The sequence below is a fragment of the Syngnathus leptorhynchus genome, chromosome 1, assembly GCF_054491065.1.
Source record: "Syngnathus leptorhynchus isolate UIUO chromosome 1, UIUO_Slep, whole genome shotgun sequence".
Lineage (NCBI taxonomy): Eukaryota > Metazoa > Chordata > Actinopteri > Syngnathiformes > Syngnathidae > Syngnathus > Syngnathus leptorhynchus.
In genome coordinates this window covers 18,656,727-18,779,917 of record NC_141195.1, presented here as the reverse complement: position 1 = coordinate 18,779,917, position 123,191 = coordinate 18,656,727, and the positions used below count along the sequence as shown (strand labels likewise).

Genomic DNA, 123,191 nt, shown 5'->3' with positions numbered 1-123,191 from the left:
CTATTAAATATTGTGTTTGTGAACAGAGTTAAAAATAATTAGTCGTCAACATAATTCCAGTGTCTCGCTGAGTGTGGTCATTTTCAGACGTAGGCCGGAGAAGACGTTTAAGCGCAAGTAGCGCCTTGCCTGCGACTATACAACGCTGTTGCAAAGTGTTGGCTGACAGATTGGAGTGAACGATGGATTAAATAATTCCATCCTGTGTACACTATGGCTGTCAGAAGAAGTGTAGTGCAAATTAAAAGGGTTGTACATCAACTTCTTGATTGCAAAAAGAATTTCAGATGAGTAAATACATGTTGATGATCATGTTTTTTTATCCAAGTAGAGCAAGTAGATGTAATGTTTTGAATAGAAACCATTTTTTATTTTTTGAAAATGCTTTGTAGATTTAATTTTGCAGCAGCTGATGAAGAAAACGATGTGCGTATTTAAAATATAACAAAGTTAGAACGAAGAACTTTAAGTTTGATATTTTGGGTTTTGTTTTCTTTGATGACATGAGACACGTCACTTTGTCAAATCACACTCCATCCTTCCGCCACCACTGCATCATCAAGTCGTGTTTTTCCTATGGTTACCACCAGAGAGAAAGGCTTTCCCTGAGCCCCCGATCAGTCCCATGGCAACCGATACCACTCGTACCACCTGTGAGTACGTCACAACAGAATCACTCATATCTATTGTTATTGTTCTTCTTCTTATTACTGTTGTTGTGATGATGATTATTGTTATTCTGATTATAATATCATCATCAGTACTTATAGTAGTAGTAGTACAATACAAGACAGCAGCTGTAACAAAGATAAAGCAACTCGCATATAGCAATGGGACAACCACAAATGTAATGTCACCAAGCAATTTCAGTCAAAAAAACGTCCCTTTTTTTTTCACCCATGTTATTATGTTAAGCTTTTTTCTTGAAATATGTTGTTATGTTACCATGAAAAAAAAAAAACACCTCACTGCAAACCTCATATTAAAAAATGAAACATGAATTGATTTGAAATGGCCTCTGAAGGAATGATGATGACAAAATCCATCCATCCATTTTAGTGTCCACTTTTTCAGTGTCCAAAATCATCCTCACTTTTCAGGAGACCCCAATAATGACAGATTTTTTCAATCATTACCATTGTATTGTGAAAAAGAGAAAGCCATTTTTAAAACTTTGGATTGGTTCATAATTTGTAAAAGTACTTATAAGGTTTTTGGCCGACGCCAGCGATTCATTTTAATTTTGAAATGGTATTAGTTATCCCCCCAAATTATGTTTTTCATATTTTTTATATTCATCTATTTATTCCTCAAAATAATCTATTTTCCATCCTTTGTTATAGAACACACATTCTATGACCTTTTTATTTATTTGGTTTGTAAAATTGATCCCCTGGCCCAATCAAGCTCGGTTTTATATATATATATATATAAATATATATATTTTATATATAAAACATATATAAAAACATATATATATATATATATATGATAGTGATAAAGAAGACGTGCGGGGGAGAGCGAGAAAGAGAGAGAGAGGGAGAGAGGTGAGGGGGAGGAAGAGTATAATGGGGGGAGGGAGGGGGCGGCTCATGATTGCAAGACACGGAAGAGCAGTGGAGAGAGAAGCTGGGAGAGCAAGAGAAAGCGGGGCTGTGGAGTGGGAGAAAACACGGGGAATTACACTTGGCAGAAAAGACACGCATAGGAGAAGACAGAGCTTTCCGAGTGGACATCCCTCCCCTCCCGCCCCACTGCACTCATCCTCCCTCCTTTACCGTGTTGTTTCTCGGGGCTGTCACACCACATTGGACTCGGAGAGAAGCGACACCGATCGCCGTGCAGCCCGGAGCCCATTCAGAGCCCATGGGGTAACAGGTATGTCTCACTTGCTTCAAGTAAGAAGCTTTTCCTTTTTTTTCCCCCTTTTTTTTTTTTTTTTTTAATCGGCTTTCGAAGACTAAGCCACGCTGCATGTCTGTTCCTATTTCATTGATATATTTGTACTAGTTCCCCTGGCGTATCCAGCAACTCAGACACTACATCTATTATCACGTGTATGGATACCTGGCCGTGTGTTTATTTTCAGTTTCACAGAAATAAGAATGAATATTACGGTGGATCGCTGTGACAGGCTCCCCCAGAGTGAGCAGTGTGAAAGTACCTGTTCGGCTGTCTTGCCGCTTTGTGCAAACTGTCACTCATTGACACGCGTAGCGTATCACACACAATTGAACACGGCACGCACTTGTTTGGCTTTTGTTTGTGATGACACGCTACTCTCCGAGTTGACTTTTTTAAAATGAAACTTTCATTTTGGTTGCAAACTCGTTGATGTGATCATGGCAACAGGCGAGCGGTTACGGCTGAGGAGCGCTTTCTCGCAGGGGGCTGGCTGCAATGACTTGTTCGGCTGCCTGGAGGGCGGAAGACTGGACATGAACCCTCCTCCGTCTGGCCTCAGTTAACCTCCAAAGAGGGCTTCTTTGTCCAGCTGAAATTTCTCCTGCTTCAAACTTAACAAGGAAATACATGATCTCTTTTGCCAATGCAAATATGTTTTCATTGGAAAAATGGCACACTACTATACCACCAAACACAAATGTCATAAAAACGTATATGATCATCTCGTCTCGCAAACAAATTTGATGGAAAATATGGGCATGTTAAACTACAAAGCAGTTATTCTGTAGTGTGAATGGCAACAGGTGGACACAGGTTGGTTGTACCTTCTGCCATCTAGTGGAAATGCATTTGGTTTCTTTTGCCTATCACTATAGCTATAAAGCTAGCATAGTTGAGAGGAACAAAGATAGTTTATTTCAAACAAATAAATCAACCAACCAAGCAGGGTAGCTTGTTTCTGTTTTTTTTGGCGTGGGGGTATTTGAAAAGTGATTGTTTTGGAGGATGGGATGGGTGGGTTCCAGTGATATGCACCTGTGGATGAAAAAGCGAAGTGTGGAGAGTCTCTGTCACTGACAAGCACGATTGCCGTCAATTCATAGTGTGAATAGTCACAGCCTCTGAAATAATCTTATTTCTTGTCATTTCCTGGCCATGGCAAGCCACTTCTTAGCTTCCTCAGTAAAAATAAATAAATAAATATAGAATACAGTGTAAGTAGCACCTCTAAGAGTTGTTTCCTGACAAGAACACCAGGGGTCGCAATTTTCCTTTACAGTGTTATAGTGTTCGTTATATATGCGCAGGTCATTCGACGAGTGCGGGACAGTCGTCAACTGTAAAAAAAAAAGTTCATCATTGCCCAGTTTAGTCATTTTTGCCCACATCGCTTCGTGTGCGGTGTAATTTACAGTGGATACTATTATTGACATCGTGGCTCGCTGATGTTCTGGGTTCGAATCTCAGCTATGTAGTATGCGTCCGTGCTGGAGTTTGTCAGTTGTTGCTCATATTTGTCTTCTTTCTTTATTGAGCTATTGACCCACATGATTGTGTTCAATGAATTTATAACAAAGCCACGGAAAAAGTCTTTGCGTCAAGTGCCCCACACGGCACAGTTTGACAGCAACTAACAGGATTTTGAGATTAAAAGACTGTCTGCTGATTTCCCAAATTGTCTTAAGGCCCGATCGGATTTGTGCAGTTGTTTTTTCCTCCGTCATTCCAGGTTAAGAAGTCCAGCTTGATATGGTAAGCCCTCCAAATTCCTTTATTCAGTTATTCAATTATTGTAGGATTACATATTCTATTATATGTGTCTGTGTATGTATGTTTCCGTCAGTTTTGTTTGGCTCCAAAGTTCTTGCTGCATCTCTTCTTGACACCACCTGGTCTGCTCTAGGAGCCTTGTGCTTCCCTGAGGTGATGTTTTGTGTTACCCTAACAAGAGCATCACCGCACGTGTGTGTGTGTTGTGTGTCAGTGTGTGTGTGTGTTTGTGTACACAGCAATGCTCTAACCACTGACCAAGACGCCAGCGAGAAGGTGAGTGGAGGAGGCATGCGGGGGTGAAATCCACTGTAAGATGGAAAAAATATTAGCTGCACGTTGCCTGTGAGATTATAAACGACTTTCCACTCGGCTTTGATCTCATGTCTGAAACTTTATAAAGATGATGACCTGAGGTGAGATGTACACATCTTCTGCTCAGTTTTGGTGCTCCACATGCTAGTTGGAGTGTGGATGGGAGTAAGCAAGCGCTGGTGGGTCAACCCGACATTTGACCGGTGAGCTTTTTGTGCAGATTGGGTTGAAGATTGGATTTGGGTTGGCTAAATTGAAGATGGTTGCAGTTTTTTGTTTAGTGCCTGAAGCAGTGAGCGGCGTGCCCGTGTGCCGTTTACGAAGGGGGCGGGGCTTTCAGTCACGTGCTGCTGCAATGCCCGCAATAAGTGGGGGAGGCACGGCTTGGCACGGCATGATTCGGGTTTGGAGGCTCGTGACGCTGCCCCCTCTCTCTTTTTGTATGTGCGAGCCTGCTGGTGAGTAGGAGGTGCTCGGTGCCCCCGTGTAGGTTGTAGGCTGACGTGTGCTAGTTCCTTAGTGGGTTTCTATCCCCAGGGACGCAGTGTACTCCCCCCCCCCCCCCCCCCCCCCCCCCCAGTGTGTGTGTGTGTTTTATGTAGATGGTAACCATACACCTCTTAATGACCGTAGAGAAATGCGGAAAAGAGGTCAAACGGTCCATAAAGGGATCCACGCTTCATGCATTGTTTTATCGCTGCCACTTTCCTCGTAGTGATAACTTGTTAATGTGTACACCTGGCTAGCAGGCCACTGAATTAACAGTTTGCTCTCATTTTAAAAGAGATCCCCCCCCAAAGTTGACTCTTGTATGCATCCCATCTTGAATGTTATCTCTCTCACTACTTGATTCACGGCTTTGGCTCACAGTGAGCTAGAACCAATTGTGGGCAGCTGCCCCCCCACCTCGGACAACTCCTAAAGCTTTTTAGATTAACTGCCTTCCGTAGCACATTGTGAATACAGGTGCTCCTAATCCTAGTGGGGAGCCAGTGGGGGATGTGTGTGTGTGTGTGTGCGTGTGTTTGTGGTGGGGGTTGTTCATGTTGAGGGTCCGTCAAACTCACCTGTTCCTAATTGGGGGGCGGGGAGATGAGCATGTTAGATAGGTGGACAAAAATGACAGATGCTACACACGCATAGGCGAGTCTCCATGGATGTGATGGTGCTTGTATTTCACATGCATGCACCTGCATGTCCATTGGAGCTGTTTTTGTCTCTATTCTTGGTCATTGAGTTTTCAATTAGAAAATCAATTTGAACTAAAGACGCATTCATTTCTTGTGTATTACCTATCATCCATCCATCCATCCATCCATCCATCCATCCATCCATCCATCCATCCATCCATCCATCCATCCATCCATCCATCCATCCATCCATCCATCCATCCATCCATCCATCCATCCATCCATTCATTCATTCATTCATTCATTCATTCATTCATTCAAGACAGCAGATTATTTTGGTCAGCATCAATTCAAATGTATTATGATTTATTTATTCAACTTCTTTCCGTATGCTGCGCCGGTTGTCCTTGAATGACTCGGAATGTTGGACGTGCAGAATGGACGTCTTCAATATAATTACCTGGCAGGCATGCCAGCGGGCACACACATACACACGCGCGGACTCTCTTAGTTGTTCATTTATAAGTGACTTAGAGTCTTAAACTCTGTGCAAAAAGAGGATCAGCCCGACTTCTACTGAAGGTGTAAGTTTAAGTGTGGACGATGCTGAAAGCTTCCCCCCCCCCCCAAAAAAGTACACACTTGTTCGTTGATATTTTTCAAGTGAATGAATTTATCTTTTATACATATAGCGTGAGCAATTGATGAGAAATTGAGTGGCTTGGAGCAAATATATCTTCAGAAATGGTCCGCTCGCCTCGGGCTCTGCCTGGTGCCCGATTTCCATATCAAAGCTCAGGTAAGAGAGAGAGCGAGATAGATGTGCTGAATGTGGGAGAGAAAAACCAGAAAGGGGTTGATGAAACCAAAAGTAAGCTATGTTGTTGTTTTTAATATGCGTCTTATCGTTTATTCTGTGTCCGTACAGCCTATCCAAATCCAAAATCATCAGTTTAGAAACAGAATCCACACATTTTGTCTGCTCACTTCTATACGAGAATCATCATGTGACACGAGCAGAAACATGGTGGAAAAACAGATTTCTGCTTCTACAACACATCTGACCCGGAGCACTTGATGATCAACTGTACATTTTTGGTGGAAGACTGGAGTGATTTAACCCATTACGGTCTAAAGCACCTGGCAACCTCTAAAACCTAAGGGCAACTTTAGAAGCACACCCAAAATCAAAAAAAATATATTACTGGAAATTCAACTATATGGGTTAATGGCGTTTTAATTCTTTTCAATGGGCCAAGATGAATTTAAATTCAAGTATTTTGTCAAGAAACAAATTCAGTTTGTATCTCTAGGATTGATTATTCCTGCCACTTGGAGTGTCATCCCGGACCTTGTGGACTTGATGGTGACACTAACAAATGGATGGGCTCTTTTGTTTGCCGCTGTTGAACATTATCCGGCTTTGCGGACTTTAGTAATCCAGTTGTGAACTGGAGTGCTAAAGTGCCGCTAACAAGACCTGTTTAACATTCACTCCTCTGCTCAACATACAATTATTCCACTTGGCTGCCATTAACATGTACAGTAGGACTTGGCTTTTAATTGGCCTGATATGACTAATGCCAGATCAACTCGGATTTGCTAATTAGTTTTTGCTTTAAAAGTGCCATCAGGACATGAAATATTCATTGATGTGAGGTAGAGCGAGGACTGTGGGTGGAATTATGGGATATTAGTGCTATAGGCAGGCTGCTCCAGTGCGCCGGGAGAAGAGATTGAACCTTCGTCGGCTTGTTGTGGTCGCTTATTCATACTTTGGGTGAGGTGTTAGTATTTCGTCACACGCCCACGTACCACCTCCATTCAAAGCATCACAAGGCCACTTTTTCTCCACCAGTCCCCTCCTACGTCCTCTCCATCGCACCTGTTTCCCCCCCACCCCCATATTTTTGAAACTACATCTGCACTATGTCTCTAGTGTGGCATGAGATTTTGGCCATCTTTTTCTAAGTTTTCCCTCTCTCTCTCTTTCGCTTTCTCTCTCTCTTTCTCTGTCTCTCTCTCTTTCTCTCTCTTTCTCTCTCGTTCTCTCGCGCTCTCTCTCTTTCCCTCTCTCTCTCTTTCTCTCTCTTTCTCTTTCCCTCTCTCTTTCTCTTTCTCTTTCCTTCTCTCTCTCTCTCTCTCTCTCTCTCTCTCTCTCTCTCTCTCTCTCTCTCAACATCAAGTATTATAAACTGGAACGGTACAGTTGGTAAAGTCGGTAAACAAAAAAACAGAGTTGTAGGTGGCGAGTGGGAGATGGCGGGGTATACAATCGTTCTCGTCTCACTATGCACGGGACGGCCTCCAAGTTACTGTCAGATATATTAGTTGTGTGCACCTGGTATTAAAAATGCCAACAAGGTATCTCATTCGTACCCCGACACTCATGGTAGACGAATCAAATATAATTCTATCTAGATTCTAAATTCATAATTCACCATCTCATAATAGTCAGTATTAGGTCCCAAGCTATTGATGCATTATTTAAATTATTTTTTGACAGTATGAAATATTTTGATAGAAATAAGATGAATGAACACCAAAACTAGATTTATGGTGTTTGATGGTAGAACAAGTAATATTTAATTCAAATGGCTCTAAACTCAAATGAGTATGTGAAACAAAATTCTGGAGTGACATTATAAACATCATTGTAAAATGTAGTCAAACGTAACTTGGAATAAAGAGCTTTCTTCTTTGCTCACCTTTTGGTTGCTTCACCTCACACGTGCCCCCGTCCTCTCCGTGCCCTCTACTCCATCCATCCCACTCATCCTGCTTCAATACTCCTCCCACTCCTTCATCCCCCGCCTCTCCTCCTCCTCTAGCCACCCTACAGTAAGTGGGCCAGGTGCCTCCTGTGGCCTCCCCTACTCTATTTCTCATTTTTACCCTTGCTCTCCTCCCTCTCACATTTTCACCCTCTCCCTGTTCCCTTTCTCGTTTGTATCCCTCCTGCTCATATTTATATATCCTGTTCGTGCAACAGTTACTAAGAGGTTTCTGCCTTTGACCCAATGGGGCAAATGAAATCTAAAAGGTCAAGAGAGCTCTGCAACATTTAAAACAAATAGTGATACAAAAACATATATACAAAATAGTATACATTATAAGACAGAGAAGGTGTCTTGAGAATTAATACATTACTACTTTGCTATTATTCCTGAAGATGATTGCAAAATCACAAAGACGATTTGCAGGTTTTGTTCCTGATGTAATACTTTCCTGGAAAGAGCCACATTCAATTGAAGTCTTCTAACCTTCAGCACAATATTGTGTCATGTTTTTTTATTTTTTATTTTAAAACAATTGCCTCAGCTTCATTGAAATAGACTTTTAGTAGCTAACAAAGAGAAGAGCCTCATTTTCATTGCCATGGCAATTCTGTACATTTTTTTTTTTTTGTCGTCGCACTCTCAATGGACCAACAATCCCGCTCTTGTTGTCTAGCGCCAGTGTCAATGCCAAAATGATCACACATGATATTTTATTGCTTTCACATTTTGACTTCATTTAGCCTTGACAGTTTTTATTGTCTCTCTGTGGAGTTTTCATGTTTTCTCTGTACTTGCGTGGGTTTTCCCCTCACTCCTCTCTCCTTCCACGTTCCGAAAACATGTGGTCTAAATCGTACATCCATTTGAACGTGAGTGTCCCGATGGCGACCACTCCAGGGTGTACCCCTCCTCTCACCCAAGTCACCCCTAACGAGAGGTATAGAAAACAAGTGGATTCCCTAGTTCGGCTTTAATAACTGTTGACTACAAAACTGTCTGAATTGTCATTGAGGCATCCGAGTGATGTATTACTGTGCTTCTTTTAAAAATGTTTGGTGCTTGACATTTTGAGTTTCTTGAAACAAATCATTTGCGTGTGTGCAATGAGTGTGTAGTCTCATCTGTCGATGGCTATTCTTGAAAATCGAGATCAGTCATTGTTGCTGGAAGTCTTTTGTTGAGTTCAGTTCCTGTTTTTAACCAGGAGTGATCAAGCCAGACCTGAACAGAAGTGAAAAAGTCCACATCCCGTTTTAAGCGGTGAGGGGCGAATACCCCCCCACACACCACCACCACACGGAGTTTTACTTTGACTGTATGTGAACACAAAATGAAATGTCAACTCATTGCGGCTGCCTCATTGTCTGCGGCTCTGTTAATTCTCACGGTGAACTTTCAACATCCCTTGTCATTTCATTTCATCTTGTCCCAACTCATACCTTTCACTCATTGTCATTCCTCATCCCTTCATCAAGTCTCTCTTCCTTGCCCTCTTCTTTTTTAATCGCTTTCTCACCTCTGTACACCTCCTTGTGCTGTCTCAAACTCGATTATTATTATTTTTTTTCCCGGGGCATTTCCACAAACACCTAATACCGTCCCTACCTCACAAAAGAGGGAAATCTGTGTGACTTCTTCAAATGAAGTTTCCAAGGTGGGCGTCGTCCTTGACTATTGATGGCGTATATCGTGCCAGTTGCACAAATTAATTCGCTTTTTGTGGCTGGAGGGGCCGCAGGAGTTTAACATCAGCGCCATAAGCCTGCGAGCCGCGGCCGTCCTTCGCGTTAGTCAAAAGGTGTCAGTCTACGTAATGTCAATGCCCACTTTAGACGAGCAGACAGACAGATAGATAAACAGACAGAAAAGGAGACGTGTGGAAAGAGGAGCAGACAAATGTGAGACTTGGAGATTCATCACAGTGGAGTTTGTAGCCTTGAGGCACAACAAAGCAAACTTTACATTGCTTTTTCTTTTTACCTCCCCAAAAACAACCTTTGGCTATCGGTGGGGTAAAAAAAAAAAAAACAACTGATACACAACTGACGCGACTCACAGTGGATTGTTTTTTTTTTTTTTGCGCTTAATAAAAAATACTTTGTGTCTGCGGGCTGCCAGGAACTTATCTGACAATATTACATAGATTATCTCATATTTCTTCTTTCATAGCAACAGTTTAAGTAGTATGATAACACATATTGAACTGTTGATTGATGAACATTTGTAGTGGAATCGTGCTACATTGAGTCTTGCGCTCAAGTGTCCCCGACGCCCAGTTCTCCATTAGTCCACTGAACATCGATCTCAAGCTACTTTTCTTCTTTTTCCGCCACAACACTGCTTTTGTTCTCCATCGCTCTTCCTTCTCCTTTTTTTCTCTCGCACCCCCATCTCCTCCTGTCCTTCTTCTCCTTCACCGTCTTTTCTCCAACTCCAAAAATGTGAGTCCTTCTATATTTAGATGCCCCTCTCCTCTCTGCTTGATTCTTCTCCCTTTATCTCACCTCGTTTTTTTTACATTTTATTTCTGCTGTTGAAGGACAGATTTGCCAAAGAGCTCCAAGATTTCTTTGTGTTTGACAGTGGCGGCGTTTTGATCAGGTTGATGAGTGACACGGTAGCCTCAGGCCATTCTATACAAGTGTGCTTTTATAAACACGTCTTTGTATGTAAATCACTTGTATAATACACTCAGGAAGCCATTGAATGTTGTATATTGATGGCTACGCTAATATGGTAAAATAACGTGGTTTTTTTTCTTCCTGCTTTTCGTGCACTCTGCAGTGTTTGAAACTTTGATTTGCTGCATTTGCCCATGATTGTATGGGGGGGTGGTGACATCACACTTTTTTCCCCCCTTTTCTTAGCTGAACTTATTGTGAGCCAAAGTTAATTTGAGAAGAATTTCGAATTTAAGAAGGATGCCTGTTTGCTTTTTTTATTAAGCGACTTTACCACCAGGTTACCCCAACGCAAACGGAAGCACGCACGCACGCACGCACGCACGCACGCACGCACGCACGCACGCACGCACGCACACACACACACACACACACACACTTTCTCTCTCACTTTCTCTCTCACTTTCTCTCTTTCTCTCTTTCTCTCTTTCTTTCTCTCTTTCTCTCTCTTTCTTTCTTTCTTTCTCTCTCTCTCTCTCTCTCTCTCTCTCTCTCTCTCTCTCTCTCTCTCTCTCTCTCTCTCTCTCTCTCTCTCTCTCTCTCTCTCTCTCTCTCTCTCTCTCTCTCTCTCTCTCTCTCTCTCTCTCTCTCTCTCTCTCTCTCTCTCTATCGGACACCCGCCTCGGCACCAGATAGCTCGCCACCAGTGAGTCATTCTCATCCAGTCATTCAAAAAGCACTCATCTTAACAAACAACAATGAGCTCACATGGTGTTATGATGCACTGTCACTTTGACATGTATCAGTTTGTAAAGCCTTTGATTAATTTGACCTCTTACTCATACTGAGAATTGTTTGGGATATTGACATGATTCACAATTCCTTTTGACTTTCAGCATTCAATTTAAGGCTAATTATATCTTAAATCAACTGAACAATGCAAGAATTACAACCGTTTGTTGTATATATGTATCCCCACCATTGAAGGGACAAATGTAATGGGACAGTTGACTGCTCATCTCTCTTGTAATTGTAATTGCATTTGGGAAAAAGGGAAAACGTGAAAGTTTGATTCATGATCACTCCTATTTTTGTCCTATTATTTTCCTCCCTTGCTTAGTGGGAGCCATAAACAAACTGCTCCAAATTAAATGTGAAAGTCTGCATTTAACACACATCTTGTTGATTTCATTTTACAGCCAAAATAATGACAATTGTGTCCATGTCCCAATCTCCATGGACATTACTGTATGCTGTCATGTCAAATGATGACTTTGTTAGGAACCAGATGGTTGTAAGAATCATTTTTCATTTTTTTTTTCCCCCCCCACGTCTGTTTACAGAGCAGTTGAAGTCTGGCCTACTGGCTAAGCTAATGGTAGCGATTCTAAAACAAAGACTCACTGTCTTGTTATCTGTTTGTGTCTTCTTCAACTCTTCTCTCCTCCCTCCTTTCGCCTTGACATCCTCTGCTCCCACTCACACGCCCCATCCTGTCCTTCGCCTTCCTTTATAACCCCTCTTTTGTCCTAGGGCTCCAATCATCCACACCTCCTCCCACACCTTTTCATTTGACTTCTCTAACTACAGTAATGAGATGTTTTATTATTTGCATTTCACAGCTTTTAATAGAGAGAATATTTAGGCTAAGCCCCAGGTCGTCCGTCATGTTGTTACCATGGGAGGCCGAGCGGGCTTAGAGAGGAACGTAGCCCAGAAACGACGCATACACGTTGAGAAGGAAATGACAAGGGTGCACCATCTTTGTGGAATAAAAAAAAAAAATCACGGAATGAAGCTTCAAAGACCTCTAAAATCCTCCGTAAGAAATTATCAATAAAAAATATTTGCTCAAAATGTATCGTATTGCATTTGCAATTAGTAGGCTGCAACTAATGTTTATTTCAATCATCAAATAATTTCTTGATGACATAATTTTCCCCACATTTTGTCTATAAATGTTTCACAAATGTAAATGTTTGATGCTGCCTGAAACAACACGGTCATTTTGATGCGTTGCCTTGGACAACCCCTCGAAATTTCGACCTGTACAAGCTTATTTGGTGGATATTTTGAACTGCAATTTGACAGCCAATTGGAGAAGGGCTTCCCCGAGTGGCAGATTAACTAAAATGGTAGAGTAAACAATTACGTTCTACTGCTTCACTCTAGTTTGAAGCCATTTGCTTTTTAAATCAAATTTCTCCCAAAACCCATAATCTGATTCTCAAAAATGTTTGTTGAAGTGACCGGACTCTGCTTTTCGGCACAGTGTCATTTTTGGTGAATCTTGTCACAACGCTAACTAGAATACATCCTCAATAGTCGCATGCATGCAATCAGTATCACTGAGAGGTGTCGTGGGATAGCCCGAGGGTTTGAGGAGCCAAACAAACCGTCACTTTGGGATGATCCTAGTCTGTCATTAGTGTGACTGGATTTCAAGACTATCCCCCCGGGCTTAACGCCTCGTGAAGCCGGAGGTGAGAAAATGAGATGGTGCCCAGTATAGTAATGTCTTAAGACAGGCTCAAAACTAGAGGCTAAGTCCCTCACAGAAATTGAATCTCCAGAGCTTGATGGGTGACCGAGGCTGACTTGAAGGATGTTGACCTGAGTTTTCAGGTGCTGGTTGAGATGGAAGGGAATGAAGGTGGATGAAGGAAGTAGCATTAAGTCCAACTAAGCCTCCTGGATCTTCTTTGGTGCCTCTCCACATGACGTGACTATCCTTTTCCCCTCCACCCTGGCTTCCTGGAAAACGGCCAGCTAGACGGCCGGAGGGAAAGAGAGGTGGAGGTGGCAAATACAGCATGCTCAAAGCTGATGGGGACAGGTAGGTGCATAGATGGAAGGGTGTATATGTGTCAAAAGAAGCGCAAGGACTTGATATTAAGAATATGTGAAATAGGAGATGTAAAGAACCGCTGCAAAGATGAGAACGGAGGAGATAAAAGAGTGCAGGATGAAAAGAAGAAAATGAAGGAGCTAAGAATAATAATTCCTAATATATATATTTTTTTAATGTAGCTGATATACCTGTCTCTCGCTGGCATTGTGTGTGTGCGTGTTATTTTCATTACCAGCCTTGTTGATGGGTGAACACGCTGGCTTGTCCCGAAAGGCTGCCAGCTCTGTCGGATTGGGGATTAACCCCGGGATAATGGCCTTGATGCCCAGTTGAGTGGAAGCAAAGCTGTTTGAAAATATTGGCTGCCTGACTCATTTTCCTCTTCCTTCATGCCTTTCACTCGTTGTCTATCGTTCATATCTCTTCACCTCATCTAGTCTTGCTTTCTTTTTCTTTTTCTTTTTTTGGGATTCCTCATGTCCCGCTCTGCTTCTGCGCTTGCGTTTCACAGTGACCTTTGACTACCCTCATGTTGTGAAGGGAAAGTGAGCGTAGAATCGCTGTTGCTCATCCAATTGCAAAATGAGTGATGAAATAACTCATCCATCCATCCATTTTCTGTCCCGCTTTGTCCCCACGGGGGTTGCGGGCGTGCTGGAGCCTATCCCAGCCGTCATAGGGCAGTAGGTGGGGAACTCCCTGAACCGGTTGCCAGCCGATCGCAGGGCACACAGAGACGAACAACCATCCGCACTCGCACTCACACCTAAGGGCAATTTGGAGTGGCCAACCGGCCTACCAAGCATGTTTTTTGGGATGTGGGAGGAAACCGGAGCGCCCGGAGAAAATTCACGCGGACACGGGGCGAACAGGCAAACTCCACACAGGGAGGGTCGGAGTTGAAATCGAACCCGCACCCTCCTAACTGTGAGGCGGACGTGCTACCGAGCCACCCCTGATAAAATAACCAATCATTGTAAATGAGCATTCAATTAAATACTTCCTGCCCATGCACCTCAGATGTGTGGCAGTCAAAACACAGTCTGACTCCAACCTGTCTGAAGAGCTGCGACTCTGTTGTTCGTCCCTCTGAAACCCTTTTATCAAGTAACTGTGACATTTTCTGAGCAGACTAGTGCAATTTGTATGCACCGTGGTTAGATGGGGGTGGCAATTTTCTGAGCAGCCTACCGGCCACTAAAGGATAATATGTCCTCACTTTCTGAAAAAATACAACATATTGTAAATCATTTTTTGGGGTCAACTTCCCCCTTAGAGAGGAACCCATCCAAGGGAAAGCTCATGTAAACAAAGTTTGCCTCCGTCTTTGGTCCACAAGGTCGTTTGTATTGGTCTCGGGTCAAGGAAGCAGAGGACAGGCTTGGAGCGACAAATTGAATAGAAAGACACACACAAGGAGGAAGAAGCCCCGTCCTCTCACTCCATCACGTCTCATTACTTTAGTTGTCTGGCCAGGGCCTCAAGTGACTTTGGTATGATGTGACCGCCACAAAGCAGCCGCAACACCACGAAGGCTCTGCTAAGCGTGTGTGTTTTAGCACTTATATGCGTTTGTGTGTTTGAGGACAGTAGCAATGTGTATGTGTGATTTTAGTGCAAGGGGGCCCTTGATTTTTTTTTCTGTGTGTGTGTGTGTTTGTGTGCGTGTTGTTCAGCCAGGGCTGAGCGACGACAGTCACTTCTGATTTGGAGTCAGAAGGATGACAGAGTCTTAGAGCTTTGGTGGCACCTTCACTGAAACAAAACCAAAAGTCAGCCATCTTGTGTCTTCTGAAGAAAATTCATGGAAGGAAGGATGAAGATATTTTTATATGTCAAGTAAATCTCTAAGAAAAAAAATGAGGCACAACAGTGGAGAGATTTGGGATTGGTTGTTCTGGAAGGAATTGAACATGCTGAAAAAAACAAGCCAATTAGGCGTGCGGACCGTTTAGAGGTCAAAATGCACTCTTTAAAATAAGTCCCTCCTCTCTGATTAACTACATACTCATAGTCTATGTGTGAGACTATATGTGATGAAGCATTTCCTCCCTCATGTTTTCATTTCTTTCTCCTTAATGGTTATTTTTGAGGTGTTTGTTTTAGTCATGATGTTTCTAGTAGTGGTGGGGGGGCTGTTCACAAAATTTCGTATTTAGTTTGGATTCCTGGATTACGATTCATGCTCAAAAGTGAAAAAAAAAAAAAACCCTTAGAGATTAGATCAGCCCCATTAGCTCCACTATACGGAACGTTTGTATGATACACAAGTGAGGACAGGTTGATGTTATCACCGCCTTGCTTGACAATCAGTCCGAACATCATCATCTCTTCCTCCTCAATTCATGTAAAATGTCACGCTCCGATAGGTAGCATAGTTTTTGCAGCGAGTGTTAAAAGTTGATCGCAACTGTAAACAAAGGAGTTGTATTTCCATGTTTGTGAAAGAAATGAAAGTCTCTCACATTTTTACAATTGAAAGACATAAAATGTTCTAAGATTATGCTTGAAATTTCTGATCAGCTGAGAGACAGAAGTAAGAAGAGCTTAAAGTGTCATGTCATTTTTCAAGCAATGAGTTTTGTCTAAGTTTCCCCGTGCTGTAGTGTCAACATGTTACTTGTCAGTGTGACAGTGTGAATTTAGTATCCGGATTACTCTTGACTTTTTGAAATGAAAGGATGATGGCTGGTAAGATTGACTGGTCACTTCGTATTGTGATATTTCAGTTTCCTCTAAGAAATTTGTTGAAGATTGACCTTGTATTTCTCGAGCGATCGGGGAAAAAAAAAAAATTAGCAGGGTGCTTTCACGATTGAAGGCTTTTCTGAACTTGTGTGCGCCAATAATGTTTTTACCTTATAGAAATGGGCTGTCTTTACAACATTGAATGCAAGTGGCCCTGAGAAGCAAGAGAAAGCATCCTTTAAATCTGTCTTTAAAAGTTTGTCTGCAAAGGTGATTGGAGAAGACTCTTGATATTTCTATCATACCAACGCAGAAAGGAAAAAAAAAAATATCTCAAGGTTAGAACAGTAATAGATTTCTTTCAGCAATGTGACAGCCAGAGAGAAAACACACTACACACTGAAAAAAACACATCTTGTTGCCTTATGAAACACGTATCCACGCATTTCTCAATCTTTGCTGGTTAAATAAACGCTAATCTCAATAAAAGGTTATGAATGAGCAAAAATTGATCCGAGCCTTTTTCCTCACAGTGGTTCAGTTCTGCTCATAGTAGACATGTCCGAGCGGACGTGGGAGACATTGAGGATTTATGTGATCCTACAAGCCATCAGGTTGAGCAGAGCTTTGCTAAACGTGACCTGAAGTGTGCCGGCCCCGCAGCAAACGTTGCTGTCACCTTGGCCCAGGCAAGCTGTCATCTCTCCGAGAGGCCCACCAGACCTGACAGCTGTGGCGTTCCCAAAACAAATCACCGCTGCGTTTGGTAACGCTCGGCATCCCCGCGATTTAGTCCTCGTCCAGACGAGAGCAGGGAAGGCAGCTGTTAATGCACTGCCTAAATGTTCCGTGTTCATGTTTTAGGCTCGCTCGGCTTTGTTTTCCGCCATCTCCTTGAATGTTTCGATAGTGCTTCGGCGACGTGCGCATCTCCCTTTGTCACTTTCCTCGCCCCCCCTAGCTTTTATTATCACCTGCATCTCTTTGTGTTGAAATGTGAAATGCCTTTTGTGAACAGAAAAAAAAGGGGATAACAATTGGGTTTGCAATCCCAAAATTCAAATCGGAATGTTTATTTTTGCATGCACGTCGCTCTTCAAATTGTCATAAATGGGCTATTCTTTGAAGCCGAGGAAATGCATGCCCATCATTTCGATTTTGCAAGACCAGAAGCTCCGAGGTGAAAGTTCAAGAGAGTTTTGTCTTGTGGTGAAAGCAAGTCCTTGTTTATTGATTTAATGTTACATTTCACGCTCGTGGTGAGCCTTGGTGGTCTGCCCTAAATGTGTTGGGGTTTTTTTCCCCCCCCCCCCTCCTCCCTCTCAACTTTTTAGTGAACATGTTGTAATGTGGCTGTCACATCTAATAACACCGCACACACACACACACACCTTTTCTCTCTCCAACACACTTTCGAATCAACCTGTCAGACAGTGTTTAAAAAGAGATTTCTGTGTATTTATTGCTGGGCTGTTTTTAGACATCAAACTACAGCGGTTGGGATGTGGCATCTATTGATGTCATTGTCTTTATGTCACATTCATTATTGAGAGATCCTTAGCCTGGCGTGTCTTTCTTTTTGCTAAATATACTTTGTTCTTCTTCTTGGAGTAGAATCGAAACAATGTCCAGTTTATTTATTTCAAAGTCGTTGTGTCTCTTGGTCTGATTTTTTGGGCACCGTGTGCCGAAGCATTTTGTGACACAAGTACTTGCCTTTTTTTTAATTTTTATTTTATTTGGGTTTAAGACTGCTATTGGGACCACTAACTGAGAATCACACACCAAGACTTTTAATTCCAGAGTAAAGCAGCCAAATGACATCTATTGCATATAATGTAAAGAAAACTAATGTTTTCATTGCTAATTGACTTAATGTTAACCCTAGCTTTTCGAACTTGGCAAATCATACAACGCGCTTTAATGAAGGCTGCAAAAATTGAGCTAAGCAAATTTTAATCATGATCACGATAACTGTCACGGATACAGTATTTGCATGTAAAATGCGAGCTCTGCTGTATATCTAAAAGGCACTTTGGCAGCCAACTACCAGGGTAGAGCATTGCAAGTGTCACACCAATCAAAAATACCATGTCGTAGCTCATGGTTTTTTCAAACAAAACTTAACGTTTCTTGGTATGAAGTGTCATCCAGACAGCCGCCGCTAAGCAATACAGCATATTGGAAATGGGTGTTTTGCAATAATACCAGACTTTAGTCATACTATACTTTTGTACATGTGCCTGAGGCTGAAAAAGCCAAGTGTAAAGAGTCTCTGTTAACGTAAAGCGCGAGTGCAGTCAACGAATGGAGCCAAAAGTCTGTCAAATATTCACCCTTTCTCCTCTTTTCCCCTCATATCTTTTCTTTATGGTATAATATACCTACAGTGGCCAAGGCAATCCGCTTCTTCCTTGACAATAATAATGGCAACCACACTGTTGGTGGTGAAATCAAAAAAGAAACCGAACCTCCAAAAAATTGTTACACAATAAGAACACCAAGTGTTGCAGTGCTTCTGTTGGGAAAAGGTCAATTGCTTATTAGGGGTGTATGATTTGGAGATTGTTTTTTCACGATTGTACATTTCAGTCACGTGTCCTCAATGAATCACCTTCTCAACACTTTTGGAAATTTATAATGTGATTTCTTGGCAGTTGTGTCCTTTTGAAATTTTTTGCGATAATGTTTTTTTTTTCTTCACAATCTAGCACAGAGAAAAGTATGATTCATTACACAATTAACACCAAATTCTGTAATGTTTTTAAATATCCCTATTATGAGTTGGAAAATTACAATAAGAGGAAAAATTTGATTTCATGGTCTTTCTTTTGTCTTCTCAGAATTGTGGAAGAGAGGCTTTTGTTTAGATACCCAGATGAACAATAGGAAGGAGGACATGGAGATCTCCTCTCACTACCGTCAGCTCCTTCGAGAGCTCAACGAGCAGCGGCAGCACGGCATCCTGTGTGACGCCTGTGTCATCGTGGATGGAAAGATCTTCAAGGCCCACAAGAACGTCCTCCTGGGCTCCTCACGCTACTTCAAGACTCTTTACTGCCAGGTGGGGTTCCAAACTCTGGCTGAAATCATGACAAGGGAGCGACTTTTATGTTGCTCCTTGGCGTCTCGACTAGACAAATAAATGCAGCTTTACTTTATGTCCCAGGTTAAAAAAGGTTCAGAGCCTCACCATCAGACTACAGTCACTCATCTGGATATTGTGACGGCGACAGGCTTCAAAGCCATCCTCGACTTCATGTACTCTGCTCACCTCGCCCTCACAAGTAAGAACGTCATTGAGGTCATGTCGGCGGCCAGCTACCTGCAGATGACAGACATCGTCCAAGCGTGCCACCGCTTCATCAAGGCCGCCCTCGACATCAGCATCCGCTCCGAGATGGCTGACGAACTGGCCGAATTTGAAATGGGAGCCGTCGTCACGGCTGGCATTGGAGGTGGCGGGGGAGGCGGCGGAGGTGGAGTTAGCATAACTGGAGCAGGGGGAGTACCCGGAGTGGGCTTGGGAGGCGGTGGGATAGTCGGAATGGCTTCCGAAGCCCTCGCCTCCATCATGTCTGGTCGCAGCACTTCTCCCTGGCTGGCACGTCGCACAAGCCCCGCCAACTCCTCCGGAGACTCTGCCATCGCCAGCTGTCACGAGGGAGGCAGCACGTATGGCAAGGAGGACCAAGAACCCCCCAAAAGCCACGAGAGCCAGGAGGAAGCCTGTCACGACTCTCAGCCTGCTTGGCCGCATGACTACAGACCTGTTAGCGTCAAAGAGGAGCAGGTGTCCCCTGCCTCTTCCTCACACCCCCGGGACAACCCCAGGGGTGCAGCCCAGAGCCAACGGGATCCGGTGATAGGGGGCCCAAATGCAGGTGGGGATGGATCCTGGCAGCCCTTATCAGGCTCGGGACGGAGGAAGAACAGGAAGAACAAGGACACAGTCAGACATATAACCCAGCAGGCGGAGAGGAACTGGGAAGGAGAGCGGCAAAGGGAGAGAGACAGGGACAGTAGGCCTGGATCTCCGCTTCCATCCATGCTAGCTGTGGGCGGCTGGAACTACAATGGACAGGATATCCCAGGTATGACTTGAAATGCTATACTTGTACACAACTACTTGAAATGTTGTTGCTGCATGTACACAGTGTGTGTTCAAGTGACAAATCACACTATCAAAAGCCCCTTGGTGGGAGGTGAGTTGAATGAGTGGACACAAGGCAATTCCTTGATCTTGAGAATTGTAGCGTGACAAGAAATGAATGAATGTCTATCAAAATGCAAAGTCGGCTTGGAATAGTGCTTTCAACTGTAGTACAACACACCAGGACAAAAATGAGCGAAAAACATCCCCAATAACCAGATGTTCAGATGTTTATGATTCGAAAAGTGTTATGGACAGTCGACTAGACTTCACATGTTTTTCCAAGAATATTTTCGTTATGGAAGATTTTAGGGGCATTTGAAGTGCTTATTTGTGTTTTTTACAAAACTACAAAGACAGCGATTGTCCTGTTACTACAGTGAAATACTGGTTTCATCACATACTTGATATTATTTACTGGTTTCAAAGGGATAGCAGTTAGAAGTTGTTGTAATCTGAAGAAGACATGTCATTGGAGTTACATTCTTGTTTTGCATGTTGGCAGAAAATCGATGTGCCCAATTTTGTCTTAACATTTGAATTTTGAAATTTATTGAATTTCTCTTAAAATTCCACTCACAGTTCAGTTTCAGAGGCAACATTCAGTCACTTTATGCGTAGCATGTGAAAGTATGTATGTGCTGCGTACTGGAGGTTTACTCGTCGAGTATGACCTCTTTTCTTCCGGCGGGGTTGAGATTAGCTTGCTTCCACATTAACGTGTTAGGACTAAGATGATTATCTCAAATCTTGGAGGTGTGAGGTGGAACGGGGTTAAATGCAGATAGATGATACAATCCTATTCCTGTTCATGTTTCTGTAACACAAACACACTCAAGTCACCCACCTTAAGAAGCAAACCCAAACTAACATTCAAATTCACGTTTTCATTTGAGGAAGCCTATCTCAGTTCACAATAGTTAATTAATTTTCTTTGCACAAAAACTAATTCATCAAAAACACCTGGCTGTGTGTTGTTTTGTGTGTGTCTATTGGTGGGGGTTTAAGTGCGCTGTGGGCCCAAGGCGTCGATAGTTAGATCATTAAAAGTAAGAGAAGCTAATCCTGGGCGCATTAAGGGAGTTGGCTGTGAAATGGGCACACACGTCGCACCGCTAAAGAAAACAGGATAATTGAATTGACCTGGGTCACTGCACGGATTACCATGGCGTCCTCACTATCCTAAGCTCCACCCCCTCTCTGCGGGATTTAGGGAAGGACCTCTGGAAAGGGCGAGCAGATGGAAAAAGGTAGACATGTTGAGGAGAGTGCTACATGTGTGGGGTAAAGAAAGAATCAGAACAGAGGACAGAAAATTGTTCGATTAGAACTCAGTGTCCAAAAAAAGGTCTGCCTTCATCTTCCATCTCATCTTGAGATACACATTATCAACTGTCAATCAATTAATTTTGAGGGTGGTGATTTTTTTTTTTTTATGCTTCCACTTTTGCACGAACACAATGGTGTTGGTGTTTAGCATGACTGTGAGCTTGTGAATTTTGGAATAGTCCTGGTCTACATTCAAACCCAGGTTTTGGTTGGAGGGTTAAACAATCCTCAGTCTATTCAATATTTTGAGTTGTACGCACTATAACCAATCAATCATGGTTGATCATTTTACCGTGCTGCACTCATTGTTCTGCGCTTCCGATAAAGTCCTTCTATAAGAAGTGGCTTTATTAAATTTATACTGCAAAACAAATAACAACAGAGAGGTAACAGTTTCTTAAATACTCAAATAAGACACGTAAGTATAAAGACACTAAGTATGAAATAATCATTGGAACCTGACATCAAATATCATGAATATATGGGGCCACTGCCTTGTTTTTGCAGGACCACCACAACAGGCTACCACCTAAAAGACATTGTGTCGGAAACTGGACAGTTGGGATATGATTACCATATTGTGTTTAGTAAGACTCCAGGAAGGTGGTTTCTTTGTATTTAGGGAGAGGGTTGAGATGGAGTTCTTTCCTGAACAGGTTTTGTGAGGCCATTATTGACTGAGGAGCACGTAGAAGACCTCTCACTGGGGGTGGTGTGATTTGGCTGTCAAAACATTCTTCTCTAATGTGAAGCCAGTAAATTCTGACAGAAACAAATCTTTACTAGAACAAAAGTAGTGTCAGTTGATCCTGAGTGGCAGTCATAAACACGGAAGATCTGTTTAGGCTTATGTCTTCTTAAGTTTTAAGTCTCTGTAAGTAAAGGATTTTGTCACCTGTAGTTGGAGATTTGAATCAGATGTAAAGGGCATATGGCCATCCGGGGAATTAGAAAGTTGTGTGCAACTCTATTTAAAGCTACTACGCTCGTCATGGACTTGCAAAGGAAGTAGAGTGGAGCCTTGCAATACAATCCGTTCAAGACTTACAGTAAATGCTGTTTGATGTGTTACGTTGATTTTATTGCCATATACTGTCGCTACATGTAAAAAGGAAATTCTTTGGGTCACTACAAGCACAACTTAACAAAAAATTGGATCAAGTCTTACTTTGGATTACTTTTATTTACTTGGACAGGTGGATTCATCCACATTAAGAGGCGACGTTTTTCTTTATCTTCAGCTGCTCCCTGCACCTTTTGAATTTGCACAACCTTTACTTCAGCAAAGAACTGAGAATATGCTATGGTTGACTCGCTGCTTTTATTCCACATTTTGGATTGGTGAAACTGTCAAGTGGCACAAGTCTCTCTGATGAACCAAAATAGCTAGCACAAACAATAATAAAAGTAAGGATTTTATTGTCGCCCATTTTAATATTTGAAAATCTGATTTGGCAGCAAATTTATTTACTAAGCATATCATGAATAAAATTACAATTTTATTTGAAAGTTATGAATGGAACACAGGCAGGACATGTTTTAGAATATCCTGTGCTTTGTTTGTTTTTTTAACGACAACAAAGATGCATTTTCAATTACTAAAATGCGCCCAAAAAACATCCGACATTATCTTGAGATTCTTAATTCATTCAATCTATGCAGTATGCAGCAAATATGCAACATGAGTAATGTTACAAGCAAAGCATCATTTATCCTGAATGCACTATGTGTCACGATTCTTTTACATATTATTTTCTATGCTGTGAAGCGATGACTTTGAAATAAAAAACATGGGATGCAATACGTGTCTTCTTTGACAATTGCATTTTAAATTCATATGGTGAGAGAATTCCACTGAATTTCTGAGAGCTGATCTTTTCTTATTCGTTTCCCTGAAACTAAATTTCTGATTAAAATGCCTGGCAAATCTACATCCGATTATGATTATTTTGAATAAAATCAACTGGCTGATCGAGCCCTACTAAAACTACTTGTAGCTAAAATTGTGGTTTCTTAACAAAAAGGCTTAAGTAAAAGGAAAAAAGTATCTTTTAAAACCATTCTGACAAAATGATTATTTGAGTAATTGTAACTCGAATTATTATGGCCTCATCTCAAGTACGGCCATATCTGCTGTATCTATCGTGATCACTCTTGATGTTTTACATCAGTTTTACAACGATTGCCTGACTAAGGATTTGAATGGATTATTTTCCTCACATACGGATGATGTATGGTCGTGTTTAAACTGTGTCATTCGTTGTGGCGTGTCCATGTTAACATAAACGGTTGCACGAATGAGGATTTGGTTTCTTCAGATCCTCTTCCCTTGCACACATCTGCTGTATTCAACTTGCCGCTATTATTTGGGCCACCATGCGCTCAACTTCCTGTCTGTGACACGTGATCTACGCTTGTCTGATGCTCACCTTGTGTGCTGACACAAATATTTAAACTGCTCACATGTGAGAAAGGGCAAGAAGTCAGAACTGTTTTTAGATGGGCTTCACTAATCTGGTTATCTGTGATAATTTTGTTTCTGCCCACTGTTTTATGAGAGCTGGCAATTTCAAAAAAGATGTTTTAAATAACCTCCAGCTCTGCCAACTGATGCGTAAACCTTTAAATACTTACTACCTGAAACTATTTTTAGTTTGTTATCCGCTGTTTCTACCTGACCTGGGATAAAAAGCATCCACTGATCAAAAACGTGTGTGTGTGTGTGTGTGTGTGTGTGTGTGTGTGTGTGTGTGTGTGTGTGTGTGTGTGTGTGTGTGTGTGTGTGTGTGTGTGTGTGTGTGTGTGTGTGTGTGTGTGTGTGTGTGTGTGTGTGTGTGTGTGTGTGTGTGTGTGTGTGTGTGTGTGTATATATATATTGTTTACATCCATCCGTCATCCATCCATCCATTTTTATCAACGCTTGTTCTATTCAGAGTCACGAGTGGTGCTCGAGCCTGTCTCATGATTTTCAAAAAATGGATGGAAATGTAAACATGTTTTTTTCCATCCAATTCACTGATTAATCGCCAGATTAATCGATGATTAAAATAATCGTAGGTAGCATTACTTTATTAAAATATCCAAAACACTGGCATTTGCGGGCGTGGCTGGAACTGATTAATGGCATTTTCATTCTTTTTAGCCGGGACAGATGATTTGAGATACTGAAGTGGTTTTTTGAATATCACTGTAATTCAACTTCTTCTTCATCACCTTCTATTTGAAGCTACATTATTTTTTCAAGTCCCTGCTCATTATTTAGCTTGTGGATTTTTTTTGAGATTCTTCAAGTCATTTTTCAACAACCCTCTGCATAGTTTGCTGTATGCTTGCTTTGAATTCAGCCCCAAGGACACACCCACTCAATCTGTTGTCCATAGTCTACATGGTAATTATTTTATGTATTTATTATTTATATTGAAATAATTTCGTGACCTTTCAGGGGTGCTTAAGGGGATTTTGGCAACTTGGTAGAAGGCCAGATTGAGATGCTCACACATGTAGAGTTCAGACACGTGGGTTGGTTTTGTTCTGTTCTGTTTTTCCCTCGAGCTGATGCACACGGATTCCATCTCAAATTCTTTTTATTTTATTTTTTTTGTCCAACATCTTTATGTGACTTTCTCCTCAACAAAACACTCATTCATTCTCTCACACCTGCCCACAGAGACACACAAAAAAATGTTTTAGCGTCAACTCTATTCAGGTGCTGCTTGGTTTGGCTTGTTGGTGCTCAGACCTTCACCCTGAACTCACCCGGGGCCTGCAGACTGGCGTCGCCCCGCCGCTCACCTCATGTTTGAACTTCCACATCAACTTTTGCTCTTTCTCGCTCTTTGTCGCCTTGCGTCCCGTCTCCCCAAGCCTCGGCAGACGAAAGGTGAACACTTAAAATAATGAATCAGATCCCCCTTTCACCCCCTTCTTCTCTGTATTCCAGTTAAGTCTCTCCCAATAGTATTTGCACTTCATTAATCTTGAAATAGGTTTAATATTTAAAACACCATGAACAGCTTTCAACAGCTCCTCATCCCCCTCCACTTTTTCACTCCCTTCACTTTTTGGTTTAATAATCCACTTCTATATTTCCTCCCTAATTCACTCCTCCTTCATTAAAAACCAAAATAGATTTAATATTTCAGATTGTGTGGACTTAATTTGCACTCTTTTCTTCATACGCATGCGGTGGATGAGTACTTCATCACAATGAAGGCTGTCCTCCCTCGCCCCCACACTATTCTCTTCTGTGTGTCTTCTTTTTTCTGGCCCCTGGTTGGGCTTTCTCACTTTTTCCACAGTGGCTCCTTTATCTGTTGTCTCGCATTGTGTTCCACACCTCACCGTTTCCCCCCTCCATCCAGTTGCTCTTTGTCCCCAGACTACACGCATGATCATTTCAGCCCTTTCCTCCCATCCTATTGACTCCTGTGGCCTGCCTGCCCCACCTCCCGTGCATCAGGCTGTTCTTCCCCCACTATTCTTTTTATTGAGAGCCTCATTTCAGCTTTAAGTACAAAAAAAATATAATATTGCCGTGGCAACCAGTTTTTTTCTCACCGCCCACCAGCCATCCTTGTTGTATGACCTCACATCCTGCCGGACATTATGGGCAGTCCACCAGCTAAAAGCCCCTTCTCCTACCCGCACACATTCACACCATTTTTCACACTCTTGCTGTCTGTCTTGTTCTCTTGCAGTTCTATCTTCTCTAAATGTGCTCTATTTTTAATTCTATGGCTTAAAACCAGCCACATTAGGCAGGGGAAAAAAAAAACCCTTCTTGATGGTCCTTTTTATCCCTATAGAATTTTTGGACAGCATCCCCACCACCACCCCCGCCTCCCTTCACTCCCCACCTTCTGCCCCTTGAGCATGCCAGAGAATGTTGGTGCGGGGGTGTTAAAGATTAGATATACCACCCTGCGTGCACTTGGGATGGGCACGTGTGTGCTGGAGTGAGCCGTGGCCCCCCCACACACACACACTGTATGCGCTCACCCGCGAGAAACTGCATGCAGTATATGCACTACAGCCCCCACAACTCTCGGCATCTGTCAGTCAAGTCGAAGAATTAAACGAGCCTCTGCGCATCACGGCAGGATGTCCTGTTGGCACAGCATGGAGGTTGGGTGGGTCAGAAGGTTTCTGTGGTTACACAATTCACGGCAGAACACCCCCCCCCCCCCACCACCGCCCACCACCAAGCCCCAGTGGTGAAACTCCACCCTAAATAACCACCACCATAAATTGCCAGTTTTAAAATATGATTTTCAGTTTGATGGGACAAACTGATGACTGCAAGTGTTTTAAATGCTATTAGATAGGTAGAGATGGTCGAGTAATGATACAAGGTATCGTCAGGTCTTATTTCAAGGTATCGGTAAATTGTGCCAGCGGCCAATTGTGACTGTTTTACCATCAGAAATGACTCAAAATTGGAAGAATAGAAAAATGCCATTAATTTCATCTGTCATTGTTTTTGGTGGGAAATTTCAGGTATCAAAGTATTCGTGGTATCGGTGCTTTGTGTCGGTGACTACTCAAGAATTGATACTCATACCAATATCGAAGATCCCTACTAAAAATGTGTTTTATTGTTTGTGGTAAATTTATGGATCCCACTATTAATATAGGCAATTATAAGCACTTTTAGGGGCGCGTCAGTTAATATAAATTTGCCGTTTGCTCGGTGCTCATTCCGTTTGTGGTTTTCTCACGGAGAGCTACGTATAGGTAAAAAGCGACATGTTTAAGATGTTTAATTAGTGATGTTGCTATGTGACATTTTCAAATAGCTATTAGAGAATAATAGACTAATATCTACACAAGCCCCTTTAAAGTCAATGTGAGGCCCATGTCGCAGCTTCTCTTTGGTGATGTGAGCCAAGTAACATGCTTCCCTCCCACTGATCTGATAGCCATTAATGGACCCTGCAGCTATGAGCCTGGCACCACCGCTGGGCTATAGCGTGTCTCACTGTACCTGACATTCGCTAAGAGCCATTTGAGCACAAGCTGCAAACGTCAGCATGACAACAAGAAGCTGAAAGTGTGTGAAGAAACATTCCTGTTAACTGATGTCTGAATCTTTGCACTCTGTCATTTTCAGCTAACCTGGAGTTCCTCTCCCACTGCTCTGTTTATTTGAGCAAGGTAGCTTTGTTCTCTTCACTGTGCTTGCTCCCTCTGTGGCCTCCACCCCCGCCACACCAGTTAGAAAAGAGAGCCATGTGATGAGGGGGAGGCGGGGGGGGATGTTTGGACAAAACGGACAACCTGCACAGGATGTCGAGGTTTACAGCCAGTGGGTGTGTCTTTTTCATTGAAGCATTGAGCTCATATACTATACACACACATGGACGCGCACGCACGCACACACACTCATACACACACACACACACACACACACACACACACACACACACACACACACACACACACACACACACACACACACACATACACACACACACAATACCGCAATGAAAGTTATATATGGTAAATTTAAATATACATGTATTAAATGTATGTTTGCATCTACATACTGTACATGAACGCATGCACACACAAAAACTGTGGGTATGTTCCACTGGAAGTCTCCTTCCTCTCTGCAGTAATTTTGTTCTTCCCTCCTTTGCCATCGTCTCCCCTTCCACACCTCCTTCTCCTTCATCCCTCATTTCATCTCTTGTGACGACGCCCCCTCCTCCCATGCTGCACCCCCCCCCCCCTTTTTAACGAAGAATGTGTTAATCATACATCGGAGTTGGCCAACAGCAAGGAGACACTACGAGTGAAAGCCTGGAATAACAACAAGGGACAAAATTATCTTTTAGGCTGTGTGTTTGTTTAGTTTGGATAGACTTTGTCAATTTGGACGGTCGCATCGCCATGCCATTTTGTACACTGTACAAAAGTTTCTGTACCGCTGCCATATTTATTGTGATGCTTCTTGAAATGGCTAAACTTGAAGATTGAGTCACACTATCACAAACACACGTGCACACTGTTGATCGGAATGTATGAACAAACTAGTATACACTTATCGGTGGTTCAACGCTATTGGATTTTTTTTTTATCTTACTAAGAAATAACAAAAGAATATTCAGTCTCAACTTTATCAGTAGACAGAAAATGTAACGAGCATTGAAGTGTGAGCTTGCACTTTCATTTTGATAACAACTGATGATGAAGCTGGAGTTTGATTTATTAAAGGTTTGCATGTGCTGATCTACTAAGTAGACACAACCAGGATTGTGTCTGCCAAATACGCTAAATTTCTAAGCAGTTAATTTAGTGCATTATGGGAGCAGTTTATGTCTATTAATTAATTAACATGTTCAATACACTTTATCAAAATTCAAATGAATGATGTAAGTTGACTTTTAGTGCATCTGAAAGGCAGATACAAACTAAACACCTGCAATAGGAGAAGAATAAACAGACATTTATGAAAGGTGAACAAAAATGATCGCAATACATGTCGATTCAGCAAAGCATGGAGTCATTCCATTTCAACAATGACAAAAGTCAACTTTCACATCTCGACTGTCATCTCTTCTGTTTTTTGGGAGTTGGCTGTGCCAAGTCTTTTATACACAGAATGGACTTATACCTGTACATCCAATTGCCACATAAATGGCGAGAGTTAAATCAAACAAAGCATGGCTTTAATCATGAGGCTGCTAGCTTCTGCAAAATTAGGAGAGTGATCAATACAAATTTTTGTTAGCCTCTTCTTCTAACACTTCCAATTCCATCACTTCAAACCTCATTTAGCGCACACAGCATATTCCTGACTATTCCATAATGACCGGAAAACTCTTAAATTTAAAGATGTATTGTTCTATTTTGATTGTTCCACAATTAAATTTAGTTAAATATGATTATATGTTGCCTTTGTTTTATCCAATATAACCATTTGAGACACCAACTGTAAAATTACCATATTGTTAAGAGTGAGTGGAGAGAAAAAAAAAAAAAAAAGACTCGTGGAGACATTTTAGATTTTCGGAATGGGAATCGCGTGGTCGGAGGAGGTGGTCATAGTTTGATGTTTTTTTTCTTTTTGCTGTGAGACTGTTTGGCCTTCCCATGGTTCCTCTGGTGCATCAGATGTTCGGCTTCAAGGTTCTGTTTGTGTGTGTGTGTGTGTGTGTGTGTGTGTGTGTGTGTGTGTGTGTGTGTGTGTGTGTGTGTGTGTGTGTGTGTATGCGCGTGTGTGTAGATGTGTCAAGGAGAAAGGGTGTAAAGGCAGCTTTAAAGGTGGATTTGATAGCGTTACACACCCGGACCCTTCTCCTCCTGCATACCCCTCTGTTTAGACCTTGATAAGTGGAGCCGGAGTCTGTGGGGGTTCGGGATTCCTGTCTGGCACAAACACGCATGTACAGACTGCTAACAACACACACACACACACACACACTGGGATACGCCCGCTCTACATTCCAGTGTCCGACTAAGGAAGCTGCCGAGCCGTCTTCCCCTCCACTCCCAAATTATCCCCTTGTCCTAAAGTCACATTGAACTTGTGCTTTCTTATCCTTTCTGACTCATTCATACTGCCTGTGTCTGTAATGCTTTTATCCTCCACTCATCTCCATCATGGTGAGTGCAAGCTCATGTGAGAGTCAGACTCAGATCATTCATGGCATATTTTTGGAGTTTCAAACCACTTTGGTAACAACAAATCTACTTGGTACAAGGGGAGATGTGTACAATTTATATTGACAAAAGTAGCTTGCTTGATAGTTTGTGTCTTAAAGTAGATAGATAATAGATAGATGGATAGATGAGAAGGTGGGTAGATAGAAGGATGGGTAGAATTTAAATTGCCGCAGCAGTTCACAATTACCCCAATAAAAGAGCAATCATCTGACAGAAGAATTAAAAAACAAATAGAAAAGCAGCGGTTAACGAGCCCTAGGGAAAACTTCCCCTCAATGGCCCTCACTTATGCGCAAAACGTGTACTATGATTCACGTTTGATGCATAAATGTGTGATTCATCAATATCTTCATCCTTAATTTTGTAAAAATAAAAAATAAAAAAAATTGAACTGCCTGAGACCATATGTATGCACAAAGAATGAATGATCAGCTTCTGGGAAAACATTTTACCCCAGATGCATGACATATTGCTATTGTAGTCCATAAACATGAATTTTACCAATAATAACAGAAATGGAGAATTTGCTAATGAGTGTTAAATACTCATTTGAGCCGCTGTATTGTATCCACAGTCACACAATACACTCCACAGCATGAACCCAACATTTCCAAGTTGAATAACTGACATTTTCATTTGTTTTTCTATGCCTTCCTCCCAGTGTTTTTATTACACTGTGGCTCTCTTTCCATTTTATTTTGCACATCCCATATGACTGTGTATATTTCTAAGCCCTCCCAGGGGTGTGTTACTGGGGTGAGGAAGGGGTCATGTGGTCTCACGCTGACCTTCTCTTTAATGGCTTCTTAATGAGAGCGTCCGAGAAGCCGAGAGAGGAGCAGTTTTGAGAGGCAGGGCAAGATAGCGCTCGTTCTCCTTAGGGCGCTGACTCTGGGCGTGTGTATCTGTGTGTGTATGTGTTGGTGCACGCACTAACCCCTTGTTCCATTTCGAGCCCTCTCTGAGCACTATGTTCCTCTCTGGCGAAAGAGGAAATAACACGTTAGTAGCCTTGAATAAGCTCTAGGGTGAACCCTTCATATTCACCAGGCTCCGCCGTGAATGGTAAAACTCAGTGATGAAATGCCGCCTCCTCAAAAAGGGTTTCTCGTTGGTATAGATGCGACAAGATGGACGGCAAATCACTTAGCAGTAGTATCGTAAAGCATCAATGCCGTGCTTGTGTCATGTACTCAAGTTCTCATGTTCACACCATAAACAACTACAATTAGTACTTCTATTATTCAAAACAGCCACCTTCGCATTAAGCTCATAAGTCGCATTAATTTGCATGCAAGCCTGAATAACCTGACCCGCCCAAAAATGCACACTAGTCCTTAATTCAAATAATATGAAGTCATTCAACTCAAGATAATTACGATGTAACAAAATAATACTCATTGGGATGTATTCTTTATCCTCTACAAAAAACGAAACACTGCCATAGTGAGAAGCTGAGCGAGGAGCTGAGCCTCTCGTACAATCCTAGCTATATGTCTGTCTTATACTGTTCCCTGGTGGCCAAGACGGGAACACCAGAAGGAGCAACACAATAGTGAGACTTAACGAAGCAATTCTTTAATTTTATTCTCGAAACATGATTTCAAATGGGAGCGTTTTGAGTTACAAGCATTGTCAACAAAGGAAATAAAAAAACTATTTGCAAATGCAGGCAAAGTGTAACAGTGTTTTTGCTGTGCAAAAAATACAATACAATTATGGGCGGAAATGTGTCTAACCAGAAACTGAATTTCAAACATTTAGGCACACGTGGATGCATGTGCATTCGCCAACAAAAAAATACACCCCAAACACAGACGTAAAAACATCGTGAATTAAACCTAACAAAAGGGATTCCACAAGGAGGAGCCAAATAAAACTTTTAATTGCTTTGATCTAAGCACGAGACGGCAAATAACCAATATTTTCAGTGAGTAACCGAGCATATGTAAAAATAATAATGATAATAATAATAATAATAATAATAATAAATCCGTGCATGACAAAATATGCTTTGCACTGTCCACTTGGTCTGTCATAGGTGGGCGGGTGGGGCGCTGAAGTGGAGCCGTGAGGGTTGGAGAAGAGGGTGGGCTGCTCTTTAATTTGCACATCTTATGCTGATTTGATCATAAGCAATTAATCTCGGTGGCTCAGCTCGGTAGCAAAGGGGGAAGGGGAGATGAACACACTTTCCCCACCATACTTGTACTATTACTGATTCGTTAAATGAATGGGGAGGCATACATGGATAAACATTCAAACTTCCTCCCATAAGAAAAAAAAAAAAAAAAAATATATATATATATATATATATATATATATATATATATAAAAATATATATTAAAAAAAAAAAAATATATATATATATATAAAAATACACACACACTGTTCTGCACACTGATTGTTTTTTTTATTTGAATATTTTTATGATAGTGAGTAGGCAAAAAATTGAATTCATCAACCAGCTCTTGTACACCCCATATTAGCTCATGAGTGATAGAGGTCCACAAATGCTAAAGCTGCAGCTTGCGCAGGTCTGCCCACGCTGCTGTCCCCCCCCCCTTTCCTTCATCTTAGTTTATCTCACTTCCTTCCTGTTTCACCCTCAGCTCTCCTCGCTCATTTTGATCTACACAAGAGTGCACGGTAAACACTGCGACTTGCTCCATCACTCTCCCTCGCTGCCCAGACTGTCTGCCAGTTTTCCATCTCCCTCTATCTCGCTTGGCCTTGCTTTTCCTCTCTATGGCACCATACTCCTCCCATGCTGAGGCCAGAGCTCTCTCCTTTGTTGGAGGCAGGTTGCCAAGGATACGAGGACAGAGAAGCACAGTCTTAATGTTACGAGATGGGAGAGATGTACGATTGCTTCCCCCATCAGCGTCCGCTCCTTGGAACGCACACTGACTGACATGGGCAGTTTGTCAAGTAACCTCTTGAGCTGGTCATCTGCTCTCTGTTTCTGTTTGTTTAGGATTGCACTTGTCTTATGGTTGTCTTGGTTAGCCAAGCTTAAAAAAGTCAAAATGACAATGTGGAGAAAATTAGTGCAATGATTGTCATTGCACAACAAAAAAGTCAAACAAAACGTATCAACTCATACCATACTTTGGTACGCACAAAATTGCAGATATCCGGCACATTTTTTTTTTTGCAATATTCAATACAGTTGTATAGCATTATTGTACCGAAAATATGTACATTTTTATGATTTAACATTTTTTTCATCTCACATTTTATCTTGCATGTCCTTCATGCGGAAAGATAAGCAATTATACTGTATCAGTAGCTAATTAATTTGAATTACCTTAGATAATGTTCAACTATTGGTTTCCCGTGCACATTTGCACATAGTGATCAATTTCAGATGAACGCAAATAATTCCATGGTCTTTGCGATATCCATATTGCATGGGCCGATATCGCAATATCGATACTTACTTGATATATTTTGCAGCCCTACCACCAAGAATCATTGTGAGCGGTTTGGCTGTGTGCGGAATCCCCACCCCGACTGGAGTGTTGTTTGCCCCTCCATTTTCCATTACCACTCAAGAGCTGATTCTGCTGCCTCACGCGGCTAATTTGACCCCTGGACTGTCTGGCTGGGACTTTTGAGCCCATGCCTGTCGGTGACTTCCTCCCATGCTGGAGCCACAATATGCAAGCTCTCTGTCTCTCTCTCTGCTTTTTGCACAAAGCCCCGCGTGTGTGCGCCTTCCTTCCCCACCCAGCATTCTTTCCCCATGCACACCTCTCCCCCGCACTCCGGCCAAGCGGCCACTTTGCCTCTTTCCGCCAACTCCCTCTGCTTCACCCCACCTTTCAGGAGCAAACTCTTTATCGCACATGCTCACTTGATTTGTTCTCTCCACTCCCTGCTTCTATCGCTATGGCTTTTACTTTGACCCTCCTTACCCTCACCTCCCCCGCGTCCTTGGTTGCTGATACATCTTCATTTATTTCTTCCTCTCCCTGCTGCTTATAATTATCTCCGCCGGGGAGCCTGTTTTCATTGCAAGGGCTTTATTTGCTTGTTGGGGTAAACTTTTTGCTGTGTTTTTTTTTTTTCAATCTAATTCAACCACAATTTTCGATGTATATCGCTTATGTGACGCTCTAATGTACAAAATATTTTTGATCCAGATTTGATGCCAATTGTTTATTATATATAGTCCTAAATTGCCATTTTAGTTTTCTGTGTTTATGTGGAACCTTTCCCCAACGGAATTCTTGATCGAGATGAAACTTCCCAGATGTTGGTTCTTTTTGCAAATGTTCAAGCCTTGGCGGAGGTCTGCGCTCTCTCTGTGCTCTTGTTTTCTCTCTCTGGACTCACGCCTCCCCTCTCTCCCGCTTTACCTCCCTCCCTCGCATTCCCTCTAAGCTGCATTAACTCTCGAGATTACCTCAAACCCTGCAATCCTCCACCCCCTTGTGCACTCTCCCCCAGCACAGAGTCCTCCCCGTAATCATTGTCTCACCTATAGACTACCCACTGGCATTCAGTGCAGCAGCAAATTAACACATATAGTTTGCATTTCTCTCGAGATCTATTGTCATGCTGTTCATTAACATCTCTCGTAACTGATATGACATCAAGACAGACAAATAACGACCGTGATGCTTTGGACTCGATTAGAATGTAATGTATTTCTTTTACTAAAAATACACTTGCTGCATGTCTCGCAAGCAATTGAATATTAACTCAATCAATCAGAGAAATAGCTTTCCCTAGTACGGAACTCTGTCAAGGCTTTAGCAGTTGTCACCCGTGAAAGTCCTGTAACGAGTATAAGATTGCAACACGTGCAGGTAATCAAGTGTTCTCTGGAATTTTCTCATGATCCAGAACAAGATGTCAGAAACCTATTAAATCAATGAGCACAAGTGTAAATTACAGCCTGATGTCATGACATTTCACCAAAATAGATGAGTAAGTCACCACACGCCATATATGGGAAACTGAGCCAATCATTCTGGTTTTGTATATCGAAAATTACACTCGCTTGTTTGTTTGCTTTTAAACTTAAATGTTCCGTCGGCCCGCTGTGATCGTGACATCTGTGATCTGTCATCCATTTGCAGCTTCAAACAACAACAAGAGGGAACGGAATTGTTTCTGTTATTTGGTTGTTATTTGTTAACTGAGGCGGGGGGGCTAATGTTACCGTTGCCTGATGGGAGCTCAGCATCAGCTGTAATGCGATGTTTGGATGCTTTTTCCCTAATGAAGTGGCCTGTTATTAGAAAAACCTGAAAATGGCGGCGTATTTAATGACGTGTCCGAGTGACGTCACAGATCAAACAGCCAATCAGAAAGTGGGGGTGAGGGCGGGTGTGGCACTTTTTACTTTCATTTAAGCTTTGATCATGATTTTTGATAATTTGTTGATAAAATTATGTCCCCCGCCTGGTGCCCGATGATGGCTGGGATAGGCTCCATTAAAAAAAAAAAAAAAGATCAGTGTGTGTGTGTGTGTGGGGGGGGGGATTTGTTGAACGATTCGTTTGAACGAATCTTTTGAGTGCACTGATTCTAAAGACTCTTCACTTAAAAAAAATGGAATGCACATCACTATCATGCGATGTTTAGATGCTTTAAGGTAAGCAAGTTCTAAAAAATATTTGATCGTGGAGAAATTTGCAACACAACCCCTCTAATCCTAGCCCTAACCCAAACCCTAACTTCAACCCTAACCCATAACCCTTACCTTAACTCCGGCCCTAACCCTAGCCCTAAGCCTAACCAACCCTAACCCTAGCTCTAACCCCTAAACCTAACCCCTAAACCTAGCCCTAACCCTAGCTCTAACCCTAGCCCTAACCTTAGCCCTAACCCCAACCCTAACCCCAACCTTAACCCCTAACCACAACCTTAACCCCTAACCCTAGACCCTAGCTCTAACCCTAGCCCAAACCCTAACCCCAGCCCAAACCCTAACCCTAGCCCTAACTCCAACCTTAACCCCTAACCCTAACCCCAGCCCAAACCCTTGCCCTAACCCTAAACCTAGCTCTAACCCCAAGCCTAGCTCAAACCCTAACCCCAGCCCAAACCCTAACCCTAGTCTAACCATAACCCTAACTCCAACCCTAACCCTGTGTTGCCAATTTTTCCATGATAAAACTTTTTTTTGGTCGCACCGTGATTCGAACTCGAGTCGCTGGGGTGAAAGTCCAGAGCGCTAACCACTATACTATGGGACCATCACTTGTATATCATGGAAGGAACGTACACTATATGGACTTAATGGAGCAGCTCAACCAAATCCAGAGACTTGTTGATCGCAAAGTCATCAGCATTAACTCTGCTACACTCGTGACATGGTTTTTCATTTTGGATGCATTTGCAGTTCAATTCTTCACCATACTGATGGGATAAAATTGAGAGGTTATTTGAATTCTACGCTCCTCACGTCTGCATGTGCGCTATAGTATGGTCGTCGTTATGTTTCATTATAATTTTTAATGTCTGCAGGCGCAAAGCATTAAATGTCGGAAATGTCGCTGTAGGGCGATGTTGTAAATTCATATGTTTTATGGAGTTTTTACCTTATTGTTAACATGCACATTACATTTGAGGTCATCATTTATTCCTATCGATATCGATCGTCAACAATGCCGGGTGCGGGCCGCTGATGGCAGTTGCACTTCAAAATATTCCACAGGCCCATAAAATTATAAACAACAATTTTATCAAACAATTTCAGTCCAAGGCATTAAATCCCGTGATCGAATCCTTTGTCCTTTATGTAAAACACCGCTGCGTATGCGCCGCAGTTCAGATTCCAGTAATCCCTTGCTACATCACGGTTCGTTTGTCACGGTTTCACTGCATCTCGGATTTTTAAATTTTGAAAATTTGTGAAAAATTTCACATATAAGTCGCGCCTGAGTATAAGTCGCCCACTCCACCCAAACTATGAAAAAAAACACGACTTATAGTCCCAAAAATACGGTACTTGTTCCCGGTAAGTGATAACCAGAGTTGGGACAGAAGAGGGCGGTTCTGTCCTTTGTCCCCGAACTGGGCATCCTTTCGTCCTTACCTCTCTGTCCTTATTTGTAATATAGTCGACCCCATCCTCGCTTTGACGAAAAAGTGCTGTTCTTTTTTACGCTTGAACCAAAGTGAAGTCAATGCCTGACACATATACAAACACCCTGAACACGCTCGAGACAAGTAATGCATATTCGTTCTGTATTGGTGGATTACACACACACACAAGACAAGTTGGGTGTGTTTCTGTCAGTCGGTACTTGACCAGATTGGAGACGATTTAGAGAGACAGAAGAAACCCCACTTCCGTCCTTGCTCAGTCAGTTTTCTCAAAACAGGTGTCTGTCCAGGACCTGGGACCCAATGCCTTTCAGTGGTAATAAGTGGCATAAATAGTGGTAGCTAGCAGCTACAAGCACAGCCCTAGTGTGGCACGTGAGTGCCAAATATTCCCCCAACAGCAGCTCTGAGGTGATTTCTGTGCAGGACAAGTCGGAATTCCACTTCTGATTGGTGAGCTTGGCGGGAGAGGAGGGAGCCGCCGCTTATGTGTGAGATTATAGATGAGACAACAGATTCTGGGTCAGTTAGAAGCACTGTAAAAAGCCAAAGCTCTGGCAATCGCGTGCTCACGTAGTCTGGAATCGCACTTCCGACCCTGCACGGGCACAGGAGGTTTTTTCTAATTCTAATGACATTAGAATTGCTTGGTTGATCATTCTAAAGATGGTCTCTTTTGTATGGATTGTCACCAAAATGCAATGAGTACATTTTCAAATTCATTTAATATAATCCACACAAAAATAAAGTGGATACAGTATGTACTGTACATACAAAAAAATAACAATGGTACCTTGAGATGAAACTTTGATTAGTCCCGTCACCATGCTTGTTACTTAAATTATATTTCCCCATTGAAATGATTTAGTCTGACATCTCAGATCCTCACAATATATGCCTGCGATTACTGTTATATTGAATGTCTAAATGTATAGTTGCACCTTTTGTGTTCAAATATCTGTTGAGTATGTTTTTCCCATCAAGTTAGCAAACTAAAGGCTATGTATGTGTTTGTTTATAAATACACACTGTGTAATTCTCCAAGTTTTATGTTTAGTTGGACAGTAAACTTCAGCTGAGCGTGAAATTAAACAGCTTTGCTCAAGAATTGTTCACTAAGTGCATCTTATATGATGTGAGTTAAGTTGAGTTCATTACCATCATACAGTGCTCAAATTTCAAGTTTGTGCTCGAATTCAAAGCAAATAAAAATGGCTGAATAACAGCACATATATGCTCGTATATCAAGGCACTGCTGCCAACATAAACATATTAACACACACACACACCACTCCGAATATGCTTTGCTCTTCATTGAATTAAAATGCATGCAATCTTAACACAAAAAGCCAGCAGGCTACTAAACCAACTCGGGATCATTTCACTATGACCCCTGATACATATTGCCCCTGCAACTCATTTGTATAACTGCTGTACACCAAAGCACATTTCAAATTTGGCAGCCTGTATTTTAAACATGAAAACATGTTTATGCAGCGCTCAGAGATCCTCATTCAAAACTTTTCTTCAGGGGTGTCAAAAGCTCCGGATGAAGGCGAATAACTCCACTCAAATGATTTACTTTATAAATACATCTTGCCCCTGCAAAGCCTCCCACCTACGGCACCCCCCTCCCACCCCCTCCCCCCCAGCCATCCTGGCTCCCCTGCACTCACCCACCCACCCACACTTCATCACCTCGCTGTCCACCTCTCACCCCTCTACTCGTGCAGTCGCTGGTTCTCCTCTTCTCATCCCCTCCACCCACACTACCCCGCCACCCACTCACCCCCTTCCAACCTCCCCCAACAGTACCACAGACTCCACTTGTACCATCTCTCGCTCTCTTTCACTCTTTCTCTCTTTCTCTCTTTCGCTTTCTCCTGTCCTCCACCGCTCTCACCCCTCCGTCCCTCCCTACTCTAAAGCCTTCAGGCTCTGCTTGATTTATGCCTGCCCTCCCCACACACATACACACACACACACACACACACACATACACACACACATGCATGCACTACCACCACCAGCCTTCCCTATCTCTTGTGGAGGTTGTGGCCCAGCTAGTCCCTAAAAACAACAGAGGGAGAGCAAACCAGAGAGGAGGACTGGAAGCAAAAGAGAATAACAGCTTCTTTTGCTTTCCATCTGCCCTCCATTTTTAACCCAACATTTTTTTCATTCCCCTCTCCCACACCGCCTTTTAAATTGCCTCCGAATTCTTGAGCTGTTTTAGTGCCTCACTCCCTCTTCTCTCATCTGAAATTACTTTTTTAACCTCTCAAACATCAGCATGCCGAGGAAGTGCCCTCCAGCTCCCCCCCCCTTTGTCCACTCGAGGCCAAACACACTAATCATGCGTGCAGGGCATGGGAACAGTTTGGGCTACGAGAAGATGGATGCAGATGTTGCAATTGAAGCATAGATCATGTGATGACATCATAGTACCTATACAGGATGTCCCAAAAGTTTCAGGTGTCATTCAGATGGACTCAAGGTCATCAACATTCAACTTCTCAGACTTTGTCATTTTGAAAGCGTGTCATTCCCTTGCCAATTGACATTGGAGCAGTAGTGCAAAATTGCCACTTGGAGAGAAGTTTTTTTTCTGCTCCAAACTGCACTTGTGCTTTTAAACGCAGTAAATGCTGGTGGCCTCATGTCTGTCCAAATCTTTGGGACACAAGAAGCACATGAGAAGACGATGATATAGATGGTACATAATACTTTCATTCATCTCCAAAATTGGGGGCTAATTCAATTCCAACAAACAAAAGTTGTTTTTATTAGGTTTTATCCTGTCAAAATGTCCTCTCAAGGCCTCTTACTTTCATGCCCACGCACAAATTCAGAAAAGTAAAAAGATTTATTTATCGTCTCTTGTTTGCAGTTCAGAACATGCAGACAAGGCCCAATTTTTTCTCTTAATGCCCTCTTTTAATTCAACACTGCTCCTTAACCTTCCTGGATATGCTCTGCTTTGTGTTTGGTCATTTTCGTGCGAGTGTCGCCATGCGTGACCTCAGGTTTCAAAGTTGGTCTTCAAAATGGGTTGAGGGTTGAAGTTGTGTGAGAGCTTGTGTGTTTGTGTGCGTGCACAATCGGAACATGAGGACATAGGAGCGGGGTTCAAACTGTCCGATGACCTTTACCTCCCTTTTCAGGCCTTCATTTTTCTCCTTTTTCATTTCTCGCATTTTAGCTCTCACTGCGACAACACAACTCCCAACTTCCAATATACACCACCCAGGCGTTGGCACACACACTCAGGTGTATCACACTGACTGCAGCCACACAATCAAACTATCCCCTATTCATTAAGTGAAAGTCTTGCAATAGTTGTAGAATGCTATGTCCTTCACCGTATGTTTGAAGATTTTGTTTGACTCTAGGGTGATTTTGTTACAGGGTTGTTTCAAAACTCACCAAGGCGCTCATAAATATTTTCCGGATTTCCGCTCACTCACACCCATGGACCAAGTAAAGCACACGTTTGCTCATCTTTTGTATTAAAACTGGGGTTTTATTTCGCAAATGATGTGCAAACCAAGCGAGGTTGGCTACCATGGCAACCAAATTAAACGGAAGATCTCTTCAGAAAGCAGAAATCTAAATTATTCTGACTTCTTTATCAGAGGGAAAATGAAATTCCCCTCTCTATAAAGAGACCACTGTGGAGGCCAAAATAAATGAGGTAAAGATGAGGAAAATGCTTTTGTCCGTGTCTAACCGTTGCTATTGGGAGGTGATTAACAATTGGCATGTGTGCATAAAGGGATGATGTAACTGCTGCGTCTTTAAAAACTCCAGATAAACCTCTTGCCTCCAAAAGACACCGCAACATATGTGTGTACAAATCCTGAGCGAGCCCGTCGCCCCTCTTACGAAATCCATAAACTGTGTGGCCAGGATTAGGTGTGGACTGTTCCTACTGCGGTAAATGATTTTATCTGTCGGAACAGAATGAGATTTAAGAAACACACAATCCACGCCGACCCGCTTACGCTTACATAAGTGAAGGAGGATTATGTGGCGTATTGCCATTATTTTGTGCGGGAGCCTGTTTGTGGTCAGCTGAATAGTAATTTCCAATATCTGCCGCTCAGTCGCAGTAACGTGGGTAACTCCTCTAAAAGCAGGTTAGCGGAAGAGCCCCTGGCGCCCAACGCAGAGAGCCATCTCGCAGATTTGGGAAAGGGATGTAATAGCGCCTGGAGTGTGTGCCGCTTGTAATCGGTGCATCGTGTGAACAAAGTATTGTCACTGTTTGCCGATGAGGAGGACACTCATGTACCTCCTGTAGACGCACATGACCAAGCGGCGCTGGGAAAAGTGGCCAAGGGTCACACACTCATCCCCTGAAAAAAATGAGTAGAGCAAGGTGAGGGTCAGAGGTCACACTCCTTTTTCTCGCTCTCTCATTTGTATCATCGCCTTCTATTACTTTGCCTTTCCGTGTGTGTGTGTGTGTGTGTGTGTGTGTGTGTGTGTGTGTGTGTGTGTGTGTGTATTGTTGTTGGTCAACAGGAGATCTATGTTATTGATTGACTCCTGTGGCTGCAGGGCTGGCCACTGAAGAAGGAGGGGGCAGAGCTCTAATGAATTCCTGCACCTCATGCCCCGTGCGCCAACCCCTACACCTTCTTCTTAATTAACTTTGTGTGTGTGCGTGTTTGTGTGTATGTGTGAGTGCATGCATGCATTTTTATATGTATCTTGTCTCCTTCCTCCACAAATCAACACCCCTCTCTTTTGTAAGTTCCCTTGCCATTTTTTTTCCCTCAACCTCACTCCCACTACTCAAAGCTCCTCTCAAGCATCATCTGTGTGACTAGCTCCTTTCTATCGTCACTGTTTACAAGGACCACAGACAGACAGACAGATTTAACAAACCAGTCGTGCCTTAACATGATGTGAGTTTTTGAGATGATTTATTTCTTTTAAATGGACTCATCACCAAAAGATTAGGTACGAACACTGTATGGTGGCAGTGATGTTGGTTCATCTCACTCACTCACTCACTCACTCACTCACTCACTCACTCACTCACTCACTCACTCACTCACTCACTCACTCACTCACTCACTCACTCACTCACTCACTCACTCACTCACTCACTCACTAACAGATTGCTTAAAGATGACATGAGGTACATTTTCTTTTATCATAGTCACAAAAACAAATCAAGCTTTCATCTCGAGGCACCACCGTGTGTTTATTGAACTGTGGCGTATCATCCTCAGAGCGGTTTCTAGTATTTTGGGGACTTCTATTAGACAAGACACGTGAACCCTCACAAAGTATGATACATGCAACTACGCAAGTGTGAACTGCATATTCCATTGCCTGATTTGTAATGCTGGTGGTCACAAACATTTCAACATCCCCCATTGCGCGATGGTCATTCATCTATATGGGTGATGAAAATGACAAGTGCGTCTGAGAGTGTGGTCAACACTGACCTAGTACGGCGTGTGAAGAGGCTGTGGAGCCATCAGTATTCCAGACATAGAGGCAAACTCCCATCACTGTCACCTTGACTTCCTCTGCACAAGACAAGGCTGCACAGCAAACGTACATTATAGTTCACAATTGTCATTCGAGGGGACTAAAACCTTGATTTGTTCCCACATTTTTTTCCTTTCCTTTCATCACATCTGTGTTTGTGGCACTGCGCATATTAAAGGTGACTTCAGCTACTCTGTTTAGCCTAACATCAAAAAGGTACAGTAAGATACGGGTTTAATTTGTTCTGTTCTTCCTCCACATTCACATAATTATTATTAATAATAGCATTACTAAAGGTGATTTGAGCAAATTTGTTTTTTGGTGTCACGCAAAATGATTCCAGTTCCCAGTGTTGTAGTTGTTGTAGGCATGTCAGCCCTTTAAGAAAAAAAATCAAAAGCCAGATAACGAGTTGTCAACAGTTAACAAAAGCTTGTGTGCGTGTTGCCGTGTGCGTGCACAAATGTCGATGTGGAAATGTTGCAGCGCTCCTGTGGAACCTCCGACATTGCATCGGCTGCTGACAGCTTCTCCACACACAGACACTGTTTGAGCTTTTCTAACTTTCTAACCTTAGCGGACAGACTGCTGCTGATTAGACACAAGAGTTGAATGAAATGTTATAGTCGTCTGCTGAGAGATTTCAAAGAATTGCTTTAATACGCCCTTTCTAGTGTTCTCTCCCGAGATGATATCGCTGTCAGGTGGAGCTCTTAAATCGTGACAGCTTTTTCAAATACAGTGTTTTTGTACAAGCGCCATTCTTTTTATCCACTCAACAAGCGAGTCACAAATCCAGAGCGGTGGAGTCTCCAGCCCACACGGAGGCTTGTAATCCCTGGAATAAAGTTGAGTCAACACTGTGTGAGGCACTGCCCATTGCCGCTCACTTGCGCTGTGCCGGGCAGACATTTTAGTTAGAGATGAGCAATTAAGCATCATTTTCTGTTTTTGTTTTTTTTTATTTTATTTTTTATGCATCATATTTTTTGCTCAAGAGTATAAGTCGCACCAATCAAATATTTGCAAGAAAAATAAATATATAGAAAAGAAAAACATTATATAAGTCGTACTGAACTGCAAATTGCATTTTTGAGGGAAATTAATTCCAGAATAGCAGAGCTCAGACTCGCACCTGAGTTCCATATATTGAGGGTAAAAAGTGGTAAATTGATTATTTTTTAAGCTGGTTCAACCCTACTTTTAGCAATGGCAGTAAAATGACATCTATCGTTTCCTGTCTTTATCGACGCAGACGCAGACATGGCCGAGCCCAACAGCTCCGACAGCCGCGGCGAACGCCTCGACTTCTTTCTCAAACAGGAAGAGGCTCTCGCAGCGGAGCCGGGTTTCCTGGGTCCCAACGAATCAGAGGAGGCGGGAGGCGGCGGAGGCAGAGGCGGCGGTGGGATGCTCTCGTCGGTAGCTAACCTGAAGGCGGCGCTGATGAGTAAGAACAGCTTGCTGTCACTGCGGGCTGAGATGATAGGAGATGATAACCCCTTGCTCTATGAGTACCTTCCCAAAGGAGGACATTCGTTGACATGTAAGTCTGTATTCACACACACGCACACGCACACGCGCCCGAGACTGGGGGTCGGTCACTAACATAAATAGCCTGCATGCCTGTTCTAAGATTAGCTCAACAGTGCTGCATTGTGATTTCCTAGGAATGTTGCTAAATAGATGGATTTATAGAAATCGTATTGTAGATTGAGTCATATGTTTTCTATCCTATCCTATCCTATCATTGTTGATACTAACACTGGACAACAGCAAATCTGAATCAGAGATGGGTTTTATGAGTTCCAAAATGTATTTTGGAGTCTGATTTAAAAAAAAAAAACATTTTTTTTATAGCACGTCAGGTTTATTGAGATATTTTTAATTTTTGTTTTTGAGTTTGACCTATAAAAGCTTGCACAAAATAGAACTGACATTTCAGAAAGAAATTCCACCTGTTGCTCAATTGCTGAACCTAACCTTATTCTTATATATGTATTACATTATTATATTTTTTATAATATCCTATGATAAATGGTGCTGAATATATTACTATATTTATTTTTATAGTGAACCATATTTTATTCTCATCATTATTATCTCAACTCAACCTTATTTACAAAGCACTTTCAGACCAATAGCAGCGAGACACAAAGTGCTATACACAAAACCATGAGACATAGAAAAAAAAAAAGCGAGAACAATAAAACTAGATTAAACTGTAAACAGGCACTAAAACTAGAGTGGGGTCTCATGCGGAATTGAAAGCCATGGAATAAAAATGTGTCTTAAGACGAATTTTCAAAGTGTACAGTGAGGGGGCTTGTCTGATGGCTAATTCCGTTCGGATCTTGATACCTGTTTTCATTATTTTGTACATTGACAAAATTGAATTGTGAATTTACACATACAGTATGTACTCTCCGTAACCCAGGTGACTGTAAATATCATCCTCCACTATTTTCCTGTATCTGGATGCTTCACCAGGTGTGAGCCTATTATATGTATGAGTGTGCATGTGTGCAGAGCCACTCGACCACATGTGGCTGTCAAACCATGACTCGTCAGCGGTGACTCAGCGTCAGAACATTTTGTTGGGATGGTTTGGCTGTCATAGGAAGATTTGTTTGGTTATTTGTGAAAGTCCCTTTGAGCGCATCACTGCGGCTCTTTTTCCACTTTTATCACTCAATTTCACTGCATGTTAAATGTCTCAAAATGATCATGTTCAAGCAAAAATATTGATTTATTTCTTGTTTTGGGCATTTATGATTTCTTCACAATACATTTACTGACACTTAATGCTCTGCTAAGTGATTCAGCGTATTAGTAGAACCCAGAAGCTCATCAATAATTATTTCAATCAAACATCCTCATCAAGAACATTAGCATTTTTTCTCTGACTTTCGATTATGTTTGAGGGTTTGCATTTGTGGACGCTTTGTGTGTGTGTCGTGTGTGTGTGTGGTGGTGGGGGGGGGGATACAAGTCGTTTGTTTTTGTTTCTTTGCTTATACTGGCTAGTAATTGGATCTTTTGTCCTGGGCTGTGCCTACCTTTGAGCACGGCTGAGAAGCAAAGGAAAAAGAGAAGCAATTCTTGCCCCCCCTCACTTATAAAATGAAAGCCGGCGACTGAATAGATGAAAACGCATGCGCACGCACGCACGCATAGGCCTGCTTGTGTACGTCACCCATGCAAGTGCAAAGTATATGAGATTGAGATGTTTTGGTTGGCTTCCGAAGGTCTCGGAATGCTGTCAGGTTCATGGGCTCAACAGAATATAAGAGGCTCGCTCTCATACGTATACTCAGCCTTGGCTGTATATGAATAGGAGATTTGGAGAATTCAGAGCATGTTAAAGATTTGTTTTGTGCATAAAAGAAAGCATACTGTAGGAAGTTACTTTCAAAGCGATTTCAAAGCAGCTGTGCAGAATTTCTTCCTTGTAAAGCAACCCTAAAAAGCCTCCTTTCAACATTTGCGGATTTCTAAAGAGGCCTTGGGGAAGGTGTTGCTTGGTTATTCTGGAATAAGCTGCCACAATAGGGGTCAGGGAAATTGTCAACAGGCTCCCTTCCCAGTAGCGTTTTTATGGCCACATAAAAAAAACTGCACCTTCGATTACTGGCTGGAGAAGTCATCCCACTTTGAGTCGTTGCTACGTGCTTCCCCCGTCATCTTGTTTCCACACATCGTGCTTCTCCTTCACCCCCACATCCTGTCACCTTCCCTTCCATCCCTCCTCCATCCCTCCATCCATCCATCCATCCATCCATCCATCCAACCATCCATCCATCCATCCATCCATCCATCCATCCATCCATCCATCCATCCATCCATCCATCCATCCATCCATCCATCCACTTCTCCTTCACCCCTCCTTAACACTCATCCCTCACACTCGCCTGTGTTCCCTCCCCGTATCCTTCGCTTCCTCCTTATTTGGCTCACCCTTGTCTATTTCCCCCCTTTATGCTTTCGAGCATCAAAGAGGGTCTGTTTAAGATCCTGGGAAAGTATTGATCACGGGCAGGAAGGAGGGAAAGAAAGGTGACCCGGTCCAATCCAACGGAGACCTCCGAACATTTGCAGAAGGTCTCGACTATCTCATTAGTGTATGTGATCCTTCATACACTCACCGTTTACTCAACTGTGGAAAGGAAAGCGTTCCATTTGTTATTTAATGGTACAAAGTTGGCTCTCTGCAGCATAAAAATGGAATGCAGAGCGACCGTTTACTATTGAGCTGACTCTCTCCTTGTTGCCTTTCAAATGCATCAATTTACTGTCTCACGGAGATGCAACATGCCTAACATCAAAACTACAAGGCGTATGTTGCGGCTCCGAGTCACGAATCACAACGAGGGACAGGTTTTGGCTTTTAATGGTGTTTTTATTCTTCATCAACTTCTCTCACCTACAGAGCCGTCTCCTCTACATTCACGTTCTTCTTTTCCTCTTTCCGAACCCAATACTCATCGCTGTGGTGCCTTTAAGGGCAGTAGGAGAAATCAACGCAAACAAAAAATACATCCAACCTAGAAATGACCAGAAAAATAACCATGACAACGATTGTGAACACACAGAAAGATAATAAATAAATGGAACATCACTGAAACATCTGTGAGCCCGTTGAGACTCTCACACATATGTCAGTCAGCCTTTTGATGATCAATGATGATCAATGGGATTTGACCCCATTGCCCCTTTTTGTGTCAGGCAGTCGATGGCAGACGGGGGATTTCGCCCAACTGTCCACGTTGCCGCCGTATACAGTGTGTGCAGAACATCCAATTAACTACGGGATCATACTGATATTAGCGACTTGCTCTCAGTGCAGTGTGTTTCAATTAGAAAAAAAAAACCAATCATATTGCCAATAAATGGGACTATTTTGTCCATTATTTAATCCAGATTTCACGCATATGCCATTATTTGTTGAGTAGGTAAACGGTGAGAGGAAACAGTAGAAACATTTGGAAAGCTTACGCCAATCGGAACATTTTATATTCAACAAAAAACTATCAAATCGTCACTATCGTTACTATCAAAATGTCTTTACAATGATGATATTGATTCATTTTGAAAATATTTTAAAGTGCCTTTGTAAAGGCAGACTCTTTAGTACAGCTCTTGGATTTGGCTGTATTGTGCACATGCATCTACGGCTGTGACCTCTTCCCTCTCTATTTGGCGCCTCCTGATGTCGCCAGAGGTGGCAAAGAGGAATGGGAGTTGAGCATTGCTGTGTGTTCTCAGTAAGTGGGAGTGTCGGGTGCGGGAGTTCAACATTCCAGGAATCCATCCACGGTCAAGCCTCAGTGTTGCTAGATTGTGTCCATTGTGTTGAGGAGGGCGATGAGAAATGCTTCACCCACAATTTAGTTGGCCACACTGGCACCTACACTCTGACGACACGGTACCTGCAATGCGTTAATTCATGCACATAAAATAGCAACGTGGCAATAGTTAGTGGGAGGCCTGTAAGATTCTTATTTTTTCCTCGTGTCTGAACTTGTTGCTGGTAAACATCCTCCCTGGTCAATGTCCTTTCGCCCTGCGCGTACAGAAAGTCTTCAATTGAGCTGCAAGATGGCAGCCCTCCAACACAATCTCCCTCCACGCTACAGAGGATCCTCAAGCCCTCTCCTCATATGCATTTTACTCACTCACAAAAGCACCAACACGCACACATTCGCAGCATCCTGTGTGTATGCATGTGGGTGGAAGGAGAAGGAGAGCAAAGGAGCAAATGGAAAAGAGTGAGAAGAGAAGCCCTAACCCTTTCCCCTCGGCTGGTGGAAAGTGAAACTTCAGAGTTTTTCTTCCTCCCCCTCTCCATGATGTTTGATAGTGCAGCACTGGCAGCCACTGTGTGCCCCCCCCCCCCCACCACCACCGCCACGCACCCCTCCTGCCCACTCTCTCCTGTTCTGTTCTGGTGGCCAGCTGCTAGCAGAGTGTGCAGTTGTACGTGAGTGGGTGGGTGAGACTCGTTTCCTGTGCTCCTCAGGGCTCCGCTCCAACAACTACTGCAGCGCACTCCGTCCAGGGGCCACAGGGGCCACAATTCATAACAAACAGGGGGCTGGCAACTCTCCTCCTCCTCCTCCTCCTCCTCCCCCTCCTACTCTTCTTCCTCCTCATCTTCGACCAACACCGTTACTGCCATCATCATCAACATCATCATCATACCGCCCCGCCACTCCGCCTACTTCCCCGCTGCCCGCTGAGCCTCGGTCCCTGGAGGCCCCCGGTTTGCGGGCAGGGGCACCCCTGCTAGACTCAGACAACTTGGACATGGAAGTAGAAGAGGCCCCCGAGGGCCTGGAGTCCTCCACCCTGCCTGAGGTAAGCACAAAGATCCTGGCTCAACTCCAGAGGTGAAGGCTGCTCTCCGGGTTTCGCTCCACCTCTCGGATCCAGTTTTGATCCGAGCGAATGGATGGGAGCGTCTCGGAGGCTGCCTCAACCTGTCTTACTAACTCCCCCGAGGAGGCTGAGTGGTTTTGGGGGGGGTATGAAGTGACCAGCAATATGATGGAGGGTGGGCACCAAGTTAAGTTATGGAGGTCACATCAGTCATCACTCAGGCTCCTCCCAGTGTTTCACTATGTGTGGAATCCGGCATATTTCCTGCTTGCTTTGTCTTACACTTCAAATGTTCTATTTTCTACTCACATCTCTTTTCTTCCACATTTCTTTTTCATATAGACAGAGCCAAAGCATAGCTACTCAGCACTAGTGCTAACATAGCTTTTAGTTGTTACTTTAGAAATGACAGCCAGCGTGTTGTAGGGTGGCAGATAGCGGCCAGGGTGGAATCGATACTAAAAGACAATGAGAGGTTTGCTCTTGCGGCGCAGGAAATTGCTTGTTCTTTTCAATGTGTGTCCGCGTGGGAGTGAGCGCACGTCTGTGTGACCAAGTTTTTTTTTTTGTGCCAGTCTGTGCGTGTGGCTAAGTAAGCCTTCATGAGGAACATTTGATTTCAAAAGGACTTGCCTCTCAATCAGTGTCCCCATCTCTGCAGACAAGCCATCTGTGGAACCAAGTGCATGCTATTCTCTTCATGTGGCTCTTTTCTCAGGACAGAGCGATGAGTGTAGGGGGCCAAGGTAAAAGCTGTGGGTGAAAGATTGGACTAAGGGATTCAGTCAAGAGAGAGTATGTCAGATAAGCTGGTCACCCTTTGCATTGTATTGATTCTCACAAAGCCCCCTTGTAGCATTCATATCTTGTGTTGTGGCTGGATCAGACTACAAGATTTTAGCTTCATTATTGTCCCAGAGACCATCGCAAATGATTTTCCAGAGGAGGCCAACATATTTTGTCAGGAACAACCACGATGCACAATCAACCATTCGGCCCTACAATTCCAAAATGAAAAGTCTTTTAAAAGTTTGACATATCTCACACGAATGCACATTGACATCAACCAATCGGGCAACGGCGGCTCGCCTCGTCTCCCTTGATTGTCGTGAGCGCTATGGTAACCGTTACGCTTTCCGGTGCTGTTTTCTACAACAACTTGATTTGATTAACTCGATGATTGAACAAGACAGGATATAGTGACATTGCAATATTTGCCTTGTGGAGTGATGCCAGACTGAGGCACCATGTGAGAGAGCAAATTTGTCTAGTAGTCTGATCCAGGCCTTATTTTCACAGCTTGTCTCACCTGCCTGCCTGCCTGTTATGTGCACAACCTGTCATACACACTCTTCACATTTGTGTGGAATAACGTGACTTTCTGTGCTTCCAGGATTGTGAAAAAAATAAAGACGAGCTGAAGGAATATAATGCAGGTAATGCGCAAACCTTGTCTAGTTAAATCAGGAGCACCTCATTGATTTTTTTTTTTTACTAGTAATTACTTTTTTACAGTAATTCTGATGACTCTCTCTGTTGTTTAGGCTTGGATGGTGACCAGTCTCCTAATGAGACGGATCAGATGGCCAAAGCGACTTGTGCTGGTTCTCTGACGGTGCCTACGTCAGTGTTCATGGCTTCCGGCGAGATGGAGGCTCTGGCGGCGATGACCAAAGAGACTAAATCAGGGGTCCTGCCAGAAACCAGTGGCTGGACCTCGCAGGGGTTTGCTTGCTCCCTGTGCAAGCGGCTGTTCAGCAGTCTGGAGTATCTCCGAGAGCACGAGTACCGCCATACCTTGTCTCTCATGGCTATGTCGCTGGACTGGCCAAACGTGGCCGGTCAGTTCGGCCGGCCCAGCCAGTCTCAGTTTCTCCAATACCCCCAGTCATTGTATCGACCCGCCGCGGTCGAACCAACCCCGGTGCGCTACCTCTGTTCGCAGTGCCCGGCGAGCTTCACCCTTAAATCCAACGCAGACCGCCACGAGAAGACCATCCATTTTAAGAAAAAGCTCATGCAGTGTGTCTACTGTCTGAAGCATTTCAGGGACCGTACAGACCTGCACAGACACCTGTCCTCGGTGCACTCCAAAGAGAGGGGCCACGTTTGCCCGGCGTGTGCAAAGTCTTTTAGCACCCAGAAGAACCTGGCCACCCATATCAAAGTATGCTGCCAGATGGGGTCTGTGCCAGGAGCTGTGCTAGGCAGTAGCATGAGCACCTCTCAGGATGGTGATCAAGTCCCTCTATGGAGGCTTTCTGAAGAGATGAATGTTGAAATGAGTGAGCATAGCATTTTGGACATAGCCAATTGAGAAAAATTCATGCCGATCATGTGATGAGAAGGCACCCTTACAAAATCACTTCGAGCTACTGCTGTGCCAGTTTTTACGCCAGCGGGATGCACACTTTCCAAAAAGTTCCAGTTTTTCTTTATAAACCTCAAGACTTGAATATCTTCAAGACTTTTGGAGAAACGTTCTGTGGACTGATGAGTCAAAAATTGAGCTTTGTGGAAGGTGGGCAGATGATTCCTCCACAGCGGGTCTAAAAGACTCATCACCAATTATCACAAACGTTCAATTATTGCTGTCAAATGTGGCACAACTCGCTATTAGGTTCAGGGTGCAATTATGTTTTCACAGACGGTCAGATAGGTTTCTATTAATTTTGCCCCTTGGTGAATATTGTTTACAAACTGCATTTTATATATCCCTGAGTTGTTTCAGTGGGATATTGATAATGGTTTGATGAAATGAAACCTTTGCCAGATAAAAATATGCACAAAAAACGCAGAAATCAGGACGCAGTACATACTGTACATTTTTAAAAACATTTTTATGCTATAAACTAAATATATTTTTGTATTTAAACTCAAACTTAAAAGTGAATTCATGAGAATGTCTATGCAACGCCGGTCTCATGACTGTTTAATGAGTTTATGTGTTCAGTACTTGAAGTCCTCATTGATAATCACTTATTGTGATGCCAGGCAGCAACTTTTCTTTTTTTTTCTTCCCCAAACGTTATCTTTGTATGAACCTCTCAGTTAGAAAGAAAGCCCAATTCAAAATAATTCCAATCTGGCAGAATGTGTGGTAGCTAAACAACATTGTCATCTGCAGGACATCAGTTGCACTGCTCATTCAGAAACCATCCATCATCCGAACCGCTTCATCCTCACAAAGTTTGCCTATGTGGTCTATCCGAACTAAAAGATGCTTTAAGACACATTTACAATACTTTTATGTCCACCTCCAGGTGCAGGATTAGCAGTAGCTTTTATGTCGTCACCATAATAACCTGATGTCTGCATCACACAGTGCAGGTGGAAAGGCTGAGCTGGACAGGACAAAGCAAGCTAAAACAATCAGCCAGTGACAGTAAGCTGGGGGTTGGGTCGTGTCATTTCCTCTCCATCCCACATCTGAGAGTGGCAAGAGACCTCAGGCCTGTAATTGGTCCTCTGTGGCTACAGCCCTCCTTAACCTTTGACCCCGAATCAAAAGAGACAGCAGGGCAGGTGCCCTTTAGACCCGATGAGTTCAGTGACGTCACTGGTGCAGGAGAGATAATGGTGGGCTCAGTACTAAAACAAAGGAACTAGCTGCAGGAAATTGGACAATGGACTCTTCGTGTCCACCGGTTTAGTTAAATTCACTCTCATATCTGCCAAAGATGTCCCCTCAGAGTTTACAAGAAACATTTACTCAATATTTAATACAATAGAATTGTGGTCAGCTGGGCAATCTGCTTCTTGACAATCAATCGCGCCATATTGTTTGAGTTTCAATGAACAAAAAATAATACAGTAGTAGTTGTTTTCCAATTATAATGCCAGGGGGCGCAGTTTTCGCAGGCAGCACGTAGGTTATTTGTAGAAGGGTCAATCGCCTAGTTGTGTGGTTGTGTGGTCGCCAGCTTTGTCCCCCCCCTCCCCCCCCCCCCATGATCTTTTTGATACCAGCTCCTCACATGCCAAATCCTTTTGGACAAAAAAAAAAATATCTCAGGTTAGCACAGCACTGTGCTGCACAGAAGCTGCAACAGGTGGAAGATCAAGATCTCATCAGGATCGCTTTTTAAGATTTGTATAATACAGAAGAGTGTGTTGCTGCTTATTCAGATGTGTTTTATCTTTTGAAAAGGTGCTGTATAATAGATGTACTTTTCTAAAAAAACAAAACAAAAAACAGACTTTGAAATCATGTTTGAGTGCTGCAATGAAAAGTTAATAAAATGTGGAAATTTATCTGGTGGTGTTGCTGCTGCTTTTGCTACTTTGGCCCGGTGGTGTGCACATTGACAGTCTCACAACAAAAGTTACAATCTGTAAATGCAGTGACTTGAGCGCTTTGTGTTCTTGCATGTTTTTTTTTTTTGTGTGTGTATTTTTCTTTCCCCTTTGCTTGCTTTACTCTGAGCAGAAGTCATTGTGACAATGAAGGTAATCATTTTATGTTGTTGAAATGTGTTGCTTTTTCTTCAATCCACTCCAGTTCTGAGCTTTTGTGGTCACACACACACACACACACACACACACACACACACACACACACACACACACACACACACACACACACGCGCTACAGCCAGTTAAGACTCAGCTGGAGATGTCATTTTAACCTCACCTGACCTTTCCCTTAGATTCAAACTAGTGGAAACATCAGTGGTTTTTTTTTTTCTTTACCTCGAGTCACCCTTTTTGCGTGTGATTTTTAAATCCCCCTCCACCAGCCTCTGTGTTTACGTGTGTGTTGTCTGTCGCAGAGACCTTCTAGACTAGAGACTAAATGTAGTGTCAGTGTTTGTATGATCTCTTCTTTTGATGCTTTAGTATAGCGGAAGAACTGTTGCCAGGGCAACTGTAGCTTTGATTGGGATCGGGGGTGGCCGTGGGGATTGATGATGCATTTATTTGTTGAGCGTAAGTGTAATAACTGAAAATTGATAGTGATCATTTATTGACAAGTTTCATTCAAATCTAATCTTTCTTTATTTTTACATCTACCCCTCCCTTTGTCTGCAGTGAATGACTTCACGGTGATCCGTAAAAAGTTCAAGTGCCCCTACTGCAGTTTCTCCGCCATGCACCAGTGCATCCTCAAGAGACACATGCGCTCCCACACTGGTGAGAGGCCCTACCCGTGCGAAATCTGTGGCAAGAAGTTCACCAGGAGGGAACACATGAAGAGGCACACACTGGTGAGTGCCGATAGGGGGCAGTCTCGCGCCAAAAGCTGAGAAGAATAACTATTCGAGCAAGCAATAGAATCATCGATTCGAATAGTATTTGACAGTCACATGCGTGCCAGATTTGATGCCTTACATTTTCGGGTCGCTTTACCCAGAGTGTGTATTTGTCTTGAAGATGTGTAAATGACATCAGCCCAAATAGCAAAACAGCTTGAATGTGTCCGCCATATTGACGATGGGTATTTGCTGATGTGTTTCCACTTTGCAGGTGCACAGTAAAGACAAGAAGTACGTTTGTAAAGTGTGCAGTCGCGTGTTCATGTCAGCGGCCAGCGTGGGAATCAAACACGGCTCACGGCGCCACGGTGTCTGCGTCGACTGCTCCGGTCGGGGCATGGCGGCGCTGCTGGATCACGCCGGCGAAGCGGGTGGCGACATCTCCCCGGAGGAGGAGTTGTATCCGGGCGACCGCTTCCACGACGACCAGGCCGAGTGTGACGGCGAGGAAGAGATGATGGCGGAAGGGGACGGCGAGACCATGGGAGAAGGGGAGGACGACGCGTCCAAGTGGAAGGAGTCCGGCGTGACGACGGAGACTCGCCGAGCGCTGGACAACGAGAAGGAGGAGAGCGATTCCTCGGCGCAGGAAGGCGAGCCGCAGAACGGCTGTGAGAGGGACTTTGCGTGGATCTCCTAAAACCTACTCGGCTCCCGCTTGCGCTTCGACAACCTGTTTGTGGAGATCTCTTTGAGGATCTTTCAGGAATCTCTTGACCCCCACGGTGGGATGGAAACGTGGCGACAATGATTTCTAAATAAGCCAACACACAGTTGACGGAGAGTGATCGCAAGTCCTTTTCTGCTTACCTCTTTTTACCTCTGATGCAGTGTTTGCTCTGCCAGTCTCTTTGAGATTGAGGCCGAGGACATGGCAGACATCTGCCTGCGACTTTGCCATCACAATCACCATGGAAACCAGGGATCACTGTTAGCGCGAGGGAAGGAAGTGGTCGACTTTTTTTTGTGGTCTCAATCTATTGCAAAGCTCCGCGTGTCGGGCGGTCCGACGGCACACTGTGGACCGAGTCGTACTGCCACAGACTTGCACTTTAATGACCCGTCGAAGCAACCGAGCCCACGGTTCACAATTTGTAATCTGTCCTTGACTGACCTAAACAAGTCGGCGACCGCACCTACCTTTAAGGATTGACGTCCTCTTGACTGTTATCGACGCATCGGAATCCTGATCCACGTTGTCGTCCTTTATCGCCTTTGCCCTTCAAAGTGAAATGGGGAGAACGTTTGTTTTTCCCTTCGGTTTGGTTCACAGTTGCCACAGACGGTTCTGTGGGCTTTTGACGCATGTACATAGAATTGTGTGGAATGGAAAATGAACGTTGGACATGGACGGCTTGTCCGTCTCGGCGCACACGAGCCACACTTAAGCAAACGGCTGCCTTTGTTCATTCCAATGAGTTTTTTTTCCCTCCCCTCTTCTGGCTCAGTAACGTTAACTCCCAAGATTGAGAATATGCAGACTTTTTGATCTTTTTTTGGAAGGGGTGGAGGTCCGACCTGCGCTCACCGGCTGACAAAAGGAATCTAAAAATGTGCGCTTGATATTGTGAGAATCTTATTGTTTGCTATTTATCGGATGAGTGTTTGCAAACTCTTCCTTTTTCTTTCAAGTGTGAGTGAGTGAGTGAGTGAGTGAGTGAGTGAGTGAGTGAGTGAGTGAGTGAGTGAGTGAGTGAGTGAGTGAGTGAGTGAGTGAGTGAGTGAGTGAGTGGACGAGTGGACGAATGAACGAATGAACGAATGAACGAATGAACGAATGAACGAATGAACGAACGAACGAACGAACGAACGAACGAATGAATGAATGAGCGTGTGAGCGAGTGAGCGAGTGAGCGGGATGTACGCAAGGACGCTCGTGGTCTTTATTGCTTTCTGAAGATCGTTGCAATGTTTTTAACGTGCGGTATTGACAACTGGAGTGAAGCAGATGACAAGTCTTATTATGATTATCACAACTATGATTACTGTGGTTGATGTTATTGTTATTCATGATTATTATTATTATTAAGTGCTGGATGCTAAGCTTTGTTGTGTTTTAATTTGGGGATGTTTTATAAATTGTACAATTTTTGGAAGAAAAAAAAGCTTTTATACTTTGCCTTGTTGTGGACAGCAAGCCATGGGGCTTTTCTCGACCCTTTTCTTGTGCCAGTTGACGCTTTTTCTGTCGTGTTGCTTTTTTTCTAAGGGGGTGGGGCACTGTTATCCGTCTGTTTGATATTAATTGCGACCTATATTCTGCACATGCTTTTTGCGTCACTAATGTACACTAATTGAAGAATACTGAACCAAAAACAATCTAGTACCTTGTATACATAAGTGCTTTTGTTCCATAGTCTGTGTGCAGGTGCTTTTGGATATATTTGGTGTGCTTTTGTTGTTCCTCTTCTTTTGTCACACGCTTGAATAAGGTGCACACGTTGTTGTTGTTGTTGTCGTGACTCTGAAGGCCAGAGTCTCGCCAAAAGTGCATCTCGCATGATAAACAATCAAGGAAGAAAGGCAAGCATGCAGAGGAACACTTTTGGGATGGAGAGTCCGGCACACATCAGGCCTCTCGCTTTCCAAAAGGTGCCGTGGATGCTCAGCCCTTCCCAGTGCACGTTCTTGATTTGATTTGTGTTATTTATTGTGTTATCGTTTGACCCTTTTATCAGATAGTTGATCGAGTGAGGGCGGGCGGCTTTCGTGACAAAGACATTAGGGATTGGATTTCAATGAATGTTCATGATTTGTGTGCGTGTGCGTGTGTGTGTGTGTGTGTGTGTGTGTGTGTGTGTGTGTGTGTGTGTGTGTGTGTGTGTGTGTGTGTGTGTGTGTGTGTGTGTGTGTGTGTGTGTGTGTGTGAGACCCCTGCACTGTTCTCATAACCTCAACCTCGTCTTCTTCCTCATACCGAGTCGTACTTCAGGAAAACGTTTGCCATCAACCTCCTCAAATATGTGCCTCGATGACCTGTTGACCTGCGCGCTTGTGGGACAAGTTGGCTGATTCTCCAGCGGGATCAGATGATGACTCAAGATTCCCCTTCCCGTTGTGTGTCGATGAGCGCCTGTGCCCTTTTTAGTTGTTGGCGCGCGTGTGTGGTCGTGGTCCTACTGCATGCCCCCCCCGCGTTTGTTTCGTCATACCAAAGTGATGTCTTCAGCATCCGCGGACAACTCTCATTCCACGCGATGCAAAACAAACGCTTTGCTCTGGTGCAAAGGATTATGGGTAATTCTTCGATGTTGACAAATCCTCATTTTGCTTGATTCACATGTGCAAATCATGAAGCCATAGATATGGGTTTATCTATAGTATACTATATTTCAAAGTTGCCGCTTTTTACTTTAGAGTTTGTTCTTCTACTAAGAGTGATGTGTGTATACCTTCATATATATGAATTTATATGACTATGATATTTATTTTCTCAACTTTAAGAAGGGTCTTTCATTTGTACGAGGTCGCACTTAAAGCTTGAGCTTTGCTTATTTTCACTGGGAACATTGTTCAATATGAAACAGACTTTATATTGATGATACAAAACCTGTGTTTGTAACAAAATGTGTTTAAATAATCCAAAAAAAAAAAACAATCTGTCCTTTTTTTGTTTCGGTTTTTGTTCTGGCCAGAGTAAGTGCTCTTGTGCATATCGTTTTGGGTTGCAACCTCTGATCACAACGTTTTTACAGTTGACCTTAAGCCTCCAGTTTCGATGTTGGCCCAACGGCCGTGCAAGCTAACGTCATGTTTAGTGGAAGAATTAGCTTGACTATTATTTGCAACAATCAATCAATCAATCTGAATAAATTTTGAAATTGCTGCTGTAAAAAGTATTTCACGTGTGCTATCGTTTTTCGTAGTACTGACCGCTGTCCACAAGAGGGCGCAAAAGACATGTGAAAGTGATCCGTCAACAATCTGCTCATCATCAAACTGCCTTATTACACAAGCAGTATGAGCTTTGTAGCAGTACGATCTATAACGTCAAGAGTTTTTTTTTTTTTTTTTTACCATGCAGCTTGCAGAAGTCTTGCCAGGAAGTGTTGCGTGACAACGGTAAGATTGATTGCAATTTGCCTGACTGCTATCCGTTGGTTATTATGCTTCAGAATTATTTTAGCAACATGATGAACTGATAGCTTGTCAAAATAAAAATTTGGGTTAGAACAGTACCTTCCATGTGAGTACAGCTCACCAACAATTTTGAAAATCACTCACCTCGAAGCTACATGCATGCACAAAATTGTCATTGTTGACATAAAGGATGATCGATATCGACAGGAATAAATAATGACCTCAAATGTAATGTGCATGTGAACAAAAGGGTCAAAACTGCATAAAAGATATAAATTTACAAAGTCACCCTAGCGTCATTTCTGACATTTAATGCTTTGCGCCTGCAGATATTAAAGCTGATAATAAAACATAAGACGACCACACTATAGTGCACATGCAGACGTGAGGAGGGTAGAATAACCTCGATTTTGTTCCATCAGTATGGTGAAGAATTGAACTGCAAACGGATCCAAAATGAAAAACCATGTCACGAGTGTAGCAGAGTTAACGCTGATGACTTTGCGATCAAGTCTCTGGACACTGGGCACTTGAGCTGCTCCATTAAACCATATAGGGTACGTACCTTCCTATTCAAAGCAGCGAGCGTCTCATAGTATAGTGGTTAGCGCGCTGGACTTTCACCCCACCAACCCAAGTTCAAATCACGGTGCGACCAGAAAAAATGTTTTATCATGGAAAAATGTGCAACACAGGGTTAGGGGCTAGAGTTGGTGCTGGAGTTAGGGGTTAGGATTAAGGGTTGGGGTTAGTGCTAGGGTTAGAGCTAGAGTTAGGGTTAGGATTAGAGCTAGGGTTAGGGCCTGGGTTAGGAGTTGGGGTTAGGGCTAGGGTTAGGGTTAGTGCTATGGTTAGAGCTAGGGCTAGGGTTGGGGTTAGGGTTAGAGCTCGGGTTAGGGTTAGGTTAGGGTTAGGTGCACCTAATTACAGGCCACTTCATTAGGGAAAAAATTATGGTCAAAGCTTAACGGAGAGTGAAAACTGCCACACCCGCCCTCACCCCCACTTTCTGATTGGCTGTTCTATCTGTGACGTCACTCTGACACTCCATTAGGTACACCACCATTTTCAGGTGTTCCTAGTCACAGGCCACTTCATGAGGGAAAAAGCTTAAGTGAAAGTGAAAAGTACCACACTCGCCCTCACCCCCACTTTCTGATTGGTTGTTGGATCTGTAACGTCACTCGGACACTCTATTAGGTACACCGCCATTTTCAGGTGTACCTGATCACAGGCCACTTCATGAGGGAAAAACCTTAAGTGAAAGTGAATAGTGCTACACCCGCCCTTACCCCCACTTTCTAATTGGCTGTCTGATCTGTGACGTCACTCGGACACTCCATTAGGTACATCGCCATTTTCAGGTGTACCAAAACACAGGCCACTTCATTAGGGAAAAATCATGGTCAAAACTTAAATGAACGTGAAAAGTGCCACACCTGCCCTCACCCCCACTTTCTGATTGGCTGTTTGATCTGTGACGTCACTCGGACACTCCATTAGGTACACCACCATTTTCAGGTGTACCTAATCACAGGCCACCTCATTAGGGAAAAATCATGGTCTAAGCACCGCCATTTTCAGGTGTTCCTAATAACAGGCATCTTCATGAGGGAAAAAGCTTAAGTGAAAAGTGCCACACCCGCCTTTACCCCCACTTTCTGATTGGGTGTTTGATCTGTGACGTCACTCGGACACTCCATTAGGTACACCGCCATTTTTAGGTGTACCTGATCACAGGCCACTTCATTAGGGAAAAATCATGGTCAAAGCTTAATGGAGAATGAAAAGTGCCACACCCGCCCTCACCCCCACTTTCTGATTGGCTGTTGGATCTGTGACGTCACTTGGACACTCCATTAGGTACACCGCCATTTTTAGGTGTACCTAATCACAGGCCACTTCATTAGGGAAAAATCATGGTCAAAGCTTAATGGAGAATGAAAAGTGGCACACCCGCCCTCACCCCCACTTTCTGATTGGCTGTTGGATCTGTGACGTCACTCGGACACTCCATTAGGTACACCGCCATTTTCAGGTGTTCCTAATAACAGGCCACTACATTAGGGAAAGAGCGTAAGTGAAAAGTGCCACACCCGCATTCACCGCCAGTTTCTGATTGGCTTTTTGGTCTGTGACGTCACTCGGACACTCTATTAGGTACACTACCATTCATTTTAGGTACATGAGAGATTCATTTTATACATGTATTTCGTTTTTGTAAATTGTATTTAGCATAACGAGAGAGAATTTATATTCACACATTATGAGTATTAAGTAGTGCTCACACTATCAATTAACCAAAAATCATTTTATATGATGCATACTGATTTTATTAATTTATTTACTCAATTCATTGATCTTTCACAATGTAGGACTTTTGAAAAATAGACTAATGGGGATGTCGAATGTTGCTCCAGCCATCAAAAGTTTCAGCATTTGAGTGCGTAAATGATAGGGTTATTCTATTAAGTTACGATTAGACATGCACCAGAAATAGTGTTTCTTCTTGCGCAAGAAGGGAAAGTGAAGCTCTCAGTACTCCAAGGTCTTTCAAAGAGTTTCCACCTCCCCCGTGCTGCCTTTTATTGCAATCGACCTGGGAAGAGGCGAATCTCACAATACCTTATTATGGCGATGCTTGTGTTCGCGTGTCATGACAATATGCAAAATGCTGTCTTGCTTCAAGAAGTTACGAGTTTGAGATTTCCAACAGTATACCCCTAAAGATTCTATAGAACAGGTTTCATAAGTGAGCAGCTCAGTGGGGCACTGGTTAGCACGTCCGCCTCTCAGTCAGGAGGGTGTGGATTCGATCTCACCTGTGTGCAGCTTGCATGTTTCCAAAGTGGTAAGGAAGAAGACAGCTTTTCTTTAATTTGGAAGTGTGAAAAGTCCTAAAATGAAGACACCTCAAGAGGGAACAGTTGAAATGGTACACCATATTAATTGTTGATTCATCAATTTCAACTAGTGTTTAGATCAGATTTGGCGCACCACTTCATTGCAAAGGTCAAACATGTACGTTAACTTCCATGCTGGTCACTCACTCAGGTTTAGTCAAAATTAAACTAAAGCATAAATACTTTGCCAACATGAATAACAAATCTCGACAGCACTTTTGTTCCATTTTCTTTTTATTTGCTTTCACTCACATTACATCACATAGATCACGTGATCACATGCTCAACCATTGGCGCTTGACATTCACATAAAAACTCTTGGCAAAGTCTTCCCTCCGTCAGCGCTGTGCTGATGATGACGGGGAGGAGTACGACAAAACCATTCGGTCCCCTCCAATGTGTCACATGTGGCATGGCAGATATACGGAAAGCTTTTGGAGCATTTATTCAACAGCCTTGAAATCTAGCTTGTACTCTTTCTAGGAGGCGAACAAGTAAAACTTGTCTTGTAACATTTACCACATACTAGTATGACTTGAAACTAGATATCAACGATTTCAAATGATATCCAGCTTAAGGTCCAATCATATACTCGTGCACTCTGTCTTCCCTCACTAGTAAGACTGCGTCGCACTAGTAAACTTTTTTTTCCAGAATTGTGTGGCATTTCTGTAACACTATTAGTGCCTTCTGATCTATCAATAGGGTTTGGGAAGCTGCTCGTTCAACACAGGTATTTAGGATATCAAGGATATTGATGAAATGCTCCATGAGTTTCCATAGCGATGGGCATGTTTACATTTCAGTAACGCATTACGGTACAGAGAGAGAAACGTGTAACAAAGCCTTCAATGTCATCGCTCCAAATGAACCCAGACACATTCTCGACATGGGAAATTACCTCATAATTTCATCGATCCATTTACTTATCAAGCAGACAAATCAATCAATCAATCAATGAAAAAACAAAACGCAAAAGGTTTGCGGCCCGCATAGGGCTGCACAAAAACAAAGGTCATGTGAGGGACAAAAGGAAGGAAGCAAAGCGGAGCTGCCATTGCAATCATCACGTCGGATTTGGAAAGCTTTGCTGCTGATGCACACAAAAACTAACATTCCACCCAAAAAAAGCAGCAAAATCTTGGGGAAAAAAAACATGGAGGCGTCCTTTGTGCACATTTGACGGGGTTCCGTTAGCTTAATGTGCTGGCTAAAAAGGCTTAAACCTGGAGGAAAAAAGGAAAGAAGGGGACAAAAGAAAGAAAGCCAGTTGATTGATATTTAACTGAACATCCATGTACTAGTACCTTCTTCATCCTCATCGGAAAGATAATTCGACACACTATTAGGACGTTTGTGTTCGATCAAGTGTCTTAGTCTAAAAAATTTCCACTACTAGTGCATCTTTTTGGAGTAGTAGTTTGTGGATCTTAAGGTGGATATCAAGGATAACGAAAACAAACATTCACACAACTAGAGAAGTGAAGTCAATTGTCTGGTGGAACAATAGATGTTGACTAATAGAATTTTGTGTCCATAGTAGAAGGCTAGTGCAAGTTTCTCCTCACTACTACTATGTCGTGGTCTTACTAGCGACAACAAAGAGTGTACAAGTACATGGACATTAATGTCAAACTAGTAGACCAAACACGGAAATTACATGCATGGTAAGAGCAAGTCTTTGCTCTGCTAATGTGCCCTAAGTTGTTCTTTTACTGGTGAGGACAAATACCGTACTAGTATCTGAACCGAAAGTTAATAAATGCTCAAACATCTTTCCATAGGAAGGCAGTAGAGAATAAAACTTTACCAGTAAGACAGTCGTTTCTACTAGTGCGATTTAGTAGTTGTTCAACTAGTGTGCAAATTCATGAGGACCAAGATCTTAAGATGGGTATCAAAGAGATGGTATGAAGGCTTTCCAAACAACTTCTGTGGAAGAGACTAAAAGCTTCCATATGATGGAATGTGCAAGGCAGGAATACGACTCCCTCTTGGTTTTCCTGCCTCGCAAACAACTTGACGCCACAAAAACAAAAAGCAGAGCGAGTGAGCAGAAGTTACCGCTTGTCAACGGGTACTTTAGGAGGAGCAATACTGCACGGTTGCTGCCATTCCATATGACGAAGCAGTGCGGCAAAAGACGCCACAGCGACGGTGAAACATTTGGATGCCAAAATCATAACGAGAGGCAGTACACACTACACGGCAGATACAACCAAAACAACTTTTATTTTTGTAAGTTTTACATTCAACAGGTTGTCTTCCCCCCTTGTCCTCAAAGCTACAATAGAATCTTAAAGCCAAGTCAAGTCAAAAATATTCCTTTTGCAATAGTATATTCTATGTGCCCCCTTCCCTAATTTTAACATGGTATTCTGGTTACTGTTGCATTTGTGGAATACGAATCAAGAAGACTAATCCAACCCGTTTTCCACCAGACAAAGATGTTGACATCCAATCCTCTTAATTGTTTTCCCACTGTCGCAATTCTGCCACGTCAAACATATTATCACAAAGAACATTTTTGACTTGACTTCTACTTTAATGTATGTTCACAACAGCTTCTCAAAGCAATGTAAAAAAAAAAAATTATTCGGAGCATCTGTGCTGTAGAAAAAAATGTTTCCTTTTAATATAAGAGAAACAACAACAAAATAATATATGAAAAAGCCTCAGGGTTTGCTTTATGCTGCATATGTACAAAAAAAAAGTCCTGAAGCTGCAAGTCCATCTGTCTCTTGTCCGCTAACGCCAACCGACATTCGCTGCTTCTCCCACCCATCGTCTTTTTATGCGGAAATGAATCATGATTAGCAACAAGCGGCCAAGCGACCTCGGTTAAACGCGGTTAAGGTGACACCGCAACGGGCTTGATCGTCACTGGCCAGATTAGTGCAACACAAAAAGGTGGACTGGAGGCACTCTACACGCTTGAGCTACACGTGCTGGTGGAGGAGATGGAAAAGTGCTTGCTTGGGAGCTTGGAAAAGTCAAATCAAAAATCCCAAAGCGGATGTGGGGTACAAACACGCCCATACCGCATGGCTCAGCTGGATATGTGGAAGTCCAATGGTGATTTCAATCAGGGGTGTCCAAAATACAAGGAACGAATTAACCTCAAGGACCCACAGCAATTAACTTAAACGTGTGGTTTAACTTTCACAAACTTGCTTAATTTTTGGGGTATTTTTTATTTTTTTTTGCTCAGGCCAAAACCGTGTCTTTGACAAAAATATGCCTTTGACGCCACCTGGTGGCTTGCTGGTGCCAGGTGCCAAGTGCCAATGTTGAACTAAGAATAATTCAATCAGATCAAATCTTTATCTAATAAAAAAAAGTGCTTTGCCGCAATATTGTGTCAATAAATACAAACTTCATTATGAAAGTCAATTGCAAATTTGGGCTTTTCCTTCTCTCATTGATAGATTTCTTGAATTAATATTAAGAATAAGAAAGTGGCATATGTTACTTTCTTTGTATTCGCTCCCTGGGCGGCAAAAATTTGGACACCCCTGGTCAACCCACAGGAGCGGTAAAAGTGCCTGCTTTCGAAAGTCATCGACCGGGTTGCTCGCCTATCTTGGTGAAAAGCTGTATGAGCTCACGCACACGACGCACAGCGGGATTCATGGGAGCGAGTGAGAAGCGCAATCACAGTGCAGATGAAAGTCCGCAGATTGTGCAGAAACGCAAGAATCAAGCACAGAACTCACAAGCCGGTACCGCACTGGAGGAAACACGACAAACTCGAGTACAGAAGAAAAAGAGGGCCAGATCATTTCATTTGATGAGGACCAAGAAGATGAAGATGCTGCTGATGGGAGGTGTTTCAACCTCAATCCCTGACGCCCTGGTTTCTCTCATCGGGCCTTGGCCCTCAAACACTATTTTTGGAAAACGGAACAATCGCTTTGAAATCACGCGTGTAGAAAATGTCCACATAGAAAAAAACACTTGCCTTAGCACAGTGCAATGTAGTGCAATTTGCTTCAGGTCAGTATAGCTTTCCTTTTTCTTATGTTCTTATCGTTGGCACTTTGTGAGGTTTCTGTCCTTTACGAGGTCGGCCAATCACAGGACGAGAGGGAGTTAGCTTATCACTTTACTGGAGGAAAAACAAAAAGCAGGTGGAGAAACCTGGGAATTGACGAGATCCCACGCATGCACTTGGGCAAGCATCGAGAAAGGAAAAGGTCAAGTTTCCATGGCAACAAAGACCAAAGGTCACCACATTTGCTTTGACAGCCTAGGTGTTTGTCACTTTCCCACAAAGTTGGAGGGCTGCGCAAAATCGCGGTCAAATCCGCATCGACAACAAGGCTTGCAAATACGAATCCTCGGTCGAATAAAAGTACAACGACTATATGACTTGCTAAAGAGGAGATACGTCAAGCGCTTCTTGGGTCTTTGAATAGAGGAATTATACAACAATTAGAAAAACAAGTCCAACTTAAAGAAAAAGACACCTAACAAAAATACTACATTGATTAGCAATGGTTTAGTCTACTTTCATCAATAAAATCACCTACGAGAGCCATCCAGCTTTATTTAGCCAATCACAAAGCTGCCTGTTATTGAATAGAAATGTCTTGATTGTCACTGGCTATTATTCTCCTCGGCTCTCTCGCATGTCTTGGACCTCCAAGAAGAATTTCAAACAGATTTGTGATTAAATAAAGCAATTGCCCTTACTATACTAATCGAAAGATCCATCAGCAAGGTTTAATCTGGGGGGGGGGGGGGGGGGAACAGAGGACTATACTTCCATCTTATTACAAATCTAGTAAAAGCTTTGAGACACTGCATTAGAATTGCAAATCTTACAACCTAGCGAGGATCACTTGAAGGATTGAAATGACAACAAATGTTCCAGTGAAGTTAGGTTTGCTAATGCACAAGTCTCTCCGCATTAAAGGGCTGCCCTCCAGACAGGAAGTGATGGCGGGCCCACTACCTTCGGTGGCTAGAAAAAGGGGGGGCTTGAAAGGGCAAAATATACGACGACAAAAAAAAAACAATCTCTTCTCAGAATCTCAAAACATCAGCTGTCACGTGAAAAAAAAAAGTCAAGAAAAGCAAAGACTGCCCGAATCGCCTTCCCGACAACGACAACATGAAAGCAAGAAAGACAATATTCAACGAGTTGTAATCCTGCTGATTGCACGGTGCAACTGCTAGTTGCTTCAGCACGTCCATGCTGAAAATAAACTCTCTATAAGATACACACTTTCCTCTCCCCCAGGCTTACAGTGATACTCGTAAAAGTCGAGTCGTTTCTTCAAGGTGCATATCTCTGGGTTAAAGAGGGGGGAGGGGGAGGGGGGTATGTTTCTTATGTTCTGTACATCTCTAGAGCATTTGTTTGCAAAGTTGAAAGACCGGGGGCATTCTTATTTTTGTACCACGTGACGTGAGGGTTTTGTGCATCATTGCAAAAATGTGAAGATTAATGTCTAGCTGAAAGAGTGAATGGACAGTCAGAACGTTGGCGTCCATTACGGCTGCGTGATAGAACTTGGTTGGAACTCAACAAGGGCGCGGCAGTGACACTGATGTGCTATGGAGCGTCCACTGACAATAGCTTACATCACGCTGCTAGTATGAGCGACTGAGTATACCAAAATATTTGTCATTTTACACATTCAGTGGAAAATAAGTGAAAAATAGCATCTGAACGTTCCCAATTAAAATGAAAGTTTCATAAACCCTGCCCTCATCCCCCCCCCCTTTTTTTTTTTTATCAACAGTGAGCAAGTGAAAAGTCTCAGTCTAAAGGAAAAACAAAAACAAATTAAAACCAGCAGAAAAGTTCCTTTTTCTCAGTTTTTTTTTGGAAAGAGTAGAGAGCAAAGTCAAACCTCCTGCTGCTCTGCAGGAGGCAGCACTGAGAAGCAGAAGAAGAAGCCTGCTCCAGCGCCAAATAGCGGAGCTCGTCTTGCCGGTGACAGGGGGGGGGGGGGGGGGGACTAAAAGTGGGGTGGGCTCTTAGTCGGTGAATCTCTGACAGGCCTTCTTCCAGCGACAGGCCGTGCACCACATCTCTTTCTTCTCCATGCCGTAGACCTTCCGGCACTTTTTGGCCTCCCCACGGGGTTTCCTTGAGTAACAGCATACGTGAAAGCGTTAAGCGCACGCATACACAACCAAACGCTCAGCATACCGGGGGTCATCAACGTGGGTTGCTGGCAGATAGAGCCACTCTAGTTAGAGCTCAACGGCAATGTTGCAAAAGTGATCATTTAAACATGAACGCACTTTTTATTTTATAGTTTTTAAACTGACTCACTGAGCTTTTAAAGTATAATACTTTTTGCTGATATTTTTCTAGTAATGTATGATAACTATACGTATTAATGTAATTATATTTTCTCATTGATTGTTAGTAATAAAATATAAAAATTAACAGTTTGGAGATGAGGTATTTGGTTAAATAAAAATAATAAAATATCAGTCATAATTAAAATAAACAGAGGTGTTTTTTATAAAATAAACAATGACTACAATGAATAATTTTATCTAATTAACAACTTAATTAGTGTGAAATTAATTTGTTATAAATTATACAGTTTCAAAATGAGCATGAATTATTCTTTTTTTTTTTTTACACAATTGCTACACAGCAAAAAATAAAAATAAAAATTGCAGTGTAGTGAACAAAAAAGAGGAGCAGATTGTTATGTACCTGTTTCCCGGTGCTGATTTCGGCATGGGCATGATTAAAGCGTGGTTCTTGTTAACGGTGCCATTTGTGGCGGATGCCGGCTGCCGCTTTTCCCCGATACTCACTGTACGCACGTGGGTCACTGCGGGCCCCTAGACAAAAGTACAACTTGACTCAGAAGAGCTCGAGCCATGCATCAGGCAATTTCACAAAATACAACATTATGAGACTTTGATCCTTTTTTTAAAAAAAAAAGTGAAAACAGTCAAGCACTTTCCGGGCACACTTACCGATTTAACATAATGTTTATTACATTTTCACAATACTAATAATGTATGTAATGTAAGTGGTGCAGCATCGCTCATGCGCTCCAAATCTCTCATAACGCATCAAGAAAACATACAGCCAAGTGTGAGTTGGCCACCCCCTTGAGGGAATATAATTAGTATAATAAAGTAAAATCGAAAAGAACTTTGACTCCGTTCTTTGTGTGAACTTTGGTTGATATTTAGACGAAACTTTCTCCACTTCATCACTCTGGTAAAGCCTCCCACACTGTTGAGCAGTGGATGACCTTTGTTTCCCACGCTGGTCTCTAAAACCGCCTCGGCTGAGCGCAAAGCATTTACCAAATGTGAGAATATTGTTTTGGTAGGTGTGAGCGTGTGCGACATCACCTACCTGGTAGGCGTGGTCAGTGCGGATGTGACAGAGGGTCGAGGGAGCCGATTGGCTGAGCAGTGTCGGAGCGTGGCTGTGCATCCCGTTCATGTTGATGTGCTCCGAGTGCGGGACGTCGGCAAGCGGTGACGGGAAAATGGGTGGGGGGCCGGCCGTGGTGGGCGAGGTGGGCGTGAGGCTGGACAAGCCCTCCGTCAGGCTGTCCATGTTGACCTCAATCTCTGAGTAGTAGAAGTCCTCCTCCCCGTCACTGTAGTCCGAGTCGCTGTTACGCCTGAAAGGAAACCATGACAACTCATTGCAAACATTCAAATAACTCTGTGTGGCCTTGAATTTTAAAATGTATCAATTTCAGTTGGAATTATCCATTGAAGCTTATGCAAGGTGACCGTATTGACAATATTGTGATTGTGCAAGGTGCTTTGATTTCAGTATACAGTATCTGAGTGACTCACAATAATTGAACCCCCTCACCTTGACTTTACTGTCTTTGTAAAGGCAGAATTTGTGATAAAATTCAATTGCCCTACAGTGTTATGATTATTTCGGCCGGCAGGTGGCAGGAGAAGGCAATGTGCAAAAAAAAAAAAAAAAAAGCAGTGAGCACTACAGCAGCTTCTCTACTTCACGAAATAAGAAATAAATCCGGGCTCTTCTTAATATTATTGGTAGGAGTGGTATTTAGCACTTTACATGTACATCGTGCACAGTGGGGGAGAAAACACTCAGGCCTTCCTTAAGTTTGTTCGTGAGGATCGAAATGACTGAGAAAGTGCTGTGGTCAGATCAAAGTTCAGCTTTTTGGCAGAAACTCGACATGCCTTTTTTGGAGGACAAAAAAAAAACTATCACAAATCTGACTTAAAGAATTCTCTTACATTTCCCAATTCCCTTTAGTTATGGTTTGACCTGTCATTATAGAAATAGTGCAGAAGCAGCTTCACTGAATTGAACCCATGAATGAAAATCTCATTTTCCCAGCAAGAATACTGACATATACAAGTGTAAATGGATTTCAAACATGGCAATGCCCCAAAGCATACTTCCAGGATAATAAAGGACAAAAGTCTCTCAAGAGGGAGCATATTAAGGTCGTGGAGTGGGGCTGGGTCTGCCTCCAAAACTCAAACCAATAGAAAAGCCGTGGAAGAACTTGAAGCATTGAGTTTCCGAGTGGCAGCCAAGAAACCTGAAGAATTTTGAGAGTTTCTGTAAAGAGGAGTGGGCTAGAATGCTTACAAGAGGCATCTGCTCCTTGTACTTGCCACCGAGTACTAACTTACGTTTTGCTTGCACAAAAGAAGCAATAACGCAAAACATCACAAATATAAGAAGTTCAAAGAGAGCGTTATACCTAAACAGGAAATATGTTGAGTCAATCTTATTTTCACCTAATCTCACCTATCAGAGAGACTGTGCTTGTATTTTCTTCCATTTAGTATTTTGAGTGGGTTCTTTTGCGGGGGGTGCATTAACATAATCAAGGTGACTTGGGCACTTAACCGTGTCACCGAAATGCTTCCATTCTGCTGATGAGATTGGACGGTCTGCAATTTTATGGTTATTGGTCATACATGACATTATTGGTCATACGTGACGTTTCTTCCTCTCCTTCGGTTGCTCGAAATTAGCATTAGCCGTACCCACAATTTTGCTCACTCCAGTCACATGGCCGTCACCGAAAACAGAAGTCACATGACATGATGAGCTTTGCAGAAGTCCTTAAAATAAATAATGATTCATTAATATTTTTAAATAAGGAGGACAGATGATTATATTTTGAATAAGGATGGTGTGATGATGACAAAGGACAAATTCACCTCTGGCAGGGTTATACATGTAAACCATGCGGACAGGACCAACTCACCCCAGGTGGACGGTGCGGATGTGCCGCTGTATTCCTGAGGAAGTGCTGAGGACCTTTTCACAGTTCTTCCACAGGCACTTAAACATCACCTTCATGGAGTTCTGAAAGAGACAAGCAAGTCAGAAGTTTCAGACGGCTCCTTTTCATGCTGTTCATTTGCGTCATCAGCAATCTTTGTGTTGCCTCCTTAGGAGGCCACTGGTGAGATTTCAATGAGAGGATATGATCCATGACGCTCGCTGCCAGATTCCTCTGGGGACCCTTTAACTGGCAGCTTCAGCAGAAAGCACTTTGAGGGGTATTGAACGCTGCCCAACAGGGGGTCTCGCCTATTAGACGGCTGTTTGAACAGCCAGTTGCTGAAACAGACCTTATGCATGAAGAGATCAGACACATGGAGTATTATCCTCTTTAATACTCCGACTACACATTCCGTCAGTTTATTTGAAAAGCGTAAGTGCCGAAGCAAATGTATTTGAATTGACATCTCGTATTTTTACAAGAGGGCATTGTGTCTATCGAGTACAGCAATCTGATAAAAAATGATTCTGAATTATTAAAGTTTACATGAGAGGTGGAGTTATTAATTCTGTCCACTTGCGGGCGTCATCCTCACGTTAGACTGTAGCATCTGTGACTTTGAGTTTGTATGGCTTTAAAAGGCGGGGCTTGGCATGGTGAGTGACATGGGCATCGAGTTGGCCGGCTGCTATCGAGCAAACCCATTAATCAGTCTACATGTTGTGTAACTCATGAGTTGTGGCCATTTAACAATCAATTTCTTTGTGCATTTTCTGCACCGTCAACTCAAAATAATGTCCTGGTTTTGACTAAAGGGATGGATTTAAAAAAAAAAAATCTGATTCATTGATAAATTGAAAAAATAATCAAGAAATTAATCGATTTTTGTCAAAAACAACCTGCAATTGCTGCATAAGAGGTGTGTCCCAAAACCTTTCATCCATCAAAAGTGCATGAGTCCCATTTTGATACAAGTCTCCGTGAAATTGCAAGGCTCGCAGTGCGGACATAGGAAGAGGGGGGACGGTTGTAATTTTTTTATCTCTTCATTTCCTCTTTTGCGTACAGTACGAGGGGCTGGCAGCTGTCCCGTGAGCAGGCACGGACCTGCCCTGGCGCTAATGGGAGAAAGTGGGTGTGTACTCTGGGAACCTTTCAACAGCCTCTGGAGAAGGGCGGGTAAGGAGGGGGGGCAAGGCCAGTTTGTGTGTCAAGAGTTAACCCTTACACGGCTCCAACGATTTACTCGCCGGTGCTTGAGAGCTTCTAATGTCACATTTAAATCATAGCAATAAATACTTGGCAGCAAAACCCCGAAGTCCAACAAACACAAATCAACTAATTCCCGCAGGGGTTTTCTTACATTAACATGGTTACGCTAAGGCCGGTGACAGCCATGTTTAACAGTCTTCTTAACTTTCTGCCAAGAAAGGAAGAAAATGGTTACACGGCCGATATGGAAATACTCGTCCTCTGCATTCTCCACAGCCTACACGCATTTCCCTTGAAACATTTATCCAGAGGTTTGTGCATCGCTCTTTACTGCTGTCGTGCTCCAATGTGGCCGACTCCCACATATTGCGCAGTCTGTGTACACTCCTCCAACACTGCGTTGCCAGAGGAAATATTGAGTTTCATTTCACCACATGCTGTTGTTAGTTTGTGCCTCAGCTCTCGTCTGCTTCTTCACTGACGATCCCCATTTATATGCATCCCCTCCGTTGTTTATGCACGCACTTCACATGTGTCCTTTCTCTCTACGGTTAAAGTCTAAAATACTAAGCAAAGGAGAAGTGAAAGCGCAGAATCCATCAGCCATGTGCAGTCACGGGTTTGAAAGCGCATGATGATGACTTATTTCGTTGGCTCTTCTTTTTTTGTGTGTGTGTCGTTCATTATCTTGGCTGTCAGAAGTCAAAGCCCAAACACAATTCCCATCGGACATGAACTCCACATACAGCCGGCCGGCCCACCTTTCGTTTGCGAGGTATGGGGTCCTCAAACATGAAGTGCGTGCTTTCGGCGACGTCCTCGTTGACATCATCCCCTTGCGACGGGAGCAGGAAGTTCTTGTTGGCGTCGTTGGACAGAGGCGGGGATGGCGTGGAGGGCACCGATTGGTCGCTGGCATCCCAGCTCCAGTTGCCGCTGGTGGAGCTGCTGTAGCTGGCTGACAGTGCCTCCTTCCAAGCCCGAATTGCTGGTTCTGGAACTGCAGCTGAAAGGATACACATTGGTTTGAGCAGTTTATAATACGCTACTATGAGGGTGTCAAGGTCAACACACTTGCCCCAATTTGATTCCAAGCCAGGCCAGCCCAATATGTTCATGGCCTAATTAGCTATACAACATCTATTATTAATTTTCCTCATAGTTTTGGCGCTAATAATTTATTATCTTGGTTCCATCATATGAGCAGAATGACATTTCTTAACAATAATGTCGGCAGTTGAAACATTCTGAATCCGTTTTTTTTTATTGCCACGTGCAACTTGAGGATGAAAGTGAGATTTATGCATGTGCGTTTTATAAAGTAAATTGTGGAACTGGAAATCATTTTAAAATGACAGAAATTTCCGCATCCATCTGGAAATCTTGACAACTTTAACTGACTCATCACATCTTACAAAGCAAAATGGGGACTACTCTGGAAGAGGGTCCAGTTAGCCGCCAACCTCGTAAATGTATAGAGGAAAATACAGACAAGTGAGTGTCTTAGAAGATTTCCACAGCATGTATTCATTTTAACAAAACTCTATTCTTAACAGTGCATGAAAACTTGGAGATTGTATGTTTCGACCCCCCCGAGGGCCACGGGCTAGATGCTACAACTCTTTTATAAACTTTATAAATTGCAGTAAGTCCAAGTGTTGCATATTGTATTATGTGTCCCAATTACTAAAAGTATGCAGTCGCCGTGCCAGTTTGCCCTTCCCTGCAACCCCATGCACACAATGCTGCACTTGTGACTTTTGTTTATCAAGCTTAACAACACCCAAGTGTACTCTGACAAGTGCAAATGTCAATTTCAAACAGAATGTATGTAATAAAACATTCAAATCAATTAGTCAGTTCACCTCCATGTTGGCTCATCCGGAGCAAAGAGCCTCTTGTAAGTTGTGCAAAAAGGGGAGGGGGGGGTTGAGAAAGTCGCCAGGACTTTGACCGTCTGGTGAAGTTGCCATGGCAATGGCAAGCACAGCAAAGTGCGGTGATAAGGTCGCGACTGAACAGTTGCCTTGGCACGTGACACAGTATTCGGTTTGCGAGGAGACTCGGCTGCGTGCGTTCCCAAAGCTGAGGAGGGTGTACCTGTCGGCGTGGAGGACGGGCAGAGCACCAGCGGGGACGTGGACAGCGATGTCAGGACGGCGGCGGCCATCACTTCCTTATCAGCATGACCTGAGGGCTTCCTGCAAACACACACACAGGCCAACAAGGTTTAGGTGCTGTACCAACTTTCTTGATACGCCTGCTTATTCGATTAAGGAAGCTCTGACCGTCACCAGAGAGCGACACAACGCTCCAAACAAACAACAGCCCGAGGACAGACAGATATGATATTAGGAGAGAAAGAGACGCAAACAAACAAGCCCCCACCCACCCACTACTGTCTTCCAGCTCAGTTACAAGCATGAGCAGCGCTTGAGCCATATTTGCACTGCCCACTTGGACGAGCGCAAACAAACTTTACACACCTAAAATTAAATGTGTGCTAAGTCTGCTCACAGTAAAACTTTTCAACTCACTTCCTGTTATCTTTGAAAGCAAAATCTGGGCGAAGATATATTTAAGGCTGGGCCTAGAATTCCTCAAAACACACACACACACACACACAAACACGCATACACACACAAGTGAGTTTGTCAAGAGAGTTGTAGAAACGGGTTCTCAAAATAGCCACCATGTGGTTCGCATGCTACACTACGCATACACGTCTTGAATGTCCACATTTGAACTTAAACGTCCGTCACACAGAAGCACAGTGACTGGCCAGAATCTGCACATGTTGTGCAGCTTTAAGGGATCCATGACCCGCCCACAGACTTCTCCACTCTGCAACCAGAGTAAACTGGTTTGAGGCATTCTCTCAGCCAAGCCCTAAGCCCTGGCCCAGATTCACTACAGGTCTCTGTGCAAACACACAAAAACTTCACTACGAGCTCCACAAACAAGAGGACAAGCACATACGCCGTAAATTGAGCAAGCTGGAAGTGCACAGGACCCAACGTGCGGCCGCCGATGAGACTTGAGTTTGTGTCTCTTTTAAAAGTTTCTGAAACTTTTAAAAGGGTCCCTGTTGGTGAGATGTCAAAATGAGACGAAGTGGGATTGAGAATGTGTACATAAGAGACAAACAACTAAACAACCAAAAAAAGCCAAGTGAGACTCAAAGGAGAGGAGGCTAACGTACGTGAGCTAACCATTCACTCTTGACAGAGGCAACCCGGTCTGGATGTGAGATAAAGAGATAACAAGATTAGTCGCGTCCTGTTTCTGTGCATGGCCTTGTTTTCTGTACTAAATACGGCCAATTGAGGACAGCCGTTTGATTATATGCCCATATATTTTTTTCGCTTCTTGTGTTTGTCACAGGGAACATGTTGACATCTTGACTCTGGAATGTAACACTGCACTTTCCCACCCTTCAAAATGTAGATCAGGACTTTGTGTTGTTTCTCAAAGACTCGTTTGAATTGAAGCCGGGAAGGACAAATTGTGTAGGATTGTTGGATGGTTGGTCGACAAGCAATTGTCAGACCAAATTCTTATTGATGGAGCAATCGCTGATGTCAATTTTGTGGAGGAAAACACACACACCAGCACACTACTTAATTAAGAGGGTGTTTGCCTCAAAAAAAAAAAAATTTGTATCATAGCATTGACAGCTTCGCCACAGCACAGCAAACCACAGGAGGTTTACGAGCAGCAAATATGGGGCGGGGTGGTGACTTTCATGTTGTCATTTCATCATGTGTGATACCGGTCATAAATGCTGGATCCCTGTATAAACACTCTCAGCTCTAAATTTACTCGCAGACACCCAGTGCACACAAAGTTGTTGATGGCCTGTTTGGATGCTAAATAAAGACATAACCCGGTCAAAAATATAAGCTTGCTCATCCTCTCATGAGATAGACACACTCACTGCAAGGTTGCACTGTGGTTGATTCTGTGTCAGAGCTGTCCAAATAAATCGTGGAAGTGACAACAAATTAATTATCATATTAGTTACCTCATATTTAAAGAATTGAGTGCTTAAAAGCAGGCAGATTTATCTGTTGTGTTTAGTCAAAATAATTTGCAAATATCTGCTTTTACTTTGGAGAACAATGACTAGAACTTAGCTGTTGTTTAGTTGTTATCTTAATGACGAATTAATACCAAATAAACAATTCATGATTTTGATTCATTGATTAATGTATCAATCAAATGATTGTTCGTTGCAGCCCTATTTCCTCTCTCTACAAATACTGAAGGGCAAAATAATTGTAATTGTTTTTCACATTTATGTTGCTCTAAGGATTAAAAAAATCATTAACTCAACATTTTTAAATGTATTATCTGATTATGTAATCAGTTATCTGAATGTTTTGTACCCAACCGCAAAATCCTCACTACTACATCCATACTGCTCGGGCCCTACATTTTCACAAGTTTCTGTTGCTCTAAGGCTCTTGGCAGAGAACATGATGCGCACGCCAACTCTCCTCAGGGAGATACTGTACTAAGTGATGCTACAGTATTGCCGTGTTTTGTAAGCTCCCACCACAGCCGTCTGGCAGTACTGAGCGCTTTTGCTGTTGTTGGGGAAAAGACAGGCTCTTTGCTCTATATTTAACAACCACACCTCTGCTCATGTTACCAGCCTTGCAGAAATCCCTGGCTTCTGCCAGATTGATGGCTCATTGTATGGTAGTTTAAGACCACTTCACTTTGAATTTAGGCAAAGATGTGACAAACATTCATAGCCAGACCATGAAAATGTTGATATTCTGAGGTGTTTTGTTATATTTACACTGTCAATTTGCCATGCATATTAGTTTATCGCTCACCTTTCATGGGCTGTGTACAAAGGGATCGTTTTACATGTTGCTGTACACAAACAAATACAACACATGGCGCTTGTGATACGCACACCAAAAATAGATCGTAATGTTTCCAGTCATTTATGTATCTTCTTACTACAGTACGTGTGTCATCAACAACATTCAAGTATGGTGAGCGGTGGAACAAAGTAGAATCTGAAGGACGACTGAGCGATATGAGTTGCAGAACCACAACCGCCGTTTACATTTATTGGATGACGCATTTCCCTTTTGCTAACAATGGTAAAAACTTCTAAAAGGTGCCCGTTTGGCTATTTGATTGTGTGCACGTAAGCCAGTCAGTGTGTCATCATCTAAGGCGCGCTCAGATAAGGATTTGAATAAACTTGTTTTGACCACCGGTACCATGAAGTCCGGCGGGTAAAAATGAGGTAATGTAGTGACAACTGAGCAGCGTTGATGGCTGACACATGCCCGCCCTGCACCACATACATAGCCTCCTATTAATAGCACACTTCTCTCAGTTCCCATCTCACTGCTTCAATGCCACTGAATTACGTAATTTCCTGCGTCGTCTTGCCTCTCCCTTTCTTGCTGCGTATTTGTACGTGTGCTAATAACAAGCAGTAAGTAGACCACGCTGGCCGGCCCTTCCCTCCTCTCCATTCCGCCATGTGCAGCACCCAGTTCACGACTGGTGCTATGACTTCTTTCTCTTTCTAGAGATACTACTTTTTTTTTTGTATTTTTCATATCGCCCTTTGGTGAGCATCGGCATATGCGTGCCATTCGTGTGCATACTTATAAGTCCTTCATTGTTGTGCAGTCCACACACACTAGGCCTTATGTAAGTCAGAGGGCTGCGAGCCCCCTGGAGAGGAAGAGGCTGTTGCAGGCAGAGGGCTGTGTCTCTTTAATGCAGGCCATCGAGTGTAATGACTATTCAGTCCAAGGATAAAAGCCCACTCTTTGGTTCACTCTTGATCCTCAAAAGCAATCTGTGCCTTGGGGTAGAGCACAAACAACTGGCTGCTTTGTCGAAGTGCAATAATGGAAAGAGATTTCCTCTTTGGGGTGTCCCCACATCTGAACTTTCTGTGATGAACTATTTGATTACATATGCACAGGCAGAGTTGTCAGACATGCTCAGAATTTCTGTGAGAAGATGCTGACTCAGTTCAGGTTGCACGCTGTACTGATATAAATAAAGGTACAGCGATACTTTTACTGTTGTGTGCAATTTGACAGCTCAGTAGTTATGGGATGAAATATGTGATACCAGAAAAACAATTAGAATTATTTAATTAAATTGTAATCTGCGTACTGCTACTCTTTTAATAAAATGTCAACAGACTTCGATGCGGGAGGGAACATTCACGGTGACGAACGGAAAACGGACCCCTTCGGCTGCCCAACAACATGCCTGGCCTAAATTAACGGAACAAAGGACACCTTCGGCTGCCTAAAAACATGCCTTTCTAAAAAAAAAAAAAAAAACAAGACTCTATACAACACGCGTTTGGGTTTAACGTAATTCCCCAAAGTCCATGCAAAATCGAGATTTAGGCGTATTGTGCAACCCTCTCCCACCCAGTGCAAATATGGCCTAAAAAATAAAACTGTCCCGCAGAATCGCACCAAACGTTGGATGGGTTAGCTTGCAATAGCGCTCCCTCACCCCTAAATTGGGATGTTTCTAAAAAAATATAAGTCACAGCATTTGCGTCAAGAGTCAATATAATGAGGCAAACAAGTTAACCAACTTTAGCAAATTCATATTTTACGGTGCGTCATCACAAATCTAAGCACTATCGGCAAGACTGAGATTGTGCCTGTACATTTAAGGGCAAGCAAATGGAGCTGAACCGGAAGATCGTGTCATTAAAAAAAGCCTTCTGAATAGGCGCATGCAGGGGAAGATATTTCACAACTTCGCTATGAATTTCACAGGCCAAAAGAGACAGATAGGAACCAAAGTGAATCATAAAACAAGCTCGCTGCCATTTTTTAAGAGCTAAAATGGCATAGAGCCCCAAACACAGTGCTTTATACTCTGCAGCACTTCTTTTGCTTTTCATTCTTCCCACTCCCACTCTGTGCTTGAGATTTGCCCTTTTGCAATCCCAAGCCAGAGCAGGCCTTTCCTGAGCTTTGTGAATGCGAACCAGAGCTGCTCCAAAGCCACTCAACTCTGCTTATAGTCCTATATAGCCAAGTCTGCAGAAAGCCAACCAGACAGACAAAGAGGAGGGAGAGGATTCTTTTTTTAGTGAACAGAATGTGAGGAAAGCCAAACACAAAGATCAGAAAAAGAAGGGCATAGTCATGTGATGACTCCATTTCCCCCACATAACATTTAGGGAGGGATGAAATCTTTGGCCATCACTCGGGTTCTTGTTGTGACATTAAAGCGTGAGAAAATGTTGTTTTCATGGGGTTTCTCCAGGTACGCTGGCTTCCTCTAAAACAAGACTGTTTTTTCTTTAAACGTTCTTAATCCAGTTAAGACAACTGAGACCAAATTCTCATTTGCATTTTTGATCCAGATGCCAACAGCAGTCAGTGTGGATGTTATTAATTTTATTGAAACCATAATTGATTTTATTTCGTAGAACTCTTACTAAAACTCCTGCTATTGTTATGACTGACATCAGAAATAAAGTTTGAACAAACATAAAATTAGGTCCGGCAGACAATACCATGGAAGCCTAAAATGGTAGAATTAAGGACTATATACCAATAACTACTACTACAGATTTGGGTGTTGAATAATACACAAATAAATAAACAAATAAATTAATAAAAAAAATATTTCAAAAATCCATCAGCTTTTAATTGTTTTATGAACAGCTTTCTAGAAGGTATTGCATCAGACCGAACTTGTGTGCTCCCATGGTGCCTGGCTCTACTGACAACAAAGAAAAACAATGAAAATGTGAATATTTGCATTTTTGGCCTAAAATCAAGTGTGGGTGGAGGTGGCTACAATAGACGGACAATTACCGCATTGTGAAAAGTCCTTGGAAGCGCTACAAGTGGCGCTGGGGTTTTTCGGGCAGTGAGTAACGCTCGGTCTGGCATAGTCAATGCTTTGTGCAACGGCATTGTGCTTACTTTATACTTGTCTCATCATAGGCTGCTTACAGTCTTTGAACTTAGTTGACATCCAACAGACTTTCAATACTACGAACACAATTTTGCATGACTGAGTGCGGCTTGTCTTTCCAAAGTGTTGGAAATGACTCGACCGCAGGGCACATCCTCATGGGTTAAAACGAAACACGGTGGTTGTAAAGCCAGAAACAAATTCCACCTCACAAATGTCTGTCATTCCCGACAGATGAGTCATACAGCACAAATGTAGCGTACACAAGTCACACTATGTAGTGTCTATAGCATCCACATGTGCAAAGCGGTGCTCATGACAGTAGTGTAAATATACGTGAGCCAAACCTGAGTCAGCGTTACGTCGCAAATTCTCGGATGGAATAGCTTGTGGGGTGAGGAGAGGAGTGTTCTCGGCAAGCTGCTGCTGAATGATGACTCAAAGCACCGTTGTGCTGTCTTTTCTACCAATGAGCTTCCACAGTGTTTGTAAACCCACAAAGGAATCAAATAAAAAAAATTTAATTTGACTAACAAGGTAATGTTGCATTTTAGCTATGTTGGATATTTCCCCACGTTGCCACAACCGCACAGTAAAACAATTTTATAAATGCTGTTGTTTTTTTGCATCTTTGCCTCTATAATTAATTCTTGACAAAGAAAACAAAATATATTTTTTGGGGGGTGGGCAGGAAAGGTTTTCATCAAGCCACAACCCAGACAAAAAGGCATCTTGTACATTTAGGAGGATCTATTAGAAAATCTTTTTAGAATCATTACATTTTATTTGTTTCAACTGTACAATGTCTTATTATATAAAAGAAGAAAGACAGGAGCACAACAATAGTTATTTTGAGATTAGGAGAAGCCCAAAGTCTGTGGTCAGCAGTAATATGGGCCAAAAAACAAATTCTGGATGGTATGTAGACCGACACTGCTGAGGCAAAAGTGATCTTACATAATTGTGGGTGAGCCAGTTTCCTTCCCTCTGGATGCTTTTTTTTTTTTTGCCTGTCCCACAGGCCCATAAAGACCAACTCACTCTGTGATGACATATTTAGCATGATGTGTAATCAATGCATATTGTGTTAGAATTGTGCCTGTGCAGCACACTGTTTGCAGAAAACATTCCTCCTCACCTCCTACTCTGCTTGACGCGTATCAAATTGATTTCTCCCCCCACGCAGTGTAGCAGCAGATGATAAACAACTCATCGTCGCACTACACTATTGCATTGCCCATCGGCAGGACGCCCTCATTAGAATAACGAATGACTCAAAACTAGCCATTCCCAACCATTGCCATTGCACTTGGGTATACCGTGAGAGATCATCTTGAAAAATAAACCGATGTCACCGAATTGATTAATTATGTTCTAATATGTTCTTGCACATCCATTGTGCCAGCAATGCATAGTCAAAGGCAGAACAATTGAATGCACTGCCATTAGCTAGCAGAAGGTTCAATAAACCTTTGCATCTAGTACTTGTTGCCATTCGTACAACAGACAACAAAGTCACGGCTTGATACGACTGACTATGTTTGCATGTAGCCAATAAACCTTTTAAAACCCAACATTTTGGCAGGATTTGGGTTTTAAATGTCCATGTAGAGTTTTAGAATAAAGGAATCATATTTTTCAATAATAGTGAGTTCAATATCATTCAAAAATAATCAGGATTATTCATTTTTCCATAATTGCCCAGCCCTACCTGTAAGATGTCAGAAATAAATACTGCTGACTGTTTCCCAAAAAGTTTGACTTACATTATTATTATTATTTATGATTAAAATTTTAAAATTCAGATTATAAATTTTGTAAAGATTTGTTGACCAGTGTAATCTTGATCTTATTCCTAATCAGTCTGCTCTCATGGAAGACTACAGGAATCACAGAATATATACTGCTGAGAGTCTGAAATAATTTAGCTAATTCTAAATTAAACATGACTGTAAACAATTGATTCTCTAAATAGTTGACGATTAACTTAAAAAGTGAGTAGTTATTATTATGAGCTGTAATAAGTAACAAGCCGTTAATTGATTAATGCTTGCCCTGGATAGTTATGATTTGCCGGTGCAACACGTGACACAAGCTTAGGGTGACCAGCTGGACATGCCCTACTTGCTTACCCGTTCAACCCTCCCAACGCATGACTCCACTCATTAACGATGACCTTTCACCCTATGGCTGTGTCAATGCAAGCTTTAACCCCTTGTAGTCTGTACAACAGACAGAGGAAATTCACGCCAACATTTATACTGAAGATACAATTTGAACTAAACTAGAAAAATACAAAACTCAGTCAAATATATAAAAGGAAGCAACTATTATAGGCCGCTGTGTGCATGTTGATGGGTGTGGCCGAGACATCCCAGGCAAGTGTGGGGGGAAGGTAGCTGTTCCTCTGACCTTAAGCAACAGGCGGTAATATCTCCTTTGGGAGACGTGCTGTAGCAGCGGGGTTGTCAAAAGAAGAACAGGTTGGGGAGGGGTTCGTTGAAGCTTGTCAAGCTCGAGCCTGCCAGCCTGGCTCAAAACCCTCATGGTGATTCTTCCTGGTCTAAGTCTTGTACTGTCATTATTCTCAAGCCGGAGATGCCTATCGCAGTGACTGTGTAGCGATTTTGCGCCAAGTCAGCGCTTTCTATTCACGTCAGTGAACAACGTGTACCTGGGTAAAGACAGATAAGACAAAAAAAGCCTTTAAATTCAAAACAAACTGCCCGCTCTCTGCCCCAGAAAACTGTGCTTTTTTTTTTTTTTTTTTTTTTTTAATCACCGTGCCGGATCCCACACTGATGAGTATTGACAAGTATAACAGACTGTGCATTATGGTGCGAGAGAGAGAGAGAGAGAGAGAGAGAGAGAGAGAGAGAGAGAGAGAGAGAGAGAGAGAGAGAGAGAGAGAGAGAGAGAGAGAGAGAGAGACGGAATGGGGGAAGACTCAGGGACACGATGGGAGTGAAACAGTCTTCTCTCATTTGTATAACTGTGTTTGTGCTCAAATTCAATGCAAAATCTTGGGGAATTGCAGGGAAAAATGCAAATGTGTATATTTTCGCTTTCACTGTTATGTGCATACGCACGGTGGTGGCTACAGCGCTTGTATCACAGGCCAAAGCAAAACAAGCTAACAGAAAAAGACAGCTCTGATACAGAAAATAAGGTCACTCTCAAGTCAACACTGTACGTGGAGTTGGCTCAGCAAGACCAACCAGTTAGACTAATTATCTCATCCATTCATTTGCTTGAATGTACGTCTGTTATGAGTGGAAGTTTAGTGTTTTTTTTTATTTATTTATTGTCTCTTCATTTTCATCAGCTTTTGCGATGCCGGTTTTTTATTAAATCATGTACACAAATGAACACAGAAATATGTCTGAAATGAAGTCATTTGGAATACATGCTTATTCAGTGCATTAAATAGTTTTTTTTTGTTTGTTTTTTTTATTAAGGGTGTGCATCTCCCCACAAAAGACTATTTTGGTTTTGGTTTTCGATACGTAGTAAATGAAACCATTCAATGACACTCATTTTGAAAATGAAACGGTTCGATCTGAAAGTGGATCAGATATTTGAAATAATGTACTGTTTTTAATCATGGGATAGAAATAGTCCAATTCACTGATTAATCGACAGATTCATCGCTAGTTCTAGCCTTAATGCACATAGACTCGATCCTATAGTGTTGGAAGTCATGGGCATGATTGACAACAAATGACAATTGTTGGTTCCGCCTCCTTTTGCAGCAAGATCTCTGCCTTGGCATGTTCAAGGAACAGTGACCTACATTGTAGCATTTGCAAACTGACACGACAAGATATGAACTTTGTGAAGACACGAAGCTTAGGGAAACTGTTCGGCAGGAACAAGAGAGGCTCGGCGAAGGTGAACCACAGCTTTCACACTTAAGTGTCTTTAAACAACTCTAATCCTTCAACACAATGGTCGCATTACAAGTTAATCCAAATAAATAAATGCATTGTTTACATGATCCAAACAGCAGGAATGAATGTGGAATGAGTCACACCCAGTATAGCACATATACAAATTGGACACAATGATCAGAAAACAATCCGCAGCAGTATTTTGAAACACAGTGTAACTTCAATTGCGCCCGTAACCACGCTCACAAGAAAACACTGCACCTCAAAACATATTTCCCAATTAAAATAAATGGAAATGCCATTTATTTACTAAAGTCTGTCTATCACTACTATTCATTTACTTTGTAAAACATGTAGCAATAACAAAATTCAATAAACTATAAAGATCTAAACTTTGTGCAGCATGATAATAAATGAATTGTGACTCCTCCTTGTGTGTACACGACTTGGCCACCAGGGGCAGTATATGACTGACTCAACTCCTCTCAACTCATCAATACTTCACTAATATTAGTCAATGCTGCTTGTAATGTTACATTGTCTTATAGTATGTGCTGATCCGGCATTTGCGTTAAACTATTCGTTGCTTCAAGGGTTGTAACGTCACAACTGCTAATGCATCACAGCTTCCAAAAGGTGCTTCTGTGGTCACGGCGCCAAGACAAAAGACAAAGGGAGCCGAGGGTCGGGTTCATCATACAGGGCAATTGAGAAACCAAAGCGTCAGCGCCGCTATTATGACCACACCGTTATTTCTTGTAACCACATTGAGCAGCTGTGACATGCTTGTTTAGCCACTACTGTGGGACGAGTACGAAGCTCACCCAACGATTTAAATCTGATGACAACCAATCAGGATTGAGGGGCGAGAATTGACACACATGCACGGAGAAGCAGACTTAAAAAAAAACATGTCAAGACCTGCCAAGCGGCCCTGAGACGCGCATCATACGAGCGAAGAGGCACATGATGTTCTTGGGATGAAGACAGAAGGATCAACCACGTGGACCACGTCCAATATCAAAGTTGGAAATTCCAATCTGCTTTGATGGCAGCCGTTACATTTTATAATCATGTAAAAAAAAAAAAAAAAACAACATTCAACCTTATTATTAACAACCTTGCCCACGCTCAACACAGTCAGCCATCTGTTACTGGAGGCCATGAGTTTTCCTGTTAATGAATAAACAGTTTTACAGAAAGACAGCCAGTAACTCGTCATAGTGCAAAAGGAAGGCGTGCTTAGGCCCAGCTTCCAGCCTCTCCCAGTGCTTTTTACGGTTACATAATCACTTTATCAGTGCACACGGCTTGTCCCCGAGGGTGCTTGCTGCTTGTTTTGTGCAAAACTGTGAGCGCATGGAAGTTTCGCCCCGGGTAAAAATAAAGAATGCCCCGCATACAAATGCTTGGGCCAGAAAAATGAGGTGAAACAACAACCACAAGAAACCAGGCTTTGTGAAACCTAAAACGGAACACACACCCTTACGTCAAGGCTCATTTTCTTGCCTGACAAATGAAGTGAGCATGCGTTGTCAATAGAGAAGGTCAACAGGCCAGGCCAAGCCCGATGCGTTGGAAAGCAAGAATTCTGCACGGGCCAGAAAGGTCCAATCAATAAACTTTCCTAAATTGTTCACTAATTCACCGATTTAACAGCAACATCTAACCCAGTGGGTTTCTCAAGTATTGGCTCGATGACGTCTTGTGTGTTTTAAAACAGTGCCATTTTCAATCGCAAACCTGTTCAGCTGACCCCCATGCCCCACTATTGGTGGAAAAACCACTATAATGGCGGCTGCAACTGGAGGCTAAGTGAGTGAAACCTCGTCTTACAAACTTTATTTGTTCTGTGAGCCTGTTTGTAATCTGAAATGTTTCAAACTGAGGCAATAAGAGTAAAATGATACTTAACTGAATAGATATAGCGCAATGCATAAATAGATGAAAACACTCAACAAATAGCCATTCAGAACCCGAGGATACACTGTACGTATATCAAAATCCTTGTTATTGTTAGCTTTGTCACACAGCTAGATTAATGAGTCTAAATTTTCTTAATCTTCTAAATCCAAAGTGCAAAGTGGCTGATATTATTGTGATCAAGCAAGCAAAAATGAGCGGCTCAGCCGACATCCTTTGAGGGGGTTAGCGGTGGTAAGTGGGCTTAATGTCGAGAAACGCCAGGTTTATAAGGAAATGCAATATCAGCAGTTTTACCAGAACTGGCATTTTCACTCTTTTCCCTGACATCAATAAGAAACACTTACCTCTTGTTCAGCTAGCACTACTGCCGCTTTTCCATTGCACAGTACTAGCTCAGCTCCACTCAACTCAAAACAACAAAGATAAACCCTGAACAAACAAGTTGGAGCGACAAACAACAATCATGGATGTAAACGAGGATCTCCTGTATTTACTTCTTGGCATGCGACCAACACAATAAAAACACAATTTATGGCCTAAATTTCATATCACTGTATAAATTGAAGCGCTTTCCCCTGACGGTGTTCAAATAATCATGGAAACCTTTCTGAATTGGTTTTATAGTCCCTTAGTAGAGCTATATTTATTTTCAAAACATCAACAACTCAAACAAAGACATAATGTAATTTTGGGGACATTTATTGTGCATATCTCAAAACTAAAATTAACACCCCACCCCTGAAATATGATTATGATTGGACCCCCAGAAGGTACCAGGCCAGATATTTGACTTTTGGGAATTTTCCATTTTTCCTGAATTTATTTCCCCACACTTCACCATACCCTGTAGAGAACATAAAATAATGTTTATCAGTGTTTTCGGAAGAATTCTGGGGTTTGTGGAAAAGAAATTGGGGGGGTGATCACTGGCTGAGATATACTTGTCCACCCCAGGAACCCCCTCAAGGAAAAAAATTCCGGTGAGGATGAGTTACTTTTCAACACTGATGCATCTGTTTTTTTTTTTTTTTTTTAAAAACAAAAACAGTACAAGCAGGCAGCATCTCCTCTAGAAATGATTATGTCATCTGCAAGTTTTATCACGATTGCTCGAGGGAATCCAAATCTATCTCATGGACCACATTTATACCGTCTACCCTCTCCCGCATATTAACATGTACATACCTCACACTTCTAGGGAACATTTTATTTGAGAGGAGACAGTGAGAAATGGATAGTGTGGAGTATCAGACTACAGCGGCCAAAGTTAAGATATAACAACACAGTGAGCTAGCAGCAATCATGATTATTTTGATCATTTCTTGCTGAATATCCTGAAAACAAGTGTGCTACCTGCTAGGCATAACTGCAATCCTGGCAAACCAGGTCGTTGAAAAAGTACTTCAAAATAACTGGCACTATCTGATTTTGCCAGTGGAATAGTGTCAGTCAATAAAAAGTTACCATTCTAAATATTTTGTTTCAGTTTATGCACACAAGCCAATATGCACACTCTTGACATGACGGGCAAAATGTTCTGAATACCTGTCACCTCACATTTTCTTCCCGAACTGTTGGTATCACAAGTGATGTTGACAATCACTTGTACATACGCATGACTTGCATTTGCACTAAAGGTTACTTTTTAATGTAGCACAACATAATTATCTGAGATGAATATTCATCAGTTGAACAAAAAGTCATGTAATATGTTGCATGAATGGGATGCCCCAACAACACTAAACAAAAGCAAGTCATGAACGTGCTGTCTTACCTGTTCCTGGGGACAGGGATATGAGAAGAAGGGAGCGGTTGTCTCTCCATCTCTGGTACATTCTGTCCTGGTGTTGGCCTGAAGCTGATAGCCATCTCCACCTGTCTCTCTTGGGTTGTGATGTCCAAGGACATGAAGCTGCCCGGCGTTTGCCCATTTGTAACTGGGCAGTGAGTAGGACTGGTCCTCTTCAGGCTTGCAGTGCAACCAATGTCTCTGTGTTCGCCCAGGCCAGTCTGGAAAATTGGGAGATTAAAATCAGGCTAACGTTTGACGTTATAAGTTCGAGGGACACCGATTTTCAGAAGGTAAACTCTCATTTCATGATATTTGCTATCCTTATAAATTGAAGTAAAAACTTTAAGGATGGGTCAGAAGTGTCAGTCAAACTCGTTTCATTAGCAGGCCACATCTTGTTTATGATATTCCCCAGATGGCCTTAAAGGGAAAATCAACCCGAAAACCTTCTTGCAAGAAATGTGTTATATGTGTCCCCACTAGTCCAAACACGGCATTCTGATTAAAATTACGTTTGTGGAAACGAGTTGAGCAGCAAAAATCATCCATTTTTATCCGTGTCTTGGGACGGACATTTTGCCACTTGCTGTCAAATAAAAATGACATCCTAGTTCCCACAGGTCACAACCAATCACACCTGACCAGTTTTCTGAAACTGAGCCCCGATTGGTTGTGACATGATGACAACTGTGATGTCATTTTCAGTTGACAGCAGGTGGCAAAGGGCCGCCGTCTGAGATGGATAAAAACAAATGAATTCATAGTCTAGTGAGCTGATTGTGCTATTTCAAAGAAAGTTTATTGAAAGAAAGCTCATTTAAAACTACGTATTTCATCCATCCACCTTCCATACTGCTTTTAGGTTCTGAGTTGCAGGAGCCTTTTCCAGCTGATTTGGGATGACAGCCTGGGTACTCCTGGGACTAAATGCCAGCCAAACAACGGGCCACATGTAGACAATTGTTTACAGTTGCATTCACACCTAAAGACAACTTAGTCTTCAATGAATCTAACATGCATGTTTGTGGAATATATGTGGGGGAAGCTGAGGAACCCCACTTGAGCATGGAAGGCTCGTACGTGCAAAAAAGAACAGAGAGAGGGCTGGAGCCTGGATTTGAACCCTCAACCTGTGAGGCAGATTGCAAACCGCTTTTTCACCATGCTGTGAATTACTTATGGCTGACTTTGCTTTAATTCACAAATTAAATGCTTTATTATAATTCATTTTGGTTTTTATTTTTTCGTCAATATCACATTTTGTATTTTGGTAGTTTGAGGATATTATCAGACTACTGTACCGACCACTATAGTCATAACTAGTGTGACATCATTTAAACAGCATGCACATATAGGGTGCCCGAGTGATGAAATTCAAAGCAACATTAGGGGTTAACATTGAAAACTTTGAGCAATAACTAGAAGGAACCAACATGCTGCACGCACAATAGTCTTGCGGTGAGCATTTCTGCGAAGGGCCAACTTTGGAGTTTTTTAGGCCTTTTGCAAAGCTCCACCCTAAAGTATGGAAGAGGGGGGAGGGGCATCATTTCGGCCCCCTCTTTCCGGTGAACTTTGCAAACACACGAGATCGATCCAAATAATACTTTCAAACTGGATTGAGGCCTAATCGGAGCATGTAATGGCATGTGCGCCGAAGTCGGACGTTGGAAACGTGCGCGTAAAAGCGTCAAACTTGTCACTCTAGTGCGCACCACGATAAGATGGGCCTGACCCCCCCCCCCAAAAAAAAAACAACAACAAAAAAAAACATGCTACTCATTTGACAGTGGTGCAGTTCTCCACACTTACTTTTTCCCCGTCGTGCAATCTTCGTCCATTCCCTTCAGCAGAGACGTTATCCTTCGCCGCCAGGCCGCCTCGCACACATTTGAAGAGGACGGTCCCGTTTGCGGTCGTCCCCGCCCGCAACCCGCCGCTTTTCTCCAGCCGGGTGTCGTGGAGCACCGATCGGGTCGTCCGGTAGCCGAAGTCCGCACCAGCGAGCCGCGTCCCAACCACCGGCTTGTCCAAAATCGATCTCGAATCCATTTTCAGAGCGACCAAGTGGAGACTAAAGAAAGAAAACTCGCTTTCTATAGATCGTAGTGCAAAATTCTCGAGTAGGATTCATTTATCGGGATTGTCGTGACTTTCTGGGTATTATTGATATCGTCCTTCAACGTCTACTCTACATGGGGCGTTCAGCTAGCCGGGATATCCAAAAAGCCGCCCGGTCCGGAGGATAAAAAAGATTGTTTTGCCTCTTTCCTCCAAAAGAATGCCACGCCCCCTGTGCTTCACTCCCATTGGTTGTCACCGTACATAAACATTACACTTTGGCACGCGTCCACAGCAAGGCGGCCAATGATTGGCCTATTTACCCACGTCAGTCATTTCTGTGTGTCATCTAATTGGTTTAGGGGGTTAAAGGTGGGCGTGCCTATCATTTCACCGGCCGGTATCTATCGATGTCCTCACATTTGTGGCGCTGAGGCGAGTATTGGCTGAAAAACGAAGCATTTTTCTTCGCACGATGTCAATGTCAATCGGTCTCCACATGGGTTAAAAGTAGTTCGACACTTTATGAGTAGACCAGGGTGTTCTCTTGCTGGTATTTGTGAGTAATATGAGCCATATCTTAGGGTCACTAAATGCGTTTTGCAGCATACTATCATTATACATTTTATATCATGGGAACTGGCACAACTAAAACCAACGCACTAAACCGATTACACTTCCCACCTAAGCAAAACCTCAGGATTGGAATAAATCATTATATTGCAAATCTGATGCATGAATACATGAGTATGGATATATATTTTTCAGGATTACACTCCTTCCTAGAATAAGAGCAAAAGTTGAACGTATTGCATTCAGAAATTATTGTAGGTTATATGCTATTATTATAGTATATTATAATTTAATATGATTATTAAGAAACCCAAATCTGTTTCAAAGCAAAATCTTATGTTTGTTGTTTTGATGCAGCCCGAGTAAAATGATGTAAAAGCCATATAAAATGTAAGTTATTTCATTTGTCAGCTTGCAATGCTAGTTTTTAATAACTGCAGATAACATTAAGGCTGTGTGCTTTGCTTGAGCTTTGTTAATAGCTAACAATTGCGAGTAGGATCATTGCAATATACATTGTACCCTACCTGGTACAAAGGAGGGGACTGTCTGAGCAAAAGACAAAAACTTCATAATGTGCCACTTTATTAGAAAAGTAAAAACTCACTTTAATATTTTATGAAGATTAATATAAAACATTACAATCTTTTGCATATCTGCACTGCCATAATATAATTTGTGTGTGAAATATATATATATATATATATATATATATATATATATATATATATATATATACATACATATATATATATATATATATATATATATATATATATATATATATATATATATATATATACATACATACACACACACACACACACACATATGCATATCTAATTACACACACGTGTCTGGGGGTATTTGTTTCCAACTAAACCCTGTGCTTTGAGAGGATGCAGTATTGGCTACGGTTGTTATGGCCCATAACTATATCCAAAGACAATTAAAAGTCATCATCTGTATGTGCATGGAAAGCAGGAAACAATTTACACCCACAAATGACAATATGTCTGTGCTAACCAGCTGACCCCCACACCCCTTCCCAACACATATAATGCAAACTATACATTGTGACAACATCAGAACAGCAGCAGAGTATTGGAGTATTTTACACATTTACATATCCATAGTGTATTTGTGCAGCGAACATCTGTCTCCATCAGCGTACAACAATGTCCAACCATATAGATCATATCAGTGCTTTTGTATCAAGATAAAGAAAATGGGGCCTAAAGTGACAGCTCGGGGGGGAAGGATTAAAAGCGAGAAACAGCCAGCCAGCATTGTTGCTGAGAGGTTTCTCAGCTGTTTGCCATTTTTCATATCGGACAGTTGTTGGGGCAACGTTGCAATGTGGTCAGAACGGACCAAGCATGACATTCACGCTCTCAGAAGTGGACATCAACACCCCCAGCACAGCAAGACAGAGAAGTAAAGAAGCAGGGCAAAAGCGAGTTCTGTGTCCATGATCGGGAGTGAACACAGCTGAGGCAGGGAGTGTAGGCATGGGGCAAAAAGTGCTTCCTCCCCTTAACTGGAAACGCACATGGCTCAGTGTTGCAGTGTGCGCTCACTACGTGTACGACGTGTGTGTGAGGAGGAGGAGGAGGAGACTGTTGGGTCTGTGTCCATTCGTGGTGATCCACATCCAGCTTCATGCTTTTCGCTCCTTCTCCCTCCCCCACTTCTATCACTCCTTCTTTCTCCCCCCATTGCAGAATATAAACAGTGAGGCCTAAAATCCTTGTGGCTTCAATCAATCTTTTCTAGTTCCTCCCCTCCTCCTGGTCGCTGCTTTGGAGTCGGGGAAAAAACTCTGCTGTGCATTACATGGCAAAAAGTACAACAAAAGACTAACAAACATGAGATTAATAAAGTACCACAAGAATTGTTTTAGCTCCATATATTAATGCATGCACTTTTTGGATCAGGCAGAATAAATTGCACCAACACAGACCAGACTTGATTCATGGCAGTGGCGTGAGCTATTCATTGTCCAAAAAGGAGAGGAAAAAAAATGAACAGTGCAATAAAATACATTAGTGCATTTGCTTCTATGCACGTTTTCACATCGTAACACATATGCTACTGACCTTTGAAATATTTGCATGGTTCTCTCACAGTGAGATCAATCCGTTAGATCCCTCGTAACCTCAGGCCCATTTATTAAGGGTTTGTTTTGTCCTTCGTTCTTTTGTTAACGTTCCCCAAAGCTACATGAAAAAGATGTTGTTTACAATGAAGGATGCGGGGGCCGGAGAGCAGGCTGAGGAGAGGGCGAGGAGACTCCACGGTTGTTTTCTTTTGAGTTCAACATTTCGCTTACTATTCCAACCACTTTGAAAACCATCGAGAGCACAGCTTTTGACTCGGAGCCGGAGCGCAAACGGGAACATTGACAGCGTACGGGATGTGGACGGTGTTTTCCGCAGCTGTTGAGTGCAATAGTAAATTTGAAAGGAAAGAAAAAGTCACTTCTTTAAAGCCTTTGAGAAGAAATTCTTTTATACTAATACGTTAACGGTCTTGTATTGTGAAATCCGCCACCCGTATAACTCTTGCTCAACATTCTGGCAACGCTGGACCTGATCGCTTCACCCTGTAAAACGATGCCAAGCATGCATTCATGAATGTGTGTGTGTGTGTGTGTGTGTGTGTGTGTGTGTGTGTGTGTGTGTGTGTGTGTGTGTGTGTGTGTGTGTTAGAGAGAGAGCGAGAGAGCGAGAAAGAGAGAGAGAGTGAGAGAGAGAGAGAAGGGAAGGTTTGTCATCAAGCTATCTATAGATATTTGTCAAATTTGAATGTGAATTGTTTGCTGATGTCATAATCACCTTGAGGATCAAACACAGAGGCGTTACCGAGAGAGTAACTACCAATAAGTTTAAGCTTAAGGGAACATTGATGGTGGTTGGTGAAATGAATGCCTTCACTAGTCTTGGCTTTCATTTTAGTTTGCCATTGCTTTTACAAAACACCACAACTCTCCCTGCCTGGCAACAGGTCAGTATGCACAGGGAACCTGTTTCAGATGTTTGCTTAGGTTGAGCTGAGCTCCAAAAATCTCGGTGACATCCATCTGCTTATATTACATAAGTGCCCACAAAAGTTTGTGTGTGTATGTGTGTGTGTGCATTTGTAAGTGCGGCCTCCTTCACCTAATATAGCCAGCATTATTGCCACTGCTCTCTGTGGTTTGCACAAATCATGCATTTATGTTTTCTGTACATATATATTTATATTCAAATGTGCTCGAATTGTGAGTCACGCCACAAGTCAAATAAACACCGTTCGTACAAAAATAAAGATATTATGGAAAATGATGCCCATGAACATGAGTTAAGTCACTGATACAGTATGTTTGAAGATTAATATTCCAGTTGTCCTGTCCTTTGTTTCTTTTTTATGAAAAAACATTTTGGTCCTTTTAGGGTCGAAATTATAGAGCAATGAAGGAAAAGTCTGAACCTGGATTTAAACCCTGTTTGTACCTGATGTCAACACAAATTTGATCGTCATTTCGTTTGCCTGGCGTAGTCAGAGTATCTCAAAGTATGTACAGCAACCTTATGGCAAGTGAACAGGACTGTCTCTGTTACGAACCTTCTGGGCCGTATCTGCATGTCTGCCCGCTACAGGCCGGTGACATACATCTCCATTCCATCATTAAATGTGAAGATGGTGGTGGTGCTGGAGCTGTTGCCTCCTTTCACATCGCTGATGCTCTCATAGAAGTTATCTCCCCCGGGCAGGCCCCGAACAGGCAGGGGGTTGGACGCGGAGCCTTGAGGCGCAACCGATGGCGCCTGTTGCTTCTTCCTCTTAAGGGTGGCAATACCGCCAGCTGCGCTATTACTGGTGCTGGCCTGCTCACGTTTACGGTGGCTGTCAATGGTAGCGTACGCCGTGTCAGACTCTGCTGCCACACAGGCGGGCCAGGCCCTGTCACCTGTCGGCTCGTAACACGGCTCCTCCTGGGAACGCGCCTGGCCCTGGACCCCTCGACCCCGGCCCTTTCCTTTATCGCCGCCGAAGGAGCGTGGAAGGGTCTTTGCTCCGTTGCTTTCGATGGAAGTCTTTTTCTTCTGGGGTTTGCACACAATGGAGTAGGTGTCTGCAATCTGACAACAGAAAAAAAATGAGAGATGTGGATGCATATGGTGACGAATGAATGTCTTGAATTGAACGAATTTCGGTATTTCAGGCTAAAAGGTCCAATGTGCGAACATGGGCGAGAACGGCGAAAACTGTTAATTTGAGGTGTGAGCCTGATAGCGTGGGTGTTAAGAGTGGCACTGTGTTTGCGCTGTGCTGTAACCTGACCTATTTTGACAGGCTAGGATAAGACAGAGTAAACTGTGTTATCGCTTCGTCGAGGTCTAGCCGGGGAGTCTGCGTTCAGACTCTCAGTGGATAGACCTGTTAAAGTTTCACAAGTGCTTTGGCAACACAACAGCGAGCCGCGGTGTGAAAGCTCTGGAAGCCGGCCAAGCCGTTGATGTAAAAAACCTGCCCATGGTGTATAGCCATGGACTTTGCTCACATTTCATTTGCCTTGAACCAGGCGTTGTGATTGGACGTTTGTGTACATGTGTACTCTACATTCGAGTTGGAACAATTATGGAAAACCATTATTTTGATTGATATTAAAAAAACTGTTAAAATAAAAAACATAACTATTTATTCAAAAGTTTGATTTTAACTCAACTACATACATAAATAACTACCGTCTGTTCCTTTTCTGAGTGCCTTGGCCAGTGTGGTGCATTACGTTATGATAATTAGAGTAGAAGAATAAAGTTGCGATTGAGTTTATTAATCCACCTTATCCCCGAGGGCTCGGATGTAAAAACAATTATGGGCGCAGCTTTCTGTAATACAAAGGAAGTGAGCTATTTGTTATAATGGCTAACAAAAGTTGCTTTGATAATGCAGGATTTTGCAAACGCACACCGCGCCGTTGCACACATCAATTGTTTTTCTTTGATTAGAATGTTTTCATCATCGTGAAAGGCCAAAATTGAAATCCTGATTAAAATTCAATTCATTGCCCGGCCTTTGCTGTACCTGTGTCCGTGTCTACTGTAAGACAGCCACGAAGCCTGTGTGAGGTCGTGTGAGGAATTTGAATAATTTCTGCCACAGCATTTTTGTGTCAAAATACAATCAATATAAATAAACAGCATGATGCCTCTTTTTTTATATTAATTATTCAGTATTTTTTTTAACTGATGCTTGGGTCAATCATATCTCAAGGCAGCCCTCTATTGTTATCCCTCCCTCCCACCTTCTCTGAAATGACACACGCCCCATGCCCCGACAAATCTTTTTTGTGACCTTTTAGGATAAATAAAGCCCAAGGTGTCGGCTTTAAGCCTTTACACAAACTGTGCACCGTGCATGTTGGAGCAAACGCGTGTGCTGTTTGTGCACAGAGTTTGCAACATTGCGCAGCACAGGAAGGAAGTCACAAGACGGTGGGGATTTCAGAACTGGGCTGCAGCTGTTGAGGAAGCCTGCGCATTGTATGTTGTCTTCCCCCCCCCCTCAGCCCGCTTTCTTTTCTGTTATGTCTCCCCTGCAGAAGACACAAATTAGACAGGCTGCTACAAACTTCAAACTGGGGAACGTGGCAATGAACAAGTCAGAGAAATAAATCAAAACAGACAGCTAAATTGAGATAACACAACGTGGAGTCAAGGCCGGCCGCTCTGGAAACGGCAGTCGACGGGCGCTACGTGCTTGTGCAATTTTACAACTACTTTAACTCTCGACTTTAGACTTTTAGGCTTTTCGAGAGAGAAAAACACCCGAGGCCAACTACATTTGTTCAAACACACTCGAAGATCAGGTTAGTAGTCCCCTAGAAGCGGCATACGGGTAAGATATGACGACTCCCCAATTGCTTGTAGCTCTCAGCGTGCCGCACGAGCACAGTGAAAAAGAAAGAGTGGATTGCGAGCGGATTAATGGGGGAGGAGCTGTTGTATGTGGAAGCAGATGTGGTCGGGTATGTGACATTGAGACATGATTGGACAGTGGAGACTTCCTCCTCTCACCACCAGACATCTTCGCCATATATAATTAGAAAGAATAGGTTTGTTGGCAAGCCAGTCCCCCAGCCTAGGTTCGTCCCATTCAGGCTGGTGTTTGAGGGGGGAAAAAAACATTCAAGAAAAAAAAATCTCCATGGATGAGAAACAGAGATTAGCTTTTGCAAGCGAGTGATGCTTATGTTGGATCCATCTGGTGGGTTGTACGTTGGAGACTTAGCTTAGGGGGGGTGTCAGGGGATTGCGGCCAGGGTTCATGCAGGGAGGGGGGGGGGGGGGGGGGGGTTGGGCCTGCGTGATGCGTGTAACCTAACCTCTGGCTGCAAGCCGAGTATGACAGAAAGGTCCAAGGGCAGCCGTGTTATGACGGCATGCCCAATCAAAGGGGCGCCCCCATCTATAAACAGAGCAGCCACAAATCACAGATATTTCTGTGTGCACCTTCCCCTCCCACTACCAAAGATTCGCTACCTCCTTGGCAGTCGGGGGAGACGGGTGTCCCTGTCCGTTCTCAATGCGGTGCGGCGGCGGGGGCGGGTGCAAAGTGATGATGTCGTCATCCTCTGGTGGCTTCCAGATGTATTGCTCACCATTGCCCATAAACACCGGCTCCTGGCACACACATAAATCAAATGATGAACTCGGGTAACTATTGCAGTTTTATCTGTAAAGTAATCCAAATCAACATGAACAGCGCAGAAGCTCTTTTTGTTTTTGTTTTTTTTATTTCTTGTGAAATTAGACGAATATGGATGAAATTAAGGAACCCCTGCAAAAAGTTATTGAATTTCACTAGTTGAATAGATAACACTGTTATTGTCATGTTTTTTTTTTTTTTTAATTAGAACATGCTATATATTTGATCTTCATCAAAACAATTAAATATATATAAACACATATCTATAAATGTCATTATGATAGTGGCATTCTATTATTAAATACAATGTAAAGCATCAAGCAGTTTATGCATCATGATTAATTCATTGTGACTGTGCAGCTTCTTCTGCTGTGAGTGCATTGGCCAGGGAGGGCAAGAAAATAGTGCACATGGAGACGACACAACTAAGTTAAAGCGAGTTGCTGCAATAATATTAGTCGTTTTTCATACGGGATAAAGAAAATGTGCCTGTGAGTATGGTTATATGGTGTCTGTCTACATGTGTTGTTCCACCATTTGTGCTCAAATGTCCTTTGCCTGAAGGGCTGACGTCGCGCGCGATACCACTGTTATTCATCAGCACGTGTATGACGTTTTACACATTCTGTTTGCCTTAACCGAAGCAGACTTTCTTTTGTTTTATACAAGGTGTAATTGTCTTTATTCACAGTTTAGTTTCGAAACTCGGGGTGAATATAAGCCTTTTTTTCCCCCCATGAATTTTTCACTATTTGCTTTTGTGAAGTGAGTTCCTGCAGCGCTGGTTTTATGCCAAATCTTGTCTCTTAAATCAAAGCAAAAAAAAAAAAAAAGTTAGCCAATCAATGGCTCATATCTCAAGGCTCTAATGTTATTTAGAGCCTTCATTTGCAAAAAATCAAATATCACTCATCATCAATTTAATTTGCATGCATGCTGCTTCAGATGCAACTTGTTGATACTTGTTCAGTCAGCAACCTGTCCACAAATTACAACAATACTCTACTCCCACATTAGAATAGAGAGAGAAGAGCCCCTGAGGTGGCAAAAAGAAAGGCAGTAGAAAACAATTTGCCATACTATTGCAAAATATACTGGAAAAAAATAACCTCCTACACACGTATAGATATTTCATGCTCAAACACTATAATCCGCGCTGCAATGTACTTCAAACTTCACGACTGTTCTATAGCTGCAGGCAAATTGCACACAATTAGAAACCAATTACCAAGCGTGTAACATGCCTGCGTTATCAAAACTGTATGTAATTTCCAGTATGTAATTTAGGCCAGAATAAAATCGCTTCAAGATGTGAGCATTATTTATCGTGCAGATGTCTACCTGTTTGCCATTTCTGGGCAGACTTGCTGATAAACCCAACAGCGGTGCATTACACGTACACGCGCGTGTGTGCACAACACTAATATAAACAGGCAGCTTGGCAGCCCAAGCAAATTGTTACATAATGTATCTTTCCACTCTTTCCACGCCAGTAACGTGGTACTGTAGCAAAGAGGCAGAGGAGCCACATCTGCACTCCCAAATGCAAAATATTGCACACTCTCACTGGCTTACCAACTCACATCAAAATACTAGCTAACAATTCTTTTATTTACTGCAAAGCCCCCCAAAAGAGAGGAACATAGTTAGGAATAGCCACTTGCACTTATATATTTTTTCAATATATTTTTGAAGCACAATGCATATACGTATATATCTCACCATGTCCAATTAATATGTGCATACACACTGTACAATGTTTATACAGTTTATAGTCAGAGCTCCTAAAGTGCAGTACTATTTATCATCTCAAAGCAGCACTAAAAGTGCGTTTACTTTGTGGATAGTGCCCTCTAGTGGTTTGTCAACCGCCTCCCATTGGGTTTGTGCTACTGCTGCTGCACAGTGATTGCCCAACCACTTTGTTTATTAGTCACCTTTGGGAATGAATGCAGGTGAAACGGCTCCAGGGTTTTACGTGGAAACTCCTGACTGCGCTGTAGTTGCGGAGCAGCAGCCGAGGGCGAGTCGCTCACGCTCGATTGGTCTGACTGGCTGTCGGCGCCGTTATTTTCCTTCCTGTTTGTCTTGTCAACCTTGACGTCAGCAGTAAAAACATAATGCACAAAGCTCAAGAAAAACAACACAAAATATAAAGAGGTATTTTTGGACTTCTCATGTAGACCAAGGGAGTATTTTCAAAACTTTATAATACAGTGCAATACTTTAACAACATGCTCTGGTCTGCCTTATTCAAATATTTAACGAGACAAAAAAAAAAAAATCCCCCAATTTATTTAAACACAAGCCTCATTCATTTTTTACAATGTGCAACACACTTTCAGATCAGATCAAATTTTTTTTTACCTTTCGGAACTTGCGAATTGAAGCGTATTCGGCAGCAGTTGGTTCTTGGATAGCCAGGGAGTTGACTGAGGACAAGGGGGACCTGTTAACCCCGTTCGCCCCATTACTTTTCCCTGCCATTGTTCCGTTAATGATGCCATTCCCTTTGCCGCCCTGTAAAAAAAAGAGACAAATGCAAGCGCTTACAGTGAACCCCTGTTCATTGCTGAGGCTATGTTCCAGGAAAAGCTTCAATGCAGCAAAACTTAAAATAACATGTTTTGATCACTAAAAATGTCATTTGAACACCAGCACGACGTCACAAATTTGAAAAAGTAGTACTTCCACTACTATTATAAATGACTTCATCAATTAATTTGCACTCCAAGACCATCTAAATTGCAAAAATACCAGACAGGCAAATAAGGGTTAGGATAGTTGTATAAAATTGCTGCCAAATTATTTCAATGTTGACCCAACGGTGTCCTTCTGCTTCAATTGCGAAAATATGTTTGCAAACATGGAGTTGTGTGTATGTACATACGTTTCCATTGCCATTGCGGGCTCCATTGGCCTGGGCAGGGGGGCTTTGGCCGGCCCTGACTGAAGTCGGAATGTTAGTTGATGTTGGCGGTGTTGCCGTGGGTGCTTTGGGACCCGCTTCCCCTTCCCGGACACTGACAGTCTCGTACAGGCCGTCGTCCAAGCCGTGCGTCGGCGTGGGATTATTTCGCAGGGGCACCTCTGTGTAAGTGTGGTCTCTCGCCTCCCCGCCTCCCCCATCTCCTCCGATGTCCCCTTCTCCTCCTTGGCTGGATCCCTGGGGGCTGGTGGGGATCTGCGGAAGCTGGCGCCCCTGGGATGGCCTCAGGTCATTCTGGGAGCGCCGACTGTGGAGGAGCAGCAGGTCCATGCTGGCGGGGCGGCTCTTACTAACAGCTGAACAAGAGAGCGGTCGGAGGAGAAATTGGTGGTAAATCATCAAAACTCTTGCCGTCGTATGGATTGTAGATAGATCACTTACAGTTCCCGTTGCAGGGAAAGCGATTGATCTCATGCAGCCTGGTGTCCGATTTGCTCATGGAATTCAATTTTGGATGTCGAAGGGTACCCTGCTGTCAATGGTAAAATGAGCACATTTATTCAAAGCTGTTTATGTTTAAGTCATACAGGAAAAAAAGGGAGAAGTGAAAGTACGTCTGACCATATTTACTGATGTGCCTTTCTCTCCGGCTGAAGGGTGCTTGCTCTTACTTTTTCTGGAAAAGATCAACACGAGAATAAGTCAAAGGGAGTCGTATTGTTATGATGATGTTCTATTGTTTTCTATGACGCAAGCATTTATTGCCACCATTCATCACGCTTCCCTTTCCTTGTGTACTTTTCCTATTCTCATTCTAAAAGAGGGCGACAGTCGTTGTGAATCCTCGGAGGTGGTAGCTATAGGCAACTGTTGACATGGAGCTAGCAAGCCAAAAGATGGAGCACAAAAATAACAAAGCCCATGGTGCAGGTAGGAGGGTTTAACCCCGCCCCCTCATCTCAGTTCTTCCACATGAGTGTGAATCTCACTCTCTGAGCAGCTATTTTCTCCATCCAAGTATGACACCATATGGATAACACGCTATAAAACTTTCGCAAGACTTCTCTGCTGACCGAATGACATAAGAAGAACTTACTTACATATACAATTGATTAGATCTGATGATTTTTGTTTGTTTCACGGAATGAATGAGTTCTGCAGACCTTTCTCTTGGCTGTATCGCATATGGACGTGTATTTTGTCCAATCAGATTGAGGTCTTTGTTGCCGTGTTGATCTAATCTAACGTGGGCCTTTAAGATTTGCAGTGTTGACAATAATAGCAGTGTGTATTTAACCAGTTACATTTTAAATTTGTCTCTGTAAGTCCCTTGATGAGGTCAGGCATTTTCGGCTGCACAAAGAAAGTTGAGTCGAGCTGATTTAAGTTTCTATCATCAAAGACTTTAAATTTCCCATGCATGTGAAGAGTTGTTTGTGCCCCGCAATTGGCTGGCGACCAGTCTCGGTGCCAATTGGGGCAAGAAGAATGGATGGAGTTTAGCTTCCCGTGAGCGTCCGCTCACCTCTGGCAGCCCACACAGACGAGGACGATGAGGATGGTGACCACGAAGGCCGACGCTGCTGCGATGGCCCCCAGGAGCAGCAGGTTTTTGTAGGGAGGGTCCTCGAGATTTGTCCCTTCGCTGTCAGCCATGACACACGATCCCTCTCGCGCCCACTCACTTCCACTCTCAGCTCAAACTCCGCCACACAATCGCTCTGCTCAGGAAAACCTGCAGAGAGGAAAGGCGCAGCAAATGAAAGAAACGAGAGATAAGACCAAATACGGCAGAGAGCGAGAAATGCTTTGTGTGTGGTTGGCATGCCTCTGGCTTTCTGTCACTGTCTCTTTCTGACATTTCCGTTGCTATTTTTGACTCTCACAATTCTCAGAAAATAGAACACCTAACGAGGCAGCCAGAATGCACTCGCTGAAAAAACAGGTTTCAGCAACTCCTTTTTTTCCCCTTTGGTTAAACAAGAGCAAATGGTGTTGTAATGTTCGTTTAAGTCATCAGAGATTCTTCATGTATAGTTTAATAGTAAAAACTAACTGAGCTCACAGACTGTAGCGTCTCATTGGTGCATAGATCAGAACCGCTACTTTTTGATTTTAGAAAAGAATTCCTTCGATTGAAATTTGACACTGCTGTGGAACCTTGAACGCCGCCGGCCAAGAAATTTTAAGAAAACATTTTAGTCAGAGATGTACGAAAAAAAAAAGGGGATGACAGGATTCTGCTTTTTTTTCTCAGAATTCTGACTTTAAAATGAGAAGTTTTTTTTCTCAGAATTCTGACTTTAAAGTGAGAAGTTTTTTTCTCAGAATTCTGACTTTAAAGTGAGAATTCTCATGCATATTGTGCAAGCCTTTATTGTATTTGCCATACAAACAAAATATGAAAATATATTTTTTTTAAATCTGATGCTCTGAGGGGAAAAAGTAAAGACAGAAATCAGCATTAAAATACACTTGGGGACACACAAAGCCAAATCTGATTGAAAATTGCTCCAGTGTCATGTGAAAAGTTCATTTCTAAAAGAAATTCAGATCAGTAAACACATGCAGGCCTCTACTCCATACACATTGAAAAAAATAATTGAATGAACGCAAAATTTAAAGACAACAAACTGAACAATTGAACAAAATAGTTCAAATTTTATTGCTGTGAAAATTGTCTTTCTCACATTTCACAACAAAGAAATGAGTTGACAGAACTAAATGTCTCTAGCACCCCAATTTAAGTTAAAACAACTCAGCGCTCACAAACACTGTTGTCACAAATGCCATAGTTTCAACTTTAAAGTTGTTTCTGTTTAAATGATTGTTGTAGCCCCCTAAAATACAAGTTGGTCTTTTTTTTATCACTTCAATGTTGAACTTGCTACATTCCGAATGTTCTTTTTTGTCTGGAAAAAAAAAGGGCGTGTAATAGAAAGCAGCCTCGCTAGGCATAGCGCAGTCTGCCAAATTCCCAAACACGGCAAACCAGACTTGCTGCAGCACAAAAAATTTGCATCTGTTTTTACGTCGAGGGCACATGCACCTGTTTCTAAAAATAGAACCCTTTCTGTTCTAACAAAACAACATCACAAAATACATTCTTCCTGTTTCGACATGAGAAAGCTTCAATTTGAATCCAACAAATGCAACTGACAACTGTTGTGTTTGGCTGAACTAAATGGTATCGCCCATTGTGCTTTTCAAATGTGGGCAGTATCGTTTTTTTTCCTCGTAGATTCCCGTACATTCCTTTATGCACACAGACAATCGCAAAAATGTGGGGGGGTTATGTCTAACAATATGGAGTACAGACAACAAACCAAGGGGAGTAAACACAAAGAGGTTAAAGCTGTGTGAAAGATGCTTGGCTTTCTGTTTCTTGGAGATAAAACTACATTTCCACTCCACCCCCCCCATGTCCCATTTTCTCCCCTTCTTCCTCCGGATCTCCTCTCTCCTCCTCTCTTCCAGTGTGTCGGCCTGACCCTGCAGAAATGTGAGGCGATGCGAGGCGAATGAATTAACAGCGTTGAGGCTTCAGACAGCCCTTTATGGATCAGACAGGCAGTAGGAGAAGACAGAAGCTGAGAGTTTGTGAATGGCGGCGAGGGAGGTGATGAGACACCAGAACAAATGAGCGGGATGAAAGGGCTGACAGGTGGAGGAAGGCGAGGTTGAAGGCGAACGTGGGAAGAGGGGCGGGGGCGGCTAACTTAAAACACTGAGGCGAGCACCGGGAGGGTTGGGCGTGATGACAGATGAAGACAGCGAGTGGAAGAGTGAGGGGAAGCCTGCGAGATCGTGCGACGAGGGGTGGGGGGAGGATGCGGCAACGAGAAGGAGGTCACCAGCGGTCCGTCTCTTCTGCCTGCATTTCGTCAGTGCCCTTTGAAAAATTCAGTTGAGAATATCCAAGGCGTGCAGAGCGGAGCGCCAGCGAGCAGTATGCGGAGCTCACAAGTGATGAGACGAGCCTGCAGGAGGAGAGGCGATATCTGCATAGACGCCCCTGCAGCACGCTGCCATTTACTAAGGTGCAACAATTCTCATTCTAGCATCTGTCTTCCTTTCAAAACACCGTATGAGGGAAAACATGGCACCGCTCAGATTTGGGAGAGCAATGATGATGCCGATGACTGGAATAAAGATGCCAACAGTGATGATGAAGACTGATGGTGAGAATGAGGTCAAATTGAGAGTCACAAAAAAACAAAGTGAGAAAGCTTCCTGGGATGGAAGAAGTCCTTGTTTGATAGAAAACATAATCAAAGAGAAGCTCAGAGAATTATTCTTTGTCAATTAGGGTGAGTATCACTACAGTGTCCTAATTAGTCCGTCATCGTAAAAATGGAGCACAAGAATGAATCTCGTAGTCTTAAGTGGCCAAACTTTTATAAACGTACCCCATCAAAGTTTCCTTCATTGTATTCCATTTGATTTTGACAAGTCCCTTCCACACACTTCTCTGCTACTATGCCACATAAAGACAATCTGAGTTTTTTTTTGTACCGATCGTGTTGCTTTGCAACAGATTGACAAATGGCAGATTGTTTAGTTTTATAATATTATTTTGTAAGATTATCCTTGGGCCTGAGGTGCATTAAGAAGAGTGACTATGCCTCAGTAAAAGTGTTCCAAACTTTGGGGTAGACAATAGAAATGTTTTTTTTTATGTTAATTCATTTTTTAAAAATGCACTTAATCAGTTTCAATTATATGTAAAAAAAAAAAAAAGAAAAGTTTCTATCATACCAACGTAATTTAAAAAAAATAATAATTAGAGGTCTAGTGTGCAAAATTGTGACGCACTCCCATCATTCTTTTTGGAGTTTGCATGTTCTCCTCGTGCCAGCGTGGCTTTCTTCCGAGTACACCGGTTTCCTCCCACATTCTATAACGTGCATGGTAGGCCGATTGACCACTCCAAATTGTCCGTAGGTGTGAGTGTGAATGGTTGTTTGTGTGGTCTGTGATTGGCTGGCAACCAGTGCAGGGTGTACCCCGCCTGTCACCCAAAGACCACTGAATTAGGCTCCAGCACGCCGCACTTTGAATTTAGGTCGTTCCTTTCTGTTAGTTCACCACTAGATGTTTTGTGCATTTTATACATTGTAGGTTTAAATATTAAATGTGTACAATGTCCATGATAAAAAAAAATCTTGGCTTGGGAAAGCCATGAATCACGATTCTTATCATTTTGTAAACTATGACGTAGAATGGAATGTAGTTAATTATAAAAGCGTACAGACAAACAAGGAAGCTGAAATAAATAAAAACAAACATCCTGCTCATGCTTTTGTCTATGGTGTTTTGACTTTTTTTTTTTTTTTTAGGCCCATGTTTTACCGTAAAAAAACAAAAAAACTTCCTGGACCACTATCATGCCATCTTCTTTAAATACACCTAAATCTTGATTTTACTCGCTTCGATCCCACGCACACACACACACAGAATTGCGTCAAGTGTTACATCACTCGATGGAAATTCCGGAATAATTGAACTCTGGATTTTGCATATCTCTCAGGTACAGCTGGCATCCGTAACTCTCCTAGTATCTTTTAAGTCCAAGATACGTAGAAGACAAAATTTGTTTTCATGTATGTTTCTGATATATGATTTAATTTCTTCATGTCTTTAAAAAGTCTCATTAACAACTGCAAATCATCATTTATAAATAGCCTATCTTATTATACAATGTATGCATGGAGTCCAGTATTTTTTGTAATTTAATTCCTCTTAAGGGCATAAAAGTGTAGTTTAACCTCAGCCTCTTTTCTATAATTCCCTCCAGGAGTCCATTCACCTAAAAATGAACACTGCAGACCCATAACTTTGGTTGTGTACATTGTGCAGTCTGATGAGATTCATTAAAATTCTTCTATCAGTAACTTTACAAGTGCTAACAATGACCACAAAAACAACAGGGCCCAAAAACAACCAAAGAAGCTTATTTCCATGTCCACATGGGATTAACACAGCCAGCGTCCATGCAATTCTCCTAATTGTAGGTATCCAGAGATCCATGAAGCCGCAGGACTGACCATGTCTGTCATCATATTAAGACAAATTCAGCTGAGTGGTTATCTGACAATTTACACGATGGGGACAGAAGTATTGGGACACCTGCCCTCCCACACCTAACCTGGACCAGACAACAAGTACGTATTCAATACTTCACAAAAGCTATAAACTGTAATGATATAATGTTCCCAAACATTGAAGCATTACAGGTATCCATTTTTAACAAAGAGCTGTACGCAAATGTATTTAACCTAACTCTTTCACTTATTTAAAAATAAAAAATAAAAGGTGACATAATGCTGCAACAAGTAGACAGTTCATAGATTTGTTCAGAAACAATTTTCAATAATTAAATTGGTTAATAACGCTTCGAAAGAGACACCAGATGATCTAGGGACAGCTCAAAAATAGCAAATGCATCTATTTGTCATAAAGGGTTTCTGCTGAATAGCAATGCTACAAAACTAGTGAGAATAAAAAATGGACATCCTCCAAATGATATTGCAGTGCACAGTTTGTGAGCTTTTTAGTAGAACGTTTTAATTATTTTTCTTAAAAGGTGTTTATCCCAAATAAGGGAAATGGTTCACTCTTTCTATTTGTAATGCCACAAATGGTTACATTTTGATTTTGTATATTGTTATGCAAAAGGTCACTAAAATCACCACTGAATGCTCAGGCCCCCAATGCGCCGCAATAACATACAAATATGATTCCTCATCTAAGGGAGATGAAATATCAACTTGTATTTTGCTGTCTAGAACATGAAGCAATTGCAAACCGAGAAGGCAAAACAATAATAATAATCATGAGGGACAAGAGAGAGAGGCAGTGGTGGTGGTGGGGGGTATTGTGGCTTAACCCGCTGACATTTTTTGCCATCAGCGGCAATGCCTATCTAAGCTGAGCCAACATACAACTGCTGTGGAATAAGACCTTTAGCACTTGGAAATGAAGTCCATCCCAGAATGACCTTTCACAAAGTGCCACATCACACTGTGAATCTTAAAACCAATTTGTCCTGGACCCATCATTTATAACAAAACAAAATTAATGATCTTCAAAACAAATGCCATCATCATCATCCTAAGCACATTTGAATGAAGGCTATGTCCATTCAGTTGGGCAAGAAATCCCACCATGATCCCCAGCGTCAACTTTTTAGAGCTTATTCTCAATGTCACCCTTAACCAAAACCTCACATCAAAACATGTCACAAATGCATCCTTACATCTCGTTAACGCGCTGAATGACACGTCCTTCATTGGAATGGTGACGTTTATTTATTTATTTTTTACTAAATAAAATCCACTTGCACGCTGCAGTAAAAAAACAAAAACACGTTAGAGCAGCGAACAAACGCGGGTGAATGTTCTTTAATGTTGTGCTGAAAATAGTCCTGAAGAAATGCTCTATGTTCTTGTGTGTCAAGTCCCTGCTGCAGAATGCCTTGCACGACGACATAAATACGCAATGAAAACGAAAACATCGTCCTTTATTGGTTAAGGAAAAATATTTGTTTACCTAAGCGGACAACCAAAATAGACCCTGCTTACATTACTATGCAGTAGTAGGATTCACAGTAGTAGAACAGTTGTTGAATTTATTCCTTTCTAGTTGTTAATTTTTTAAATTATTATACGTATACAGCACCCTTCGAAAGTGGAGGAATTTTTGTTGTATAGCAAAGCCATTCAGATTTCAGATCAAAAGATGAATATCAGACTGTTTGGAATTACATCGAGATATGTTGAACTCAGGACAGAGGGCCACCTACTTTTCAAGTGAGCAAAAGTATTGGAACAAATATTCATGAAAGTGAATTTTGTTTAATAATTAACGGACTGTTGTATTCTTCGTTTGAAATGTTTTCTCTGCCTATACGGCAGCCTCTTTCATTTCATGGTCACATGCATCAGTCCATCTTTTATATGAAATTCTTGTCCTCAAAAGGGTCGTGTGTTGGTCACATGCAAAATGTATGAAAATCGGATACCATTTATTGTGGGGGGGTTTTAACTCCATGGATAAAATGTTATTGCGCTAAATGCTGACCTGTCAGATATGATCATGAAATGTGCGCGTGAATAAATTATGGATTTCTACTGTATGTTACATAAGACTGCACTTAAATCATCGTAATGCTCTTTTTGATCTTCGTTTCTCTGCCAGATGCAGAAGAAATCTTTCAAGGCAGTCAAAAAATGTAGTGTTGAGGGGACTTGGAGGAAACTTTATGCAAACATTAGTAAAATCCACGGAATGCAACTCTCAGGAGAAGACATTTGGCAGTGCTGCTGTGGTTGCTGTTGGCTGTAAACAATTGTTTGTCTTATCTGTCCCAAACCCCAATTGTGAGCCTGCAAAGTCCTCCAAAGGCAACCCCTAGTGTTGTTTTATTTTTAGAACCTCGCCAAATTCTGACATTTCACTCGTTTGCCTCATCCTACGTCGCAAAGCGCAGAGAAGATCCCAAAAGGTTTCGCAATTGAATTTTTTTCGTGTGTGTGTGTTTGCATTTTTACTGCAGGCAAGTGTGGGGCCTACTAATAGCATCAATTACAAATGAAGCTGGATGATGATGAGGAAAGCAAGCCGTGATGCTGAATTAGGGGCGAGTGGGGGGGGTTGTGATGTTCAGAGTAATACAAATGGCAGAGAGAAACATTTTCATTGAGTGAAAAGTGGTCAGTTCCATTGAGGAATTTTGTGAGCCTCCACTACAGTACAGCGGTGATCCTCGCGACATACAGCAAGCAAGCCCAGACCCCGTTTTCCATTTTCCTCTCACTTGACTCGGCTTAATTAACCAGAATGAGTCAGAAGCAACACTCAGGATTTAAGATTTATTCTTAAGGGATTTGGGAGCTCTCTTTCTCTGCCTCCCTCACCGTGTTTATGGTACATTTCCACGTTAACTTCCTTCTCATTACTTTAATGACGACGTTGCTGCAAGCTTATTTTCACAAATGCAGTATATTTTTCAACGACGCTGTTTGGGTGTCTAGTGAGGAGGAATACACAAATATTCAGACGTGATTCTGTCTGCACAATGCGGCTTCAAAAAGTGCGAAGGTTGTATGATAAACCACATCGGTCATAGTCACGATAGGGTTGCGGACGGAGGTGACAAGAAATGAAAGAAATGGGCAAAAGAAAAAAAAAAAAGCAATAAACATCTGTTTTGGCCTCCAAAGCGTCAGGCAAACTCACATCATTAAGTGTAAAACAGAGGAAGAATCTGACGGATACATCAAACCCCAGCTCTCCGCCTTTGCTTTAGATGCATTATTCATCTGTGTGCCAATTTGGAGGAACCCTCCCAATCCCTCGGCTAGCGCCAAAAAGAGGAGAAACGAGGTGGGGAGAAAAAGTCACAGCAAGAAAAAGACAAGTCAGAAGGAAAACGGGAGACGAGAGACGCCGGAACAAAAGAACCAGGGAGACAGACGGAAGAGAAGCGCGAAGGGCTTAATCTCTTAGCTGCAAATTAGAGAAACATTCAAATGGGATTTCACATGATCCACAGAGACCTCACTCTGTCACGGGTTTTAACACCGCCACAAGTGCAGCCTGACTTGTCTTTGCAGCGCTGAATCATCAGGATTTCCTTGTAAAAAAATAAAAAAATAAATCTTCAAATTGGGCTGACAACAGACGGAGCAAAGCCCAAGAGGTTGCAATCGCCTTGTTTAGCTAGGGACGAAATGATTAGCATGATTATTTGGATCAGGATGGTAATTTTGAGTATCTATGAGTTATTTATTAACTCTGGGCCGAGCCACCTTGAAATGAGGGCATTCTGTCAAATCTGGTGGTGGACATATCCTTCCAGACATTTTGTCTCGCTCTGCAGGCTGAACAAAAGTTTGGCCTCTTGAAGGTGAAACATCATATTGCGCATTTCGATTCACTTAAATGCTTCCGTGCCTACGCTGGAGACAGCCACCTGAGAAAGCGGCTGCTGACTCGTGCTGACAGCTTAGCGTTTGTCTCAAAGTGCTGCACTGAAGGTACACATGCGCTTAAACAGTGGCAACGTAAGATGGCCTCCGGTGGCTTCACTTCTTACGATGGCAAGTAAGGGGGCATTAGAAATCCAGATTATTATGTACGTTTGAGAAACTGCAGGATGCACTTGATTGTTGTTTAGGCATCTTAACGAAGCCGCAACCATGCGTTCAGCCCTTGTGGTCGGCTGACTACTTGTTGAGAAAGCCAAATTAATTGAACAAATAATTTAAACTCCAAATCTTGCCAACAACAGTCAGGCTCATTTAATTGTGGCAACCAGGAACATGATACTATTGCAATTTGGTGAATTTTGCAGCCCTACCACACACACACACACACACACACACACACACACACACACACACACACACACACACACACACACACACACACACACACACACACACACACACACACACACACACACATGCACACTGCATCATCGGAAACACCATTTCTACTGGATTTCATGCTCTGCCACAAGCTCTCATCATCACTTTGTCTTCCCATCACCAAACCCCCCTTCCTGGCAGCCTTAATGCTGCCCATATTGGGAACTAAAACCAGGTTTGTTACCTTCTATGGCAGCAGCCTTTTACATCACAGCCTGGAGTATACAAAAGTGTGTGTGTGTGTGTGTGTGTGTGTGTGGTGGAGGGGGTAAGCGTGTGTGGGCTGGATGAGTAGGATTGCCTTTTAATCTGCCTCCGTTTCCCTCCTGTAACACGGCTCTCGTCATTTAGAGCCAACAGCTGGATGTGTCTGATTCACATCCAATCCAACCGACTACCCCCACCTAACCCCCCCCCCCACCTCTCACCGCTGCTGCTACACATTAACCAACTGAGCAGTATTTAGTCAGTCATACAGCACATTTTTTTTGTAAATTGTACAACCCGATTCACAAGTTGTTTGAGATATATTCTGCTGATTTTTTTATTGCTTTGACTTACAAGCAGACTCAAGCGCTGGATGGTGGCAGTGACCTCATCGAAACTCGCTTGACAATAAACACCACTTTGGTCAAATTGTGACCAATTATTCAAATGAGACTTCAAGTCAGTTTTCCAAACTAAAGATAAGACAGATTTACACAAAAACAAAGTGTATTCAAACCACCAAATAATATTGCTTTAAGGCTGGCCTGCTTAGATTAATGCTAACAAATGATACGAAAACATCATTGACATGTTAAAAGTCACAGTTTGAAAAGCAATGGATATATGAGAACAAACTGTGGAACAAAACACAATATAAATATAGGGATCTATATTAGTGTAATCTATATTATACCTTCTATGAAAAATGAATTTATTACAGCAACTTAATGGGTCATTTAGAATAATTGTAGAAGATGTGTACCATTTGTCTTTGTTTGTGTCGGCATGACTAGAGTATGATAATGCAAACACTCATCCGACCCATCTCTGAGCAGATTTAGACGGCGCTTCGTGCCAGACTTGGAAATGGAGCCCTAAATATTAACCGGTTTGAAGTTCTTTTAAGCGTGCTTGTGAGTAAAAATGGCACAATCAATCTATGCTGTTAACTAAAACAAGATGGACAATTCTTTTGCTTTATTAACATTTTTGCCTCGCTTTGGAAGGGCGTTGACTTGCAAGCGTTCCGCTGAGCCGTTAACGTAGAGCTGCAGTTGGAATTTGGCTGTAGGCCCTCATGTCAGTTTGTTCTGGTCTTACCCCCTCAGCTTGTGGTCAGGTCAGCATGACGGACTCGGCTTCAGAGAGATGCTCGCATGCAGAACACGTTCGCACCACTGCGTTCGTTATTGTAATAATTGTTTCAGCAGCACCACTAATAGTTTGGAGTGTAAGGACATTTAAAACTATACAAAAAATATATTGTTTAATTATTTAAATTATTATTTAATTTTTTTTTAATTTTGTTTTTTTTGTCATAATTGTTTGAGTATGCACCTTTTGCCACCAACCCCATTACACAGTATTGCACATACAAGTGGGCAAAACAGACCAAAACTAGCTGGATTGTATTTTATTGTGCATTTTAAATAATTTCATACAGAGAACCGATCCACTCACATACTGACTACTGAAATATAAATGCAAAAATGACTGCACTTTATGAGCTAATTCAGGTTCACAATGTTCTGATATCCCTTTTTAGTCCTTCATTTTTATCCCTTGTATTCTATTTTTGTCAAGGGATTCATGCAAATGCAGATGTCATTGTCATATTCTGAAATGCACATAAAAATACTGCTAGAAAAATGCATATTGAGCCCAGCCATTATAAGTTTATGTAACCATTTTATCGTGACTTTATTGCAGTTACATAAGCAGACTGACTTCACTCTCATTACAGCAGCAGCGAGAGCGGCATCGATCAATCAGAAAATACCTGACGTAAATTCATCTTAGCCAGAGATTGTATTTGAAACGCACCGGAATGCAACTAGAGGAAAATACGCTGTTCCCAGGTCTTGCTCTGCGACTGATGTTTTCACACTTGTGTGGAAGATTGCTATTTCTGCACACAGCCACATAACTCAATTATTCATTGTGAATACTGGCGCACTCACTTTACCTCTTTAAGGGAGCGAGCAGGGTGTGTCTTGCATGTGTTCCGTGCCTTTCCAATGTAATGCAACATCACAGAAAAAGAAGAAGCGGTGCTATTTCACAGCGTGCAGTGGGAGAGGAGACAAGGGGCTGTCATAAACATGCAGTCAAAGCGCTATGAGGCAGGAGGTGCGGATCAAACAGCGGAGGAAAGAAATGGGAAGAATCTGTCTCCCTTATCTTCTCGCGCAGACAGCTGCGCATCCTCCGCTGCTCGGTCCACTGTGACCGAGAAAAACACTTTCTTAAACACGAACGCAACTCTTGAGAGAAGACCAGACTCATATCACAAGCACACAGCCTTGCCGAGGGGTCAACTCTTCCTTGGTTCAGGGTGCACTTTAACTAACAGGATCACTTCAAAGCACTGATGAATCGGTGTGATTTATCAATTGAAAAGGAATGCATCAAAGAATAACTGTCGTTATGAATCATGACTACAGGATTGATTAAAACTGAATCGTGACTATAATCTTGGCCGTAATTGTGTAGTACGTCAGTCAGTCAATTTTCCAGTATTAGTTGGTAGTTGAGAGATCAAAAGATTTGACCGGAACAAAAGCATTACATGGAAAAAAGCTAACCACATAGAAGTAGTGATTTCTCAAAGGCTTACATAATACACTATAATATGAAATAATAATTGAAATAATTCCATCCATCCATTATCTTATATCATGAATATATGAGGCCAGTATCGGATCTGACTTGGCCACCACTTTTTTTTTTTAATGATTATTATTTTATCCTTTGTATTGTGAAGGGAAGCGTCCTGGCAGAATTTCATTTGAACACCATATCACAATAAATATACATACTCTCCTGTACACATACCTGTGTGATTGCACACCTTGCACTTTTATTGGACCTCTTTCTCTGACTCGCATCAAGCAAAATAAATAAATAAATAAAAAGTACACGTCCAGGACTGACAGTCTGTGACACTTGTATCAGCATGTGCTTCTGCTGCCCATATTTCCCAGAGGAAAAGTGTCGGGAGCCAATTGAAACACCTCGACAAGTCTGCACAACCATTTTCCACAGCGCTCTTTCCCTCATCTTTAGAGTTTGTGACTCACTCTCTCATGCTTACACACATTGATAAAAACAAACCGGCACGGAAAGGTATTTGTCGAATGCATTTGAAAGAAATACAAAAATAGTGTAGGTTGTCAGTTTCAGTTACACCACAGTGATGGCTTCCGACGGGTCGCTTCCAGCACTTGCGAGCTTGCTTTCAAATCTGTGCGTCAAAATGAAACAAAGATGCCCGTTTCCAACCAGCACCAACCTCAAGCACTGTGCGAATGCTAAGCTATTCATCGGAAATGAGACACACCCCTAAACTGCCTCGCTACCACATTTTCAGCGGCCTGTGCTATCCAAATGACTGTGTCTAATACTCTACTATTCCATTTCCATGTGAAAGGTGGAGCCTTATCGTGGCTGTGCAGACGCCACGAAGCTCCCCTGCTCCGCCATCGATTTGATTCAGGCATAAAAGGCCGGTCATCGTCAACAATGGCGGCTTATGGAAAAACCATTACCTGGGGTAAATTCTAAAATGGTAACCGGCGTGCACGTCTGAGATGGTGCTCACGCTCTCTGTGACTGCGATACACATGTAATCAAACATACAGGCTCCTAGTTAGGTGAGTCAAGCTGTCTTTGTAACCGCCTGCAGTGGTTATAAAAAGTCTGCACACCCCTGGTTTTGTGATAGAGAAAACTAGATATAGAAAAATAAGATCAAAATTTTCAAAGCTCTTTCCAGCATTATTGTGACCTGTAAAGCCTGTATCTTGCTGAGCAGCGAAGGTTAGCAAGGGTTTGCACAAGGCCTGAATGTTGATTTTCTATCAAGGTTTGTGCACGGTCGCAAACAGTCACAAGGATGTTTGTCAGACATTTGCCATCAGTTTTAATAGTCGTCAAGAGTTTTTCTTTTCGTGAAGCAATTTTGAACTTGCTCAAAATTTTTTGCTTGTTACGAAACAATTTTTAACTTGCTCAAAATTGCTTTGCAACAAGCAAAACTGTTTGCAACTGTTTGCAACTTTTTAGGAACCCTAATGAAATACAATAAAAATATTTTTTTTTTTCAAATGAGTTGGACAGGTTTTAGGGGCAATGGTGGAAAATGTTATGCAATGATTTATATTGGACACCGTTTTAATATTACAAAACCTCACTTTTGAACAGGTGCCCTTTTTGTATCCACCTTCACCCTCCTGAGCACTTTAGTTTATTTTACCTGTGCATACATTCGACCACTCACAAAACGAAACAAAGCAAACACCACTTTGTTATTGGTGAGGAATTAGCATTTGAACATGGCTAAAATCTCCAAAAAGTTGACGTATGGTTCCTTTAACACGACTCCTGAAGAGCCATATTCTTTCATCAAATGAAGACAAAATCACCGTAATCATTCCGACCATAAATACCATACAACAGATTGCATTGCAAATTATATTTCATCATCTCATTTCAACAGAGCATAAGGAAGGCTTCGTAAAATTTGGCAAGTGAGCAATATTTTATAATTGCCACACACTTGCTGACGACCAGCGAAGTAAATGACACTGATATCACAAGGCGTGTGTGCGTGTCTGAATACATGTTTGTGTATGCGTCCGGCCTTAACGTGTTAATACATAGTGCAGGACGCTACTAATTAGTTTAGCGCAGGGTCCCGTAATTAGGTTAGCGTCGATTCGGTGACAGCTTCCATGTCGACAGAGCTTATCTTGTTCTTGATCAAATGACTTCATGTAGCGACAAACACAGCAGGTGCTTTCGTTGGGCAAGTGTGAGCACAGCACAACAAAACCAATCCACTTGGGATCTCAGCTCTTCTGTGTGATGCATATATTTAAAAACACATCAAAAACAGATAAAAATAGTCTGAGATATTTTCTCAATGACACGCTTGCTTGGCATATACCTTTTTTGTAGTTTTTTTTTTAAATATTTTCAATTAGACAGTATGTATCGGATGTCCTATGTTGAATGGCATTTTGTTGCACTTGTCTCCTCGCTAGTATTATCTGATAGAAGGTGTGAGGTGCAAATCAGCAAGGTGCCATGGGAGGGAAGTACTAAATAAAGCTATTTCAAAGTTTTGAGGCACCAAGAAATCTCCACCCCAGTTGTGTCACTTTGCTTTCTGACTTAACACAATCTGCTTCCTCCCAAAATAGTTCAGTGCTCCTCTGAAGCAGGCTTTTGGCACACCACTGTGATTGACAGTTATGGTAGCGTGCAGGGGAGGGGAAAAAAAAAAAGACCACAATATCCACACTGTGACTACCGACTCACTACAGGATCTGAAGTGTCAGTTTGTGTGATGTTGCTGTGGTGCTGCATGCAAAAAGAAAGGCGGACAAATAGATGAGACCGCTGGGCTTGCAAGCTCACACGTGACACGTATGACACTTAACCTGACACGCCAGATGGCTTGTTTCACAAAACCCTGACTTCTTTCAGAGATCCAGAGAAAGAGCTACTCAGACAGGAAGAAGAACATAAAATAAGATGAATGGACAGTAACACTTATGGTTGCAGCTTTGGAATATTTTTCTAATCGAATATGCTATTGATTAGTCCATCTACTGTCTGAATAGTGTTTCTGGCATCACACTAACTCATTTCTACTTTGAGTGGTATGTTTGAGCGCAGTAACATAATCGCGGGATTATTCAAATTTTTCAAATAATCCTTGCAGCGCCTTAATTGCGTTCAGACTTGGTAGTGTTTCTGGAGTCAGTCCAAATAAGAAAGTGCACCACTCTCAATTGTTAAGAATTGCAGTTGTTCACTCATTGTTTAAAAATGGAGTGCTCGACTGGGTCGTATCCAACAGATGTGCTGTTGAGTCAGTCTCAAGAAGGACAACAAGTGACTGCTCTATTTAAGACTGGAATTGAAAAGGGAGTTTCGAGCCAATTGAGAGAGAGAGATTCTCCCCTGCCATTAAGAATCATTCACAACAAAGTTCATTATTATTTGTGACAAACTATAAAAGGGAAACGCTTCTGAAAATATTCTGTTTTGAGAATCTTGTCGAGGATATGGACTACGCAATTGAGCAGCGGGACAGTCGTAAAGATTCTCAAACTGGTGTTGAACTGTGGTTGAGAAGAGAGCTATTTCACAACTACAGTCATGACTCATGCCTAGACGCTCATATTATCATTTAAAAGTATAATCTGTGGATTTCTTTACTCTTCTTTTCACCAAAAAACGGCTATTCAATTCTGGTAAAACTGCTGCTATAGCAACATCTATGTTCATCTATTCAAGGGCGACCATCAAGGTCTCCTTTTCGGTGATGGGACACAACGATATCGCATACCTCATAGATAACTTTATGTTTTTGGCTTGGTCTCAAAACCCAAACCAGATCACATAGAGAACATATAGAGTGTGACCCAAGTCCTTTCATGAAATGTTGTCAACCGTCTTCAAGCGGATGTTTTGATACGCTGTGAACTAGTCCTTCAAGACCAAGGCGGCCTCTGGGGTGGAGTTCAGTTGATGTGATCCCACTTTCAGCAAGCAACTCTTATTAAGCAGCACATCTAAAAGCCGGCAGATTCTCTTACTAAACCAATCGATACAGAACTCGCCTCTCTGGGGGAGACGTCGACTCCACCCTTCCTGCAACTTTGGGCATCCCCCCCGCACGCTCACTTGCAAACGGAGAAGAGGTGGATACACTTTGCCACCCTGAGACCCAAGTGATAGCGTATGCGGGTGCAAAGAGTCCTCTGAGAGAACACAGACCTCCTGTTAATGAATAAATAAACACAGCAGTCAGCATGAACACTCCGCTGTCCTCTTCATCCTGTACACCTCGGTGACAGTCAGAAAAATCGATTAGCAGCATTCCTGTGCAAAGGGGGACTCGCCCGCCTGCTGCTGCTGATGCTGAGACATTCCTGTAGACGAACATGCTCCTCATTAGTGTTAACAGCAGAACTGGTACGAAACCAGGGCACCACATGCAAATGAATTCATATGGCAGAGGAGCCCAACTTATTTTGCCGCACAACACATCAGGGTACCCGCCCTCCTGTTGGCAAGACTGATAATTATTTCATTTCCTCATTCTGAAACACACCACTCAACAGTGCAAATGGTTCAAATGTGCACATTGAAATACTTCCAGATTGCCCTTCCTCACTCCAAGTGACAAACCAAACAAATAAAAAGAGCTAAAAACAAAGGTGTATTTAAGCTTCTCCGCTGAACAGCAGCCGGAAGGCACTGTTGCCCTATATAAACAAGAATATTTAAATCCCTCCAAATTTGAGTCGCTATACTCACAACTGCCTCTGTTGCAAATCCGAATGTATTGAACAAGAAGTCTTATCACACATTGACTGAAATTACTTTTACTTCCAGCGGCATCGAATCTCGTATTGGACAAACAAGGCGATCGATGCAACTCACGCACACACTGAAGACCAAATAAAAAGACCACAAGTATAATTTGATGCTAAGACGTTTGCTTTATTGGGATTCTTTCTTTCACATCAGATAACCTGACGATTACTTGGCTTGTGCAATACAGGATAAGCCTGGAGCACAGGACGCCAGCGGTGGAATGGGAATAAAACAAAATTACAAGGAACAAATTGCTTCGAAACTGCAAATGCATGAACATCTTTTAAAACCTACAAACCGACCTCCCGTGTGAAAAGTGGGCCAACTCCTGACGAGGCTACACAAATGCGCAAGGTAGAACGGTACCAATTAATTCAAAATAATTAAGTGATGTTAAGTAGACTAAGGTGTGTCCTTCCCAGAACATCTAACCCTAAGTCATCTTCAAGCATCGCACAAGAACAAATACAACTTGCGAAATATACCCCACGAGTAATTTTGATCTACAAAACAACAAGGCCACCCCTCTGAACACATACTGTAGTGGAATGGTGCCTTCCAATTTGCCCACCAGCTGTTCCCCAGTCGCTACTTCCATGAGGCAGAAGCATGGCCTCACTCTTTAGCAGCCTCGAGGTAGCAAAAAGACGAGGCAGGACAGAGAAGTTGATATTCACGAGGTGACACAAAGCCGACGCATAACGGCGCAGGGTGTCACGTCAAATAAAATGCACGGAGGCCTAACTTTCAAACAGGAAGGTCTGATGCGGTCAGATAAAAGATGTCAAAGCCGCACGCCGGTAGATAGGATGTCAATGATGATGTCATATTATCTTTCCAAGAACAGCTGTCCCACTGCTGCACCCGGTCGGCGGCTCATCATGACAGCAGCTAATAACAATTGACACTTTCCTCAGGCGCATATGACGGACTGATACAAATACGTTTACCAGGCAACTGCAAAGGTCTTAACTATTTACCTAAAAATTGGCCCATTTCAATTCATGTGCAGTTGTTTCATTGTTTATTTTTAATGACCCATCATTCATCCAGATAAGACAATTGAGAACAGATGCTCATTTGCAAATAATGCCAAACTGTCTACAGACAGACTACATAATTCATTATCATAACACATGGTGAATAAAAGGTTCATAACACACTAAAGTAGGTGTAGCAATCACGAACAATAACTCTCACTAACTTTTCCGAGATGACATAAGAGGTATCGGAGCTATAAAACTGCTGGAATGGTATGCGTGGGTATGCAAAATGAGCAAAGAGCCAAGATAGGGCGGGTCTTGCCAATGATTGCTTTAGCCCCTCCGCAGCATTTTTATCGCGTCTGGTTTGAAAGTATCATGTGCGGAAAATGAATTTTATTGGATGTTCAATTTAAACATGATTTGGCCTGCAAGGCCTTTTCCATGGCAGAAGTACTATCAGAAGCTCTGACCTACATTTGGTTAGCCAAACAGCATAGCTGCACAAGTCTTAGTTGAATATCATCAGAAGCCCCCCTCCCCTAAAAAAAAAAAACACCCACAACAAATTTACCAAACAAGAAGGGTCCAGTTTTCTCCATTCAACCAGGGTGAATGATCATGACCTGGATAACTGTGAATCTACATAAACATAAAGAAACAAAATGAAAGCCCAGTGGTGTTTTTCTAAATGGATATTCTGACAGTACGTTAAAAATGACTTATAAGGCTAACTATTTCAAAGTTACTCTAAATTTGAACATCCGTAAAATCGGATTAATTCATTCCCAGCATTCTATTCCCTAATTTCTATTTATTTTGTTATATTTCTCTTTGTGGTACTTATATAGTGTTGTATTTTTGGAACATCCGACTTCATCCTCTATATGCTGCCATGTCAATCTATTGTGCCCAGGGTCAGTAGTGCTGGCCGCTGTAACTGAAACTATATTAGAAATGGGACTGTTTGTCCTCCCAAGGCCAGCGAGCTGGCTCTCAATGACATCAGCATTTTACTATCCTCTGATTGGTTGGTCTGACCGCAACTTGTTACAAAAGCTTGTTACATCCAAAATCTGTAGCGGTTTATTAATCGGTATCACTGGTGAATGTAACAATTTCTCAAAATATTTCGTGTTTGTCCTAAAACATTGATCGGGAACTGTTTCAGATGATGTATGTGAAACAGTTGTATGGTGTCACTTGTTTTCGATGGTTTTCTCGAGGTAATAATAAAAGTTGGATTAAGTCGGTTAAATCCCCAGGTATCAACGCATAGTCCGCCACACGTACAGATAACTGTGTTTTTAATTTGTTTTCATTCTACATTGTGTCTATGGCCACTATATTTACAGTATAGTCACTATGTTACAGTGTTACCATGCTCCAAGATAGCTAACTAATGCAACAGAATATCTTTTGTGACGTGACACTATCTGAGCTCATGATACATGTCAAATGAGAAAACGCAAATACATCTTTCATCTTCTCGTTCCTGTAAACCAGTCAATTTGCAGATTTCTTTTTGAAATGACAATAGTAAAAAGCCCTGTTCCTTCACTTGGCCTCTGCATTGCCTCCTTGGCCTCTGCTCAGCATTAATAATGAAGTGATTTTCATGCAGACATGATTCTGTTGCCTGTTGGTCTCCACATAGCATTAAAAGTTCTCTCAGGCTCCGGACTAATACTTCTGGCTAGGACACGCCTGTCTGACTGATATATACCACAATGATATGGATAAGGTGCACACGCAGCAGTTTATGCTCACCATTGCACACCCACAAAGCAAAAAGCCAAGTCGCCTGCAAAGTAACAGTTTGAGAAGCCAATGCAATTTTTGTTACTTTAGTTTCAAGGTCAGCTTGTAGGCAGAGGTCTTTACAGAAAATAGCTTGACAGAAAAACATCACCTCTATTAGCAGGACCTCAAAATGTCGTGCACTTCCTGTCTCTTCCTATCGGTCCCCGATAAGGTCTTACTGTAAATTTATTTCAGCTTTTGTTAAATGCAAAATATATATATATATTTTTAAGTTTTGTGTCTCGTTAATTTGTGTTTGTGCATTTTCTTTTTCATGCAATGTAAAAGTGTTTCACCGTTTGTTATTGTGTCTTGCGCTTACCAGCCAGTGTAGATAAGAGATTGTCATTAATGGTCATTTATAAATTACTCCAATGTAATATATATACAAAGCTGCATATATAAGAACTGTAAAAAAACAAGTATTAATTATAAATATAAATTCAATATAAATTAAACTCATATGTCAAGGCACCACTACTGTTATACAAAAGAGGTGAACGTGTGTGTGATGTTTGGTAGAATGGACAGTTTTCCATATTGCCATATGAAAGCGATGAGATATTCATGCAAGGGCGGGGGGGGGGGGGACTCTCATACTCTTGCATACTTATCTATGAGATGAAGACAGCAGGGCATCACAGTAGAGAAAGAAGCACTTCAGTCCTTGTCGCCTTGGGTGCAACATCGGCAGGGATAATTCTGTGGGGAGCATCTGACTGTTTCCTACGCCTCAACAAAAGGCTGACTCTGCCCTCGCCCGCATAATGTCGAACGCACGCAAAGATTTTCGAGGCTGAGACTTGTCGTCATTTTCTCACAACAAGCAGGGAACAGGAGGCCCTTCTATGCAAAGTGTGGGTGTGCTGCATGCCGTGAACATTATTGCCCAGGATTCCAAACAGGGGGCTGGAGCTTCATCGCTAATGTGAAAGGTGGAATTCCTCCTCACATTGTTCATCGGAGAGGTGGCCATAGTGTCAACCCTCGTGCTTATGTCAAACAATACAAGACAGAGGCAATTCTCGAAATTTCATAAGTTTGATCATAAATCGAGCAAGCTTCAGAAACACCACTGAGTTGAGTAAAAAAAAAAAATGGGAGCAATAAAGTTATTAATGCGACAGACTTGCTGATTCACTTTTTAACGAGACAGTCAAACACAAAATGAGAGCACTCGCAATGAGCTGCTGTAGGCCACGACTCATCCCCAGACGCTCACACATAAACTCACCTGCAGCAAATCATGAGATAACACACTAGACTGCACCTCTTAAAGGCACACAGTGAAATTAAATTACATTACATACAATAGTTACACTTCATAAAACTTTTTTCGACTTCCTTTTATTTTGCTGAATACGCAACTTAAATTTTTTTATGAAAAATTATGTGAAATCGATGCCATTATAACGTGAAATGTACCACATTGTGAAATTGATGACATTACAAAGTAAATCTGACCATATTAAAACATGAAATTTACCCCATTAAAACGTAAAAGTCATTTATAGAATGAACAAAAAAATGGAATGGAATCTAAAATCTGATTTCTGTTCACAATGCCAATCTTTTCCAACAACACATACAAAGTTTAGTCTTGAAAAGTCACTGGAAATGACATTCAGGGGTCATTTTGATCTTTCTGACCACCGCTCATAACAAGCAGCTGCAGTTTGAGTATGACTGGTGCTTGCTCTCATCACCATAATATGGCAACCCACGCCCTGTGGGCCACGAGCGGATTAACGATGAGTGTCTGTGATAGGAGGGGCCCCTGACAAAAGGCTTTATTAATTAGGGTGGACCCTCAGTAATATGCGGCACACACTGACTTTGATCAAAAAGTTTTCTCCCCAAGCTTCATCACATCTCGCGCTGCAATTCTCTGCATGATGTAAAACGGTCGTGCGTGCAATGCGCCGGGGGTGTGTGCACAAGAGGGAGGGGCGGAAAAGGAAAGTGGAGTTGGAATGGGGGGCGGGGTGCACCATTTCCAAATTGGTCGGACAACTTTCACACATGGTTGATCAATGCACGGATGCACTTTAACCGAGGAGCGAGCGATTGATTGATTGATTGATCTCAGGGAGGGGGCGAATCGTTTAAAATCAATCCAGGCATCATTAGCGCGGGCAAGCGGAAAATACATTGAAGGGTACTTACTCGACCTGCCGGTGCTCTAGAGGAGCATCTCCGTCACTCGCTGCCAGCTTCTGGGTTGACTTCTCCCGGGACGAGGCGCCTTGAACATCGCTATCCTTCCTGGCCGGGCTCCAAAGCTCTTTTAGCGACTCTCAGCGCTCATCGTCATTGTCATCACCACGCAACATAAAAGCTGATGTTAAGACAGAAATGTCTGATTTTGGATCACCTTGCAAATGCCAGTCTGTGCGTGCAGCAGTCAAGTGACAGCGGCTATTTGAAGGGATGCTGACGCGGAAGCTGAGGGGCTCGCCTCCTTCCTCCCTGCTCAGCCTCCATCAGTCTTGCAGCACACGTGACGACCAGTGGCAAGCACAGCGCTTCGCTTCCGGGGATAGCTTTCAAAATATAAACAAAGGGGTGAAGTTTGGACTTGCATAAACAATGTAAAGACGCAGCCCGGTGAGGGATTCAATTTCAAAGTTTGATGCACAAATGTATGAGCAAAACTGGGTATTGCATTTAATATGAAATAAGCAGCCAGAAGTCGAGCAAATATTTTTAAAATGCAGCATC

The 123,191-nt window shown here is 42.5% G+C and overlaps 4 protein-coding genes across 5 annotated transcripts; 2 read left to right on the top strand and 2 right to left on the bottom strand.

The window, feature by feature from the left end:
- The first annotated feature begins 1,766 nt into the window (after positions 1–1,766).
- Positions 1,767–51,490, top strand: zbtb46 (zinc finger and BTB domain containing 46). The gene is made up of 7 exons (XM_085917646.1): positions 1,767–1,878; positions 18,904–19,124; positions 19,230–20,154; positions 44,039–44,329; positions 48,803–49,140; positions 50,555–50,597; positions 50,706–51,490. Exons 2-7 carry the CDS (start codon positions 18,939–18,941, stop codon positions 51,476–51,478), a joined length of 2,556 nt encoding a protein of 851 aa, XP_085773772.1. The 5' UTR covers positions 1,767–1,878; positions 18,904–18,938; the 3' UTR covers positions 51,479–51,490.
- A 2,617-nt stretch (positions 51,491–54,107) lies between these two features.
- Positions 54,108–57,289, top strand: LOC147062486 (zinc finger and BTB domain-containing protein 46-like). The gene is made up of 2 exons (XM_085917659.1): positions 54,108–54,368; positions 54,628–57,289. Exons 1-2 carry the CDS (start codon positions 54,252–54,254, stop codon positions 55,054–55,056), a joined length of 546 nt encoding a protein of 181 aa, XP_085773785.1. The 5' UTR covers positions 54,108–54,251; the 3' UTR covers positions 55,057–57,289.
- Positions 57,290–63,612: 6,323 nt separating this feature from the next.
- On the bottom strand, positions 63,613–89,677 carry slc2a4rg (SLC2A4 regulator). Its single transcript, XM_085911345.1, has 8 exons — positions 89,209–89,677; positions 87,379–87,614; positions 73,945–74,045; positions 72,606–72,850; positions 70,612–70,712; positions 68,745–69,018; positions 68,085–68,215; positions 63,613–67,499 (listed from the first exon to the last, which is right to left on the bottom strand). Exons 1-8 carry the CDS (start codon positions 89,446–89,448, stop codon positions 67,388–67,390), a joined length of 1,440 nt encoding a protein of 479 aa, XP_085767471.1. The 5' UTR covers positions 89,449–89,677; the 3' UTR covers positions 63,613–67,387.
- A 961-nt stretch (positions 89,678–90,638) lies between these two features.
- Positions 90,639–122,892, bottom strand: LOC147062484 (uncharacterized). Of its 2 annotated transcripts, none has more exons than XM_085927146.1 (9): positions 122,637–122,892; positions 101,178–101,387; positions 100,274–100,328; positions 100,094–100,184; positions 99,614–100,008; positions 99,091–99,243; positions 98,661–98,819; positions 96,558–96,698; positions 90,639–94,154 (listed from the first exon to the last, which is right to left on the bottom strand). In XM_085927146.1, exons 2-9 carry the CDS (start codon positions 101,306–101,308, stop codon positions 93,666–93,668), a joined length of 1,614 nt encoding a protein of 537 aa, XP_085783272.1. In that variant the 5' UTR covers positions 101,309–101,387; positions 122,637–122,892; the 3' UTR covers positions 90,639–93,665. The 2 variants fall into 2 exon arrangements, with proteins under 2 accessions (XP_085783272.1, XP_085783281.1); XM_085927155.1 differs by having other exon boundaries at positions 100,094–100,181.
- Positions 122,893–123,191: the final 299 nt, after the last annotated feature.

Bases quoted from the DNA above. Each gene is read 5' to 3' on its own strand.
- zbtb46 (XM_085917646.1), top strand. From the start codon at position 18,939: ATGAACAATAGGAAGGAGGACATGGAGATCTCCTCTCACTACCGTCAG. The intron at 20,155-44,038 runs GTATGACTTGAA...TTATCGACGCAG, and splicing joins CAATGGACAGGATATCCCAG to ACGCAGACATGGCCGAGCCC. The intron at 50,598-50,705 runs GTAATGCGCAAA...TCTGTTGTTTAG, and splicing joins GCTGAAGGAATATAATGCAG to GCTTGGATGGTGACCAGTCT.
- LOC147062484 (XM_085927146.1), bottom strand. From the start codon at position 101,308: ATGGCTGACAGCGAAGGGACAAATCTCGAGGACCCTCCCTACAAAAAC. The intron at 100,185-100,273 runs GTCAGACGTACT...TACCATTGACAG, and splicing joins AAGGCACATCAGTAAATATG to CAGGGTACCCTTCGACATCC. The intron at 100,009-100,093 runs GTAAGTGATCTA...TCTCTTGTTCAG, and splicing joins CTTTCCCTGCAACGGGAACT to CTGTTAGTAAGAGCCGCCCC.
- LOC147062486 (XM_085917659.1), top strand. From the start codon at position 54,252: ATGCACCAGTGCATCCTCAAGAGACACATGCGCTCCCACACTGGTGAG. The intron at 54,369-54,627 runs GTGAGTGCCGAT...TCCACTTTGCAG, and splicing joins ACATGAAGAGGCACACACTG to GTGCACAGTAAAGACAAGAA.
- slc2a4rg (XM_085911345.1), bottom strand. From the start codon at position 89,448: ATGGATTCGAGATCGATTTTGGACAAGCCGGTGGTTGGGACGCGGCTC. The intron at 87,615-89,208 runs GTAAGTGTGGAG...CCAATTTTCCAG, and splicing joins GATTGCACGACGGGGAAAAA to ACTGGCCTGGGCGAACACAG. The intron at 68,216-68,744 runs GTAGGTGATGTC...ACTTTTGTCTAG, and splicing joins GCACTGACCACGCCTACCAG to GGGCCCGCAGTGACCCACGT.